We start from the raw sequence: 144,179 nt of genomic DNA, 5'->3' as shown, positions 1-144,179 counted from the left end.
CGGTATCCACCTGCAACACGACCCCAACTAGGTCTACTACTTGGAGGTTAGCTAAGTCTGACCAATAAAACTACTCGAGTAATTATGAGTTTAAAGGTTTTCTCTTAAGTGAAAATACCTTTTTTAACTCTTACTCAAGTGAGTTTACCCATACTCCAAGTTGGGTATTTATAGGGAAACTCATGAGTGAAATCTTCTCTCCCAACAATGTGGTAGAGTTGGTAAAATCAATATTCTCCTTTTATTTTTAAATAAAAAACAAAATAAATTAGCTAAGAACTAATTAATCAACAAGTAGCACACTTAGAGGAGGGGTTAGGTAAGGACCACAAAGGAAATGGGGGGACCAAACTTGATCCCCAAGGCTTGAGGAAAACCGACTACATGCTTGAATCTTGCACCAACCCTCGCACACCATGTGGCAGCCCAAGCTGTGGCACACAAGCTGCCTTGCTAGCGCTTGGTGTGTGCGGATGGGCCTGGTGCCTTAGCATAGTAGTGGCCATGCTTGCACGCCATGCCGCACCACATATGCTACCATGAGCGCCAGCTAGCGCATATGCTTCTAATAGTTGCCCCGCACTTCCCCGCAAGCACAACTAGCACCATGGCGCGCTATAGCTATTGCTGCTAAGTGCGTGCCTTGCTGGCACGCCATAGCACCTGCACCTATCAGCGTCCCATGCTAGCCTTGGTGCGCTAGCACGCACCAGCCAACCCAAGCTCGGCTTGGTGCGCTTGCTAGCCACCTTAGCTATTCCAAATGCCCCTAGGCTTTAGTTTGCTCGAGGCATTCCGATGCTAGGGGTATTTCGATAAATTGTTGATTAATTAGTGATTTTACCGTCTCGTCTTTAATTAATTTGACTCAACTTACGACGCTCAGTTTCGACGCTTGAAGCTCAAATTCCGACGTCTAAATATTAATTACTCGAGCTATTCATTAATTCCTTCCAAATTAATTTGGTTTAACGGATCGTTAGTTGCTTGGGTGTGACCCAAAGGGTTCAGTCAAGATTAAGCTATAATATTAATTATACATTAATATTACTTATCTGAAGCAGCCTCCACCTAGGCATTTTGATCACTTGACCTTACTGAATAATTAGCTTTCTAATAATTCAGAACCCTCTACCGGAACAATACACGTGTTCAAATGACACCACTCCTATCAATGACCACTTATGAAGTACGATGGCAGTGAAACAATGAGGTTAAGTGACAAGGGAATAAACGCGTCGTCAATTGTCTATCCCTAGATCAAATACAATTTATACAACCTAAACAAACCTAATAAGAGTATAAGGCAAGCATAGGGGTCGAACCACAGAGAACGGATAAACACCACCAAATGTTATCAACAATTAAGCTAGCCCGGAATAGGGGATAAATAGACTAAAGTCTAAAGATGCTAAAACAAGAAATAAAACATTAAGGAAAATGGTTTAGGTATAGCATTCACTTGAACATAAACAAAGGCTTAGAAATTGAATTAATTATGAACTAAACATGCTCGAATATCGAAATAAAGGATCCAATCTAGCCTCCTTCCGGGGTCAATTGGCTTCTCCTAACATAGCCTCTATGTTTCCACATTAGAACCATATACTAGGAGGTACTATTAAATAACAATCGATAGTAATGAACCTTAACTAAGTCAACTTCCGTTTCTTGTTAGCAAAGATTCACCTTTAATCAACCAACAATGTGCACTTGCAAGAAGATTAAAGAATATCAAGAATATAAAGACTTTAATCACAAATAAATCAATTCTAAACCCTAGAACATGCTCAAGGTCCAACTACACCACAACCATCCCCTTAATGGGGAAATTACTCACCAATCATGTTAATAACAAGATTAATTAACAAATAATCAAGGATAAACATGATTAACAAGCAATACCAACAAATAAAATAATAATCAAAATAAAACAAATAAAAATATAGGAGAGAGAGTAAGAGATTGCTCATTAATTGAAGATGAAGGTCTACAAAGGATTGAACAAGCTCCTTCTTCAAAATCCAAGTTCATTAATGAAGAAAACCTCACTTTCTCTCTCTACCAATGAAGACTAATCCTAACCTAACCTAAAACTAATTAGAGAGTAGTAAAATGATAGTTCTTGAAAATCCCCCTAAATTACCCCAAAAATGGGTATTTATACTAACTTAATAAAACTAGGAAAATAAGAAAAGGGAAAAGAAAAAGAAATAAAAATAAAAGAAAAACAAAACAAATCCCCCACCCACAAAACAATCAGCTACCTATTTCCCCTTCATCTTCGAAATTGGCTGCTTCAATATCAACACCACCGTTCATCAATAATCATCATTGAATCACCACCATCGACGACTCAAAATCATCACCGACATCTTCATCAACCAGCAATCAATCAAGGCCGTTCAATTTTCATTAAAACTCGCGTGAGAAGCTCGTGAAGTGGTTCGGTCTAACCACGGGTTGGTGCGGCCGAACTACGAGGTTGGTTCGGTCGAACCATGGGTATGTTCGACTACTCCTCTTCGAATAACAAAACCCCCAAAGTCTCTGACTCGACGTTCGGCCGAACCCTCATTGATTTGCTCGAACTTGATTAATTTGCAATTTACTCTGATTTTTGCTTAATTGAGGGGTCGATTGGTTGCTTAATTGGTGGTTTGAGTAGTTGCGGGTCAGGTGTGGTGGTTGAGGTGCGGCTACTGTTGCTGCTGGAGGTATGGTTGTTGCGGCAGCTATGCGGTGGTGTGAGGGTGGCTGGTGTTGTGTGTGGTGTTTGCGGGGTTGCAGGCTGGTGGTGTGTGGTGTTTGCGGGGTTGCAGGCTGGTGGTGTGTGGTGTTTGCGGGGTTGCAGGCTGGTGGTGTGTGGTGTTTGGTTGTGTGTGTTGTTGTTGGTGGTTGTGGGGTTAATTGTTGCGTGAGGGAGGCAGCAGGGGTTGTTGCTCTGAGTTGCGGTGGTCAGGTGGTTGTTGGCTGGTGCGTTAATTGGGTGGCGGCAGGGGAGTAGGGGAGTAAGGTGATGTTGTGGGGTGTTGGTGAGGGGCTGCTGTGGTGCAAGGACGCAGCAGGCTGATTTTGGGGTTAGTAGATGTGTGGTGGAGCAGGGGAGAAGCAGAGGAGGTTGGCTGATTTGTGTGAGGTTGATGTGGTGGAGGATAAGGGAGGTGGGGTGATGGATAAGCGTGGCAGCAACTAAAGGCAGCAGCTTGTTTGGAAGCTTTTGCCTCGAACCTTAGACCTCCAAACACGAATATGACTTAAAACCCGGAACACCTACAACCAAAAACAAGAGGGGATTATCAAAAGATAAAATAAAATAAAATAAGATAAGAAAAAAATAAAGTAAAATAGAAAAAAGAGAAATAAAACTAAAACTAACAAAAATAAAACAAAAACTATATAACAAAAGAAAGTAAAATAAAATAACAAAATAAACATAAAGCTAATTAAAACTATGGAAGTAACAAAGGAAAGGAACGAAATAAAATAAAACGAAAGCAAATAAAATACGAAAATAAACTAATTCTAATAAAAACTACGAAAAGAACTTAAAACACGACAAAATTACCAAAATAAACAAGAAATGTTATTAAGAGAAAACAAGAGAAAGAAAGGGAAAATAAGATAAAATAAACTCGAAAATGACTCTAAAAATACTTCCTAAGAGTGACATAAATGTCACTCATCATTAAGGTATAGCATAGGAGGAGGAAAGCAGAAGGAATAAATTTGATATCACACATAAAATTTAATCAGAAAATGTCCTTTATTGTTCACATTTATGAAAGCCTCTAAATTTTTTTGGAAAGTTTTATCAGGTTCTTTAGAGTTAGAAATAATAAATACATATTAAGTTAATACAAAGTAAAAGATTTTCCTAAGTTAAATCTCAAAAACTTGTCAAAGATTTACCAAAATGTCCCATTATAAGCTAACAGCTCATATTAGCAAAGCTATTACTCATATGAGCACAGCTACAACTCATATGACCAAAGCAACTGCTCATAAGGAAACAAGTTCATACGAGCATAAATTGTTGTTGTATTGAATACTTTGTAAAGCTTAAAGTATAAGGCACCGTAACATACATAAAAGCTATAAAATGAGAAAAATCTATCAATAGAAAGTAAAATGAGCAGAAGCTATAAAATGAGCAGTACCTATGTTGTAGGACGAATACAGAAAGTAAATTTCATATCATAAGTGCAAAACGTGTAAAAAGAAAGTGTTTAATGTAAACTGGTTCCAAAAGTATTCAAATTAGAATGGAGTATGACATTTATTCAGCACTCGATCAAAAACATCCATAAACCCTTCCTTTTGTCTTAAATCTCTTATATGTACTCTAGAATTTTCACCTATGTGCCATATGCATAATTTGCGTGTAACTCCAGGGAACACACTTTTATGGATGAATTCATGGTGAATGACTGACCTGCCATTAATCTTTTAGGGTATAGACCTTCCATTAACTTCAAAAAGGTGTTGAATAACCATTCAAAAGAGCAAGCTCTTTCATTCAAGATAAATCCACAACCACACATACAATTGTGTCCATGACTATTCAGTCCCACAAATGGATCACAAATAAGGTCATAATTATTTGTCCTATATACGGTGTCATGTACAACTAAGTCTCCAAAAACAATGTAATCCTCTTTCATTTTCTTATCCCTCCAAAAAAAACTAGTTAAAGATGAATCAAGGTCCACTTCAAAATCCGAATAAAAATCCTCTTTATTAGCTTGTCTTTACTTAAATATATTAATTAGCTTGTTTTCATCACAACCATCGAATTGTTTAAACATTTCTCTAGCAACAACATTATATGCATCCTCTAAACTAAAACCAAGTGTTGGGGAACTTGTAGCTTCTACCCTTAAACACCTTTAAGCTTCTGCAACACCTACACCTCTTCTCTTCATATTTACAAGGTACTGCACTTCTTCATTTGTTATCCCTCTTTGGGAACGCACATGATAAACCTCTTCTGGAGGAGAGAAAGTATGATTATGTTATGTCCTATGTCTAACTACTTCCCATACACCATTATTATTTATTAAAATATATCATAGCCTTGCAATTAGTTCTTCTATCTAGTTTGCTGTATTTCATATCCTTATTTTGTTTCTTCAGACCTTTTTTATGCAACAAATTCTTGCCCTTTGACTTCACCATTTTCTTCACTCCTCCTTGTCTAAGAATATCTAATCCCAAATCCTTTTTTGAAAGCATACACATTGTATATCTTGAGTTCTTCTTTTATTGTAATGACTTTTAAACCAAGTAGCTCTGATTCTTTCGCTTTTTTGTGTATGTTTTCCAATGATGTAATATCTACATCAACTTATACTTTCTTAGCTTGTTACAAAAATGAGCCAAATTATTTGATCATTAAAAAATGAGCAATATTTCTTCACTTAGCAATTTTTGCAGTAAAACTGATTTATGTCTTAGCAATTTTTGCAGTAACACTGAATTAAAGTCTGGTTTGTTGAGTCAGCTAATAATTTGATCATGTACTGATTTATTCAACCCTGATTCATAAGTCACATACAAGACTTGTTTATGAATTACTAGAGCCTCAAACAATCAAAAATATAAATTGCACCTAAATTTGTTCATTTAGGCTTGCTCATATGAGAATCAATACTAGTACCTCTAACACGAACAAATTGCAATATAATTAAAACCTTGCATGCATGCACTAGATTATTAACCTCTATTTGCTCAATTGAAGAATAATCAAATTATGCTCATTGGAATTTTAATGAACAATGTCGATCAATTAAGGCTCATTTAACATCATTGTTGCTAAAATACGCGGCAATAAACTTAAAAAAAATCGATGAATTTGCTCAAATTAACAACTAAAAATCATAAATTCGCCAAAAAAGTTTCTAAAAAGTGAAAAATTGCTCAATTGATACCTGATTGTTGTTGAGATTGATATTCGATTGTTTAGAATGGAGTTGGTATTGGGGTTGCAATCAATTCTGCCATTATTGCTGTGAAATTTGGAGTAAATGTATGCTTTTTTCACTTTTTAAAAATTTTATGCAAATTTCCGACACTCAAATTCATGAAATTGAGTTTGAAACACACGAAGAAAGGAAGAATAAATGAGCTTTAGGCATTACGCGTATGTGTAGACACCTAATTTTGGCCTCTTGTCCCGAAAGGAAGTGCGATGTTGTTACAAAAATTCGTTCTTCATGTTAAATCAAAGTTGAAATGTTTATGGAATATGAAAAGAATTATGAAGTAAGTTAAAACCCATATTTGAGACCAATTTATCTTAGAGCCTTGTCCGATTACTAATTAGGCCTAAAACATATTCATACATGTTTAAACTTGATTAATAATGGACCCAAATGCGTCAAATGCAATGATTGGATCCAATGGAACCTACATTGTTGAAAAACTGAGCCAAAAAGATATACCAACTATCAAATTCCCAAGAAAGGCCTATAAATATGGATAACCCTTTCAAAGAGCTTTCCAACGGTATATTATAAGCCCAATTCTGATCCAAAACGAAGAAGTTATTATCAAAACACTAAATCGGGCCCTAAAACCGATACCCTTGCACTCCAACGGCCATATCTTTTGATCCATAACATATATTAACATAATTCTAACGATATTGGAAAGTAGACATTCAGATATTTCCAATAATAATTCACACGCTTTAATCCAACTCCACAATCAAAAGTTATGGAAGTTTTAAAAACGCGCTTTCGTATAAGGCAAACCGCAAACCAGCGCAACTCAATCAGTTGCGCGCGCGACTCATTAAGATGTGCGCAGCACCCACCGCGACACAAAGAATTGCGTGCGTTACATGATGGCGCGGCTCTAAAACCCTAAACCTAGATCCTTACGCATATAAATTGGCGTCTTCGTTCAGCATTACGAGGACCGGAAAAATCAGAATTAAAACCCTACTATTCTCAAAACCCTAATCTCTCTACTTCTCTTACTATCATACTACTTTTTCCCTCTTTATTCCCAACTACTCTTCAACCCAATCCATCCATTGAAACTCTTGAAGTTATGAAGAATAAAGAAAGTCCATAAACACATTAAACGGAGATTTAACATAAAAGAAGAACGGTTAGTTTCCTGAGCACTTAGATAAATCACTTTTCCTTTATTGTTTGAATAACTTTAATTGAATAAATAGTGTTGTTTGATCACTTTACACAAACTTTTAATTTATTAATTCACATATTATTCTTGGTTAATCAAGAATAGAATTTGATAATTAATTATTGTTTTATCACTTAAGACAAGGCGAATGTTGTTTATTTTGTTCTTTTCACGAATATTGATTAAAAAAAGAATAAGGACTTTTGCAATGTAATTCCTACGTGATTAATGCTTGTAAATAAAATCAACTAACTTAGTCTTTAGGTATCAAGTTGCATATATATTGTTTGGTAATGAAATTGTGAAAAAGGAAAAGCTAGTAGAGGCCATACTAGGGCTTAGATAGTGATTCCCCTCTAAAGGCAACGCTAACTTAGTACCCTCGCTCCTGAACTCATTTCTGGTTTATGTAGACCAATTTGGGCATGGGTAAAATTACGATTCGTGCTAATTATCCCTTGAACTATACTTGGGAGAAAGGCATGAACAAGGTTTATGAGTTTTCCTAAAACTCATTGGCGAATCCTACTTGTTTCTTACAAAAAAGCGTGATGAGAGTATCATTTCTAATTCAAGGTCTCCTAAACAGTCAAGAATTCAAATCCTAATACACCCTAACAAGTATAAAGTCCTGGGCTTTTAAATGGCCATGGGAATCTAAGGAGAAGATCCCCTACGATGGGAATACCCTCCTTACAGTGGCGACTCCAATGGGGACTTAGAGGTTACAAGATTAGTTCGTAGTTATGGTTCAAGGTTTCCAACACTAGGTTGCCTATTGATTGTAATGAGAGCTAACTTTGATAATCTCTAGTTAGAAAGCGAGACTTGAACGTATAATATCTTCCTTTTTCACAAAAGTAAAAATTAAACAAGAAACATTGCATCATGCATAATTATAGCACAGTTTAACCATTGGGGATTGGCTCATTGATTAGGGGTTGCCAACACTAGGCTTCTATCCCAAAATCAATAACAATCATCCCACCCATATCGCCAACAAAATGTTGGGAGGGCTATGTCGTGGGTCAACACGTTGAGTGATTGATTTGTGCATCGTCCATTAAGATATGGTACCTTTGGACACCCAAGCCTTGACCTTAGAATGACATTGTATGCTTTGACGGTTCCTTTTATGTGCTTATGTGACTACATGAATATGTGCTTCGTGTCTAATCTAACTAATTCTAACTTGTTACCTAGATATACAATATAAAAAATTTCGCAAAAATTATGGTTCGACAAAAAAAAAAGAAAAAAAAATCGAACCTACCAAGTCGCACGTGCAACTGTCAAAGTTGCGTGCGCCTTCCTAGCGCAAGCCAGAAGTTGAGTGCGGCACCTCCGCGCAACACTGTGTCTTGCACGCGCCCACTGTTCAACGTTGACTTTGACTCGTTACGAGCAATATCATCGGAGAAAACGATACTACCTGTAGGGAATATTTCAAGCATTATCCCTAACCTGAACCCCACTGTATTCATACACTTAAGTACGGTGGCGTCCAAAGGGAAAGAAGCTAGAGCAAAAGAGTCGCCAACAAGTTTTAGGTACTTGTAAACCGTTCACGAGGTGAAGGTTACACCCCTTAACGATCCAGGATATCGTCAACTCCAATAGGTTTGGAACCATGACTAGTAGTTCGGGGATGAAGGTACAAATCCAACCTAAAAGATATTGAACGTGCCCTAAAAATAGGCCTCTACTTTATTCTGATCGTATTCATGTGCGCTTTCTGACTAACATGCAATCTATAGGTTTAACCCTAAACCTGTTTATCTATGTTGGTTGAATATTAATGCACAAATAAATCTATTATTGGATACCACTTGAATTATAATCAAATTAACCCTAAACAAGGTTACTAATTATCTTATTAAGCGTGATTACAAATACCAATTCCCTTTAAACATGCATAAAAGGTGTGATCAAGCAATAACAATAAATATCAAGCAACATGATAATAATCATAAAAATCATGATAAAAATAATCATAATAATTATAACAATTATAATCATAATAATAATTCAAATTAATAATGATAATTATCACCATAATCCAAATAATCATAATCATCAAAATAATAGTCATGTTAAAGCATAATTTTAATAGCAAGATCCTAGGCATGGTACTGTAGGGAATAATTTCAAGCCTTTAAAATCTCACTAGCTTGAACCCCAATGTGATCATACACTAAAGTACGGTGGCGTCCAAAAGGGAAGAAGATAGAGCAAAAGAGTCGCCAACAAGTTTTAGGAACTTGTAAACCGTTCATAGGATGAAGGTTACACCCCTTAACGATCCAAGAGATCGTCAACTCCATAAGGTCTAGAACCAAATAAGGGTTCGAGGATGAAGGTACAAATCCAACCTAAAAGAGATTGAACCTGCCCTAATAATAGGCCTCTACTTTATTCTGATCGTATTCATGTGCGCTTTTTAATTAACATGCAATCAATAGGATTACCCCTAAACCTGTTTATCTATGTTGGTTGAATATTAATGCACAAATAAACTATTATTGGCGATCACTTGAATTATAATCACAGTTAACCTAACAAGATTATTAATTATCTTATTAAGCGTGATTACAAGTACCAATTCCCTTTAAACACGCATAAAGGCGTGATCAAGCAATAAAAATAAATATAATCAAGCAACATAATAATTAATAATCAACATCACAACAATAAAATTATAATCATCATCAAGATAATAATAATCATAAAAATAATAATCATAATAATAATCATCATAAATAAAATCATCATCAAAATAATAATAATAATATTCATAATCATTATAACAATTATAATCATAATCATGTTCATGTTAACATTAAAGCATAATAATAATAGCAAGATCCTAGGCATGATAGTAACAAGATTAATAACAAACCCTAGCATGTCACTAAGCAATAAAAATCAAATCTTTAACCCTAACATGATACTAACAATCATAAATATTAGGAAGAGCATAGGAAGCATCGCAGGAATCATACTTAATATTAAAGTTACCCTAGACATGATACTAGGAATATCATAATAACAATAAAAACATGATATCTACATCATAATATCAATTAAAAGCATTAAAGAACTTACTTTGATGCCTCGTACCTCTTTCTAATAACAAAATACACACGTTAGTAACTTCAAGGAAAATAATAAACAAAACAATTAAATTAAATAATTGAAAGAGAGATTTGGGACCAAACCCTCATAAATTAAAACCTTTCACGTCTAGAGAGAAGGCAACTTCGAATATGGCTAGGTGTTTCTAAGTCTTGCGAATGCGGAATTTTGTATTTAAAAACAAGGTTTGAGAAGAGAGAGAGAGAGAATAATCAAGAAAATCTTAATGAGAGTTGGTGAATGATAGATGTAGATGATGAATTGTTGAATGAAAACGGAGTTTTTGATACGATATTTATAGAGAAAATCAGCCAAAAAAGATAATTTAACAAAACAGAGTCTGACGCTCAGGAAACAAGGTTGGCGCCAACCCTGGCTAGCTGGCGCCAGGCACCAGTGGCTAGCGCCTGGCGCCAAGCCTGGTTCCAGGCGCCAAGGCCTGGGGTTGGACGCCAGTCTTGATTCTAACACGTTTTTGAAAATCCGATAAGTTTACCGTACTGGAGGATAAAATAATATAATTTCTTCGAAAATGCTATTTGATTTTGATTAAAACTCTTAAAAGTCAACAAAGTCAACTTATCAATGCTAATTGAATTAGGAATGAAAAGAACCTTCTAGAAGAATCTAGAAGACTAAAACCATTCATAATTGCATTAGGAATGATAAATCATATTAGGCCCTCCCCTAGATCATTGGGCCGCACATAAAGCTCAAATCGGGCCCAGTTTAGTAAATTGGCCATAACTTCCTCAATATTCATCGGAATTGGGCTTATAATATATCGTTGGAAAGGTCTTTGCAAGCCCCATCCAACTACACTACTATTGGGCCCATATCATGGACCAACCAAACTGGATTGGCTGTTTTCTTAAAATAAGTTTTAAAAAATAGAGAGAAAAGAAAAGAAATTAAAACTATCCGCAACGCTAGACTTTCCACACTTTCACTTCATTCGATTATGATTCGACGCGAAAGGTACTCATCACTGGGTTTTGTTTTGGGGAGACACAAATGGGTGTCTACAGGTACTAACAAGATTAATAACAAACCCTAGCATGTCACTAAGCAATAAAGATCAAATATTAACCCTAAACATGATACTACCATGAATATTAGGAAAGAAAATAGGAAGCATCGCAAGAATCATACTAGGAATCATAATAACAACCTAGACATGATTTCTATATCATAACATCAATGCAAACAATTAAAGGACTTACTTGGATGCCTCGTATCTCTTTATAATAACAAAATACACACGTTAGTAACTTCAAGGAAATTAATAAACAAAAAATTAAATTAAAAAATTTAAAGAGAGATTTGGGACCAAACACTCAGAAATTAAAACCATTCACGTCTAGGGCGAAGGCAACTTCGAACAATGCTAGGTGTTTCTAGTGCTAATGTATAAGGAATTTTGTTTGTAAAAAGCTATTTTAGAAAGAAGGAGAGAATTAAGAAATTCTTGATGAGATTTGATGATTGAAAAAGGGGAGATATGACCTCTATTTATAGAGAAAAAAGAGGGCCGAAGAATAAGAAAAGAATCTGAATACAAATCGAAATAAAACTCGATGGACAACCATTTTTGCGGATTTTGTTTTTATCATATCTTTTGATCCAAAAGTCAAAATAAGGCATATAATATGTCGTTGGAAAGATCTTGATGTCTGCTTTCCAACCCAATTAGAATCAGATTAAAGTCTTTTGTAGATAAAAAGATATGGCCGAAATAGTGGGATGGTATCAATTTTGTATAGAGTTTTGTATCTCATTCATATCTTTTTTTATAGCTCGGAATTAATATTATAATATATCTTTGGAAAGATAATTTCAATATCTATCCAACCATATAAAATTTGGATAAAGATTATAAGGCACAAAAATTATATCTGACGGTCTTTGACAACTTTAAATTCGAATAGAATAAGGATTAAAAAAAGGAAAGTTTTTATTTTTCAAAAAGGATAATTAAGATATTTTAGAAACTTATAGAAGTTTCTAATTAATCATAATTACTTTAGGAATAGGATTAGATCTTTGGATCCTCCACATGATCATTGAGTCGTAGGTAAAAACCGGTTTGGGCCCAGTTTAGTATTTTGGCCATAACTTATTCATCGGAATTGGGCTTATAATATATCGTTGGAAAGGTCTTTTCAAGCCCCATCCAACTACACCATTATTGGACCCTTATTATGGACCAAACTAAACTGGAATGCACATTTTTCATAAATAAGGTAAGAAAAGAAATGTTTTCAAAAACAGAAAGAGAAGATATTTTAATAAAAACATCCTCATCACTAGACTTTTCACACTTTCGCTTTGTTCGATAATCAAATGACATGAAAAGTATTCATCACTGGGTTTGGTTTTGGGGAGACACATTTGGGTTTCTACACTACCGCTTCAAGGTTAATCGTTAAGTAGGTGCCAAAAATATCTCTTTGGCTAACAATGTTGTCTAACTTTTACTATGATCGTCTTTTTCATTTTTTTCGAAAAATCCAAAAACATGTTTTTTTAATCGTTCTTTTTGCATTTTCACAAAAAAAAATATTTTATCGTTCTTTTTGCGTTTTCACAAAAAAAAAATAAAAAAAATTAAAAAAAAAATTCAAAAAAAATGATTTTTTATCGTTCTTTTTGCGTTTTCGCAAAAAAAAAAAGAAAAAGATAATGAAAAAAACGCATGTGGTAGATGCTACTATTGATGATGCACTTTCCACCTTAGCGCAAGACAGAAAATTGCGCGTGATACTATTTTTTATTATAATGATTCGTTTACGTACCTTATAATCGAACTAATGACATTACTTCATCTGAGGTTCGTCATTAGAAGTTCACATTCCTTAATAGGACGTCATCAATATGTTTATTCTTAAATGTGTCTATTTCGTGTTCATCATGTTTTAGTTGTAATAGATCAACCTGGATTGAAAAGTATAATTTATTTACATCTTCTATGGCTTAAAAAGAAAATCCTGAGAACCTTTCTTGGAATGTTTGCCTCACACAAAAAAAAAGATAAATAAAACCAAAAAAAATTGTTCTTTAAAAAAAATAATGATAATAATTCTCAAATAAAAAGAGTGAAGATAATGAATGATAAAACCGAGAAAATGATTTAATTATTTCTTGGATTTTACATTCGGAGGCCATCATTTTTTTTTAACAAATAGTAAAATATTATCCTTTAAAGGTGAGCAATATGAGAATCATAATTGAAAAAAAAAATATAGATCTCTATTGCAATCTAAGTGATCAACAAATACCATAGTATATTTGGTCATTTTAAGGAGTATGTTCGGGTTGATTAATATTCCTAAAATTTGATGAGCATTTTCAATCCAACTTTCTTGTCTTTCTCTTCTACCTTTTTCGAAAACAATTCATTTAAAGTAAAATCCCTAGATGATTACCTTGTTGAAGTCAACACAAATCATGACATTCCATTAATGATTGTTCGTGAATTTTTTGACATTCTTCATCAACAAACTTACTTAAAGTGAATTCGTATTACAAGGATTAAAAAAAAGAAATAAAACAATCATTTTGACTTTGGTTTATTGTTTGAATGCTTGGCAGAAAAGGTTTAAGTGAACGCGCTCAATTTCTCGTGATACACATTACTAAATCATCTTCCACATTTGCATACTATTCCAATCATGGGTGACAAAGCAGCATTGGAGAAACTTAGAGAGGAACTCCAAAACCTAAGGGCCCTACAAGAAGAAGAAGCCCAAATGAAGGCTCACAAAAAAGCAGAAAAAGCTAAAATAAAAGAAGAAAAAGAAAACATTCTGCAAGAAAAAGAAAGAGCCGAAAGAGTAGAGGCCTTGGATAAACTTGTCCTTCGAGCTAACTCAGGGAATAAGTACTTCAATTACGAGCTTGCACCACAACCTAGTGGCAAGACTCTCCCAGAAAAAGTTCTTGACTACGAATTTGCCAACCTTTAAGGTTACATACAATCCTAGGACTCACTTAATGAGCTTTATTGAAATTATGGCATTAAAAGGGGTTGAGCCAAGCTTATATGCATGTACTTTTCCTCTTTCATTGGACCCAACTGCTAGATCATGGTTTTATAACCTCAATGCAAAACAAACTTCCACTTGGAGTTACGTTATAAAAGCGTTTTTAACCCAATGTGGAGATAACATCGAGCTCACAATGACCTTTCGCGATCTCGAATTGCTTAAGCAAGGGGAAGAAGAAATCTTCATTGACTTCTTTTCCAGGTGGCGACCAAAGGTTGCTCTTATTCCACAAAGACCTCCGGATCATGAACTTGTCCCAAAGTTCATAGACAATATGTCTCCAAGTGTCATTTACAATACCTTGGTTTAGACACATTTCAATAAGTCTATAATGTGGGAAGATTAATTGAAATGGACTTGATAAATGAAACCATGAATCATATAGATGGACTTGATTTTTTAGAGTGGATTTCACCTACGTCGGAAACGGACAAAGCTCGAACACGCAATCTCAAGAAGTTATCAACAATTCAAGATGTAGCATCCTAGGTCTTGTTTTGTTTCTTTCCTTTGTTTTTTTTTAATGATAGACTAAGAGATTCATGCTGTCAAATCAACTTATTTTGTACTCTCATTAATTAATGAGTTAAAAATATATTTTCAAGTATGTCTAATTTGTTCTCTTTTCAATCTCTTTATTATTATTGACTTGAATTAAATAAACCGTATAAATACAAATAGGCAATATCAAAAGACATACATACTCAACACTTTAAGAATCTTAATGAGCTTTGTCTTACAAGATGTATTGAATGAAAAGAGGCCCATCTTAGGCCCACAAAGAAAGGATATGATGATTTCACCAACACAGAAGGAAACTTGAAACTCCACAAATATAATCCCATGCTCTTAACCTTAGAGAAAATCCATCTTTTTGGCAGCCCTTTTGAGCCTCGTTAATTGAACTTTAGTTATTCCACCTACATTATTCCATACCTTGGGATGGGAATGGTGCAAAGATACAAATAGGAAATTTGGGGAACGAAACATAAGAGGGGGACACAAAGTTAGTCTAAACCCAAAGGAAAGATCAAATGCAAAAGAAAAAATAATCGTTCTAAACCCAAAACAAAACTTGTTAAAAAAAAGAGAGAGAGAAAAAAAAGAGATGGCAAGGAAAATGCACCTAATATAGGAAGTTGCCACACAAAGCAGAATGGTTTAAATTTAAGAAGCCCCAAAAGTAAAGGATTTTAGGAGTATACTTGAGCCTATCCATTCTTCATAACCCCAATCCTAGCAACGTTACAACCTTGGAAAGGCCCTCCTTGAGGTAGACCATAACCATATACCAAAATCATCATTCCATGAAAATATGGCCAATCTTAGCCCTTTTCACATATGGACCTACTATTGAGTAGTCATGCCCATATATAAAATGCATGAAGTGTTGAGTTATGATTACAAGATCATATAAAAAAAAATCAAATGATTTGGATGATTTGATAGCCATTGGCTTAATTACATCATGTTAGTAAAGCAATCAAATCAAACTAAATTCGATGTTTTCCATATCCTTTGTCAAAGAAAAATGAGATGACTATCACTTTAAAAAAAAAAACACAATCATTTTATTTTCTTTTAATAATAAGGCTATTTATTACGAAGGTAATTCAGGTTCTATATACATAGCCTAGAAAGAAAAAGAGTTAATACAATAAATTGATTTGATATATCGGCAGCCTCAACGTCAACTTTAGATGTCTTTTACAACTCTTGAGAATTGGTCTTTTCACTTGTCATGAGCAACTAAAAATGTCCGCCTACGTGGGATATCTCCATCTTCTCTAAGCGAGGAATATTGATTGAACATGATCGCTTCATGAAAAAAATGATCGTTATCGCTATCACACGTATACCTCACATCCGAGTCATCACGATGATTCAAATATTAAGTCAATAATCCTTGCTATTCGAAAACATGTCTAATTTTCTTTCTTTATTCTTATATGGGAAAGTTGGATTCCCCTTCCTTTTTATACAAATCCGTCTTTTTTGTTCATTTCTTTTTTTAGGGGGTAAGTCGGGATGATCCCTCCCATTTGGCAACTAAAATACTTGAAAAACAGTATAATTTTTTCGCTCTTTGCATCAAACTGGGGGCAAAAATGCCAGGACATCCCCACTTCTCTCTATTTACAGATTTGAACACGCCATTTATGCTGCGAAATCAAGTTATGCAAAGCTTATCACGAACTATCTTAATAACTTTAAATGACAAAAGGAAGAATACCACTTCCTATTATTTGACCAAGATAATTAATTATGTTACTTGATCAAACAATTCATGATAAACATATTCAATATTCTACAAATTAAAAATACAAACCTTGGGGCTTCAAATAAACATAAGAAATATCCCCTTGCATGTGTATACGTGAATTGCAAAAGCCACCTAAAGTTACACTTGGGAGCTACAAAATTATAGGTCTCACCTCAACTTTCATTTTGAAATGAGACCATATTTTGAAAAGTGATTCGAATGATTTTATAAATTTTTCTAACACTCCATCAAACCTAAGTTTGGTAAATATTCATTTTCAAACTACAGCGCTTTTTAATTGGAAGAACTTCACTTTCAATTATCAAAGTATGACAATGATGATAAACACTAAAAAGGGAGAGATGACAAAATTAGATATACAAAAGTTTTCTCACATTTTCATATCTTTGTTGAAATAAGTTGCAAATTACAACTTACCTTCATCAATCTTGGACAATAAAGTCACACTCAATTATGAGCTAGACTTTTCTTTCCATTTTGGGTCCAGTTTTGAAAATAATATGATTATTATTTTGTCTACTAGAAAAAGACCCTTTTCAAATTTTGAATTCTAGTTCGAAACAACATGTTTCTAATAAGAATAGTATATTCAAAATTTCCTTTCTGAATTTTTGTTTTCTCAAATAAATGTATTTTCAGATTCTCAATAACCGTTTGGATAATACATATATATACATAAATATTTCCAAAAGGAATGAATCAAGATTAGACTTCTTCTTGACTCGAACTTGTTCTCGCTTAGTTCTCCTGCGAATATTGGCTAAGGGATGGTAAACGAACCACCTACAAGACCAAAATCAAAGATTGATAAGAACAAAGAAAATATTTGATGTTCTAAATCAACTTTGAGAATAAAATCATCGCAATAATATTTACAAACGTTTAGACATTATGTAAGATTACTGAATCTTAAACACAATTGTTTTTGGTTTATAAACAAGAACCAACTTGCTTTCTCGAACAGGACTTTAACTAAAATGTGAAAGCCATGTCATTGTCCTAAATATCTCAAAACAAAAATAAGACATATACATAATTCCATCTCAATATCATGATTACATGAATGGCCTAAATAATAGCAAGTCATTAGAACTACCCCAAATTGGGGGCTCCAAGACTTGAGAAATAGCAAGAATGCACATAACCCGACACATGGGGGATCCAATATCAACAAAGAAACAAAATGAGATATTCATGCCAATTGAGCTACTTTCGAGAATCGCCTAAATAGTTGTAGATCTCAAGCCTTATAATTTTCAAATGCATCACAATGATCTAATAATCATTTTGTTCCTTCGAAAACTAAGTTTGCAATTGAACTTGGCCATGAAACAAGTTACATATTCGAGCCATTTTCAAGTTCAACTACAAGAACTAATCTTAGTGCATAATTGTTGTTTCAATTTACTCTAGAGATTAAAGATCATGACTAGTATAGAGCAACAAAATCATGATACTTGTTCATATGAAAGTTGTGTACTCAATCATTCATCATGAAAATTGTATCAAGACACATTATTAACATAAGACAAATAATTTCATGAGTTAGAATATAAACAAAAGACTCCGAAATTGGAAATTAAGGAGTCTTTATTCTAAATTATTCTCCATTATGCACATTGGAATTTTGCAAGGAGGATAACATCTATTTTCTCTAGCTTCAAAACAGTGACAAAATTTGAACTAAAAAGAAAGAATTCAAATGTAGCAAGAATAGACGAAAAATTTGAACAACATTTCATTTTTCCCCTTACTTGTTCTAATGAATGACCAATATTACTAGACTTAGCAAATTTCTTTGTTAAAACTATGAATGGTCAAAAAACGATTTAAACACACTAGTTTAATCGTTTCCAAGATCCTAGTTGTTATCATAATAAGACAAAACACGGGATTTATAGACCCATTTTAAGCAGCATGAAAGGGTCTAATTATTGAGAACAAGCAAATCATCGAAGTCACCCAACACTGGGGGCTACAACATTCGTAATAAAATGGGGGCTTACGAACCCGAAATATAACCAAGCTACACCAGTTCGATGATCTCTTCAAGATATTCCTAAACTAACTAGTTTTGTGCAAATCTTGAAATCACGGATTTATAAGTGAATAATAAATAACCATCGGTTATTTTTATCATTGGTAAAGCGAATTTTGCAACTTATGCATGAAAAAAATTTGAGTCGCAAGAACAAATTCATGTTATTATAAAAATTCAAATTTTCATTTATAGTTTTAATGGATAATTGTTGTTCTAAACGCTTCAATTTACATTAAAATTAACAAGTATAGTCTATGTGAGCAAAAAAAGAGAGAAATAAAGATCAAGCACAAAGTCAAAGTTAGAATGAACAAAAAAATACATATATGCTTGACATGCTCAAACAGGATCAATACTTTATCACTTCACATGAAATTTGTTGCAATATATTGCTTAAACATGTCATAACAACAAACAAACAAATTCATGACAACAAATTAAATCAAAACCCCAACTTTTGTTAGGATTCTTCATTCGATTTCTTCATTTTATTGACCAAGATCAAAATCTGGTCGAATAAAAAGAGAAATATTTACTTTCCTTAGCTTCAAACGCAACCAAAAATCGAAAAGATCAAAATTGGAGAAAGAGGAGAAGAAGAAAGTGAGTTGTAGATCGCGCTTCTCCAAATCTTTTACTAATTCAAATGTTGCGCGCAACTCATTAAGTTGCGCGTGGCATCCCATCTCAACCCAGTTTCTTGCGCGCGCTTGGCCAGCGCGAACCTACTGAGTTGCGTGCGGAAACTGGTCACTTAAAAGACTAGTACTCATTTTGCATGCACACCGTGCTTTGTGCCTTCCCTAAGCATACGTTTTGAACGTTTTTCGTAAGAGTGTCTTAAGACGTTCTGTAGAGGTGCTTTACGTAAAAGCACCCATAGATAGGTTTATCATTTTACTGTACTGACGTTATAAATGTCCGGCTTTTCTTCTTTTTTCACGTCCAAAGCAAAAAGGAAGGCTTTGTCATGCAGCGTAAAAATTCAAAAGGCGTATCGTACGGCGCAAAATTGTATGGCGTAGGTGTTGTGTAAAATTTCACTTCAGCCCAAGCTTTGCGAGATCTACCTCTCGGAACTAAAGGTAGAGGATTACTTTAGGCGTTAGCTCACGAGTCGATAGGCGCGCCGAACCATCGGGAACAGACACTTCTTGATCGGAAGTAAATACGGTATTTAGTGAGCTTACTAGCTTACCGGAAAGTTAGGGTGTCTGTCCACCCCCTGTATAAAGAAGCGACGAGATGATGTCGCGCCTATGTATAGTAGTCACGTGCCCCTAGTACTGAGACACGTGTACTCATCTTGTGGAAAAAACTGCTGAGAGAGTTGTTGACTTTCTTCCCTCTCGCTGGATATGGATATGTGCCTCCAGTCCTCAGACATGTATTTATATCTTGTGGACATCCGGCTCAAATACCATACCATTTTGGCTCGAATACCGAAAACACCTTTTTTCATCTTTTTACTTTGTTAAAGTCAGGCTAAAGTTTCAATGACATATCGAGGAACTTTAGACAAACAATTACACGCTTTAGAGGAAATCATCCCCTTTTATTCTTTTTTAAAACCGATCTCTTCTCATGACTTGACATCACCCAGAACACCTTTACTAGTAAAAGCATTCTATAATTTCAAAGGATCAATCTAAATTCTTTAGCGTGTTAAGACTAGGAAAAAACTTTTCCTAGCCTAAAAGCTACTTGTTTCAAACACTTAGAGAATCAAGGATCATTTCGACATCCTTATCATTTCTGAAAGATTCTCTATTCTTTGAGAACTTCGAAGAATGATTCTCATATTTATTTCCTTGACTACTTTAATCATTGTCTATTCTAGACTTGATCAAAGTGGGGGCTAACTATAGACACCTAAGTTTGGCCTCTTGTCCCGAAAGGAAGTGCGATGATGTTACAAAAATCAGTTCTTCATGTTAGATCAAAGTTGAAATGTTTATGGACTATGAAAAGAATTATGAAGTAAGTTAAAACCCATATCCGAGACCAATTTATCTTAGATCCTTGTCCGATTAATAATTAGGCCTAAAACATGTTCATACATGTTTAAACTTGATTAATAACGGACCCAAATGCGTCAAATGCAATGATTGGAACCAATGGAACCTACAATGTTGAAAAACCGAGCCAAACAGATGAAACAACTATCAAATTCCCATGCAAGGCCTATACAGATGGATATCCCTTTCAAAGAGCTTTCCAACGGTATATTATAAGCCCAATTCCAAGAAAACGAAAAAATTATGATCAAAACACTAAACCGGGCCCTAAAACCGACACCCTTGCACTCCAGCGGCAATAACTTTTGATCCATAACATATTTTAACCTAATTCCAACGGCATTGGAAAGTAGAAATTTTGCGATTTCCAATAATATCTCACACACCTTAATCCAACTCCGCAATTAAAAGTTATGGAAGTTTTAAAAACGCGCTTTCGTATAAGGTAAACCGCAAACCAGCGCAGCTCAATCAGTTGCGCGCGCCTAGCGCGCACGACTCCTTGAGATGCGCGCGGCACCCAGCGCGACTCAAAGAGTTGCGCGCGCCACCTGACGGCGCGGTTATAAAACCTTAAACCTAGATCCCTACACCTATAAATAGGGGTCTTTGTTCAGCATTACGAGGACCAGAAAAATGAGAATTAAAACCCTATTATTCTCAAAACCCTAATCTCTCTACATCTCTAACAATCATACTACTTTTTCCCTCTTTCTTCCCAACTACTCTTCAACCCTAATCCATCCATTGAAACTCTTGAAGGTACAAAGAAGAAAAAAAGTTTATAAATACATTAAACGGAGATTTAACACAAAAGAAGAACGGTTAGTTACCTGAGCACTTAGATAAATCACTTTTCCTTTATTGTTTGAATAACTTTAATTGAATAAATAGTGTTGTTTGATCACTTTAAACAAACTTTTAATTAATTAATTCACATAGTATTCTTCTGTTAATCAAGAATAGAATTTGATAATTAATTGTTGTTTTATCACTTAAGACAAGGCGAATGTTGTTTATTTTGTTCTTTTTCACGAATATTGATTCAACAAAGAATAACGACTTTTTCAATGTAATTCCTACGTGATTAATGCTTGTAAATAAAATCAACTAACTTAGTCTTTAGGTATCACGTTGCATATACATTGTTTGGTAATGAAATTGTGAAAAAGGAAGTGCTAGTAGCGGTCGTGCTACGGCTAAGATAGCGATTCCCCTCTAAAGGGAACGTTATCTTAGTATCCTCACTCCCGAACTCATTTCTGGTTTATGTAGACCAATTTGGGCATGGGTAAACTTACGATTCGTGCTAATTATCTCTTGAACTCTACTGGGGAGAAAGGCATGAACGAGGTTTATGAGTTTTCCTAAAACTCATTGGAGACTCCTACTTATTTCTTAAAAAAGATCGTGATGAGAGTATCATTTCTAATTCAAGGTCTCCCAACTAGTCAAGAATTTAAAATCCTAATAAACCCTTACAAGTGTAAAGTACTAGGATTTTAAATGGCCATGGGCATCTAAAGAGAAGATCCCCTACGATGGGAACACCCTCCTTATAGTATGAAATGCTTTTTTTTTTTTTACAGTGAAATTACCAAAATATCCCTAGGTGTACCAAGAAGAAGGTACACCCGGGTATACGTTACAGGAGTTGAATTATTTGCAATAATTTAGTAATAACTTTTGTATAACAACATGTAGTAATAATTATTTGATAATTATTATCAGCAAATTAGTATATACTTTTTTTTTTAGGTCCTAGACATTTAAAAATTAGAGATTAATTAATTAGGTCATGCTCTATTCACCTTATTTTCACTTATTTCAGAGTTAATAAATTCAGATAAGATAAGTTTAGGAAAAATAAGTTCAGATTAGTTGTGATAAGGGTTAATTAGAGTTACCCAATTTAATTTTTAATTAAAATAAGTTCTAATAAGGGCTAAATAAGTTCAAAAATTTTTTAAACAAATTCAGATAAGTAAAAGTCAGATGAATAGAACCCACCCTATACAAGACATTTCTTACTGTACATCGTTATCCTTTCCAAATCTCACCCTCTCTCCCTCCCTCCCTCCTTTCTCTTCTATTACGGAATACGATGTTTGGTTTGTTTTATCTGAAGTTTTCAATTATTAACCAGTCGAACCATTTCAATAATTGGGTGTCCAAGTCGGTTGGATAAGGGCAGGTGGAATTGCAAACTGCACAAAATTTATACACAACACGCACACTGATCGACGTGCATGTACCAGTAATTGGAAGCAGTTGCATTACATGCACAATTGCAAATAATAAAATAATTAGTCTTATAGATAGTGTTCACGGGAATAATGGATAAGACATAATGAAGTGATGAACAAGCAAAATTTCAATTCTAATCCCAACTCCTCTTAGCATGTTCATCACTTCATCCGAGTCATCTGGCAATTTATGGTAAATAAATAAATAAATAAATAATAAATCTTATCATTCTTTTAGCTTCCACATACCCAATTCGTTAAAACAAAAGGAAAAAAAAATAAAAAATTACATAACCAAATTTAAAGTCATTACTAACTTTAAATTTTTAATGTCCCAAAAATATCATGTCTTCTTCTAATATTTTTATGTTTGACTTTCATATGTAGTAATTTTTTTAAAAAAATGTTTTACAATTTTGGTACAATTTTGTATGTAGTACACCAACTTTTTTTTTTTCATATACTCCCCTCCAACCTTTTTGGCTTAATTTTGCGTTTATTAATAAACTTAAATAAAAACAAATAAATACATATTGGAAAAATAAATTTACACGGGGTTTGTAATAAAGTAGAGACATAAATAAAGTATTAAAAATACATGAAAAAACTAAATTTTATATAGGAAATCTAATTTTACACAAGTGTTGTTGTAATTTGGTGGGTATTTTAATGCAAACTTAATTTACAAATACTAGAATAGACCCGGTCTACAATGAGTTATTGTAGACCTAACCTTCTTGTATCCCATACAAATGTGATTATATCATACGAGATGTGATTATATTACTCCAAAAGTGATTATATCATTTTGAAACTGTTATATAAATGTATAACTAAATCATTATAAAAAGTATCAAATAGTAAATTACATCATTTCAAAACATGATTTTAAAATTTTATCATCCTAATGATAATTATATAATCTCATTAAATGGTTTAATATGAGATTATATAATTCAAAATATGACTCACAAAAAGATAATTATATCATCTAAAAAAGTGATTATATCATCCAGAATATGATTATATTATTTGAAAGTATCAAATTTTGAGTCTACAATAATTTATTGTAGAACGGGTCCATACAAGACCAATTGTCGTGCGATGCACAAATATAATAAAAAGAATTTATAATTCTATACATGCATTTTCAAGTCATATTATCACTCAAAATAAGTACTCCGTAAAACCTTTATACTCCCACCGTTCCTTTTTTACATTCCTGGTTTTCTTTTTGGGTATTCCAAAATTACATTACTCCTTTTCTTTTTGGAAAAATTGCTAAAAATAATACAACCTTTGTCCCATTCTTTTTTAATAATACAACCTTTTGATTATTTTGTAATAATACAACCTTAAGGGGGTGTTCATTTTAAACAAGATAAAATCGAATTTTCAGTGAGTTTTGAGGTAGAAGAAGGGGAGGGGATATTCCATCCTTCCTCATCCCCACCATGAAAAACTCACCCGTCCCCTTTCTTAACCTCAAAGTCCCCCGAAAATTTGATTTTATCTTGTTTAAAATGAACACCCCCTAAAGGTTGTATTATTACAAAATAATCCAAAGGTTGTATTATTAAAAAAGAATGGGCCAAAGGTTGTATTACTTTTAGCAATATTTCCTTTCTTTTTTAGTAAGTATTTTTTTTCCCAAATATCCCAAATTATTCTTCTTTTTCTGTTTTGTAATTAATGCTCACTCTTATTTTCTCACTCTTACTTTCCTATTCTCACTCTTATTTTCTCACTCCTCCTTTAGAATCTTTGTACCTAAATTTAGATGAATATGATTGGTTCTTAATATTCCAATAGGAGCATGTTATTTTTTACAAAGGATTGATGACATGGTATCATTAAATATTAATCTATCTTTGTTTTATTCAAAGACATCATTTAATGTTTTGAACTTTCAATTGTGTTTTGTTTTATTGTTTTTGTTTTATTCTTAGTTTCTTAATTCCCGTGTAATTTTACAAACAGGAATGTAAAAAAGGGACGGAGAGAGTATTAATCAACACCAAACTACAAAAATTAAAATAGTACTCTGTATAATGAAAAAAAATCATGTTTACAACAAAATTCAGTGGAATTTGTAGTTAGACGGAGTAATCACATATATCTAAAGGGTTAATATTTGTTTTCCTTATGATTAGTTATATGTAATCTAAGATAAAAGTATTTTACAGTCAATATTTAACTTTTCCAAAATAAATAAAAATAAAATAAAAAATAAAATAAAGAAAGAAAATTGGAAGAGAAAAAAAAGTTTATGCGGGAAATAATTTAAGGAGAAGCTGACACGTGAACAATTAAAAAAAAAAAAAAAGATGATGTCAGCAGTTGTAATTTTAGTATTAATTATAGATGGATTGATCATTTTAAAACTAAAATTAGGCCAAAAGGATCGAAGTTTTGGGGACGGAGGGAATAGAATACACCAATACTTCCCCGGCCCAAACTTTCATGTTAATATCTGTAGTTTTATTCAATGCCATCAATCCCATCATTCACTTTTTAACTTTCACACATATACATGAAGATGATCATTATAGTAAAGGGCTGTTTAGTTGGGGTTAATCATCAAAGGGAATGAGAATCAACTTCTCTCATTCCCTTTGTTGTTGTTTGTTAGACCATTTGTCCCATTCCCTTTACCCTCTACATTCCCCAAAATCTCTCTAACTTCATTCCCCACCCCCCCCCCCCCCACCTAGGTATTTCCATTCCCTACCCACTTTCACACCACCAAATCACCACCTTCACACCTACCAACACCATCGGAAAAACCAACCCACCTTCATATCTGACCACCGTCGCCCCTCCCCCGACCACCGCCGCCCTTCCCTTCCCCGCAAAAATATCCCACAGCCCAAACCGCCGCCCAGCCTTCCCGGTTTTACAGGGATAGGAAGGGGTTTCTAAGGTTTTGCGAGGGCTATGGGATTTTTTGCGGGGGAGGGGAGATGTGTGAGGGCGGGAGGAGCGGCGGTGAGGTGTAGGGGAGGTGCGGCGGTGGTCGGCGAGTGGTGAAGGAGGCGAGGCGGTGGTCAGCGAGCGTTGGAGGAGGTGCGGTGAGTGATGGAGTGGGTGGGTGGTGGCTAGAAATTGTGGAAAGTGAAGCAATTAATGTGGTGGTGGTGTGGTGGTTGGACTGGTGGCTATGTTTCCTTTGTTATTCAAAACAAACAACACCCCAAATTTGGGGGATTTTCATTCCATTTCGATTCTTTCCCTTTGTTCATTTTATTTCGATCACCCTTTGCGAACCAAACGGCCCCTAAATACTTTATCTTTGAAATTTTCCAAAAAAAAAAGAGAAGAAGAAGAAGAAGTAGAGTGTGATGGCTAACTTCAATTATTTGTACTGTAACTTGTTTTGCCGCCATGGTTTTTTTTCTTCTTCAATTAATAATAATTTTTTTTACAAGAAGTTCTAACAAAGAAAAAAAAAACAAACAAGAATCAAAGATTAAAAAGACCATATAAGCACACTATGACGACAAGCCTAAATCGCTAACTAGTGGGCTGCTGGGTAATCCACTGACGGGTGACCTTGTGAAGCGCACATGTAGAAAATTGCGAAAGCGAAGTCCTATTATCTTGAAGGACCACGGGCAAGAAATATCTCAATCACTTCTACCCGAAGAAGACTAAATAAAATTGAGCATTCAGCGTAGATCAGCAAATGCCTGAAACCACGACGATCTGCAGCGCGAAGGGCCCAAATACAAGCTTGTAACTCCGAACGGAGAGTTGATGAATAAATTAAAGCCCTTGAACCACCACCTATCACAAAGTCCGAACAAACATCTTAAAATATCCAACCTACCCCTGCACTATCGCCCTAAACATTCCAGGCCTCATAAAAAATTAAGCAAGCATCAAAAGTAGACACGGGAGGACCTCGTAGACAACAAGACACAAAGTTTACCAAGGCTCCGTGTGGAGGTCTCATAGAAGAATAAATAAGCGAACCAAATTACCAAGCCAAAGATTTCTTACAAATCCAGTCCAGTCCTGCATCATATGAAAGATCACAGCTAGAGACAACACAGCATGGCAAAAGATTTTATGATTACGTGCCAGCTAAACAGTTCAGCAAAAGAAGATAAAAGAGACAAAACCATCCGAATTTTTAGCACAACGAAAATCTGAGACCATGTCGACAAACCAATCAGTAAATGGCTTGTCATGCAAAAACTGAACCGAAGAGGTAGTCAGAGCAGAAGCCCAGAGCAGAGATAAGACGTAAATGAACAATCTCGGAATAGTTGATCTAACGTTTCTTTATCCCTGTGGAAAAACACACAAATTAAGTTCACCGGAATACCCCTTAGCCGCAAGATCCCAATAAGAGGTAAAACATTATTTATCAGCTTCCAACAAAAACACTGCAATTTCGGTAGAAGGGGCAATCCCCAAAAGTGCTTCCACCAAGAGGTTGGGATTATAGAAGCAACTTTAGAGCCAACAGACTAATTCAGCAACACAATATAAGTTGACTTAGTGGAAAAAGAGTCGTCCCTGGAAAACTTCCATTATACAAAATCAGCCATCGGTGGCTGACTAGGACGCTCTAAAGCTAGAATACGAAGCGTTGTAGGGTTATCAAACAGTCGATGAACCAAAGTCGAATCCCACGCATAATAAAACGAATTAATGATAGAAGAAACATGAGTCGGAAGAACCGTCTCGCCAGAAGATGGACAAAAAACCACAATTTCTCCTGGAACCCAATTATCCTCAAGAATCCAAACTTAAGAACCTAAACCAATCAACCTTCTAAGAAATCTCATCTGCTAAAGTTGACAATCCAGTCAACAGACTACAACAACCCCAAGAAGAACGCAGAATTGACGGTATCTAAAAAGAGTGAAGGGAAATATACTTGGCCGTAAGTAACTTAGAGACCAAAAGCCAAGGGTGATGGTGAATACACCAAGCACTGACGAGCTAAAAGAGCATAATTGTAGTTGTTCAATCTACGGATACCTAAACCCCCCAAATCTTTAATTTAGGCTTCAATTAATAATTTGCAAGGTGCAAAATTATTGTTTATATTCAATGATAAGCTTTATTATTGAATTGTGCTAACACTTATAATCCCTTCAACTCTTAATTCTTGGGAAAATGTTAACACGATAATTGTACTGTAGTTGGGGGGAGAGGTTTTGCCTTTTTATATGGTGTAGAGTCTTAGCACTACTTAGTTGAGTGACTTGGAGGTGGGTGTTGTACCACACATGCGCCCGCGCCTAGCAGGGCCTTAGACCTCAAGACTTGGGAATGCGATGCACGGACGTGGGTTCCTCTTATTTTTTGGAGAAATTTTATTTTCTTTTTATGCTCACCTTGTTTTGGAATATTGTAATCAGTTACAATATTTCTAGGAGATTTAGGGTTAATTGTTATAGTTGTTTCCCTTGGTATTTTCTAGCCGTTTTCCCTAATTTTTTATGGATGAAAAGCATGTTGCGAACCTAACAAAAATAAACCTAACTAGACCACTACTATGTAGACGGGCAAGCAAGGGTCGGATCCCAAGAGACTATGGTTCAACTAATTAAATATAGTCAAGCAATTACTAAGCAAGTAACCAATTCAAATAAGTAATAATCAATAACTAAATAACTAATCAAAACAATTAAAACAAAACAATCTAACAAATAAATGCTAAAAACATCCAAGATCAAGTATCACCACAAATACAATTAATGCAATAGTTGTTCTACCCCTAACACATAATTCAATTGATTAAAGAGGAAAAGTAATCCCTGAATAATACCGATGATCTCTCTTGAGTTATCAATGGATTCTTTAATCACAATCAAGCCTAATTCCGTGGAATTATGTAAATTAAAGACCTTAAGCACATTACTCTAACTTCCTAATCATCCATTCAACTACTCCCGTGATGAACTTCAAATCCTTAATTGATTTATTCAAATCCGTCAAAACCCAACTCCCGTTGCGATTAAAACAAAGGATTAATAACAATACCAATTATCCCTAATCTAGTATTGGCATAAGCATAATCAATTAAGCATATCAATTACAATTATTATTAGAGAATTTAAAAACAACGAAACTACCCATAAAAGCACAACATGATCACAACCAAACCAAATCTAGCTAAGATAAGCTATGAACAATTAATCTAAGCTCGAAAACTACCTAATTGGACTCTAAAAACACGCTTAATATATTACTTATCAAACTCCCCCAAGCCTGAACAATGCTTGTCCTCAAGCATTGAAACATGGAACACAAGAAGAGTAGGATAGCCTCTCAAGCAAGAATATATGTACGAACGAATCAAAACTAATTGAAAATCAAGAAATGCAATTTTTTTTATTTTAAAACCACCATAAACTTCAAGCACTCGGACTTGACAACAAATCTTTCCACACATCTCCCCTAACTAACTCAGTCATATAAGAATAGCATCTCACTTTAGTTGTGCAAATAAAACAAACAAGCCACTCATGTGTATATAAGGATTAGAATAAGTGTAGACACCCATTTGTGTCTCCTCAAAACCAAACTCAGTGATGAATACCTTTCATTTCATTTGATAATCGAATGAAGCAAAAGTGTGAAAAGCCTAGTGATGAGGATGTTTTTATTAAAATATCTCTTCTTTCTGTTTTTGAAAATATTTCTTTTCTTATCTTATTTATGAAAAATGTGCATTCCAGTTTAGTTTAGTCCATGATAAGGGTCCAATAATAGTGTAGTTGGATAGGGCTTGAAATGACCTTTTCAACGATATATTATAAGCCCAATTCCGATGAGTAATTGGAAGTTATGGCCAAAATATTAAACTAGGTCCGGTTTGGTTTTTATATGCGGCCCAATGATCTAGAGGAGGACCTATTATTAATTATCATTCTTAAAAATATTAGGATTTATTATATTCTTCTAGAATAATCTAGAACGATCTCTTAAATCCTAATGGAGTTAGGATGGATAATTATGTTTTAAAGAGTTTGAAATTGAATAAAACTACTCCTTTTAAGAATCCTTGTTTTGTACGAAGTGGAATAAATTAAGATTTTATTTTTGTGCCTCATAATCTTTACCCAAATCTTATACGGTTGGATAGATATTGAAATTATCTTTCCAATGATATATTATAATATTAAATCCAAGATATAACGAAAAAGATATGAATGAGATATGAAACTGTATCCAAAACTGACACCCTTCCACTATTTCGGCCATATATTTTTTCTACATAATATTTTAATCTGATTCTAATTGGGTTGGAAAGTAGACTTCAAGAGCTTTCCAACGACATATTATATGACTTATTTGGACTTCAGAATAAAAAAATATGATAAAAACAAAATCCGCAAAATTGTTTTGCAGCGCCGGACGCCAAGCCTAGCGTCAGGCGCCGGACTTAGCGTTTGGCACTGCACTCCGCGTTTGGCGCCACGTGCGTGTTTGACACTGCGATCGTGTTTTATTATTTTTGAAACTCTGATTCGTTTTTTATCACATCCTGCTAATTTTCTCTATAAATAACCTCATAAAACCTCCGTTTTCAATCATAAAATATAATCAATTCTTCTCACCTACTCTCATCAAGAATTTCTTTATTCTCTTTCCCTCTTTTCTAAGCCTAGCCCTTTTACAAACACAATTCCTCATACATTAGCACTAGATATACCTAGCCAAGTTCGAAGGTGCTTTCGCCCTAGACGTGAAAGTTTTTAATTTCTGAGGGTTTGGTCCCAAATCTCTATTTCAATTATTTGATTTAATTGTTTGTTTATGTTTAATTTCCTTGAAGTTACTAACTGTAGGCGTCGCTCAATGTGCGCCTACGTTAAAGCATGTGGTGAATATGCTTGGCAATCATAGGTAGTGGAAATTGACACATACGATTAGGGACAAGGAAAGTAGGGAGCTGCCAACAAGTTTTTAAGGAACTTGTAAACCGTTCACGGATCATAAAAGGCAACCACGATAAAGGGACAACGATAGGCAACAACGATTGACCCGTGAAGGTTACACCCCATTCATAATCCATGAGATTACTAACTCCATATGGTTCGGAACCACGAGAGGAGGATCGGGGATGATGGTACGAAGTGAGTCATGAAGTCATATTCGCCCGTATTGGCCTCTACTCGATTCTTATAGTGAAAAGTGATTCATGCGATCTCAAAGGCATACAAACAAAGATTCAATTTGCTCCAAACTATCATTAAGCTAAATTGGTTGAATATTAATGCAACACATAATTCTAAAATATTGTGATCACTTGATTAAACAACAAGATTAAAAAGAAACCTAAATCGGTTGTCCAAATTATCTTATTAGGTGTGATTTTCAATTACATATTCCCTTTAAACATGCAATATAGTGATCATTATAACAATAAAATAAACATTAGTATTGGAAGTAATTTAACAATAATAGCGTTAGTCAAATCAAATAATAATAATAACCTAATCATGATACTAGCAATATTAAAAATAAAATAAGAGTAATTAAATTAATTAATTACTCACATTCTGCGCGTTCATGAATAAGTTGTTAGTAACTTCAATAAAAAAAATATAAATCAAATAGAAATTAAATTAAATTAAATAACAAGTAGAGTTAATTTGGTCCAAACCCTCAGTTATTTGTACCTTTCACGCCTTGGTTAAAGGACGGAACCTCGTGTTAAGTATGGACTCCTTGGAGTACTTAGGGGAATTATTATGGAAGAATAAGGACGCTAGAAATTAGGTTAAAGAGGAAGAAGAGAATGATTTTTTGTGTAAGGTGAGAGAGAATGATTATTGGTGCCCCGAACTGCAGAAAGGGTGGTCCTATTTAAAGGGAAAATGAGCAGAGGGAACACGCGGAACACTAAAAAGATAAAAACCCTAAAAAATAATACCGTGTCACGGCAAAGAGCACCGCGACACGGTGACAGGCACCGTCAGACGGGGGAAGATTCTGTGACACGGGGAAAAACTGAGTGACGCGGGAAATAATTAGGTTACGGGAAGTGGAAACACGTTTAGGGATTACGCGGAAAAAACACAGAGCAATCCCGTGTCACGGGAAGAAATACCATGACACAGCATTGTCCAACGTGGCACAGTGCAGTATGTCGTGTCACGGTGTAAAAAGTACGCGGAAATTACACGGAATATTCCCGTGTCACGGAGTGGACACCGTGACACGGGAAATTGCACCGTGACACGGTGTAAAATCCCTTGACACGGTGCAAAATCTTGGACACGGGAGAAAATTTTGCAGAATTATAAAAATGGGCACCGTGTTACGGGAATAAGCCCCGTGACACGTCAGCATTTGCCGCGTCGCGGCATTTTAGCTGTTGCGTGGTAATTTCAGTTTTTTTCCCGTTTTTAAAATAATCATAACTTTTGATCCGTAACTCGGAATAAGGCACATAATATATCATTGGAAATATTATCAAGTTTAATTTCCAACCCAATTAGAATCAAGTCAAAATAATTTGTAGATTTTAATATATGGCCGTTTTAGTGGAAGGGTGTAGGTTTTAGGCCGAGTTTAGTGTTTTGCTAATATCTTTTCGTTATGGCTCGAAATTGGGCTTATGATATATGGTTGGAAAGCTTATTTAAAGGCCTATCCAAAAAAATAATAATTGGATCAAAATTATATAGCTATAAAATCAGTTTCTCTCGGTTTTGCGATGTGGACACGAAAAGTGAAAAATAGGTTATGGTTTAGGGAAATGAGCTAGCAATTGGATTGGTTCATGAAATATATTGGATAGAACATGGATTTAAGCTCTCCAAAGATTAAATACTCAACCCAACCAATAATGGCGGTGAAAGGTGTTCATCAACGGGTTTGGTTTTGGGGAGACATTTTTAGGTGTCTACACTAACGTATGTATTTTGTTATTAGAAAGAGATACGAGACATTCAAGTAAGTGATTTAATTGTTTGCATTGATATTATGATATAGAAATCATGTCTAGATTGTTATTATGGTTCCTAGTATCACGTTAGGATGTTTGATGTTTTGAATGACAATAATGATTCCTAGTATTATGTTTAGGGAAAAAGGTTATAATATCAAATATGCTTATTATGATTCCTACGATACTTCCTATATTCTTTCCTAATATTCATGTTAGTATTATGTTAGGGCTATATATTTGATCTTTGATGTTTAGTGACATGCTAGGGTTTGTTATTAATCTTGTTAGTATTATGCCTAGGATCTTGGTATTAATATTATGCTTTAACATGATTATAATAATTATGATTATTATTATGATGATGATTATTGTTGTGTCGAATTATATTGTTTCACGTAATTTGTTAATTTACGAATTATTCCATGTTATTTATTAATTGACGGATGACTTATATATAATTTGTTAATATCATGTTGCTTGATATATATTTATTGTTACTACTTGATCACACATTTTATGCATGTTTAAAGAGAATTTGTACTTGTAATCATGCTTAATAAGATAATTCATAATCTTGTTTATGGTTAATTTGATTATAATTCAAGTGATCGCCAATTATAATTTTATTTGTGCATTAATATTCAACCAACATAGATTAAACAGGTTTAGGGTAAACCTATTTACTGCATGTTAGTCAGAAAGTGCACATGAATACAATCAGAATAAAGTAAAGGCCAATTATTAGGACAGGTTCAATCTCTTTTAGGTTGGATTTGTACCTTCATCCCCGAACTACCAGTCATGGTTCCAGACCTATTGGAGTTCATGATCTCCTGGATCGTTAAGGGGTGTAACCTTCACCTCGCTCGTGAACAGTTTCCAAGTTCCTAAAACTTGTTGGCGACTCTTTTGCTCTAGCTTCCTTCCCTTTGGACGCCACCATGCTTTAATGTATGATCACAGTGGGGTTCAAGTTTGGGTTAATGCTTGAAATATTCCGTACAGTTTTTTGGCGACTTCGCTGGGGAGGATTTCTATTTTAATTCCTGAAATTTATTTCGGCAATGATTTAGAATGAGAGCATGAGACTCGAAAAGTTCTAAGTATTTCATGTACGTAATTTTGATTAATATTATTATCATATGCATAAAAAAGGATCTCATTGGAAAGACCATCCGTAATGAGTTAAAAACATAGGATTTTTACACGTAGGAAATTTGAGGAATATCATTCACAACTAGGATCGAAATAATGTTGCGTGAAACAGGAAAATTTTATCGAGCATAGAAAGCTGCTGAGGCATGTAGGAACTAGCGTCTGAAAACAGAGTCTAGCGTCGAGGATTTGACTCTGGCGCCAGGAGACATACCTGTCGCCAGGCTCCAGAGCCAAATCGCGGCGCCAACCTTTGTTCGCTGGCGCCAAGTTCTTCTAATACCGCGCCAGAAATATGCGTTCTAATTTCTACCAGCTTTTAGCACTCTTTGCTCGATCCTAGTTCCTGATTGACTTTTTCTCACTTTTCTGAAACCCATATGTGTTCTACATATGGACATAACCCTCTGGGAATTCATGCTCCATCTACCTGATTAAACGCTCTGTGTAACAAAGGGTACATCCGAGAATGTTGAATTCACCAAACCATGGAAGCGAGTTTTTAACTCGCAGTGTCCCATCCACTCGCGCGAACCCTTCAAAAGGTAAGGCTTCAGCGCGGTGCATCCAGAAAATTAACCATGGACCCTCTTTGACTAACCCATATCCCGAACTTTAGAGAAATAGAGCCATGGTTAGGTTGCGAACTCATTGCATCATATTGTGCCTACTTGACTAATTGTGCATTATTTGTTGTGCATACTCTATGTGTTTTTCTTAACCGTTTGTTTGACTTGTGTTAAGATTAAATAAAATGATTAATGACTAAAAGAACTTTGCCTAATTAATTAATTAATTAATTAATTTGAGTAATTAAAGTCTAATGATTTAATCAGATTTGACTTAGTACGACTTTAGGCATACCCTGTAGAGTAATAATACTGAAAGCAGTCCCAGATCAACGTTCCAGCAATGGCGCCGTGATTTGGACTGCAGCGCCACACTATGGAGTGCAGCGCCTGGCGAAAGCTCCGTCGTCTGGAGTTACGCTACATAGTGCGGCGCCAGTCCTGTTGTTTTGGCGACAGTTCGGTATGTAGCTCGAGTCATCACTTTGTGTCTAATTAAACAGTTTGTTAATTAATTCGATTTCTTTATTAATAACAATACCTCGTTAAGTCCTTAATTGAGTCTAGGCACTAAGTTCCATGGTCTTACACAAGAGTCAAAGCATGTCACTTGCATTCACCATATAAAGCACCCACCAATATGTATATACACCATGACCATGTCTTAGGTTCATGCATGAGTCGGTTTTTTCCGTCATTTGAGTTTGGGGTACATTCTAATCCTAAATTCTTTTATGTTTCCCCATCTACATAATTCTCCATATCACAATATTCATTCTTCCAACCTCCTTCCATCTTCCATGTCGAATAGAGATTAAGTCAAATAAATAGTAAAAAAGAGAAAACTTACTCCTAACTTCCTTTTCCTCAGTATTTGATCAAGGAGAGAAGAGCACTTAATCAAGACAACACTTTTGATAAAGCATCACTTTTCATAAAAGGGTTGTAGTAATGGCCAGTGAAAAAGAAATTTTCTTAAGTAATACTAGTGAAAGCTCATCAAGTCTAGAAGAGGATGTTCAGGAATTACGAATTACCGCTGTCATGCTTATGGGTGCAATAGAAAGATTAAGAGATTGGATAATGGTTATCGAACAGCGTTCTCATTATCAACCCCATAGAGGCCATGATCACACTACCGAAGGACACTTCATCCTCAAATATCGCGTTCAAGACCTCATTAATTCAAGTCCCCTCCATGTTCCTCCAAGCAACAAGAAGGCCAAGATTAGTAACGATAACAACAGTGGCTGGAAAGGAAAGAAGAACGACTATCCTTCTTCTTCTGAAAACACCTACTCTAGTAACAGTGTTGGTACTTTCGACCTTAATGAAATTTTAGCCATGGATAATCGAGGATTTAGAATGCAACTAAGAAAGGATTTTACCCCTATTCCAATTAGCTACGATGCTGCTTTCGATTAACTCCATGCAAAGGGACTCATTACTCCTATTGGACCCATTCAAGATCCCCCACCGGAGAAGATATTGCCTAGTTGGAACCCAAATGTACGCTGCAAGTACCATCAAGGTAGGGGTCATACTACTGAGAGCTGTTGGAAGCTAAAGGAAGCAATCCAATATTTGATCGACAATAACGGGCTTCCAATACCTCCAGTTGATAAGACGATAAGCCAAGGCACAAGAGGCAAGCTTCAACGACAAGATTTCATGATATTTTTTGTATTTATTTATTTACCCTTTCCCCAATAAGTCTGGCATGGATACCTTTTTACTCTCCTTAGATTTATTTTGTAGGATTTATTATTCTTTTCCTGTAATAAAATGAGCAATTATTTTCTTGCATATGATCATTTCATTACATTGCAAAAAAATAAATAAATAAATAAATATATATATATATATATATATTGTCGAATTGAATTAAGCACAAGGTATACCAATGATTTGAGGCACCCCTTGTAGCCACGTCATATGACCTTTAACCCTTCAAATATGCAATCCTTTTTTAATAAACCCCTTTGAGCCTCGTCTAACGATCGACCCATCATTTTTTAACCCATATATACCTAGCTTTGGGATAGGACAGTGTGCAACTTATGCAATTTCAAAAAGCTAGAGTGACTTAAAAAGATTAAAATAGCAAAAAATAAGCAAAATAAATAAATAAAAGTTAAACGAAGGGCAAGTGTTCCAATGTCTTTGATATGAAAATATCTTTGATAAGAACATGTCTTGGATTGCCTTTCTTATCGAGTGCTCGGTACCGTGCCTGAGAAACATAAATGCCAATTGAGTGATAGACCGCACGATCGGGATTGCCCACACTTATAAAAATAAAAAAAAATGCAAAAGCAAAAAAAAAAAAAAAAGGAAAGAGATCAAAGAGTGAGAAACCTCAAGCATGAAAATAAAAATATTCAAAAGCCAAGTTGCACACCTTGGGGGCTTATCTAGGGTCTTGAGCCTTTGATCCCCTTCTTCTTCAAACTTTATCCTAACCACGTTACAACCCTTAAAAAGACTTTTTTGAGGTATACACACACTTGTGGGACGTTCGCCTAGAGCTACGTTCGACCAGATTCCTAACGGATACGTAGGTAACCTCACATCGAGGTGCAACCGTAATAAACATGCATCCAAATTTACATTCATAATTGATCATATCAAGAGATATCCAATGCTCATCCCTATTCACTTAGAGCTAGACTTGGGGGCTTGATCCTTACATTATTAGCCTACCCAGCCTAAGAGTCACCATTATTTGACTCTTTTCAATATATCTTTCCACACACTTAGCCTTTGCGGCCTAACTTTAGTGTCACTTTCACACATTGCACAGATACATGACCAAATATACTTCCCTTAGGAACCCTTTATCATGAAATCTTATCACAACGCTGAAGCATACCTTGTCATATCAACATCAATCATCATTGCATCACAAAGTATGAAGTACTTAGCCTCCGCGCCTAAGTTACCTAAATACTTTCATTATCGAGTCAACTAGGATAGTCTAAGATGTTACAATCCTTGTACTGTGAGAGACAACGTAAACGGATTAAGCTCATTCAATATGCACCTTCAAAAACTTATTCCTTTTTGTGTCTTTCTTTTTTGGGAAAAGTCAGTACCCTCTACAAAATAATGACGGAAATTTTTTGCTTTTTTTGTGCACACATGAGTCATGTTGTGTCATATAATCTTGAGTTTAGTCTAACACATGTGTTAAACACTTTGAGTCGAATCCTAAGTCACACGTGTCAATTCACCTTGGGTTAACCTCAAGTCAGTTAGTCACATTGAGTCAACCTCAAGTCAATCGAATCACCTTAGGTCAACCCTAAGAAAAACATCAAGCCTTAGGTCAACCCTAAGAAAAACGCTAGCAAAGTCTTTTGGCAATCTTTTGATTTTTACAGGATACAACTATTCAGCAAAGCTCCTATTCGCAGCTAACCAAACGATCGCAACAAACATTCATATCATCAAATCTCTTTTGTTCAGAGACGCGTGGACATATCATCAAAGCTCTTTTATTCAAAGACGCGTGGACATATCATAAAAGCTCTTTTGTTTAGAGACGCGTGGACATATCATCAAAGCTCTTTTGCTCAGAGACGCGTGGGCATATCATCAAAGCTCTTTTGTTCAGAGACGTGTGGACATATCATTAAAGCTCTTTTGCTCAGAGACGCGTGGGCATATCATCAAAGCTCTTTGTTCAGAGACGCGTGCACATATTAAAAGGAAGCTCTTTGTTCAGAGGCGCGTGGACATATCAAAAAAGCTCCATTGTTCAGAGACGAGTGAACATCAAAACAGCAGGATGGCATTCCCTAGCTTGCAGAAGGTTGTCACAATAACAGCAATATAATGCAACAACAACAACAAATTAGTTACCCTAGAGACGTGTTCTCGACGGTGCAAGATACGCGTTTCTTAACTCTCATATCTGTTTTAACTAACACTAGTTTTGCAGGTATCGGCGTTACAAGAATGATTTAGGATCGCAGAACGTTTTGAATCATTCTCCGTCCCTATCGATACTTTGACTTTTGCTTTTGAAACTTGCGTTTCTCCAAACTCAGTCAAAGTGGGGGCTCCTGTAGACACCCATTTGTGTCTCCCCAAAACCAAACCTAGTAATGAATACCTTTCATGTAATTTTATTATCAAACGAAGCAAAAGTGTGAAAAGTCTAGTGATGAGGATGTTTTTATTAAAATATTTCTTCTTTCTTTTTTTGAAAATATTTCTTTTCTTACCTTATTTTTGAAAAACGTGCATTCCAGTTTAGTTTGGTCCATGATAAGGGTCCAAAAATAGTGTAGTTGGATAGGGCTTGAAAAGATCTTTCCAACGATAAATTATAGGTCCAATTCCAATGACTAATGAGGAAGTTATGGCCAAAATACTAAATTGGGTCCGGTTTGGTTTTTATATGCGGCCCAATGATCTAGAGGAGGACCTATTATTAATTATCATTACTTAAGCTATTAGGATTGATTATAGTCTTCTAGAATACTCTAAAAGGTTCTCTTAAATCTTAATTGAGTTAGGATTGATAAATATGTTTTAAAGAGTTTGAAATTGAATAAAACTGCTCCTTTTAAGAATCCTTGTTTTGTACGAAGTGGAATATATTCAGATTTTATTTTTGTGCCTCATAATATTTATCCAAATATTATATGGTTGGATAGATCTTGAAATTATCTTTCCAATGATATATTATAATATTACATCCGAGGTATAACGAAAAAGATATGAATGAGATATGAAACTCTATCCAAAACTGACATCCTTCCACTATTTCGGCCATATCTTTTTATCTACAAACTATTTTATTATGATTCTAATTGGGTTGGAAAGTAGACTTCAAGACATTTCTAATGACATATTATATAACTTATTTGGACTTATGGATCAAAAGATATGATAAAAACAAAATCCGCAAAAACTGTTTTGCAGCGACGGACGCCAAGCCTAGCGTCTGGCGCCACGCGCGTGTTTGACGCTACAATCGTGTTTTATTCTTTTCGAAACTCTATTTTTTTTTATCACATCCAGCTGATTCTCTGTAAAAAGCCTCCTAAAACCTCCGTTTTCAATCATAAAATATAATCAATTCTTCTCACCAACTCTCATCAAGAATTTCTTAATTCTCTCTCCCTCTTTTCTAAGCCTAGCCCTTTTACAAACACAATTCCTCATACATTAGCACTAGACATACCTAGCTTAGTTCGAAGTTGCCTTCGCCCTAGACGTGAAAGGTTTTAATTTCTGAGGGTTTTGTCACAAATTTCTATTTCAATTATTTGATTTAATTGTTTGTTTATATTTTCCTTGAAGTTATTAACGTGTGTACTTTGTTATTAGAAAGAGATACGAGGCATCCAAGTAAGTGCTTTAATTGTTTATTTGCATTGATATTATGATATAGAAATCATGTCTAGGTTGTTATTATGATTCCTAGTATCATGTTAGCATGGTTGATATTTTGAATGACAACAATGATTCCTAGTATTATGTTTAGGGAAAAGGTTATAATATCTGTAGACACCTAAAAATGTCTCCCCAAAACCAAACCCGATGATGAACAACCTTTCACCGCCATTATTGGTCGGATTGAGTATTTAATCTTGGAGTGCTTAAATCCATATTTCCATTTCATAAACCAACCCAACTTCTAGCCCAAATCACAAAACCATAACTTATTTTCCTCTTTTCGTGCCTTTAAACCCAAAATAATTCATTTCGTGTCCTTTAAAATCATTCATTTCGTGTCCTTTATATAAAAACGTTTATTCCAGTTTATTTTGGTCCATAATCTGGGTCCAATGATTAAATAATTGGATGGGGCTTGAAAATAGCTTTCCAACGATATATTATAAGCCCAAATCCGATTATAACGAATAAATTATGACCAAAATATTAAACTGAGCACAAACCGAACCTAAGCCCACCTTACCTACGACCCAATGATCACGTGGAGGGTCCAAATTATTTAATCCCATTCCTAAACCAATTAGGATTAATTAGAAGCTTCTATAAGTTTCTAAAAGATCCTAATTATCCTTTTTGAAAAGATAAGATTAAAGAGTTTGAAATTGAATAAAACTCCTTTTTTTTAAAGTCCTATTTCTATCCGAATTGAAAGACAATCAAAGATAGACAGATATTATTTTCGTGCCTCATAGTTTGTATCCAAATTTTATATGGTTGAATAGACCTTGAAATTATCTTTCCAATGATATATTATAATATCAACTCCGAGCTATAACGAAAAAGATATGAATAAAATGTCAAACTCTATCCAAAACTGACACCGTCTCACTATTTCGGCCATATCTTTTATTCTATAAAATACTTTAATCTGATTTTAATTGGGTTAGAAATTAGACTTCAAGAGCTTTCTAGCGATATCTTATTTATCTTATTCCGATTTCTGGATCAAAAGATATGATAAAAAAAAACCGCAAAAAAAACTATTGTCTATCGCAAGAGTTTTAATCCGATTCGAACTCGATCTTTTCTTGATTCTTCGACCCTCTTTTTCCCTGTAAATAGAGGTCATATCACCCCTTTTTCAATCATCAACAAGATTGATCATAAAATCATTCTCTTCTCCCTCTTTAGTCTAATTTAGCTTTCTTATTCTCTCAAAATACTTCCCCTAAGCACTACAAGGAGCATACAATACCCAAAGTTCTATACTTAAACCAAGGCGTGAAAGGTATAATTAACTGAGTGTTTGGACCAAATCAAATCTACCTTTACTTAATTTAATTTTCATTTGATTTATATTTTTTATTGAAGTTACTAACAGTTTATTCATGATGTAGCAATTAAAGGAAACGCGAAAAGTGAGTAATTAATCACTTAATTACTCTTATTTTTATTCTTATTGCTAGAATCATGATTAGGTTTATAATCTATATTTGATTTGACTAACACTATTATTGTTAAATTGCTTCCAATATTAATGTTTGTTTTATTATATTTATTGATCACCATATTGCATGTTTAAAGGGAATATGTAATTGAAAATCACGCCTAATAAGATAATTTGGACAACCGGTTTAGGTTCCTTTTTAATCTTGTTATTTAATCAAGTGATCACAATATTTTAGAATTATGTGGTGCATTAATATTCAACCAATTTAGCATAATAATAGTTTGGAGCAAATTGAATCTTTGTTTGCATGCCTTTGAGATCGCAAGAATCACTTTTCACTATAAGAATCGAGTAAAGGCCAATACGGGCGAATGTGACTCCATGACTCACTTCGTACCATCATCCCCGATCCTCCTTGTGTGGTTCCGAACCATATGGAGTTAGTAATCTAATGGATTATGAATGGGGTGTAACCTTCACGGATCAATCGTTGTTGCCTATCGTTGTCTCTTTATCGTGGTTGCCTTTTATGATCCGTGAACGGTTTACAAGTTCCTTAAAAACTTGTTGGCGGCTCCCCACTTTGCTTTGTCCCTAATCGTAATGTCAATTCCCACTTCCTATGAGTGCCAAGCATATTCACCACATGCTTTTAACGTAGGCGCACTTCGAGCGACGCCTACAATATCAAATATGCTTATTATGATTCCTGCGATGCTTCCTATATTCTTTCCTAATATTCATGTTAGTATCATGTTAGGGTTATATATTTGATCTTTGATGTTTAGTGACATGATAGGGTTTGTTATTAATCTTGTTAGTATCATGCCTAGGATCTTGCTATTAATATTATGCTATAACATGATTATGATAACTATATTTATTATTATGATGATGATTATTGTTGTGTCAAATTATATTGTTTCAGGTAATTTGTTAATTTACGAATTATTTCATGTTATTTGTTAATTGACGGACAACTTATATATAATTTGTTAATATTATGTTGCTTGATATATATTTATTGTTACTGCTTGATTACACCTTTTATGCATGTTTAAAGAGAATTTGTACTTGTAATCATGCTTAATAAGATAATTCATAATCTTGTTTAGGGTTAATTTTATTATTTTTTTAAGTGATCGCCAATAATAGTTTTATTTGTGCATTAATATTCAACCAACATAGATTAAACAGGTTTAGGGTAATCTTATTGATTGCATGTTAGTCAGAAAGCGCACATGAATACGAGAAGAATAAAGTAGAGGCCTATTATTAGGGCAGGTTCAATCTCATTTAGGTTGGATTTGTACCTTCATCCCCGAACTACCAGTCATGGTTCCAGACCTATTGGAGTTAACGATCTCCTGTATCGTTAAGGGGTGTAGCCTTCACCTCGTGAACGGTTTACAAATTCCTAAAACTTGTTGGCGACTCTTTTGCTCTAGCTTCCTTCCCTTTGGACGCCACCATTCTTTAGTGTATGATCACAGTGGGGTTCAAGTTTGGGGTAATGCTTGAAATATTCCATACAGTTTTTTGGCAACTTCGCTGGGGAGGATTTTTTTTTAATTCCTAAAATTTATTTCGGCAATGATTTAGAATGAGTGGATGAGGCTCCAAAAGTTCTAAGTATTTCATGTGCGTATTTAGATTAACATTATAGTCATATGCATAAAAAAGGATCTCATTGGAAAGACCATCCGCAATGAGTTAAAAACATAGGATTTTTACTCGTAGGAAATTTGAGGAATATCTTTCACAACTAGGATCGAAATAATGCTGCGCAAAACTGGAAAATTTTATCGAGCACAGAAAATTGCTGAGGCATGTAGGAACTAGCGTCAGAAAACAGAGTCTAGCGCCGAGGATTTGACTCTGGTGCCAGGCGACACTCCTGTTCGTACCTATCATAACTATCACAACTAATAATATTCTGTTCTGCTCAAGCCAAAATACACAACAGTCCGTACCTCTCTATCTTCTCTACAATAATAAACAATGTTCTTGATTTTCTGGGCAAGTATTCTGAAGTTCTGTCGGTTTTGTGAGTGCACGTAAACTATGGCGTCGTGCTTATCCTGGAGGGCTACCTCTTCTTGTCTATTGCACCGGGAGGTAGTGCGGAATTGTCTTTTAGGTCAATGGTTCGCCACGACACAGCTATTCTCAGTTTTGGTTCACGCATCAAGAGATGAGTAGTTTATGTTTTATTGCTTATAGTATAACACTAATAACTTACCCTAATTCCTAGTAGAAGATATCTTAATCTAAGCTAGTAACTTATATATTCCCAAACTTTACAGATAAGTATCATACAATAACTTCACCTACTCTTTAGCGACATTGATTATTTCTCAATAGAGTAAATTAGCGAAAAAGGCCCTATTTGAAAAAAATAATAATAATAAAAAAAGTGCGGAGATAATTGTTAGTTGTGATAGTAGTTGTTAGCTATGGTAGTCATGATAGGTTGTAGGAAATAGTCAATTGTGCAAGTAACTATTCGCCATGAAGATAGATGATTAGAGTATCAATGTGTGATAAAATAGTTGTGTGACTAGTATACATATAAGAATTGAATTTTCTTCCCTCCACTACTAAAAGCTACCCCAAGTTAGGCCACTACATCATCTCAAAAGCTCATTTTATTTTATTTTATTAAGAGTCAAACAAATAAAAGCTACCTATTAACTACTCCAAAAGTCAAAAGATAATGCCAAACACACTCATAATGAATCAAGACATTGTCTTTCTCCAAGAGATCATTTCTCGTAACAAAAAGTCTGTTGGTCGTTTATTCTTTCTAATTCTAGATCTGTGCACACATTTGTCTCTGGAAGCAGTTACACTACATGCAAAAAATAAAAAATTATAGAAATATAGTCTAATGGATAATAGATGATGAACAAGCAATAAAATGGAAAGAAAAAAAGAGGACAAAATATTGTTGTTAAAAGTCTTTTAACATTTCAATTCTCCTATATTTCTCCAACGGTTTTTTTGATTATAGATGGGGCTTGGGATTGTTCTACTTATAGGGATGGAGCAGGCTAGATAGTTCGTGATATTCAATCTTCTGAGGTACTAGGAGGTGGTTGTCGGGCTTTTATGGCAGGTTCAACGTCGCAGTATGAGCTTCAAGCCTGTGCCTGGGGTTTGGAGTTTGCTATTCGTAAAGGCTTCTAAAAATCTGGGTTTATACATATTGTGCTGCCCTCCTTACTTATCTTCCTTCGTCTGGTTCAATGGACATTTCTGCTTGGTGGCTCATTCAGGAGTTGCAAGCTTCAGTTCAATCTTTTTTTGTTTGCCAAGTTTTAAAGGTTCCTCGTTTGTGGGTGTCTCCTGCTCATTGGTTAGCTTGTTGTGCTAGGCGTCGTCAATTACTGTATTTTCTATTTTAGCGGTTTGTTGACAACTGTTATTTTGTTTTTGTTTTTATTTGCTTGCTCTTTTGTTAAAAAAGAATGTGTTAGGGTTATGATTTATTTAGTGTAGCTTAACTGAACTGATCGAAGCTTAACTGAACTGAACTAAATTGAAATGAATATTTTATGAGAGAAGGAAATTATGAGCTGAATTGAATTGAAATTAAGAAGAAGAGAACAGACCCTTTTGGTGAATCTTTAATCCATTACACAAAGCGCTTGTTCACATTTATTGAATTCGGCTAAAATGAACTGAACTGATTGGAGCTAAACCAAAATTAATATTTTATGAGAGAAGGAAATAGGAACTGAACTAAAATTAAGCTAAAGTGAACATGTCCTTACTCCCTTTATTTTACTGATCTGGAAAATCTTTGTAAAAGAAAAATGAGGACAAAAGACAATCACTTATCTGTAAAGAAAAATCATTGCACCCTCCCACTTGTAATATTGGATAAATTCTATACCTAAAATTATTACAATTCCAGTACATTATTTAAGGTTTTTTAAAATAGCACCTTGCTAACGAACGCTTTCGAGGCATTAGATAAACATTTAATATAGTCATATAACTAATCTATAAATATAACTAAAGAAATAACCGCTGACATCATCACTGTACAAGTGTCAACTTCTCATTGAAAAAATTCCCGCCAAAACTATTAGAGACATCATTATTTATTTTTTTTTTCAAGATAAACAGAGGTTTTTTTAGTACAGATAAATAAAAGTTTGAAAATGGTAAATTAATTATTCCTTTTTCTAAAAGATTTTTTTATATTAAATTGACTGATTGCACAATTTCTAATGGAGTAAAAAAAATGGTTAGACTTTTTAATTTACCTAAAAAATAATATCTTTCCTCCTACTCAATGTGCTTTATATAAATTGTATGAATTTGGGGTTTTCACTTATAATAATTAATCAATTAATTATATCTCGCTTAAATTATTTGTACTACGATAACATATTACAAACAAATAAGAGAAAAAATAATTATAAAAAATCGTGCATCGCACGAGCCTTACCTAGTATATAAAGCTAAACTTTTACCTAGGTCACGAGGCAGCAACACTTGGCATTCTAACTTTTCGCCAAGTGTCGCGCCATGCTGGATAGATTTAAATAGACCTCATAAGATAAAAAAAAATTAATTTAGAATTCTATTTGGATAGAATTTTAGGATAAAAGTAGTTTTATTTTCGATAAAATACCAATATTTCAAATGTATAAATTCAATTATAATTTTATTAATTAAACAAATTATTAGATTATAATTCTCAAAAACTATCAAATAAATTATTTTTTATATCATAATATTTTTTGGACAAAGAAAGTAGTTCAAAGCGTAAAACATACATTTATAATAAATATATTAATCGGTTAAAATAATATACTTCACAATCTAGCAAATCTTATAAAGATTAAAAATTTATTCTAAAATTCAATAAATAACTCGGGCATCGCACGGGGCACAAAACTAGTTAGGTATATGTGAAAAACTATGTTGATTATATATTGTAATTAACCACTTCGTTATCCTTATCCCCTGCCTCCCACCGCTTCACCTTTTCTCACCTCCAGAGCTCGCCGGCGATCGGCTCTCCCCTCCTTGCCATCGCCGGCGAGCCTAGTATTCTGGTTTTTTCGTTAGTTGTCTTTGTTTTTAGCTATTGCAGGGTAAAGAAGTCAAGGGAAGGAGAAGAGTTGTTTGTTCGCCTTCGGATCCATCGGTGGTCTTCTAGTTTGGTGGGTTGTTAAGTATTTCGGTATTCAATCATCCAACAAAAACAAGGAGCCAAGGCTACTCTTAACGCCGCCGTCGAAAGGAAAGTCGTTAATTGTTTCCCGACGGTAAAGATGAAGTTAAGATTAGGGTTTTCCCCTTAATTCAAGGTTTGATTAAGGGGGTCTTCTTACGTTGGTCTTGACAACTAGTTAGGGTGTTTAATTTTGCCGGTGAGGTCCTTTTTTTTTGTGTTCTTTGTTGTTCAAGGACTCACGTGTTCTTGTGAGTTTTGCAATTTTTCTTTGATCTGGTTGTTTTAGCTTTTGTTTTTTGGTTTGTCTAATTTTAATTATGTTATTCTTGCTTGTTTTGCTTGTGGTGTTGTTCTTTTTCCTAGCTTTTAATAATTCCCTTACTCTGTTTGTTTCTGAGTTGGAGTTTAAAGGGATAGTTCTTGGTTTGGAGGATTTTGAAGTGTTGTTGTTTGTGCAGTCTAGTTGGTCGGGTAGCCCCTTATTTTTAGGGGTAGTATGGTTCACTGGTACCTAGGATGTCAAGTTTTTTTTTAACAAAGAACCGAAACTTATATTACATTATGGGAAAAACCAAAAGATGTTCAAGAAGTAGCCCAAAAGAGTCTAGCATATTGCTAGTGGAGTAAAATTAGCAAATATACAGACCAACCGCTAGAAGAAAACTAAATCAACCAAACTAACAAAGCTTAGAGCAAAAAAAAGCAAATAAATGAAAGTACTGAAAGTAACTAAAGCTAAAATAAAAACTAAAAATAGTGCTAAAGGGGGGGCCTAGGAGAGACCCATGGAAAGCAGCAGCACCATCATCAGGTAGCAGCAGATTTGCCATGGATGATGGCAAGGGTGTTGGCTAACTCTTGAGTGTAAGCCTAAGTTAGACCAGGGGGGAGAAAAAGTGGAAGACAGGTTCACATCTGTCCTGCATTCGACCAATATTGGCAAGACCGTGAGCAATCTTATTAGCTTCTCTTTTGACATGGAACAAAGTGACACTCCATTCCTTGTTAAGCAGCTTTACCACATCATTAATAAGAACCGAGAGCTGGTGGTCCATGTAGTGATGAGGGTTTGCAATCATGTACCAAAGAGCATCCGCATCTGTTTCCAACTCAAGATGGAGAATTCCCTGAGCCCAAGCAGTAGCCAAACCTTCTCGGATAGCTAAAAGTTCAGCAGAGGCAGCCCCTATAGTGTTTACTTTCTTAGAGTAACCTATTTGCCACTTTCCTGTATGGAAACGAATAATGCCACCAACACCAGCATTTTCAGAAGAAATCCAAGAGCCATAAGAGTTAAGCTTGTAATAGCCTTGTTGTGGAGGAGCCCAAACCCTTTTCTTAGAGAGATTGCTAGAGCTAGGAGCAAGAGTATCCACCTGAGACAGTTTCAAAGAGAAAGCATAATCTACTTGAAAATTATTGAAACAAGTATAGATAGAATCCTAGCTCTGTTCAAAAACCATTTTATTTCTCATTAACCAAATATGCCAAAGGTCCACACAAAAAAGAACTCTTCAGGATTTATTATGATTAAGATTTAAAGTTAGCCAATTTTCAAAATCATTACCATACAAATGATCTAAATTTAAACCACTTTGAGGGTGAAGCTCTAAGATCTTAACCCAGAAGGCATAGCTATTAGGACAGTCACAAAATAGGTGAATAAAGTCTTCTTTTGGAGCCAAACATCTAGTACAAGGCGGAGCAAAATTAGGGATTTTTTGGCATAGGACAAACCCAACAGGAAGGATACCACGCACTATATTCCAAAGAAGCATGCGGTATTTAAAGGGAGCGTTTATCTTCCACAAAATTTTCCAAGAGAAGCTACTAAGAAAGGGATTTTAAGGAATAGAGATGGAGTAGGAAGAGAAGTAAGCAGATTTTATAGAAAAAGAACCTTTTTATCTAAAGTCCAACAAAGTCTGTCTTGAGGGGAGTGGAAAAGGGGAAGTGGGGTGGCTTGAATGAGGAGAATAATACTATGGGGAATGATATGAGAGATCGGGGTTAGATACCAAGTATTGTTCCTAATAATATTAGCTACCCTCCAATGGCCTTTATTATCAGGGATATAAATATTATCAATCAAGTAAAGAGATATGTCTCCTATCCAATGATGAAACCATAGAGAGGTATCCTCTCCATTGCCTATGTTGATGATTAAACCTTTTTTTAAAACTCCCCTACCTTGAAGAATGTCTTTCCAAATGGGGGAATTTGTAACCTTAACCTTAGCATCCATGAAATTGGTATATTTAAGATACCTATTAGAGAGGATTTTAACCCAAAGATTATTAGGTTGGGTGAGAATTTTCCACCCTAGTTTGGCCATGAAACACATATTCCAAATTCTGAGGTTTCTAATCCCCCAACCCCCTTGGGTAATAGGATCACAAACAATCTTCCAAGAAGTTCTAGGAATATATCTAGTTTTATCGACTCTATTCCAAAGGAATTTTTTGATGTTCCTTTCTAGCTCATTAATGAGGGAAATAGGCAAGATATTAGTTTGCATATCATACATTGGGAAAGAATTAAGAACCGATTTAATAAGAGTAGAGCGACCGACCATATTGAGGAGTTTACTTTGCCATCCCCGAATTCTAGAGTTTGTTTTATAAAGGAGATCATAATAATCACCCATTTTAAGTTTGGTTGGGCTTATAGTGATACCAAGGTATTTCCCAAAAGAGGTGGAGTTCCTAATATTACAAAATTCAAAAATAGACTTTCTTATATTTTAATCCATTTTCTTAGGAAAAATAATAGAGAATTTATTAATATTAATTGAAAGGCCAGACAAATAAAATCTTCAAGCACTTCCATCATAACTGAATATTATCTAAATTAGCTTTACCAAAGAGAAAGACGTCATCCGCATAAAAAAGGTGGGAAATATCTACATCTTTAGCAATCTTAAGAGGTTTCCAAAGTTTGCAATTAACTTTATCTTGGATCATACAAGAGAGGCGATCAAGACAGAGAACAAAAATGTAGGGGGAAAGCGGATCTCCTTGACGAATACCCCTAGAGGGTTTGAAAGCAGTAGTGGTCTGACCATTCCAGAGAACTGAAATGGAGGAAGTACAGACGCAACTAAGAATTAGATTAACGAAGTTATCCGGGAGATTGATAGATCTAAGGGTATCTTCAATAAAACTCCATTCTATACTATCAAAAGCCTTAGAAAGATCAATTTTGAGAGCCATGAGGTTAGCTTTTTTAGAGGATTTATGAAAAACATGGGCCACTTCCTTGATGATAATAATGGTTTCATCTATAGAACGATTAGGGATGAAGCTAGATTGGAAGGGGATAATCAAGGAGTCCATTAGAGGCTTTAGTCTACTAGCAATACATTTGGTAATCAATTTGTAGATGGTGTTACAAAGGCCAATAGGGCGAAATTCCGACATAAGAGTAGGTTTTTCTTTCTTAGGGATTAAGCAAATATAGGAATCATTTATTTGAGGGGGGATACTACCATTATTGAAGCAAGATTGAATGAAATCCGAAACACTGTTACCAATAGAGTCCCAGTGTTTTTGAAAAAAGATGGCTTGAATACCATCTGGACCAGGGGAATTAATGGAATTCATAGCCATTAAATTAGCTTTAATTTCCTGAATAGAAGGAGGCTTTCCTATATTTTCAGCTTCAAGGTCGGGGATAAATTTAGGAAAATTAATTAAACTTAGCTAGAGTAGCAAAGTCGGGGTCAGTATTAGTAGAAGAAAATATATTTTGAAAATAAATCCTGGCCATATCTTTTAAAACAGCCTGATCATCAATCCAGTTATCGTGGTCATCCTTTAAACATAAGATCTGACCCCTAGATTTTTTGATTTTAGCAGTAAGATGGAAGAACTTAGAATTACAGTCAGCATGCTTCCTCCAATCTAGCCCTGATTTTTGAGCCCAAGAGATTCTTTCAGCATTGTAAATTAATTAAGATCATGAATCAAATCTTTTTCAAGACAAAAAAGAAAGTGGGAATACTTTTTAGCAAGACTCTTTTGGATTCCATCTATACGTTTAATAAGTCTTTCCTTTTTTCGAGCAATGTTTCCAAAAATATTAAAGTGCCAATCTTTAATGGAATACAAGCAATCATAACGACCTTTTAAAAAATCATAATTATTGTGGGACCAATTTTGGACAAAAAATTCTTTAAACAATTCATGTTCAAGCAAGGCTGCTTTACATCGAAAAGGATAATTACCAAGCAAGCTATTATTATATAAAGAGATAAGGATAGGATTATGATCAGAGAAAGTTCTCGGAAGGTGAAATACCGGAGTGTTAGGAAAAGTATTGAGCTAACCCGGATTAGCCAGAGCACGATCGAGTCTTTCCTTTATATTGGCAGATCCCTCCCTTGCATTGTGCCACGTGAAAGGGTTCCCATTGAAACTAAGATCGACTAAGCAAGCAGCATCGACCAACATATTGAGATCCCTACACTGAGAAGGCCTAAAGTTACGACCCCCCATTTTGTCCGGAGGAGAGGTGACCTCATTTAAGTCGCCAAGCAGCATCCAAGGAGTATCATCCGGAGAAAGAGACTCACGTAACTCCTGCCAGAGTTTTTGTCGCTCCATTGGGGTAGAAGGAGCATGAACTCCAGTGAGAAGAACCTCAGTATTGTTGGGTTTAAATTTAAAGAGGGCATGAAAATAGTTGGACTTGTTGGAATAGTAATCAACTAGCTCAATAGTGGATTTGAACATTAGCCAATTTCCACCTCGAGTTCCATTAGGATTAATAAATTGGACCTTATCAAAACCAAGGAGACGACTAACTTGAAGGGCTTGACAACCATTACTTTTGCCTCAAGGATAATAAAAACAGAGGGTTTATGAGTACTAATAATATCCAAGGCATGAGGAATGAAATCATTGCGGGAAGCACCATGAACATTCCAGAGAATAACTTTCATATCTAATTGATAAAAGGGAGGAAGGGGCGGCATACCATCTTTAAGGTCAGACGGTGGAATTGGAGGAAGAACCTGATTCCAATCTTCCTAATTCTTGGCTTGCTGCATCAAAACAATGTCTATCATCTAAAGAGGGATGATCGTGGCATGGACTTCCCTGGTTTTTAGAGGTGTTTCCCAGAAATTGACCTCTACCCGAAGCCCCACCATTTCCTTTTTTTGTCTGAAAAATGTTCATAAGGTTTTCCAAAAGTTCTACGTTTTTCTCTATGGGATCTAATAATATGGGAAGGATGAGGGGGTTTATCGGAGGGAGGATTAGAGGGAGAGAGGGGTGGCAATAGGACTTGCTGCTTGAACCATGGAATCAGAGACGGTGGACGAGGAGAATTCAGATAATTCTGGTTGAGATGCAGAAGAGATGAGTGCATGAGAGCTATTTTCGAGGATGATGGAGGGGTGTCCAACGACGCCCATAGAAGAGGGGGACGTGGCCGGTACTGGTTTTGAGAGGAGGAGGATCGAATGAATGCTTGAATCTCCTCTAAGGTTTTGGGGGTTGTGATGGTGGTCGATGGCGGAAGATACTGGAGAGAGGGTGGCTGAATCGGCTGGGAGGACCGATTCGCCGCTGGGAAGGAGGAGATAGGGAGGCCCTGGAGCGGAGGGGATAGCGGCTGCACCGTCGGCGGCGGTGGAGACAAACTGAGGGAAAGAGGATGGTGATGGCGGCTGGGGGATTATGGAGGATGAGGGAGTGGCAAAGATTGATGCAGAGAGGGAGGAGGAAGTTGAAGCTCCTGGCGGTTCAAGCGGCGGAGACGCGGAGGGCGAGCTTGAATTTTCCTGGGTCGTTGAGGGACAAGAGGCTGACGGGGTTGATTTTTTTTCCATGGTGGTTGTGAACATTGTTTTATTTGGGGCAAGAAGGAGCTAAGTTATTGTGAGAATTTAAACTGGTAGAAGAAGGAATTTGGAAGTGGGTTTCCATGGCAACCATTGGCTGCTCTATCTCCATTGCCAAATGGCTTAAAGTATCTGAGGGAGTATTAATTGAGATTTTCACTCAAGGCCATTGGCTTTCCTTAGGAATAGAATTTTCATTGCAGGGTAAATCCACTGGTGAATTAATTTCTTGAGTCCTTATTATTCAGAACATCCCAAAAGTTTTCTTGGGACAAAGGAGTTTTTTTTTTTTTTTTTTTTTTTTTGAGATTTTCTGAGAAAAGTTGTCTTTTTGGATTATATTATTCTTAGTGGGATTTGTCTTTGGATGGTAGTGGTTTGGAGTTTTGAGGTTTGATTTTTTGGGAGCTACACGTTTGTTAGTAACAATTGTCCAAGGACCATAAATTTCAGAATTGGGTGGATACTGATTATCTACATAATTAGATAAAATAAGTGGGCCTGGTGTTTGACTTTGGACTTCTAAACCAGGGTTGGAAGGAAGAGGGCTGAGATGGGGAGATGGAGAGGGTTCCATGGAGGGAGGTTTCATAATTTGTTAAGCTTTGTCAAGTAATTGACATTTTTCTTTTTGGTGGCCAATAATACCACAATTGAAACATAAGGTATGAATATTTTCATATACTCTATTTGTTGCCAGCCATTGCTAACCCAAACCGAAGTAATTAATTAGTGGTTTTTTAAGATCAATATCAATGCACACTCTAGCATATCTTGCCCTTGTGAGATGATCCGTATCATAATCAACACAAATAGGAGTTCCTGCTAACTTAACAATTTCAAAAAGAGCGAGTTTGTCGTAGTATTCAACAGGGAGTTCAGGAAAACGGATCCAAACCGTCATTCGATCAAAGGGATTCATTGAAAGACGAAAGTTAGGTTTCCATTTTGTTAACATAAGGTAGTGGTCAAGAATAAACCATGGCCATCCCAAGAGTGCTCTCTTGTAGTCATCAACAATTGAGAAACGGAAAAGAAAAACATCTTTACCAAGATCACTGACTTCTAGCGTGCCCTTAGGCCTCCACATCGCTCAAACCCTATGAGTGATGAAGGAAGGTCTCACAGAAATATCTAGGCATTTACCCATGAGAGTTAGCTTCCATGGATAACGAAGCTTTTCTAAGGTGTCTTTAGGAAATGAAACCGTATTTGTTAAGTGAGGTGGGGTGATTACTTCATCTTCCCATTGAAGAGAAGCAACAGCAATTTCACGAGCTTCATCAAACCATTGAGAAGACCCTTTAACGATTTCCCTAAAGGATGGGGAAGGTGTAGGATCGGGGATGATCGGATGGTTAGCTGGATTATGATCAGAATGATGATCATCAGAAACAGGGGATTCCTCCATGGTCGTATCAGAAGGAGAAGAAGAATCCATTTGGAAAGACTAGAACTAAGACTAAAACCGAGATGAACTTCAATACCTGCAAAAAAGAGGAGAGTAACATAAAACAATTTGAAAGAAGAGCTAATTCCTCCAGTAGGAGACTCCCAAAGCCTCCTCGCCAAGGCGAGAAGGGAGATCTCTGATGATCCCACTAATGGAGAGAAGAAGCTAGAGAGAGAAGCTAGAGACGTTTTTTTAGAGCCCCTGGGATGTCAAGTTGGTGTTTCTTTTGGTTGCCTTTTCGGGATGGGACTATGTTTGGGGGAGTTTTCACTTTGGATATGTGGATCTCTCTATTGGTAGTTTAGGTAGCTTCCTCTGTGTGTTGTGTTCCAGAGGGTTGCTTCATTTGTGCAACCTTTTCTCTGCATTCAAAGTTTGTGGGGAGTACGTGTTTATGAGGGGAGTGGTTTGATTGCTTTTCCTGTTGCTTCTTGGTTGTGGGATGATTTGGGTATCCATTCAATTATAATTATCCCATTGTTAGTTTTAGTGTTAGTGATGACAAATTCGGTCACCGCCGTTAATTTCTATCTTAAAGGAGGCTCCCCATCTTTAATGTTTGGGGTAAGCAAAGTCTTTCATTTCCCTGTATTCTCAATCTGTAGAATTACAGGAAAGGAACCTGCATTTTGTTGGTGCAAGGTTTCTCATGGCAGAGTCGTTGAAACATTCGGCTCTCTTAGTTTGGCTCCCGGGCTCTTATGAGGCCATTATGTTTTTCGAACCCTACGAGTGGAGTAGTGTTACGGGTTCTATTTTCAGCAACAGGGTGCTTTCAGCTTTCGGGTATTGTGTGTCTACACAATTTCCTCCGCAATTTTGCTTAGGCGTCTATGCATGTTTTGGTTCCTTTCATTAGTATCATATTGCACTCTCTGTCCGTCCCGGTAGGTTTGGTTTAGTTGGCAACGTATGGTCCAAGATAAGGTTTTGGTAAGAATCCTTTTGGTGTCCAGGATACGTGGTCTTTGGTATATTGCAAGGCTTCTTCGCTTTAACTCTACACTTCAAGTTTCCTGTTCTGGTAACGGGCGTACCTCGCTTGTGGGTTTGTTTGGGTGTATCGGATCAGTCATGGTCTACAAGGTTTTTATTTTGATGTTTGTGTGTTTAGCTTGGTGTGGTTGGTTGTTTTTCATTTCTCTTTGTAGCTCTCTTAGGTTGTAATTTGTTATTTATTTATGAAGTGGAAAAAAAAAAATTTGTATCTTATAACGCATAAAATCTTCGGTTATAGAAATGTTTAATTTAGACATTTGAAGAGATAAGAAGGGAAGGTCAATGATGGGGGAATGCAGAGAGACCAAGACACGTCAAGTCAAGTGATTTAGAATTAAGATAGAATGCACACGTGACATAGTTTTTTTTTTTTTTTTTGAACGGGACACGTGACATAGTTTGATATGCGTAAATGTGTATATATGAAAAAAAAAAAAACTTCGTAAAATAAAAAGTTTGATAAGTGGAGGGTACTATGTAAGTGGAGGGACACGTTCTTTCTTTGTGGGCTACATGACTACATCCAGTGGCGGAGCTACATGTGTGCACACTGAGTCACGTGACTCAGCAGTGCCAAAAAAAAAAAAAAAAAAAAAAAAAAAAAAAAACAACAGCCAAAACGCGTGAAACGTTGCAAACAACTGAAGAAAGTTCAAACCTCACAACGACAACCCTAACTCCCTCTCTCACATCAACTGCCGACGACGCCGCCCACGCCGGAGTGCCGGAGCAGCCAACGTCATTCTTCCTTCAAGCCTTCAAGCAGCAACGAACAACTTGAAGGGGTGAGTTATTTTGCTGTCCTTCACTCCTTCAAGCCTGCCGCCGCCCTCGGAATCTCAGATCTACGCCACCAGGCCGCACCACCGACTCAGAGTACCACCGAGCAGTCGTCAGTCGAGCACGGAGCACAACTGCACTGATTGAAGGAGTCGAGCAGTTAGGAGAGCAACTGAACAAGCAGCAAGGTATTTTATACCATTTAATTTGTTTTTTTTTTTTAATTATAATTATGTATAACTTTAGTCATTTGATTGATTAAATTGAACTGAATTGTTGATTTGCTGTTCATTACTGTGTTAATTACTTAATTAATTATAATTTCAGTCATTTATAAAATATAATTTCATAGTCTTGAAATTGACAGGTTGTTGTTCATTGTGGATTTGTGGTGTTGAAATGTTGAATTGCAGAATTGTTGAATATAGAATTTCACTGTGTTTGGTAATATTGGTACTTTGTAGTCTTGATTAGTTGGTCATTTGATTCAGATTTGATTGATATTTGATTGTATTATGTGTATTCAAATGAACTAAAATTGTGTATAGATTGTATATATGAATTGCTGAATTTTTTGTAATTGCTTAAATGATTTTCAGAATGAACAGAACTTGTTGGATTTTTTTTGTTTGATTGAAATCAAGGTAGTTGTCATATATATATTTTTTTTGTAAATATTTTTGGATTCGATTTTTTTTTTTTTTAATTTTACTTTAACATATGATCAATAATTCAGGTAGGTGATCAATAATCAGGGTGACTCACAAGCTCGAAAATTCTGGATCCGCCACTGACTATTATTGAAATAATAGGTATGCACCCATTTCACCCACATATTGTCAGATTTGTACATTAGATTTTGACAATTATAACCATTTTCCCTGTTTATATATATATCTATATCTTTTAGAGACTTTCTACACTCGTATTAATATTGAGTAATTTTAAGCATGAATTGACGTGTGAAGTTAAAAGGTGAATACAAATATACAATTATCAACACAGGTAGATTATAATAACTCCTAATAACTTTGTTAGTTCATATTTAGAGAGTTGGAGTCTTGTAGGATATTAAACACGTGTTTAAACAACAAAAGTAGGTTTTATGACTATCACTGATTCACAGCCAGGTTGTTGATTAATTCTCTAACATCCAATTACGAGTAGTTGTTTTATATTTTACCATATCTATTTTTTTCTAGTTTTTTTTTTTTATTTTTTTTATTTTTTTGTTTTTTTTTTTTCTAAAATATGATTTTAAACAACGAAATTAAGACTTATTTGACATCATTTTTTATTTTTAGTTTTTTGGTTTTTTTTTTCTTTTTTTTTTTTTTTATAAAAAAAGGGGTTTTTTTTTTGTGAAAAACTACCTTATATGCATCAAATTTTGTGAAAAATTACTTTATAAAAAAATTATTGTAAGAAACTACCTTATAAAAACTAAATGTTGTAATGTGCTATTATGAACAATGAAACAGAAGGGAAAATAGGGGTTACATGGGGCCTATGGAGAAATTGTGGGAGAAAGAGAAAAAATGATTGAAAGCGGGTCATTAAACGTCCCTTATTCAATGAATTAATCCAGCAAAAGGTAGCTTCTTACAACATTAAGTGTTTTTATAAGGTATTTTCTTACAACATTTAGTGTTTATAAGGTACTTTCTTACAACATTTTTTTAATAAGGTAGTTTTTCACAAAAATTGGAATTTATAAGCTAAGGTAGTTTTTCACAAAATGTCCAAAAAAAAACCAAAAAAAATAAGTGTTTATACTATACTATTGTATTGTTATTTTTCAAAATTATTATGATTTTAATAAATTTGACTAATTATTAATTTAATATAAGACATACGAAGTACATCGTATGATTTTTAAAAACAAAAAAACCAAAATACAACTTTGATTCTTTCATTTTTAAAACGGCAGACTAATTATTAGTGCGCGCGTGTATGATATTGACTAGCTCCCGATCAAATGTAATTTGAATAGTCTCCTATATACTCAAATGTGAACTTCAACTTGGAGTACAAAATCAATAGCGTCAAGCTGAGCCCAGAAAAGTGAAAAATGTTTTCATGAACCAAGCGCAAAGAAGGGATCAAGCTCATATATGTACAGTACAGCTCGACTCACTTACGAGAGTTACGACGACCTTACTCCTTATACACTTCAGCTTAGGATTACATACATAGAACCATGGGCAGTCACACTCATACAATAATGCATTGAAGAACAACTAACAAGCACTTGAAATTTGGAAAGTAATCAAATCATATAGACATAGAGTACGTCATCAGTTCAATCACACGCAACTAAACTCATATTATACAATATGGATGATAAAAACTTGAATTTACCTTAATTGTATTAGGACATGATAACGCAAAGATCGAGATCATGGATTGAGCAAAATTCAGTTTTTACTATTGATTGATTAGAAAGCAAGACACTCACTCAATTTTCAATACCCACTCATGTTACATGCAAATGATAATGGACCAAAAAACAACCACATGGAGACAAGGAGCAAATTTAGAGGTTAGAGGCTTTTCTTAATTATTAACTAGTGTGTACCCGGGCGATGCCCCGGGTTGCTAGTTTGTGTATTTCTTGCTTTAATTTAACAATTTTGTTCATTAGCATAGTTAAGTGTGTGTACTGGTTCGTGCGTTGCCTCATATGTTATTATTTTTTTTTATTACATCATATGTAGTTATATTCTAATCTTGTGAAAAATAAATGAATTATATTACCTCTAATATACTTAATAAATGAAAGGAATGTATAATATTATGTGAAACTTGAAACATTAATAATAGTTAGTTGAGATGGTAAGTGTAATACATATATGTATTGGAGGTTATGGCTTTGAATCTTATTCAAAGCATATTTTATTTTGTTAAATGAAGTAGCTAGCTTACGTTGCGCATATACTTTGGATGATGACATGACATCGTGACATAGCATGCATACTTTGAAAAGTGCCACGTGGCACAGTTTCCTTAAAAGGAACGTCTTTTAATATATAGTATAGATAGTATAGATAATCGACTAATCATTGGTTATTATTTCATGTCTTTATTTTTTTAGCCAAAAGCTAATGAACGCTCTAAGGGCGTTGGATAAAATAAGTAAAAGTAGAATATACGTTAATTACACCAATTGACACATAATTTTTATATGCATTTACGTACTTTAAATGCTTATCAAATATCCTGGGGACGTTCATTAGCAACACTTTTTTTATTTTTTCTCATTTTGACTTTCAGCGCCTTTTAGACAATTCTTAAAACGTAAATTCCCATAATTAGTTTATGCAACATTATTAAAAATGTGAGACTTTCTCCAATTTTTCCATATTAAGTGCAACATTTAATTTGTACTTGGTGCACTAATGTATACTGAATGTTATCATGTATATGTTGTTGAATTAGTTATACTAATGTGTATAACCTATGTGATGCACAGTTATTTTTATAATTTGAAGATTTAAAAAACTATGTATAAATAAGAATTAAAATATGTTCTTTTCAGCTTAATTTCAGTTCAGCTCAGCTCAGCTCATTTCAGTTTATTTCCTAATTTTTATCAATTCTCTCATAAACAGTTCAATTCAGAGCTAAGTTCAGTTCATTTCAGTAAATCAGAATATGCCCTTATACTCCTTCTACAAAAATATTTGTAATTTTATAGTTTTAGATTTTCATCAATATTATGATATAATACCTGGCCTGTTTAAAGTCAAATAATACATATTTCAATGTATGTTCTATTTACAATTGTTTTATTTTTTAAGTTAAATTGATAGATTCATTAGATTGTAGTTTAATATAGAAACTAATATTCAAATTTCAAAATTGCTAAATATGCTAGCTAACCAAAAAAAAAAAGAAGACATTATCCTTGCATTTAGACGGGAAAAAATTATTATATAAGTAACAAGTGGATAGTGATGACATCAGCAATTTTTTGTTTTAGTAATAGTTAATAGATATTAATTTAATGGTTTTTCTTTCATTATTAAAAAAAAAAATTGATAAATTTTTTTTATAAGGAAAACCTTGATGAATTAATAAAAAATAGAAAACTCAAACTCAAACTCATACCAAATAAAATGTTTAGACAAAAAAAATCTATATAGGAGGAAAGAAGTAAAATGAAACAGACAAACCACCATTTATTTATTTTATTATTTTTTTTTTACGAAATTTTGTAGTTAGCAAATTCAGTCCTAAAAACTTTGAGGAATATATATAACTAATCCACCTATTTCAAATATTAACTTTATCTTGAAATGGAAATATAATGGAGAAAAAAAAGGATGATGTCATTTACAATTTTAGAGGGAATTATTTTAATTAGAAACTAGGTTAGCCCAGTGTTGACAGAAAACAACTACTTTCTCTATAGTACTTTCAAATTAAATATGAAAATACAATTTTCAAAATCCATTATTTTCATATTTAATTAGGAAGAATCAATTAAACTATATTATTCATTTTTTTTACAAATACTTATAAATAATAAAATAGTGTAATATGCGTAGAAAACCTAAAATTTAATTTTAAAAACATTGTTAAATAGGGTAACTCAAAAAAAATAAAAAAAAAATATGGCATAATCCTTGCATTTTGGGGGGATAAAATTAAATAAGAGAGTGACACGTAAGCAGTGATAGCGTCAGCGGTTATTACTTTAGTAATATCTATAGATAGATTGACACATGACAATGGTTATGTTTGCGTTAGTTGCTTTAGTAATAGTTATAGGTTATTATGTAATACAAAGTATTTTGTAATACAAAGTATATAATAATGGGAAGTTAAAATACAAATGGTTAAAGTTATGTAGTGATAATATGCTAGTCAACTTCTTCAAAACAAAGTGCAACATTATTCTAAACGTAAATAGTATATAGTAACGAATCAAAGAATATATCGCATTATTGAATTTGTTATATAAATCCGAGTGCATCATACACCCAACTAATTTAAGTTTTTTTTTTTTTTTTTTTTTTTAGATGGTAAAATGAGGAAAAACAATTATCAAAAGGGAAACAAATATTCATGGGTGTATAGTACACCGTATGTATATAACAACCTCTCACCGCATTACTATATTATACATTTATTTAGATTAGTGATAATTTATGGTCAAAATGACAATTATTTTAATTTGACTGATCACAATGGTGCAACAAGCTGTTTATGAGTTTGGGGCATATAAATACGGTCAAAGGAAAAACTATATAAATTAATCAATAATTTGCCGCAAATAATTTATACTTATATATTAACAAGCGTTCCTAAAACAGAATATGTTCCACGTGTCACTTTTTTCAAGTTCGACATGTCAGCAATATGCATCACATGTGATTAACATGACATGTCACTTTCATATGTATTGGGTTTGCATCTAACAATGCTTATAACAAGATGTGAACTAACAAGACTTAAACTCAAGACCAACAAGTATTAAGTTATGAGTCTTACCATTTTAGCCATTTATTAATTGTATTTTTTTATCCAACAAAATTATAGTTAAATTAGATAAGTTAATTTGTGTCTTATTATACTATTTGTTTCCATTATGTAATAATTGAATTCGACAACTAAAAAATGTTCATAGCAAGACTTAAAATCAAAACCAACAAGTCTTTTTTTTTTTTTGAAAGAAAAAACCAACAAGTCTTAATTACTATCTAAACAGTCGAATTTGATTTATTATACTAGTACAAACTAGCAACTTGGGACATCGCTCGGGCCATACACAAGTTATTTTATTAAACATGAAAGTAATGCGGAGTAGTATTGTTTAAGAGTTTAATGGTAAGGGAACAATTGAACAAGCCATAACATACTTGTTCAGTTGTTATCTCTAAGGAACTTGCCCAGCTCAGCATATATATTAATATATTATCCAACAGAATGCTTATTTCTAGGAAGTAATTTCCTTTATTATCCTAGGTGGCATAGAGTCAGTAATAGGCTAGTTTCTCTATAAATACAGACCTTGATGTATTCAACATTTTCATTCTGATCCCATTAAAAAAATATATATAAAAAAATGCTACTCCATTTGCTCATCCCAGCAATTCTGTATTTCATCTTTGTTGTTTTTAATCTACCCAAAAATCGTGGAAAAAATGATTCCATTCTTCTTCCTCCTGGACCAAAAGGGCTTCCCTTAATAGGAAACCTCCATCAGTTTGAATATTCAAACACACACATCTATCTTGCTAAGCTAGGCAAGCTTTACGGCTCAATTTTTGCACTTCGGTTAACAAGTAAAACCATGGTAGTGGTTCAATCAGCGAAATTAGCCCAAGAGATACTGCAAACACATGATAAAAATATTTGTAACAGGCCTATAACAGCCGGAAGAAAAAGGCTAAGTTATAATGGGGTAGACATAGGTTTCAGCCCACATAATGAGTACTTGAGAGAAATGAAAAAGATACTTGTTGTTCATCTTTTAAACTCCAAGAAAATCCAATCTTATATTCCAATATTAAAGGAAGAAGTATCAAGGCTAATTCAAAATGTTACTGTTCTCTCTTATACTTCTAAAATCATCAATGTGAGCGAATTGGTTCTTGCCTTTTCTAGTTTCAATGCAGGCAGAATCACCTTTGGAAAGAGGTACGAATGCAATCACTCATTGTTTGCATTTATCTTTGTAATTAGAGTCGTACCAAAAAAAGAACATAAGGAGTAATTATCTTACCTACATGTATCTTTGGTTCAAATATAATTAACAATAGTTTCGCTATTATTGATGCACAGGTATAACGATGAAGATATGCTGGGAAGTAAATATTATAGCCTTCTACATGAAACTGAAGGAATGTTACAAGCATTCTTCTATAGTGTTTATTTCCCCCTTAGTGGTTTGCTTGATAAGATTACCGGAAAATCCTCTAGGCTCGAGAAAGTCTTTGGGGATTTAGATACTTTTTTTCAAAAAATCGTTGATGATCATCTTAACGCTAATAGGCTTAAATCTCAGCCAGAAGACATAGTTGATGTCCTAATCCGTTTAATGAATGACCCTTCTTTTGCATTTAAGCTAACAGTGAACAACATTAAGGCTATTTTGATGGTAAACATTTTTATTTTACTAATTATTGTCTTCTTTGCATTTTGCCAATGTATAAATCTTTAAGCAACAACGAACGTTTGTTTTCTAAATTACATATAATAATAATTTTAAATTACCATAAAAAGTTTTAATGTTTGCGAATACATTATAACAAGTTTTACCAATATCCACACGTATGACGAGTATATTGTTCAAAATTTTACCCCAATCATGAGAGCAATCATGATAAGAGTTTTGGTTTTTATATCAAGAGATTTTAAACTTGATCAATTATTGATATTGGATACTCGTATAATATATGTATATTAAAACTTTTTAAAACAATATGTACATTGAAACTTATATTAGAAAATTTTGTCATAAATCACCTTTACAGTTTTTTTTTTTTTTTTTTTTTTTTTTTTCAAAAACCACCTTGTCGTATAATATATGTACATTGAAACTTGTAAACACCCTGGTGTTGACCCCTACAAGTGTACAACACTACCCCTCCACTGATACCGGCATTAGATTGGTAGCCCTAACCACCGTCTCCCAACCCGAAATGACCCCTCACCAATCCATGTAACCACCACATTGCCACGTGAACCCTGGCCTCTCCCTCCCCCTAACACCATGCAGCTTCTTTCCCCACCCTTACCACCCCTCCCCTTGCCCCAAATCAGCCAACTAACAAAATCCTAGAAAACTTGTCCCTCTTCTCTTAAAACCCTAAAATCAACCCCCCCTCTCCTTGAAATCCTCAACTGCCCCACCCCCACCCCACCCCACCCAACCCTACCCCCCCCCCCCCCCCCCCAAAAAAAAAAAAAAAAAAACCTCTACCACCCTTTCCCTCCGATCCTCCAAAAGAGATGCGAGAAGGAAAAAGAGGAGGGTTTCAAGAGTGAGGAGGAATGGTCTTCATGGAGTGAGGGGGGTGGTTTTCGAGTGGTTAGGGGTTTTAGGCCGGTAAGGGGTAGTGGTTTTGGGTTGAGTGCATGGGTGATTTTTAGGTGATTATAGATGGGTGGTTTCTTGGTAACGGTGATTCTCAATAATTATTCATGCCTGCAACATCTATTGTAATATATAAAAGAAAATACACCTTTTCATGAGGCATATCACAGCTAAATGCTAACATATGCATTTTTACCCTAACATTTACCGAGTTTTTTTTTTTTCCGATAACAAATCTCTTTAAAATTACTCAAAATCTATAACACCATATTTGCTTTTTATTTTTATTTTTATTATAATTAAATATTAAATATTTTCCCTATAATGACTACCCCGTATTCATGTTTAAAAAAATAAAATAAAACTTTTAAAATAGTTATTTATGCCACAGAAAAAAATTATCCACAACAAAAACTGATTTTTAACAAAAATATAATAAAGAACATATATATTACACAGAAAACTTCTTTTTTAAGTTTGCAAAAATAAAAGTAAACTACCTCTTTAATTGTACAAAATCGAAAAGGATCACGCTACGCTACGTGTATATATACAATATTAGAATTTCATATTGTACATGTGTACCTATACAATATAAGAATTTTATATTGTACATGCGTACCTCTTAGCTTGTATATATAATATATGAAAATTTAATGCATTTATATACATTGATGACATACAAAAAATGCAATCTAATTCCAAAATGCTTGTTTTAGAACATCTTTCTCGGTGGAGCAAATACGACTACAGCTGGAGTAATTTGGGCACTAATGGAGCTAGTAAAGAACCCCATTCCAATGAAAAAGGTGCAAGAAGAGCTAAGAAACGTGGGACGATCAAAGGGATGCATAGAAGAAGCTGATATTCCAAAGCTCGAATACTTCAACGCAATGGCAATTGAAACCTTTAGGATGCATCCTGCAGCCCCATTATTGATTCCGCGAGAAGCAGAAAAAGAATGTATCGTGTCAGGATACAAAATTTTACCCAAAAGTATTGTGATTCTAAACGCATTGGCTATTGGAAGAGACCCTGAATATTGGAAAGACCCGGAAATTTTTATGCCAGAAAGATTTCTGGGGAAATCGATAGACTTGAAAGGGCTTGGAGTGTCTACAAAGTCTGGAATGTATCCATTTGGGGGTGGAAGAAGAGCGTGTCCAGGATATGATTTTGGTGTTACGAACCTTGAGCTCGCCCTTGCTAATTTGTTGTACTCATTTGACTGGGAAATGCCTCCTGGTTTAAATGAGAAGGACATTGACAACAATGTGCTCCCCGGTCTCGTTACTCACAAGGAAAATAAACTTTGCCTTGTTGCAAAGAAATTTTCTTTTAGCAAACTTGCCTAAGCCTCCATTTTATTATCAATATAATTATGCATTGACAAAATAAAATTACTCATAGTGAGTATATTATCTTATACTGTAGAATAATTCAATGCATGAATTTCCGTGTGTGAGTGTTTTTTTTTTTTTTTTTCTATGTGAAAATGCAATCCTTATTTGCAAGTGTACGTGTATTTCTAATTAATGTATAATAAATAATTGTAAAGTAAGGGTTCTTATGGTTTTAATAATATTATGTTTCTGTTTCTTTTTAAAAGAATATTATTCCATATGTTTTTGTCAATTAGTTAGAAGTTTATTTTGGTTTGTTACTATACCAGATGAGGATAAAAATGGAAAAGGCAAACTTAGTGATGAATTTTTTTGACAAAGATATTGGTGAAGTGGATCATTCTAACCGTTCAATTCAGTGGCGGATCCAAGAAGTTAGGTATGGGCGGGGTACGGAGTTCAATTCAGTGGCGGATCCAAGAAGTTAGGTATGAGCGGAGTATGGAATTAGGTTTAGAAAATTTTATAAAACACAAAATGTGGCATATAATAAGAATTTCAATTTCTTATTAGTTTCATGTGTACTCTTATTAGTTTTTGTATGTATTCTATCCTCTTTAAATGTTATCCATATTTGAACAAAACAAATAAACCAATTATATAAATTAAAGATTATACTTCTATAAAGCTTTTAGACAAATTATAATTTGAAGTTAAAGAATATACATCTACACAAAAAGAAACGTGTAATATACTTTGATACATTGCCAACATAATCTAACACACAAGTATATGACTAAGGGTCTCTTCACATTTACTTAATTTCAGTTCGGTTCAGTTCAGTTGAGCTCCAATCAGTTCAGTTCAGTTCACCTCCAATCAGTTCAGTTTACTTCAGTTCACTTCAGCTCCTAATTTCCCTCTCTCATAAAATATTCATTTCGATCAGCTCTATTCAGTTCAGTTCAGCTTAGCTCCAATCAGTTCAGTTCAGTTCAGCTCCAATCAGTTCAGTTCAGTAAATGTGAATAAGCCTTAATTTCCTTCAAGGATATATCTAAACCCCTTTAATAAAATATGGGAACACTTCATACAGTTCCTTATGAACGGTAGCGGCCGGTGAAAATGAATAGTGTGTTGCCCATTTTGCCATCCCTTTTTTTTTTTTTTTTTTTTTTTTTGCTGTGTTGGGCTGTGTTTTGGGGCTTTTATTTGTGGGTTGTTACTTTGGTCCGTTTTGTTTTGGCTTGTTTTTGCTAAGAATAAATTTAATTGGTCTGATTAATTTTTTGTTTAACTAGTCGTTGGAGCACGCGCTATGCGCGTGCCCCCCCCCCCCCCCCCCCGACGGTAAGATATGTAAGCTTCGTGGATGTGATCGTGTTTCGTAGTTTGAGGTGTTATTAACATTCTGATTAGGGGAGCATAATTTAATGAATTGTAAAAAGAGCTTGTTGTATCATTAATGTTATTATTGTGTGTGATTATCTTGAATATCCGATATCCAATTTTTTCAGATCGAATATCCAAATTTTTTGGATCAGATCCGGATTGGATCAACAAACATTCGAATTTTCAAATAGTTTTGCTTAGCACAAATTTAAGGATTAATCGGTGCAATATATGTAATGTTAATTGTGTGTTTTTATCTCTAAGATTATATAAACGCACATAAGTTTGGTTTATGCTAATTAGTTACATTTGAACTATTATAGCGTTTTTAGCGATCGAGCATCTTCAGTAAATAATAATCCCTAATTCTTGATATATGTTTATTATGATTTAATTAATAAGTTTTTCACAATTATAAGTTTATTCGCTTAATTAATATTTATCTTTAAAGTTGTTTTCTAACTATCATAAATATGTTGTTCTGGTGTTGTTTAAGGAAAGAGCTCTTAGGGCTTTGAACAATAGAGTAAGTTGAATTCTAATATAGTTGGTTGATTAAATATGTATTTTTAAGAGTGTTATATATTGTGTATATGTAAACATGGAATGCACGATAATTCATTTTCTTACTACTTAATGACTTTTAATTTTACTAATTAATAATAATCTCTCTCTTTCTTTTTGATTTATCTCCTTCCTAACTTTGTCTAAATGTTCCCACTTTTTTTTAATGGCTTTGAAAAATTTTGGTTCACTTGCTCCCATTTCACTCGTTTCATTCTTCCTTTATTGGCCCAAACTCTTTCTCTCCCTCTCTTTCTTTCTTTCTTTCCTAATTCTTCTTGTCCTTATTCCATTCTAAAAATGAGCTTTTAAAACTATAGGTTGCACTTTCTCCCTCTCTTTCTCTCTCTCTCTCTCCCCTGAGCCATCTATCTGTCTATCTCTCCCAGCTTCTCTTGATCTTCCTTTTTCTTCTAGCCTCTTTCTTTCTCTCTTTATCACTCTATATCTCTTTCCTAGCCCCCTCTCTCTATTTAATTCACGAATTTTTTTCGATCTTTCGACCTCTTCAATTCTATTTCTCTTGCCCTCGTTCTCTCTCTATCTCACTATATTTTTCCTCTTTCTTTTTCTATTTCTCTCTTCTCGATCTTCCAGATCCTCTTTCCTATCTATTGGCTCCTTTCTCCCAACACTTCTTTAACAATCTCCGACATGTCCTTTACTCTTAGCTCATGGCTTGTCTTTTATTTTTCTGTTTTAGCTTGCCTTCTCTCTCTTTTAAAGCACCTTTCTCTCTCTTTCATATATAGCACCTTTCTCTCTCAGCCTCCCTTTAATTTTCTTTTCTAGCACCTTCATCTCTTAACCCTATTTATTTCTTTCTTTCTCTCTCTCTCCTAGCACCTTCGTCTCCTAACCCTCTCTTTCTCTCGGCATTGCCTTCTCTGTCTATTTGTTTGTCTCTTTTTCTCTCTTGACCCTTCTCTCTCTCCCTCTATTTCTCTCTCGACGTATCTTTTCTCGCGCCCCTCTCTTCCTATCCCTCCTCTTTTTTTCTCTCTCTCCCTCTCCTATTTCTTACTCCCTATCTTTTTTTCTCTCATCTCTCGTGTCTGTCCTACTCCTCTCCCCTTTCCTACCTCCTATCCTCTATCTTTCTAAAGCTATCTATAACTATGGTTGTACAAATATAAAAAAAACATTTACTCATGAATCTAACACGGTTATATCATAATGTTGATAAATTTATTCTAAAGGTGACTCTAATCAGTTTGATGCCTCAATTGTCACAAAAGCACATTGTTTAATTAATAACATTTATTGATTACTGAAAAAAGATTGTCTAAATCTAGTTGTCGAAATCTACTCCTCCTATATTGTTATCTCTTTTTCTCCTTCCCTTTAGCTTTCTCATCTTTAACTCGTCTTTTATTATTTCGACCATTTTAGAAAGTTTCTAAAAAGTATTGTCAACTCCTTACTCAATTACACTCTATAAAGTATTATATGTCTTTCGTTCCTTTAATTCTCAAAACTCTCTATCTTCCTATTCTTTTTGCTCCTTTGTACTGACTTCATAACTTATAGGTATCTCTTTCTCTCTCTCTCTCTCTCAATAGGTTTTCTTGAGTGTTTCTCCCTTTCACCCTCTTATCTACAGTCCTACATTCTCAATGGTTACTTCTTACCCAATTATACTCTAAAAAGTATTATTTGTCTTTCGTTCCTTTAATTCCCAAAACTCTCTATCTTCCTATTCTTTTTGCTCCTTTGTACAGACTTCATAACTTATAGGTGTATCTCTCTCTCTCTATCTCTCAATAGGTTTTCTTAAGTGTTTCTCACCTTCACCCTCTTATCTTCAGTCCTACGTTCTCAATGGTTACTTCTTACTCAATTACACTCTCAAAAGTATTATTTGTATTTCGTTCCTTTAATTCCCAAAATTCCGTATCTTCCTATACTTTTTGCTCCTTTGTAATGACTTCATAACTTATAGGTATCTCTCTCTCTCAATAGGTTTTCTTAAGTGTTTCTCACTTTCACCCTCTTATCTACATTCCTACATTCTCAATGGGTTTTTAGATGTCCTTGACTCTTACCCTAAATTTTGATTGAGAAAAAGAGAGTAACAATTTTACAACTACATATCTTCTTTAACTTTCTTTACTTTCACTATGGGGGTGTTTGGTAAGTGGGAATTGAGGGTGGGATTGGGAGTTTTAATCCCAATATAAAAAATAAGCCTTGTTTGATTGGTGGGAATCGGAATAAAAAGGGGTTTGTGAATGGGTTATTTATAGGTGAATTCCCACCCTTTTATTACCTAGTGAGGGTAGGCAATAAATGAATGGGAATGGGAATGGGAATAGGAAGAAAAATGAGATTTTTTTCCATTAATGAAAAGAATTAAATAACAATCTTAATGAGGGTATTTTGTAAAATTGTTATTTATGTCCTATATATTCCCATCCACTATCCAAACAAGGTATTAGCATATTTTTATGTGTTCCCATCAATTAATTCCCAAATCCTATTCCCACCTTTCAATCCCCAAACTCTCATTCCCACAATCCAAACGCCCCGTATATGTTTTCATCAAATCCCCAATCAGTATATGATTGCCCAAGGAAAAGTGAACAATTACCGAAATAACTTGTAAGAACTCTACATCAATAAGAAACTGAGAGCAGTACAATGACTTTTGATCATCTCATTTTTCAACATAATATTCTCGTATTATACACGTTGAGATTCATCCAACATTCCAACAAAACAACGAACGAATAAAGAAATTGAAGTTATATGGTCAGTAAACCTATACTGTACAAGTATACATGATTTCTATGAAAATTTCTTATAGAAACATGCATTTTGGTCAAACCATTTTGCCCTCATAAGAATGGTTTCTAATTTTCTATTAACATTTTTATACAGTTTGTCTACTTGTAGAAACATGCATTTTAGTCAAACCAAAAGTTGAAAGCACTCCTTGTAGACTTCAATATACAACTTCCAGTCTGAGATGAAGAATCACCATCCTTGACATTGTTATGGCCCTTCAAGGGTGAGTTCGTATGACTGTGAGATTCCATCCCTAATTGCAGACTACATCAAATGACTGCAGTTATAAAGGATATACTTACCAATATAATAAATAATAGACAAGCGCAATAATATAATCCATAAACCTCAACTCCTCAATTAAGACAATTTTTCTTGATTGTGTAGACTGGTAAATGAAAAAGATAACCCATGGTCGTTGGTGACAAGATATGATATAAATAAATAAATAAACCACACCACCACCGGTAATTGGAAAAGAAGGTTTTATGTTTATTGAAAATAAAAATATAGAGTATTTTCACAAAATCTACATCGTTCCTAGGTTCAAGGAATTCAAAAACATAAAACAGGATAATAGTGTCATAAATTAAACCATTATAGCTTTTTCTGCTGAAACAACTTGCTTGGAAATCCAAATATCTTGATTATCTCTCTTTCTTTGCTTTTCATTAAGGCAAACCAGTCACCAAAGCCATTTTCAAATGATGAAATACAAATGCATATGAAACTTATCCACCAAAGCTGTTGTAAAATAACGAAATAAAGATAGACATGAAATCAACAAGAGGATATTCAGAGCCGTCAACAGGTAGAGAAAACGATATAAAATAAGAGAAGAGAGCAATCAAAAGCTTAATAGAATATACTTCTCATAAAGTCATAAGCTAAGTAAGAGAAGTTTATTTCAAAGTAAATTCTTAACTACATTACAACAGTAGCTGCAGGTCACCAACCTTTTTTGAGTGGGTTTCATCTTGATTGAATTCAAAAGGAGAGGAGCAGATCAGATGTGTTGTATAAGATCTTAGTTCTAGCAGACACTAAGGATTAAGCAATAACATCAGGGTTAAGCAATAACTATATAAGATTGCAGCATTAATCAATTTTGGACAAACATTTCATTACTAAATTTTATAAATCAGCTCAATAAATCTTGGAAACAAGCACAGTTCAAACATATGAATAAGTAAAAAATTAAAGTGACTTTCATAACTTTTATTGAAAGCATGTTGAGCAGAAGAGTCTCACGACTCTCACCTATATTAGCAGCACAAATTGCAGAACCAGGGCCAGGTGATATGACGATATTATCAAAGGCTCTTTCCTCGTATAAGCTGTAGTACGCTACTTCTCATGTTACCGTTTATAAACAACAATGATTCATTTTCATTTCCATAAAGAATATAGATACAATCCGCAGAAACAAACCTTCGCATTTGCTCCAGCAGCCCTGACACTCTAACAGTGAGAAGAAGGCAGCAACAAACAATAAACCAAAACAGAAAAAAATCAGTCAAATAAGCCGATATATTCTTCAGTAATTGATTTCAACAAATAGACTCTCATCACAAAATTTGAACCAATCCAAAATTACAAGAGCAACCAATTAATAGTAATCTGAAATTGAACAATACAAAAACAAATTCCGCAAATTGATTATTATTGATTGTGATAAACAAACACACAAAATCCACCTCCAAAATCACTCATAATTTCATAACTCAACACCAAAAAACAAAACAACTCAAAAAAGTACGCTCCCTTCATCATCAAGAAGACTCTAGATTCACTAACAGATGCAGTAGGAGTGAGATGAAAGAGTACGAGGTTGGTGTTGATAAAAGAGATTTTCTTATGGTATTGATTGACATATTCACTAACCTGCGAATATCTTAAGCAACAACTTCAAGCTCAGGGTGTTGATGAAAGAGTACGAGGTTGGTGAGCAAGGGACATCACCGGAAATTCCGAGTAATTGGAATTGGTATGGTTGCTGTTCCACTGTCGTGTACACAGACTTCTAGAATTTTTTATTTTTTCCAATTGCTTGAAATTGGAGGGCGGTATAAAGTCGAGTAAAAAAATAAAAATACACCCTAATTTGTTCAAAATTCCAAAGAAACTTGATAATTATTTTCAAATCCAAGTACAATAACAACCTAATTCGATTAACAATGAAATGCTAGATCGAGAAATGATTTTTGATGATTAAAAAACAAACATCTAAATTACAGAATCTGAGCAAAAGCCCTAGAAAAAAATTACAGCCTAATTTTCCAGAAATGAGCAAGTTTTACATATTTCTATTCAACCACATCAAATTGAAGGAGAGAAAATACCTTACAAGTTTATGAGTTTCATCAAATTGATGGCTATTATTTCTGGCGCCGTTCATCGCAGTTTCTCTCCTCTTTTTCCCTTTCTTAGGTTTCATCACCACTCATTCATTTAAAAATAGTTTGAGTTATTAATCGAATTTGAGAAAATTAATTAAGAAGCTTAATGAAGAAACGTAGCAAAAAAAAGGATTACTGTTAAAAGATTGTCAAAATTGATATTAGATGATTATAAAAAGGATAGAGATCTTACCTCAAGAAGCTTCTTTAATGGAGGAAATTGAAACACAATCTCAGACTGAACGGGAACCTCGGAGACGGCGGGCCGAAACTGGAGGAATCGAATTCACAAGAGAGGAGTGGTAATTGATCAGCTAATTCAAAGAAAAAAACTAAACTCAAAAACTGCTCCAATGGTAAGTTTAGAGAGTGAGTGTGAGAGAGATTCGGAATACCACCTCCACCATGAATCCTGGTAACAAAGAAGAAGTCATTAGTTCATACCACATTAATTCAGCTTGTCATGCATCAATTTTCACATAATTCCATTAGCTTAATTTGCATAACTTAATTCCCATAGCTCAATTCCCAAATCACGACATCCTATTAAACCGAATTCCACCAGAAATGATTCTGGATATTTTTTTAAAAAAATTGAATTACAAATGGGGTTTTTGTTATTTTAGTTGGTAGTTTAATATTAAGAAAGGAGTAGAATTATACCTGAAAATCGGAGAAAACGACATCAAATATCATCTTCCACAAGCTCCCATAACCATCGTCGAAGGGATGATAGGTGGTTTTGAGCTCATTGCCATTGTTGTTGAAGCAGTGGCGGATCCAGGAATTGTACCTAGGGGATTCGAATTTTATCAAACACCCAATGTCCGAATGCACGGATATAAATCGGGTATTCAAGTATAAAATAAAGTGTTTAAATAAATACCAATACACAAGTACACAACACTACAATAATTAAAAAAATTGATGATTTTTTAGATTTATTCCAAAAATGCTCCAAACTTTTTATGTGGTCACAGACTACAATAATTAAAAAAAATAAAATTCAGGAGTACTAAACTGCCCAATTAAAGTTAACAATATAACAAAACAACAAACAAAAACTCACAAACAACATATTCAGTATTAAATTAACATTATACAATTGAAAAACAATATATAATTGACAATAATTCAATTCATTAATCAAACAACTACAACAATTAACAAATTTACACTTAAAAGAAAAAGATTAAAATTAAGAAATTCGAAGAGCTATGCTGCCATGGTAGATTTTTTATTAAAAAAAAAAAAAACAAAGAAAACAGGGAAGATGAAAATTGAGAAATTCGAAGAAAATTTCAGGCAATTAAGACATGGGTTTTGTAGACATGGGTCTTCTTTCAGAAATCAATGAAAACACAGATTATTTTAGGAGAGAGTAAAGAAAGAGAAACTGAGGAGTAGGATAAAAAAAAAGGAGAAAATTGAAAAGAAAAAAAAAAAACTTAGAATGCATCTAATGTCTATACTAAGTTTCGAACACAAGACCTTTTGTCCAAAGCTAATTAATCTATCCAACTGAGCTGCGCGGTTAACTTGTTGTATGATTGTTTTGAATATTATTTATATAGTTTTTCTGTTAGTTTTTTTAAAAAAACCCATTTTTTCCCGGATCTAACGGGGTTCAGTTGAACCCCCTGAACCCCCGCTAGATCTGCCACTGTGTTGAAGGAAGACATATTTTCTCTCTCTAGCTTTCTCTCTCCTTGTTTCCATAAATGCTCTAGCTTTTTTTTTGAGATGAGAAGAAAGAGAGCTAAGGGAGTAGGCAAGGGAAGTCGGTGAAAAAGCGCTCAAGCTGTCAAGCATGAAGCATCAACCAATTAGAATAAAGGGCAATTTCGGAATTCCATTAATTTCGGGGGTGTTTGTGTAATAACTCCAAAAGTTACTATTACTAACTTCCCATTTTTATTAAGGGTTATAGATGTTCTGTTCGGGGTAATAACTCAATTTGGGCTTAATAATTATTATTTAATGGGCTGATTAATTTTAGTGTTCGACGTTCTCTTCGGCTTGGTTGTGTTCTTCTATGGCTGATTGATTGTAGGCTTTACAGAATGCTATCATAAGTTAATGAGGAGTTAATTAATTGTTGTTACTGCGAAATATTATGATTGAAATTCTAATGTTCCTATCCTATCCTATTCTAATTAATCGTAATTTATAGTTGTTTTGTAAAAGCAGAAATTATTGTTTTTCTAATCGTAATTCTGATGATGAACCTTGGTTCTTTACGTTTCAATTCAATTAGTTCGTTTAGTTAGTATGTTTAGGGGTGATGTTAGAGTGGTAATCAGAACTATGCGTGTGGATATTTGTTATGTGGATCCTAGCTTCAGTTGCACGTTCTCTTATACTGTACAATTCGTACTGAACGCTTTGCCCCTGTAGACGTTGTACTACATTTACAACTCTGTTTGCCACTGTGGAATTGGTACTATATTAATATTAAAATTGCAGTTTTTCTTGGGGGTAAAGGCGGTGATGTTAGGGTTGAGAATTTGATGTTTTTTTATCTCCTTCTTGTGTATATATGTTCAGAGGGAGCTATAAATTGGGTTCAATGTGTTTAGGAATTCTGCTCAGCGAGAAGCTAAGGCTCCTAATTCAGAGTAAACAGTAGTGTAAGCTTTTAATTCTTCATCTTGAAATTGGTTAGTTTATTTGTGGAGCGTGTTCTATTGTAGATGATTAATAATTTCTTTCATGAATTTCCTTTTTTTGGGAACAGTTTAATGGAGTTGTTTACATAGTTGGTGGATGCTGTGACTTGTTCATAACTTTAAAATCATTATTTGCTTTACAATTATGGCTGTGCATGTGATTGTTAGGAGTGGGTATGTGTATAAATGCTTATAATTGGTATGGGATGGTATTAATATTTCCTTCCGAGGGAAGGGGTGATAACATTCTTGTTTGTTCTTATGTTGACTTATTATTATTTGTTTTGTTGAGAGATTAAGATATATAAGGGTTTGGGATTGTTAGGGGGTTATTAATCTGTGTGTTATTTGCAATTTTGCATGCTCAATCCTGTATGTTTACTTTACTTTTAAAAGACATTTGCCTCTGTAGGTTAGTTCCTTAGATTATTTTCTTTTAGGGTAAAATGAAATTCATTGTTTATATGTGTGCCTATTCAAAACTCATTTTGTTTAATTTAGGGTTTCATTTGTTGTTTTTGTCAGGTGCTTTTGAAGCCTTTTTGTGTTGTTATTATTGCAATCGGCTATTTTTTGGGTGTGCATCGTGGTTGGTCAGGTAAAGTGCTTCGCTATTGTTATGTGATTTAACATTTTGTTGTTGTTCATTGGTTTGGGTGATTTATCAGTTCATTAGGGTAGAGAAATTTGTGTATGCTTCGGTACGTTCTGCTACTGGAATTGTGTATGCTATGCGCTGTGATTTGGTGATGTTAAGTGTTGGGGTTTGGTGAGTCCGACTCACCGCGGAAACACCCCAACCCAAAGAACCACTCGCAATTAATAAAACCATAAAGCATAACAAATAAACATAAAAGGATAAAATCGGAATTTACCTTTGAAGCGTGTTTTGCCCTCAAAGTCGGGCTCTTACTTGAAAGCTTAAGCTCCGAAAATACGAGAGCCTCCTACGGAAATCCACCCACAAAAACTAATAGCGAATTTTAGGTCCGTTACCTCGAGGATAGCGAGGTCCAACCAAAACCCGAGTATTATATGAGTTTAAGAGTTTTTGCTAATGCAATGCTCTATTGAACTCCTACTCAAGCAAGGAATTCTCAAGCCATGCTTTGGCTATTTATAAGGAAGGATAGCTTGTGAATTCCATTCATCTTTTAATGTGGGACTTTTCACAAAAAGATCCCACATGGAAAGATTGATAAATTCAATCCTTAGTTAAATTAACCAAGGAACAAGTAACAAGTGTCACATGGTTAGGTGAGGACCACTTTCCCATTTGGTCCCCAAGGCATTTCACATGCAATGTGTCACCCAACCTTGAGCCCCAAGTTGGGTTCGGTTGGGCCATTTTATTTTCGCCCGTGTCCATGACCCATCGTCCCGGGTCCACGGCCCTTGCCACATGTGTTTCCACGTAGCACGCTGCCTACGTGGCACGCTGCCACTTGGTGGCTACCACTAGGTGGCTGCCAACGTGGCGGCTTCCACTTGGCGGCTGCCAACGTGGCTGCCACGTGTGCTGCCACATGGTGTTTTTCCATGTGTGTTGCCACGTGGCACACTCCTATTGGGCGCGCTTTCCTAGCCTTTTGAGTGGCAAGGATTTTACTTGTTACTTGAAGCATTTTCCCGTCTCGCCAAATCCTAAATTTTGGCTCTACATTTGAGATTCTCAGACGCTCGGTTTCGACGCTCCAAGCTCGAATTACCAACGTCTAAATATTTAATACTCGGGCGACGAATTAATTTCTTCCGAATTAATTTTTCGAGTCGGTTCGTTTACTGCTAAAGGTGTGACCCGAAGGGTTCAGTCAAGATTAAGCTGTAATATTAATTATGCATTAATATTACTGATCGGAAGCGGCCTCCACCTAAGCATTCCGATCACTTGACCTTACTGAATATATTAGCTTTCTAATAATTCTGAACCCACTAACGGAATAGTACACTTGTTCGTAGGACACCATTCATTTCAATCTCCGGACAAGTGCGCAGTTAGTGTACAACCTTTTTCCTATGTCGCTTAATGTCTCTTCATAAACTATAAGGTAAGATTATTTTGTCATCCTCATTACGTCCAGAAGTGTTTCTCGATTCTGAGTCTCACTGTCAATAAACAGATGATTTCTAAAATCCATCCGAGCACGGCCATGCATTTTCACAGTCTCGCTCTACGAGAGGCCTTGTATACAACAAAGACATCTTCCCTATTTTAGCTCGGACATTCCCAGTCTTGTACTGTAGCTCATCTTACTGAGAGGACGTAGCCGCCCGAGTGTTGCCGTTATAATCCCCTATTACGGCAGACGTTTGACAACATCAAAGCGGACTAGTACTCAAACAAGAGAACTTAATTACAATACTCATGGTCAAGGAAATAGGTTCTGATAGCCATAATGAGAAGTATACTTATGACGATTTTTAATCTCTTAAAGTATTTTCATAGGTCGATCCAATATGGTTCTAAACCAATACCCGTGCAAATTATTTATGACATTCACGCCCTCGTAGCACATGAAACGGTGCTATAAATCAGACTACACACTAATCTCAATTGGTCATTAATCGTCCATCGTTTAAATGACCTCGCCGATTAGGAATAATTTTCGATTATAATATTCAATGTTCACTTAATAGGTGTTTCCTTACCAAGACTGGCCTTGATACCCTATTTCGAATATTCCAAGAATCGAATGGACTCATTATTTAATTCTAAACCACAATTAAATAACAAACGGAGTGATAAAATTGCATGAAATTTTAAATTACTCCAAAACCTGAATGGTTCATCTTATGATAAATGGTTTTTTTGAATGTTTTAATGGTATCACTCTGTATAAAACATTATATAAATCACACCCAAATCTAATATGCTTGATTTCTTTCATGCAATTGTGAATGTTGTTGTTCACTCATTGCATAGGTTTAGTTATAATTACTTTGCTAATCTTAGCATCTTCATTACTGATCAGTTTCATAATAAGATGATAAAATTTGAGAGTGTCATGGATTATATGTGATTTAGGATTTCTTGTCCAAGTGATGGATCCCACTCATTTTCATGATTGAGACCTTCAACTTGACAACCTACAATCATTAACGTTCAACAACGAACTTTCCATAGAATATCTTCTTTATTATCGCCATTAAGGCAACAATATTCTCAACATATATTTTAGTAGACTTCCTGATGATGCTTTGCTTGGGTTTCACTCCAAACGACTCACAATGATTTGGGATACCCTAATACCTTGTGATCATGGAAATTTTCCTTAATTTCCTGCACATTACACATGGATCCACGTCCATGTTACCATTCTCAAGCCACGACTTATTGTTAGCTCGTGCTTATAAACGACTTCCTTGTTAAGGATCTAATCCTTGTTAAGGTTTGTGCTTGCAACATCAATTCTCAATTCGTATTTGTTTCCACAAGTCAAGAACTCATCCTGTTACTTATCCAAGTACTATGGATGTTCTTGGCCATAATCTAACGATCTATTACATAGATTCAGGTTGATTGGTACTACATACATACTTCAGATGCTCTAAGAAAGTAATTCGTGCGACGATTCCATATCACAACGTACATGATGGATTAAATTGCAGAGTAATTCTCAATCTTATTCCATCAATTTGTCATTTTAGCTCATTCAGTTTCACTGAGTCTTTACTAAACAGTTTGCTGTGTGATATGGTTGAAAGTCTCTATTAGAGTCTTTCATGTTTAACTTAGTATTTAGCCTAGCTTATACTTAGTTCGAACATTTACTTAGTTTTATACATACCGGTCGAAAGTCTTTCAAAGTTTTTAAATTCATGTTTAACACGGTAAACTCCTTTACACGTTCAAACATTTTATTAAGTCTATACAATAGAACTTAATACCCAATACGTACTAAGTATCGTCTTTTGCTTGGTCCATTGTCGAAAATACTTTCAAATCTAAGCATTTAGCATTTGATAGTTATTTCCCAATAGAATTCGTAAACTTCTCGTTGGACCTTTAATTTTGCTCCCACTAAAATTCCACTACTAAAATTCGGCTAAATTGCGACCGTTTTTTACGACCGTCTGAAAAACGGTCACAAAATATGAATATTGCGACCGTTTTTATGCGGTCGCAATATTACGACTGCTTTGACAACGGTCGCAAATTTGCGACAGTTTTGCGACCGTTTTTAGCCTTTTAGACGATCGCTAGGACATTTGAACAATTAAAAATAATTTTAAATTAAAATAAATCGTTTGCGACCGTCAAAGACGGTCGTAAATGTCATAATCTGCGACCGTCAAAGAGACGGTTGTAAATGTCATAATCTGCGACCGTCAAAGACGGTCGTAAAATTCATAATCTGCGACCGTCATAGAGACGGTTGTAAATATCATAATCTGCGACCGTCTTTGACGGTCGCAAATGTCATAATCTGCGACCGTCACAGTGACAGTCGTAAATGTCATAATCTGCGACCGTCAAAGACGGTCGTAAAATTCATAAACTGCGACCGTCGTAAATATCATAATCTGCGACCGTCAAAGACGGTCGCAAAAAGCTTATTTCTTTATTAAAAAAAATCGGGTATAAAATGACACCATCTCAACCAACCCTAATTTACTACTCCGTATCCGGCCTCACGCCGCTCCTCTTTCTCTTTCTCTTTCCTCTCCTCTCTCCCATTTTCTTTCCTCTCTCCTCTAAATCTCTGATTTCTTTCCTCTCTCCTCTAAATCTCTGATTTCTTTCCTCTCTTCTTTCTCTTTCCTCTACTTCCTTTCTCTTTCTTCATCCTCCATCTCTTTCCTAAGAATTGAAGAATCAGAAGTTGATAAATTTGCTTGGTGTTGATGCCGACGCTTGCTATCACCTCCGCGCTGCTCGTCACGACTGCACACTCGAGCCACCGTCACGACCTCCACCATCACAAGAACGAACCTAAAACAAGTCAAGGTTTTCTAGCTCTGATATTTAAATTAGTTAGATTGTAGATCTAGTTTTATTGTTTCTAATTATTTCTGATTATGTATAATTGTTATATTGTAATTTTTGTTTATAAATTTTGAAAATTTTTCGTTATTATTTCATTTCGAATTTATGGGTAATCTTTTGTATTTTGTATAATTGTTTAATTTCGAATTTATGGGTAATCTTTTGTATTTTGTATAATTGTTTAATTTCGAATTTATGGGTAATTTTCTGTATTTTGATTGTTTTATTTCTGATTTTGTGGTTTTTTTTTTTTCAATTTTTGATAATTTTGTTGCCGGAGGTGGTGGGTACTGGGTAAGGGTGGTTTTGGGTCAGATCAAGTGTTTGGTGGGTAAAGGTGGTTTCGGGTGAGAGGCAGTTGGTGGTTGTGGGTTGAGGGTATTTCGGGTGAGAGGCAATTAGTTGTGTGTTGAGGGTGTTTCGAGTTGAGGTAAAGTGGCGGTGGTAGCTGTTTGGGTGGGCGGCGATGGTAGGTCTGTATTTTTTAGGGTGGTGGTGGTGGTTTGGGTGGGAAGTGATGGACTGATATGATGGTGGTGGGTAGTAGCGTTGGGTACAGTTGATTTGGGTGGTGGGATAACTGGTTGCGGGGTACAGGATGTGGGTGGGTTTTTTTCTTTTTTTTAAAAAACTTTTTAGCGACCGCCTTTAGCCATCGTTAATTCTTAAAATTGCGACTACTTATAAAAACGGTCGTAAATTTTAATTTTTGCGACCGTTTTCCTTGCGGTCGTTGAAAATATTAAAAACGGTCGCAATAAATCTACGACCGTCAAACGGTCGTAATAATTTTTTTTTGCGACCAAGGAAATAACGACCACCGCTTTACGACCGTTGACGGTCGCAAAAATGAATTGCGACCATTTTTTCTATTTTTTGCGACCGTTAGAGGCGGTCGCAAAAACCTTAATTTTTAGTAGTGTTCTTATTCATGAGAATTTCTATGTTTCTCCATAAGTCAATCTTCTTATTAACTTTATGAGAAAACGATGAGTGTCATTTATGGCACTCATAGGGTAGTCTTTTAGGATGATTTCATCTTCCTTTTTATGCTTTCTTATCTTATTTTTGGTCCTTTTTCCTTTAATTCCTTTCTTTCTTTCTTTCCTTGTGTTTTTCGTGTTTTCTTCGTGTTTTCCTTTTATTTGGTTCTTTTTCCCTTTTATTCCTTTTCGTTATTTTTTCTTGTAGGTACCTAGGATTTGTCTTTGCAAGGGAATCAAGATGAGCTATATTAACTATGCAAGGAGGAAATAGTCGGCTTGGAGAGGGCTCAGAGAGGGCATGTAGAGGGCATCAAGCCCTGCTAGTCTACCGCGGGCGCGGGTACTGAAGGCCGCGGGCGCGGGCTCATATGCACCAAATTGGCAGATTTCGACCAGGAACTCTCCGCGGGCTTGGCGCGGGCTTTCCGCGGGCGCGGCTAGTTTGGAGAGCCCGCTCGTACCAGAGAGTCCGCGGCCCTCTGATCACCCTTTGGGAGCAGGGGATTCGCCGCGCTTTTGCCGCGGGCGCGGGTGTTGCCCAGAAAGCCCGCAGAGTTTTTAATGGGTTCCGTACCCATTTTTCTGCGGGCACGGGGTTTATTGGAGAGGGCGCGGGAATCCCGTTTTTCTTCTTTGCCTATAAATACACTTGTAATTCCTTTTTGAAGTTAACTTTTAGATAATTTTCATTAGCTTAATTTTAGAGAGAGAAGTTAGAGAGAAGTTCTTAGTATTGGATTTGTATTTCAACATTGGATCAATTGTGCTTGGATTTCTTCATTTTCAATCATTAATGTTAGTAAGATTTTCTTCTTCTAGTTCATCTCTTACTTGATTGATTTAGTTTCATCTTTGATTGTTTTTATTGCTTGGATTTGAATTGGATATTGTAGTTGATATTGCTTTCTCTTGATTTTGATTTAGAATGATGATCAATGCTAATTCTAGTGATTTGTTCTTGAGTTACACCATGATTAGTGAGTAGATTAGTTGCTAGGGAGAAGGGGAAGCATGCTTGATTGATAATTTGTGCTAGTTGATGATCTTTGATTGATTGAATTGTTGCAATTAAATTGTTTGACATAGTTTCGCATGTGATTAATTAGATTAAGAGTGATCAACCTATAAGATTAATCTAGATTGAATTGCATTTCTTAATGACATGACCCATCAATTTGAGAATTGCTTTAATTGATTGAGTTTGATTGTGAATTTCCTTGATTAGCCATTCATAGTGACCCCTAGTTTGGCCTCTAGGAGATAGCTCTTGAACTCTCTTGATTGCTACTATTGTTTGTCCTTTGCAATGCTTGAATCAAACGAAGAAATTGTCGATTAGCACGATTATTGAATTAGCATGTGGAACCAATATCCCTAGCATTTAGCTTATTGAATTACTTGATTAGTCTAATTTTGCTATCATAACACCAACCATTTTCTTACTTCAATCTCCGAAATAGCTTGATTTAGGCTAAAGATAACACCAACTAACTCCTTTGGGTTCGACCCTATACTTACCTATACTTGTTTTAGGTTGGTTTAGGATTTTATAAATAGTGTTTGATTTTGGGATAGGAAATTAACGACTAGTTTATTCCTCTATCAAAATGGCGCCGTTGCCGGGGAGTGAAATTGGTGCTTAGCTTTAGTTGTTGAGTCTATTTCATTTTAATTGAAAAAAAAATACAAAAAGATTTTGTTTCTTAAGGCTACATTTGTAGCCGTGCTACTAATATTTTCATTGAGTTTTTCATGCATAGAGCTCGTGATCGATCCATTGTGCCTTTTGACCCGGAAATCAAAAGGACTCTTTCAAGGAGAAGAATTGCTAGTCGATCCTTTGAATTTAGTTCTTCAAGCGAAGACGGATTTGAAGAGGAACTAGGCATGGGATATCAACCAAGAGTTGCTTTGAAAGAATTGGGAGTTCCCGGTGCGTACAAGTTTGAGAGTGGAATTGCTCCACCTACAACACCGGCGAATGACTTCGAAATTAGGCCGGCTATGATCGCTTTGATCGAAAGAAGACAATATAGCAGAGCTAATAATGAGAGTTTGTTGAACCATCTCAAGGAGTTCGAAAAGTATTGCAACACTATCAAAGTGAACGGAGTTTCTCAAGAATTCACCCGGCTAAAGTTGTTTCCATTTTCTCTCATAGGCCGAGCCTTGGAGTGGTTGGATAAGGAGGTAAAGCCAAATTCCCTTCGAACATGGGACGAAGTCACCAAGGAATTCTTGTCCCAATTCTACCCACAAAAGAAAACGGCGAAGGCTAGAGCTTTGATTCAAGGGTTCAAGCAAAGACCTAATGAAAGCCTCTACGAAGCATGGGAGAGGTATAAAGAGTACCAAAGGGAATGTCCCCACCACGGAATTCAAACCTATCAAGTCATTCAAATTTTCTATGGTGGCCTAAGTCCTCAAGGCAAATCATGCCTTGATGGGGGTGCCGGAGGTCCCATAATGAATCGGACGGAAGAGGAAGTGGTGGACATTATAGAGGACGCGGTTAAGTACTATAGAGATTGGCAAGATGGTGAGAGGGATTCAACTAGCAAGAGTGGCTATTCGGTGTACTCTCTATAGACCATCTAAATGCGATCAACAACTTATCCTCACAAATGACAAACTTGGGGAAAGAAATGACCGCGATCAAGGCCAAGTTGGAAGGCTCCTTTTCTTCTCAAGCTTCGAATTCTCCCTCCCAATTTAAGGGGAAAGGTACCTTTTCTAAATCTCAACCCCCTCCCTTTTCAAATAATATGCCTAGTGGTTGCTTATTTTTTGATGCATGTGGATATTATGATCATGACTCTTGTAATTGCCCTCATGCTTCTCCGGAATGTGGTGATGATTTTGATAATAGTGAGAGTGAGCATGTGAATTATGTGTCAAATAATAATGTGCAAAGGTTTGATAATCAAAGAGGTCAATGGAATATGAATTACCAAAACCAAGGTAATTTTGACAACTATAACCAAGGTGGTGGTTATCGGAACCAAGGGAACCAAAGTTCTCGTGGCAACTATAACAATCAAGGTTATAGTAGTCAAAATCAAAACCAAAATTATGGTAATCAAAACCAAAGTTATGGAAATCATAACCAAGGTAGTGGAAACCATAATCAAGGTTACGGTCAAAATCAAAATAGGGGTAATTGGAACAATCAAGGTAGGGGCAATTTTCAAAATAATTCTCAAAGAAGTCCCCCACCCGGATTTGTTCCAAAGACTCAAGGTGAAAATTCCTATTCACAATCTTCTTCTTTTAGGACCAATTTGGAGGAAATAATTGAAAATCAAACCAAGTTGTTGAACACATATATGGCCGTTAGTGACAAGAAGTTCAATGAAATAATGACCCATAACAAAATGCTCGAAAACCAAATTTATCAACTTGCTAGTGCTTTGAAAGACCAAGCAAGCCCATCTTCTTTACCTTCCCAAGGCCTAGATCCCAATAAACCCATGAATGCTATTGTTACAAGGAGTGGTAAGGTTCTTGAGGAGAGATTGCCTAGGAGGAGTGATAACAAGGAGGTCCCCAAGGAAGTTTTGGTTGAGAATGAGGGAAGTAGAGCATCTTTAGATGAGGTTGTGGTTGAGACACCAAGAGAGGTGAGAGTAGAGAAAGAGATTGTGAAACCCAAGCTCCCTTATCCCCAAAAATTCATGAGACACAAATTAGATGAGCAATTTGGGAGATTTATTGATATGCTCAAACAACTTTACCTTTCTCTACCTTTCACCGACGTGATCAACCAAATGCCTAATTATGCCAAATTCCTCAAAGACATTTTGAGCGGAAAGAGGACTTGTGATGTTGTGGAGACAATCAATTTGACTTAAAATTGTAGTGCGATCATCATGAACAAAATGTCACCCAAGTTGAAAGACCCCAGAAACTTTTCCAACCCTTGTGCTATTAACAAGATGCAATTTGATAATGCCTTATGTGACTTAGGAGCTAGTTTAAGCTTAATGCCATATTCGGTTTATCAAAGACTTGATTTAGGGGAACTCTTACCTTCTAACATTAAGTTGCAACTAGCCGATAGGTCAATCAAGTTTCCAAAAGGTAAAGTGGAAGATGTTCCATTGAGGGTTAGGAAGTTTGTGTTCCAGGTGGATTTTGTTGTTTTAGAAATGGATGAAGATGCTACCATTCCAATTATTCTAGGTAGACCCTTTCTTGCTACCTCGGGTGCTATGATAGATGTAAAGTGTGCAAATATTTCCCTTAAGGTAGGAGATGAGGTCATAGAATTCGATTTGAATGAAAGCATGAAATATCCAAGTTCTTCTCTTGAAAATTGCATGATGATTGACTCTCTTGATCATGTTGTGTCTTCCATGCATGAGCACTTGCTCACCTCTAACGATGCTCTTGAGAATGTTTTGTTGAAAAATGACAAGCTAGGTGTACCATGCAAGGAGGTAGCATTGTATGAGGAATTGCTTAATGGAAGCATGGAGGAAGTGGATGAACAATTGTGCTTGAAGATCTCAAGCCATGAAGCTTTGCAAGCGGCCGCAACAAAAGAAGGTAAAGGTGTGCCTATGGTAGAGCTCAAACCTCTACCATCACACCTTAGGTATGAATTCTTAGGCCCAAATTCCACTTACCCCGTAATTGTTAGTGCATCCTTGAGCGAGATCCAAGCTCAAGAGTTATGTTGTGTCTTGAGAAAGCACCAAGGTGCTTTGGGCTATACTATCGATGATCTTAAAGGTATAAGCCCTGCTTTGTGTATGAAACACATAACGCTTGAGGAAGGCACCCTTCCTTCTATTGAACGACAAAGAAAGCTACACCCTCAAATGGGAGAGGTGGTGAAAAAAGAGATCATCAAGCTCTTGGATGCGGGAATCATATTCCCCATCTCAAGCTCTAGGTGGGTTTCTCCTGTTCATGTCGTTCCTAAGAAGGGGGGTATGACCGTAGTCAAGAATGAGAGTGGTGAGCTCATTCCAACTAGGACGGTCACCGGTTGGAGGAAGTGTATAGACTATAGACGTCTAAATACATCCACCAAAAAGGATCACTTTCCCCTTCCATTAATTGATCAAATGTTAGAGAGACTAACAAGGCACAAGTTCTATTGCTTCCTTGATGGCTATTCGGGATTTTTCCAAATTCCAATCCACCCCGAAGATCAAGAGAAGACAACATTTACATGCCCCTATGGGACCTTTGCCCATAGGAGAATGCCCTTTGGCCTTTGTAATGCCCCCACAACTTTCCAAAGGTGCATGATGAGCATTTTTGGAGACATGTTGGAGGAAGAAATGGAGTTATTTATGGATGATTTCTCCGTAGGTGGGGTTTCATTTGAAGAGTGCCTAGTTAATCTTGAGAAATGTTTGGCTCGGTGTGTAAAGGTTAATCTTGTCTTGAATTGGGAGAAATGCCATTTCATGGTAGAGGAGGGGATAGAGCTTGGGCATAAGATCTCTCATAAAGGAATAGAGGTGGATAAGGCCAAAATTGAGGTTACTGAGAAGCTTCCACCTCCAGTGAATGTCAAGGTAGTGAGATCATTTTTGGGTCATGCGGATTTCTATAGAAGATTCATCAAGGTTTTCTCAGTCATTGCCAAGCCCCTTAATGATCTTCTTCAAACAGATGTTGAGTTCGTTTTTGATGATAAATGCTTGGAAGCATTTAATAGATTGAAGAAGGCCCTAATCTCTACCCCCATTGTTCAAGCCCCAAGATGGGATTTACCCTTTAAATTGATGTGTGATGCTAGTGATTGGGCAATTGGAGGTGTTTTGGGACAATGTGTGGAAAAGAAGCTTTATGTGATTTACTATATGTCCAAGACACTAAATGGGGCCCAAAAGAATTACACAACAACGGAAAAATAATTCTTGGCCATTGTTCACTCTTTTGAGAAATTCCGGTGTTATTTGTTGGGTTCCAAGACCATTGTCTTCACGGATCATGCGGCTCTTAAGTATCTCTTTGCCAAGAAAGAGTCCAAGCCAAGGTTGATTCGTTGGGTGCTTGAATTACAAACTTTTGAAATAGAGATTAGGGATAAGAAGGGTGCGGAAAATGTTGTGGCGGTCCATCTTTCTCGCCTTGAGGGTGATCAAATTCATGATGATGGTCTACCAATTGAAGATAGAATGCTTGATGATGTCTTGTATGCCATTAAGGTTAAGGATCTCCCATGGTATGCCGACTTGGTGAACTTTCTAGCATGTGGGGAGTTTCCATCCTCTTTTTCCAAGAACCAAAAGAAGAAGCTCAAGAGGGAGGTAAGACATTACTTGTGGGATGAACCAATCTTGTATAAACGTGGGGTGGATGGCTTGCTTCGGCGTTGTGTCCCGAATGAAGAGGTGCCAAGTGTTCTAAAGATGTGCCATTCAGATCCAAGTGGCGGTCATATGGGAGTTTCAAAAACCGCCACTAAGGTTCTTCAATGTGGTTTGTGGTGGCCGCATCTCTTCAAAGATTCATGGGGCTTTGTAAAGTCATGCGACCGATGTCAAAGGGTTGGGAATATCTCCAAGAGGAATGAGATTCCTCAACAGCCTATTCTTGAATTAGAGGTGTTCGATGTTTGGGGGATTGAGTTCATGGGACCATTCCCATCTTCATATGGTAATCAATTCATACTTGTGGCTGTGGACTATGTTTCTAAATGGGTTGAGGCCATTGCCTCCCCTACTAATGACCACAAAGTAGTGTTGAAGTTGTTCAACAAAATCATCTTCCCAAGGTTTGACGTGCCTAAGGCTGTGATAAGCGATAACGGATCTCATTTTGTTCACAACGCCTTCCAAAAGATGTTGAGGAAACATGGAGTACATCAACGGTTCGACCTCCCATATCATCCTCAATCGAGTGGCCAAGTCGAGGTCTCCAATTGTCAAATAAAGCTCACTCTTGAGAAGGCGGTTGCAAGGAATAGAAAGGATTGGTCGGACAAGTTAGATGATGCTCTTTGGGCTTATAGGATGGATTTCAAGACGCCTATTGGTACCACTCCATATCGCCTTGTCTATGGCAAGTCTTTCCATATCCCGGTGGAGCTTGAACACCGTGCTTTATGTGCAATCAAAAAGATAAACTTTGATTTAGAAAGTGCGGGGGAGAAAAGGTGGTTGGATCTTCATGAGCTAGAGGAGCTTAGACTTGATGCTTATGACTGTGCTAGCACCTACAAAGCTCGTTCCAAAGAAGCTCATGATAAGCTTATTGAGAAAAAGGAGTTTTGTGTGGGTGATAAAGTCCTCCTCTGCCACTCGAGTATGAAGTTATTTCCCGAAAAGCTCATGTCAAAATGGAGTGGTCCTTTCTTGGTGAAAGATGTTTTTGCTAATGGTTCCGTGGAGATTTCTCCTTTGGATTCCTCATCTTCTTTCAAGGTTAATGGTTATCGGCTTAAGAAATATTTTGATGGAGTGTTTGTTGGTCTTATTCATAAAATGATTCTTTTCAAACCACCTTGAGTGGGGTGGTAAACGTCGAGCTAACGACGTTAAGCAAAAGCGCTTACAGGAGGCAACCCGGATTCTCACCTTTACTCTCTTTTCTTTCCTTTATTTTGTTTTTGGTTTTTTGTTGATTTTTGCTCTTGCCCTTCCTTGTTTTTTTGGTTTGTTTTGTAGGGTGCCTTCATTCATCATATATGGACTAAATGTGTTTGTTGAGGGTGATAAGAGGTTTTAGAGTGCAGGGGAAAGGGCACCCCGCGGGCTTGGAGAGGCCTCAGGTGCCCTTGCTTTCAACAAGTGGTAATCGGATCAGTAGCTCTCCGCGGTCTCTCCGCGGGCGCGGGTGCCTTAGAGAGAGCGCGGGGGAAATTCAGAGAGGGCGCGGCTAATTTTCTAAAAATTGGATCAGGAACTCTCCGCGGTCTCTCCGCCATCTCTCCGCGGGCGCAACAATTTTGGAGCAGGCGCGGGCGAATTAGAGAGGGCGCGACCCATGGTCAGGTATGAAATTTCCGGATTTTTCCAGAAACTCTCCGCGGTTGCTCCGCGGTCTCTCCGCGGGCGCGGCTTTATCGAGAGAGGGCGCGGGGATATGGGTTTTTAGTAGCCCGGTTCCTCTCTCTTTCTCTCTCCTTTCTTATTTTCCCTTTCACTCTTAATTTTCCCCATTCTCTCTCTTCCTCCTCTCAAACCCTAACCCCCAAATCATCTCTTTCACTCAATTTTACTCAAATTCACCCTTATTTTCTCTTAAACTTCCATCCAAACTTCCTTCATACTCCATTTTCATCAAGTTTGCTCTTCTTTCTCGTGGTTTTCTTCGGGAATTTCGAGTCTACTCGGTTTGGTGCTTGATTTGAGTCTTCAATCTTGGTATACTTCTCACCATTGTTTTATTTTTGTCAATTTCAATTGATTTTTATGCATTGGTTATGAGTGGCCTTGATTAAGCTTGAGTATGATGTTTTTAGTTGTTTGTATGGTGGTTTTGGAATTATTTTGGATGTTTTTGTGCTTCTTTTTGTGATAGATTGTTAATATTGTTGGTTGTTGTTGGATTTTTGGTTGTTTGTTTCTTGTAACAGGTACTTTGTAGTTTGTGGTGGTTTTGGGTGGTCTTGTGAACGGAGGTTTGTTCACTTTGGTGGTAGTGTTGAATTTGGGTGTTTTTTGTGATTCATTGTGTTGGTTGAACTTGAAACTATGGATTTGTTGAGGAGAGTTAAGAGTAGCAAGAGAAGTTCAAAACAATCCCCCGGCCAATCCTCTCGTGGCCAACCTTCAAACACCGAACCCCCTCAAAACCAAACTTCTCAAGATAATGCCCCACCTCCTCCTTTACCCGCTCTCAAATTTCATAACCGGGCTAAACACACCCCTATCTATAATAAAATGAAATCCTAGAAATTTAGACCGTCCCGCAACTATTTTCCCGAGGATATGGAAAAATTGGGTGTTGATGCCGATCTTAACATTTTGCTCCGTAATCTTGGTTTGGTTGAGTTTGTAAAGTCATCCCCCCGAACTTATTTGGAACCATGCATTGAATTTTTCTCCACCTTTGAGTTTAATATGACGGGGGATACCGACTATATCATCTCTTTTCAACTTTTCAATTCCAAGCATACCATGAACCTTGCGGAATTCAACAAAGCCCTTGGTTTCAACCTAAATACCGACATCTTTGAGCCCTTGGTTGCCCTTCAGAAGACCGAATACAATGAGGTTGCTTGGTGGAGATCCATATCTAGGAAGAAGTCGTTTGACTCTAAGGAATCGTTTGCTAGTGAGATTATTCACCCGGCTCTTCGTAGTTCTCCATCGGATTCTTGGGTATACAGTGTTTAGCAAGCAAGATCTTGGGAAGCTTTCGAGGGAGGAGATCTTGGTGCTTTGAATGGCTACAAGGCCGGATTTGGGGCCAAGGTTGAATTTTGGGTATCTTTTCATGAATTGTTGTAAATTGATCACAAATGGGAAGAAGACGGGTGAGATTCATTGTGGTGGTATGATTACTAGATTGGTGCATTATTTCAAGCAAGAGCGTTTCTTGAGGTCTTGCACTCCGATTGGAAAGAGTGAAGACATGTATTTGGATATGAAGAAACTTAACACCTTGCGCTTCATTTCTAAGACTAAGGGAAACGGTGGGTACTCTTGGCTAGTGCGTAATGTGCACCATTGTTTGCTCCCAAACCCGGCTGCCACCTCAATCACTCGAGAGGCTAGGATTGTTTGGAGGATTTCCGAGGATGATGAGAGGGTTGAGAATGTTATGGAGGAGGATGCTGGTGATGAGGATGATGATGGGCATGATGGTGAAGGTGAAGAAGGAGAAGGTGGTGAAGAAGAGGAAGATGAAGAAGAGCAACAACAACACCAATGGAAATTTCAGCATGAACAACAACAACAACCGCAGCAAAGAGGAAGAAGAAGACAACAACATCACCAACAAGACAACCAAGGAGATGCATATCTCCGTGAGATGGAGGCTATGCGTGAGCATATGGAGCGCATGCAATTGAGCATGCAAGGTATGTATTCAAACCATCAAACTTTGTCTTTTCAAACTAGCGCCCTATATGACGCTACTGTGCGTAGGGGGGAGGTCACTCCTCCGGTGAACTACCCTTATATGCCGCCCCAACAAGGGCCGATGCCATCTTGGGGTGGTGACAACCTCCCCACATACCCATATTGGTCCGGGGTTGCGAACCCCGATGAGCCAAGGCGTGACTTCCCAGATGAGTCCGGTCATTATGACAACCGGGTCTCGGGGGGGAGTTATTATCGGGGTGACCCCGACTACTACTATGTTCACCCCACTCACCCCGAGCTCTGTATGCAACCAGAGCCTTTTGACCAATTATCCACATCTCAACTTCACCTTTTTAAGGGTCGCTATGTGTAGACACCCATTTGTGTCTCCCCAAAACCAAACCCAGTGATGAGTACCTTTCGCCTCGAATCATAATCGAATGAAGCAAAAGTGTGGAAAGTCTAGTGTTGCGGAAAGTTTTAATTTCTTTTCTCTTCTCTCTGTTTTTAAAAACTTATTTTAAGAAAACAGCCAATCCAGTTTGGTTGGTCCATGATATGGGTCCAATAGTAGTGTAGTTGGATGGGGCTTGCAAAGACCTTTCCAACGATATATTATAAGCCCAATTCCGATGAATATTGAGGAAGTTATGGCCAATTTACTAAACTGGGCCCGGTTTGAGCTTTATATGCGGCCTAATGATCTAGAGAAGGGCCTAATATGATTTATCATTCCTAATGCAATTAGGAATGGTTTTAGTCTTCTAGATTCTTCTAGAAGATTCTTTTCATTCCTAATTCAATTAGCATTGATAAATTGACTTTTGTTGACTTTTTAGAGTTTTAATTAAAATCAAAAAGCATTTTCGAGGAAAAGATACGATTTTATCCTCCAGTACGGCAAACTTATCTGATTTTCGAAAACGCGTCAAAAACAGGCCTGGCGCCTGACTCCAGGCATTGGCGCCTAGAACCAGGCCTGGCGCCAGCCATTGGCGCCTGGTGCTAGCCATTGGCGCCTGGCGCCAATAAGCTGGTGCTGGCGCCAGCTCTATTTTGCGTGCGCCATTCTCGTTTTACGTTCGCCAAGTGATCTATTTTGATATTTTATCTTTTTGGCTGATTTTCTCTATAAATAACGTATTAAAAACTCCGTTTTTATTCACCAATTATCACGAATTCACCGACAATCAGTTTTCATTCGCAATCATTAATTCTCTAATTCTCTCTTAATCATTAACCAATTCTCATCAAGTTTTCTTGATTATTTCTTTCTTTCTCTTTTCTTAACTTTGCTTTTCATATACAAAATTCCGCATTCACAAGACCTAGAAACACCTAGCCATATTCGAAGTTGCCTTCGCCCTAGACGTGAAAGGTTTTAATTTTTGAGGGTTTGGTCCCAAATCTCTCTTTCAATTATTTAATTTAATCGTTTTGTTTATTATTTTCCTTGAAGTTACTAACGTGTGTATTTTGTTATTAGAAAGAGGTACGAGGCATTAAAGTAAGTACTTTAATGGTTTAATTGATATTATGATGTAAAAATCATGTTTATATTGTTATTATGATATTCCTAGTATCATGTCTAGGGTAATTTTAATATTAAATATGATTGTTATGATGCTTCCTATGTTCTTCCTAATATTTATGATTGTTAGTATCATGTTAGGGTTAAAGATTTGATTTTTATTGCTTAGTGACATGCTAGGGTTTGTTATTAATCTTGTTAGTATCATGGCTAGGATCTTACTATTATTATGCTTTAATATTAACATGAACATGATTATGATTATAATTGTTATTATGAATATTATTATTATTATTATTGTGATGATGATTATTTTTATGACTATTATAATTATTGATTATTTATTATTTATTATATTGCTTGATATTTATTTATCGCTTGATCACGCCTTTTATGCATGCTTAAAGGGAATTTGTACTTGTAATCACGTTTAATAAGATAATTAATAATCTTGTTTGGGTTAATTTGATTATAATTCAAGTGATCGCCAATAATATTTTATTTGTGCATTAATATTCAACCAACATAGATAAACAGGTTTGTGTTAATCCTAATGATTGCATGTTAATTAAAAAGCGCACATGAATACGATCAGAATACAAGTGTACAAAAGGGCAAGTGTTCCAATGTCATTGACATAAACATGTCTTCGATAAGAACATGTCTCAGATTGCATCTCTTATCGAGTGCTCGGTACCGTGCCTGAGAAACATGAATGCTAAGTGAGTGATAGACCGCATGATCGGGATTGCCTACACTTGCAAAAATAAAATAAATGCTAAAGCAAAAAAAGAGAGCTAAAAAAGATTAGAAACTCAAGCATAAAAATACAAATATTCAAAAGCAAAGTTTCACACCTTGGGGGCTTATCTAGGGTCTTGAGCCTTTATCCCCTTCTTCTTTAAACCTTTAGCCTAACCACGTTACACCCCTTAAAAAGACCTTTTTGAGGTATACACACTTGTGCGAGGTTCGTCTAGAGCTACGTTCGGCCTGATTCCTAACGGATACGTAGGCAACCTCACAAAGGGGTGCAGCCGTAATAAAAATGCATTCATATTTACATTCACAATTGATCATATCAAGGGATCCCCTGTGCTCATCCCTATTCACTTAGAGCTAGACTTGGGGGCTTGATCCCTATATCATTAGCTTACCTAGCCTAAGAGTCACCACTATTTGACTCTTCTAATAATAATATTTTTCCACACACTTAGCCTTTGCGTCCTAACTTTAGTGTCACTTTCACACACATCACAGATACATGACCAAATATACTTCCCTTAGGAATCCTTTGTCATGAAATCTTAACACAACATTAAAGCATGCCTTGTCATATCAACATCACTCATCATTGCATCACAAAGTACGAAGTGCTTAGCCTCCGTGCCTAAGTTACCCAAATACTTTCATCGTGGAGTCAACAATTGAGAAAGCCTAGGATGAATTAATCCTTGCACAACATTTGAATAAGCTCATTCAACATGCACCTTCAAACACTTCGATTCTTTTTTCGCGTCTTTCTTTTTCGGGAGAAAGTCGGTACCCTCCACAAAAATGACGGAAAATTTTTGTTTTTTGCATTTTCGAGTCGCACAATCATAATACAATGCACACACGAGTCATGTACACATTGAGTCATGTCGTGTCATATCACTTTGATTTGAGTCTAACACATGTGTCAAACACTTTGAGTCGAGTCAACCTCGAGTCAATCACAGCGAGTCAAGATTATGCCTTGAGTCGTGTCAAGTCGATGAGTCAAGCAATGCTAAACCATAGGTCAACCCTAAGATAATTAAAAAGACTGGCAGAGTTCTATAGTCAAAATAAGTACAGGTGGAGCAGAACAGGAAAGACCCTACTCCAGCGCCTGGCGCTAAATCTTTTCAACAGCGACAGAGCTCAAAGCCTCTTAGAAAGGTGATTTCGACCTCATACAGCAATTTTGGGTTCCTTGGTATGCCAGTTAGACCCTACAAGTAAGGTGACATGATTAAGTAGTCGGTTTGATTACAGTCTAAGTGATCGACCTGACGAAAGATCGTCTCACCTAGCTTAAGCGCCTAAAACACTGGCTCATTACAATCGGTTCAAAAGGAAGCACTTAAACGACAATATTTCCAAATATGGATTGTCGTGCATTCTTATTAAACGACAAAGTTTTCCAAAAATTGGATTGTCATCCCCAACTGACAATATTTCCAAAAATGGATTTTCGTGCATCTTCTTCAACGACAATTTTTCCAAAATTGGATTGTCATCTCTGGCAAATTTTCCAAGCGTGGATTGTCGTGCTCCTTCTTTGTTTGGCAAGTTTTTCAAAGTTCGGATTTTCATACATTCATAGATCGCTGGCAAGTTTCCGAGATTGGATTGTCATACACCCAGTTCCCTATGGAAAAATTTCCCAAAGGATTGTCATAGGTTTCTATTCATCATAAATATCGGCAAAGGTTCCTCAACGTGGGTTGTCATTCATTTCAATAAGTGGCAAATTTTCTCGAAGTGGATTGTCGATCGACTCTTTTTTGCAAATGTTCCAAGACGCGGATTGTCAATCGTGGCAATATTTTCCTAAAAGGATTGTTGCATAGCATTGTCAAATTCCCAAGGTGGATTGCTTTCAAGAGTTATATTCCAAGATGTGGATTGTCGATCGTAGCAAATTTCTTATGAAAGATTGTTACGAAGCATTGGCAACTTTTCCAAAGATTGGATTTTGGAAAATTTTCCGAGGTACGGATTGTCACTTCATCGTGGCGACATTTCCAAGGATGGATTGTTACGTGGCATTGACAACTTTACCAAAATCGGATTGTCATACATTACACAAGAGTTGTGTTGGCAACTATTCCCAAATAAAAGAGGATTCTCGACATACGGGTTCACAAACAGCTGAGGATTGTTTCAAGAGAAGCAATCTCCGATGGTATTCCCTTGGATGTGGAATACTATCATAGCGGAGGAGGATAGTTTTAGGCGAAGCAATCTTCCAAATTGGAAACAGTTACGGGCGTAGCGGTTTTCAAGCGGGATGACATTCTCTAGCTTGCAGAAGGTCATCAAAAAAGTGAAGCGGCAGCAAATCGGTTACTTTCACGGTGCAAGATACGCGTTTCTTAAAACTTTTATCAGTTTAACTAACGCTAGTTTTGCAGGTATCGGCGTTACAAGAATGATATAGAATCGCAGAACGTTCTGAATCATTCTCCGTCCCTATCGATACTTTGACTTTTGTTTTCGAAACTTGCATTTCTCCAAACTGAGTCAAAGTGGGGGCTTCTGTAGACACCCATTTGTGTCTCCCCAAAACCAAACCCAGTGATGAGTACCTTTCGCTTCGAATCATAATCGAATGAAGCGAAAGTGTGGAAAGTCTAGTGTTGCGGAAAGTTTTAATTTCTTTTCTCTTCTCTCTATTTTTGAAAACTTATTTTAAGAAAACAGGCAATCCAGTCCAATAGTAGTGTAGTTGGATGGGGCTTACAAAGACCTTTCCAACGATATATTATAAGCCCAATTCCGATGAATATTGAGGAAGTTATGGCCAATTTACTAAACTGGGCTCGGTTTGAGCTTTATATGCGGCCCAATGATCTAGAGGAGGGCCTAATATGATTTATCATTCCTAATGCAATTAGGAATGGTTTTAGTCTTCTAGATTCTTCTAGAAGGTTCTTTTCATTCCTAATTCAATTAGCATTGATAAATTGACTTTTGTTGACTTTTCAGAGTTTTAATTAAAATAAAAAAGCATTTTCAAGGAAAAGATACGATTTTATCTTCCAGTACGGCAAACTTATCTGATTTTCGAAAACACGTCAAAAACAGGCCTGGCGCCTGACTCCAGGCATTGGCGCCTGGAACCAGGCCTAGCGCCAGCCATTGGCGCCTGGTGCCAGCCATTGACGCCTGGTGCTAGCCATTGGCGCCTGGTGCTAGCCATTGGCGCCTGGCGCCAACTCTGTTTTGCGTGCGCCATTCTCGTTTTACATGCGCCAAGTGCTCTGTTTTGATATTTTATCTTTTTGGCTGATTTTCTTTATAAATAACGTATTAAAAACTCGGTTTTCATTCACCAATTCTCACGAATTCACCTACAATTAGTTTTCATTCGCAATCATTAATTCTCTAATTCTCTCTTAATCATTCACCAATTCTCATCAAGTTTTCTTGATTATTTCTTTCTTTCTCTTTTCTAAACTTTGCTTTTCATATACAAAATTCCGCATTCACAAGACCTAGAAACACCTAGCCATATTCGAAGTTTCCTTCGCCCTAGACGTGAAAGGTTTTAATTTCTGAGGGTTTGGTCCCAAATCTCTCTTTCAATTATTTAATTTAATCGTTTTGTTTATTATTTTCCTTGAAGTTACTAACGTGTGTATTTTGTTATTAGAAAGAGGTACGAGGCATCAAAGTAAGTAATTTAATGGTTTAATTGATATTATGATGTAGAAATCATATTTATATTGTTATTATGATATTCCTAGTATCATGTCTAGGGTAATTTTAATATTAAATATGATTGTTGTGATGCTTCCTATGTTCTTCCTAATATTTATGATTCTTAGTATCATGTTAGGGTTAAAGATTTGATTTTTATTGCTTAGTGACATGCTAGGGGTTGTTATTAATCTTGTTAGTATCATGGCTAGGATCTTACTATTATTATGCTTTAATATTAACATGAACATGATTATGATTATAATTGTTATTATGAATATTATTATTATTATTATTATTATTATTATTATTATTATTATTATTGTGATGATGATTATTTTTATGACTATTATAATTATTGATTATTTATTATTTATTATATTGCTTGATATTTATTTATTGCTTGATCACGCCTTTTATGCATGCTTAAAGGGAATTTGTACTTGTAATCACGCTTAATAAGATAATTAATAATCTTGTTTAGGGTTAATTTGATTATAATTCAAGTGATCGCCAATAATATTTTATTTGTGTATTAATATTCAACCAACATAGATAAACAGGTTTGGGTTAATCCTAATGATTGCATGTTAATTAAAAAGCGCACATGAATGCGATCAGAATAAAGTAGAGGCCTATTATTAGGGCAGGTTCAATCTCTTTTAGGTTGGATTTGTACCTTCATCCCCGAACCCTTATTTGGTTCTAGACCTTATGGAGTTGACGATCTCTTGGATCGTTAAGGGGTGTAACCTTCACTCTGTGAACGGTTTACAAGTTCCTAAAACTTGTTGGCGACTCTTTTACTCTATCTTCTTCCCTTTTGGATGCCACCGTACTTTAGTGTATGATCACAGTGGGGTTCAAGCTAGGGGTTAACGTTTGAAAATATTCCCTACACTATGGATTCCCTCCCGGTTATACCGGAGGTTGGGATGTGGATGATGGTGGTGCCGGCCCTAGTGGCCAATAGTTTCCCCCTTGGTTGTTTGATTCCCTTTTTGTTTCCTCCCTTTTAGCTTTGCATGTTTTTAAGCATCGCGGTCGATGCCCTTATTTTGTAAGGGGGGGATCAATTAGGATGTTTTAGTGTAGGTTTTTAGGGAGGCACCTTGGACTCTTGGGGATGTGTTTGAAAGGGCTTTGATGTATTTCTCTTGCTTCGCTCTTGGTAGTCTCGTTGGTATGTTGTTTATCTTGTTGTCTTGGTTTTTGATGATGATGTTTTGTGGTCCCTTCTATTGATGATGATGATGATGATGGTTTCTCTTGTTCTTTGTACATAGTTTTCGCGTAAGTTTACTTTTGTTTGCTTTTTTTTGGAAGTTACTAACAATTTCATTTTGTATATAGTCCTTTTATTTTCTTTTTCTCACCTTGCTCATAGCCACTGCTTTGGTCTTCGAAGCTTCTTAGAGGAGGTCGTTCTTGCTCCTTTATTATTGTAGCATAGCTTGGACGCTTGGTGAGGCCTTTCTTGTTTTATCTCTTTACTTTTCTTCCTTTACTTTTCTTGGTTGCTTAGATTAGGATTATTTTTAGGAGAGTTGAACGGTTCGAGGATGTATGATTATAACACCTAGTGTGTTTGGGGTCTTTGGCGATGTGGCCATTTGACCGCTTGTTTGTCGATTGGGAAATACGTGTTATGATTGCATCTTTGTCCTTTTCTTTGTTCTCCTACTTTTCCTTTATCTTGGTTTTCCATATTTTATTTTTTTTTCTCTTCTTTTTGTTCTTGGTTTTGTACATAGCTTTTTGAGGCTTTATTTTTCACTCTTTCATTCTTTTTTGACTTGGATTTGTAAACAATGGATTCTTTCTTTTGGATAATAACCTTACTAGGTGGTCAAGGTTTGCACGGTTTGAGAATACGTTTGGTTGATTCTAGGATAAAGCCTGCTAGGGTAGTTGTTTAGAACTAGGGGGATCATGAAGTCGGATTCTACTTGTTTGTGGCATGTTGGTAGTTGCTCCCTATCTTTGATTTGATAACCTTAGTGAGTTTTTGCTACAACCATGTGAGATTCATCCTTTTTCAAGCTTTCATCATATTCTTGCATGAGTGGCATAGATCCTTGACTTTCGCAAACTTAATCTTGAATCTTAACGTATGATTCCTAAGACCGAGACCGAACCACCTAGGGAGGACAAAGGCATCTTTTCGGGGAGGTATTTTTCCTTTCTCTAGGATAGTTTCCTTATTTTTACTTTTGGGTTTAGGGAAACATTTGCCTTCTTGCTAGCCCTTTGGACTTTTTTTTCCTTCTTTTCAAGCCACATATTTAGAATTCTTGTGCCTTTTGTCTCATTTTCATATTTTTTTTCTTGGTTTTTGTGAAGCAATGGTCAATGTTGGAAGATTGTGGTGTATAAGTTTGGATTTTGGTTCAATTTGGTGAACAAGGTTGAGTTGTTTATATTCGGAAAATAATGGAAAATGACTACGTAAAAGCCATCCCAAATAAAATGGCAAGGACTAATGCTTTGATAAAGTAAGAGATTATTCAAAAAAAAAAAAAAAAACCATAAAAATTCAAGTGTCTTTCTCCCTTTTATGTATTGAGGACAATACTCCTTTTAGCTTGGGGGGAAAGCGTTTGCGCCTTTTGTTCTTATGATTGTAGATTGTTTCTTTGAATAAGCTTGGGGGTGTTAATATGTTTTTGTTTGGTGATTACTCGATTTTGGTGTTAAGATTTGGCTAATCTTTGCTTCACAATTTAGGCTAACCACCAAATTTTAAATTTAGCCTACCTTAACCCTTTTTGCCTTACGTTACAACCTTTGGGAAGACCTTTTGACCTAGGGGTTGAGTCATTCATCGGTGGAGGGAATCATGGGTTATAGCCTAAGGAAAGGGAATGCGAAGTCAAGATGTCGAGTAAGCCAAAAATTCGATCTTTTTCTGGTTCCTTCGTGGAATCTATGAGACGCTCACTAAGGGGAGATATGAGATTAGTAGGGGGAACGCGGTAAGATCGTTTGGGATGAAAGTGGAGTGTGACAACTAGTTCCTATGCTTAGCATATTTATGTTTCAATTAACCTTAGGTATTTTATAACATGCATACCACTACTTACTTTAGAAAGGTTGTTATTCATTTGAACTATAGTCACTTTGTAAAGTCCATTTCACAAAGATTTTTATTTTTATTTTGTTTTTCTTTATTTGCTCTTTATTCTTGTATTTTGCCTCATTTTTTCCTTCTTTTGTTTGTTTAATAAGAGTTATAGGTTATCTCTAGGAAACCTTTACGAGAGCATCACTCGTCCTCTAGAGCGATCTAGGGGTTTAAAGGGCTTGTCTTTTGTTGCTAAAATTGACCGTGATTCCTACGAAAGTGAGTTAGTGTATATTCTCACCTCTTTCTTTTTCTTTTCTTATTTTGAATAAGCCCTTCTTATTCCTTTTTAGCCTTTGTTTTGCTCGGGACGAGCAAAAGTCTAGCTTGGGGGAATTTGATGAGTGTCATTTATGGCACTCATAGGGTAGTCTTTTAGGATGATTTCATCTTCCTTTTTATGCTTTCTTATCTTATTTTTGGTCCTTTTTCCTTTAATTCCTTTCTTTCTTTCTTTCCTTGTGTTTTTCGTGTTTTCTTCGTGTTTTCCTTTTATTTGGTTCTTTTTCCCTTTTATTCCTTTTCGTTGTTTGTTCTTGTAGGTACCTAGGATTTGTCTTTGCAAGGGAATCAAGATGGGTTATATTAACTAAGCAAGGAGGAAATAGTCGGCTTGGAGAGGGCTTAGAGAGGGCATGTAGAGGGCATCAAGCCCTGCCAGTCTGCCGCGGGCGCAGGTACTTAAGGCCGCGGGCGCGGGTAGTTTGGAGAGCCCGCTCGTACCAGAGAGACCGCGAGCCTCTGATCACCCTTTGGGAGCAGGGGATTCGCCGCGCTTTTGCCGCGGGCGCGGGTGCTTTTGCCGTGGGCGCGGGCTAGAAGACCCGCGAGCGCGAGTGTTGCCCAGAAAGCTAGCGGAGTTTTTTATGGGTTCCGTACCCATTTTTCCACGGGCGCGGGGTTTTATAAGAGAGGGCGCGGGAATCCCGTTTTTCTTCTTTGCCTATAAATACACTTGTAATTCCTTTTTGAAGATAACTTTTACATAATTTTCATTAGCTTAATTTTAGAGAGAGAAGTTAGAGAGAAGTTCTTAGTATTGGATTTGTATTTCAACATTGGATCAATTGTGCTTGGATTTCTTCATTTTCAATTATTAATGTTAGTAAGATTTTCTTCTTCTAGTTCATCTCTTAATTGATTGATTTAGTTTCATCTTTGATTGTTTGTATTGCTTGGATTTGAATTGGATATTGTAATTGATATTGCTTTCTCTTGATTTTGATTTAGAATGATGATCAATGCTATTTCTAGTGATTTGTTCTTGAGTTACACCACGATTAGTGAGTAGATTAGTTGCCAGGGAGAAGGGGAAGCATGCTTGATTGATAATTTGTGCTAGTTGATGATCTTTGATTGATTGAATTGTTGCAATTAAATTGTTTGACATAGTTTTGCATGTGATTAATTAGATTAGGAATGATCAAACTATAAGATTGATCTAGATTGCATTGCATTTCTTAATGACATGACCCATCAATTTGAGAATTGCTTTAATTGATTGAGTTTAATTATGAATTTCCTTGATTAGCCATTCATAGTGACCCCTAGTTTGGCCTCTAGGAGATAGCTCTTGAACTCTCTTGATTGCTACTATTGTTTGTCCTTTGCAATTCTTGAATCAAACGAAGAAATTGTCGATTAGCACGATTATTGAATTAGCATGTGGAACCAATATCCCTAGAATTTAGCTTATTAAATTACTTGATTAGTCTAATTTTGCTATCATAACACCAACCATTTTCTCACTTATATCTCCGAAATAGCTTGATTTTGGCTAATGATAACACCAACTAACTCCTTTGGGTTCGACCCTATACTTACCTATACTTGTTTTAGGTTGGTTTAGGATTTTATAAATAGTGTTTGATTTTGGGATAGGCAATTAAGGACTAGTTTATTCCTCTATCAGAAAACACGTTCCAATTTCTATATGCAATGCTTCCTTTAATCCCATGACAGATTCCTTGAGCTTGCTTTCAAATCTAGCATTATTTAGATTTTCAAAACCCTTAGACTATTCCATAGTCACTTCCAAAATCCTATTTTGGGAAGGCGGTTTTGTTATCTATTTTGCCATATTTCATATGAGCAATTTTGCTAAAACAATCACGAAAAGACTTTAGCATTCCGATTGGTGAATAGGTTTTTATTAAAATCAACTCCGTGAATTTAATTGTATCCTTTTCATCCAATCTAGTTATGTATGCATATACATTTCCACATTTGTTCGTTTTCTCCTTGAAAACTTATTTGTAATCGATGGGTCTTTCACCCTTTATGGAAATTAATCAAGTTTCAAACATGATTATCAAACATGGAGTCTATCTCGGATTTTTATGGCCTCTAACCATTATTCGAAATTTGGATTTGTCATAGCTATCTTACAAGACATTATTCCTTTACTATCTAATAGTAAATAATATGCTTGTAAGTCTTAGGTTTATTTCTAACTTAATAGAAAATTTACAGGATTCAACCCAAGCCTTTGGTGAATTCTATACCTATACGGGGTTATTGCATCAATCACTGAGTTTCAAAGCGCTTCCAAAGCCCTTTGATATTCTTGATCTTACTCCAACTTTTCAAAAGTTTTGTGAGAAATGAATTCTCTTTTAAGGCACTTGTAAAGTCCTTTTGAGTATTCTTGATAAAGTATTCTCACCAAGCCCTTTTAAGGTCTTCTGAGATTCTCAGTTCTAGTTTGTTGCTAAGCTTGATGGTCATCGAGTTCATTTTCCTCCCACTTGTCGTTTTGGAAACGTGTTACTTTCCAGAAAAACACCACTTAGAGCAACAAACACTATGTTCTTAATTAGGTTGTGGAGGTAATGCCCATGGTCTCACTTGAATGCTTACAAAGAGACATGTATATTGTCTTTGGGTAAAAGTTCGTTGTGAAACAAACTGTTATCTCCCACTTGAGCTATCTTAGCCTTTAATGAGACATTAAGCTTCCACTCAACCACCTAGCTCTTGCTAAGCTGGTGAGCTCCCACTGAGTCATTTAGCTCCCACTGAGCCAATGAACTCCCACTGTGGCTAAGAGTTTTAGACATATACTTGAAAAGACATTTAGAAGATAATTCTATCCATAACTGAATATGGCGTCCTTTCTTAGCTTCGACATTTTGTTTAGTGTAACATTAGTCCTTCATGAAAATCTTAAGAACTTTATAGGAAGGGGTGTGATCCATCATTGTTTGAGTCATTTTTAAATGGCATCGAGGTCTCCGTGAAGACACTATGTTCTTTGTGGAGTTATTTCTTAAAATTTCAATTTCATAACTTTGTGATGGTCACGCTTGGCTCAAGAAAACATCGCTCGATCTAATCTAGACGTTTTGATATCTTGCCAAGTCGATTCTATACTTCACTGAACTCTTGAACTATTCAAGGTCAAGTTTGTTCACATTTGATATATAACCATATTCTTTCAAATTCTTTGTGAGACGTTGAAGTAAATGAATCCTTTTTAGCTTTCGGAGTCAATTTCCTATACCAAGAACAATAGCTCTTTACTTTGTCGGTTTCAACAAGTAAGACTTGATTGTTAGAACGATTCCGAATCGATCAACTATCAAGAGCCTATCTAATAGAGCCTTGAGTGAGTACGTTCTTGTCGATGTGACATTGCTAAAGATGTTCGAAACAAAAATCATGCCCATGAATTTGAGCTTTTACTAGTTTATCATGTTAAGATAATGTTTGTTTATAATCAAGCATTCTTGACTCATGGTTTAGACAACCATGCCATTCAAATAAATTTGCAACTATTGCTCATTATATTGCTTTTAATGTGAGTCTTTCCGTGTGTAAACGGATCAATTGCTGATTATGGAACACAATAACCATTTATTTGTTCTAGCCTTAGCTTAAAGGTCTTTAAACAAAGCATACGTCCTTACAACTGATGTAGCACCACTTGCTTCATTCTTAGCTTGTAAGTCGATAACTTAGCTTATCTTCAATAGTTTGAGGTCACTTTCAAAGTGGAACACTCAAGCAGTATCCGATACTTGTGAAGATAACGAATTGCTAAGTTAACTACAATAACATGAACTCATGGGTTGAAATGGAATCTTATTCCTTTTCTTCGTTCCTTGTTTCCCATATTTCTTATCATACTTTATCTCATAATCTTTTAAGAACCATTTCTTTAAGAGTCTTTGACTTTTATACTTTGTTAGGCATAATTAAGCATCTAATGCGCCGTAAAACAAAGTTCCATCTTTTCCTTTAATTCACGCTTGAATTACTCATCAATGAGTCCTACTCATCTATGTATTAAGCGGAAAGATATGTTTTAAGCGAAAAGATATGTTGGTTGTCAATATTGACAATTTGAGTTTGCAACTCAATACTTCAGGTTTTATCAAAATTACCTAGTATTTTGAATACATGATGTCCAACCGTCCTTTTGGACTTTGTTATAAAAGTCATTTATGAGAATTGTATTTTAGAAATGCTTTACTTTTCTTTGAGAACCATTCTCAAAGATTTCCTTTACCAATCATGGAAAGCAATATAGTTTGATTTGGAATTCTACAAATATAATTGCAAAGTATAACCATTTATCAAGTAAATAACATAATAAGTTTGAAAATTAAAAGGTATTCATGAAAATCTTCAATCTTATTAAATGTCTTATCCACGCATTAAAATTGTCCCCATTTGGCGAGAATAAGTCGATTTCAAGATCCAAAGAAACAAAGAGTGGTTAAGCATGCTTTGGCTTGTCTTAACACTCAATCTCCTAAGGTAAGCAACGCTTTGCTAATGGCTCCAAGCCACTCTTGGTTGAATAAATCGTTGCATCTAATGCTCTCTCAACAATTTATTCACTTTGCCACGACATGTTAGGACTCCATCACTCATATCGTTGAGTACAACAAAAACCAACTTGCATACCCGGTATGCCTTACGTTCCTTGGAGAGGTAGTGATGCCTCGCTTTGGCGTAGCCCACCACTACCCTCGTTCGGTTGGTAAGTGTTGTTTTGAAATGGCAAGTTTTACTCAATATTTAGGGACCTAGGGTTTCTATGTTGGTTGATTTAAGTGAACTTAATTAATCATCACAACATTCGAAATTCTAAACATGCATCTAACATATATAATTCATATACATAAACATATATATATCGAAAAACATAAATAGAGATGCATTTGGCAACTAGCATGACCCCTTGAGATCTTAAAATCTTCAAAAGGTCTTCATTTGCAACTTCATGGCTTCGTCTTCTAAGACTTGACAAAAATAAATGCAACTATTAGTATCTACGATTAGGACTAATCTAAATATTAAGGTACAAAAATATTCTACGATTCGCAGACCGTATTTAGATTTACAAAAATACATCACGGATCACACTCCGTATTTTCTATCCTAATCGGGCCCCACTAGTTGCCATTTCATAAAACCTTTGAGAGAATATACATTCCATTCATCCATTCACTATCTGTGAATGGACCATGCATTTTACAACGATAAACAAGTAACAATACATAAACACGCGAGAACTAGTAACTAATCTAGGTGGTTAATCCAATTAACACGCCTAATTAAAACTAGTCAAAGTTGTTTTAACCGGTTATGAAAATAAGCGCAATTAATATTTAAAGCTCCCACTAAATTCCGCATCCAACTCAATTAATCCATTAATTAAGCCGGTAAAACACAAAATTTTTCAAAATAATTTTTGCCAATGCCGCTCAAAAAACCGAGGCCTAGCCTTCAAAATTTATTAAAATAATTAAAACCAAATTAGATTAATAAAATAATGAAAATGGCAAAATAAGCAAACACGAAGCCAACCGTACTCAAGTGGTTCACGCACTACATATGTGCCACATGAAAGTCAAGGTTGTCTAACAACCCCGCACTATACGGCTTGGCGCACGTGCCTTCGCCACCCCACGTAGCACTAGCTAGGTACACCCTAGTAGCGTTTGCTACGGGTTACAAGGTTCTAGACACAAGGCCACGACTGCTTGCCCCTTTACACCAAAATACCAACCACATTCATGCACTAAACGCTCGCACACCTCACGCACATAGCCGCACGCATCGAGCATGCCCTTGGCAGCCACATGCGGGCTGCTATGCAGCCCAGCTAGCCAAGGGAGGCTTTGCCTCAATTTGCGTGCCATAGCCTCGGGATTTTAATCCCAAATTTCGTGTGACAATTTATTAATTCTAAATTAATTTTAGAACTAATTTTCGTGAGCAAAATTAAAAATTTAAACAAGTCTAACTTAAATAAAAAATCATCCAAGTGCATGTAACCAAAATTATTTCCAAGAACCATTCTTTAAAAAAATTGGTTTAACTTGGTGCAACAAAAATAAGAGGGCAATTACTCACTATCAATTTAATTAATTTAAATTAATCTTGAGTTTTTGACAAAAAAAAGGGAGTTGGATAAATGAACATAAGTTCAATGAAGGTTCCAAATTTAATAATTGTTGAATCCTTGAAAAAATTATATCTTCCAATATGAAGATAAAAAAATTTCTATCACAAGTTTCAAACTTTATGATTCCAATCAACTAAAAAATGATTAAATCAACAAAGTTCAACAAAAATTCATGGAATTTAGTAACTCAAAGTTTCAATCACTTAACATAATTTAAGATTGAATCTTTAGTAATTGGAAGCCTCAAAGAACAACAATTTCACACTTAATGCAATAAGTTTGCAATTATGTGAAAAAAAAACCAAGCTTTAAAACACAAATTACCACCAAGTAATTATGCCTAAAGAGGTTTAAAATTGCATATAAAATATGTGTTGAACCAATTACATAACCACCATAAACATGCAATTAATTTTCAAGGTTATAAAGACTTAAAATTTTTTGTAAAAACGAAAAATCCCTCGAAAAGTGCATTTATGGTCGTTTTTTTTGGCTAAAAACTGAGTTTTGAAAGGGTAAAACCATTTCTAGAACGCCTTTTCCACCCAAAATTCACTATTTTTTCGTCAAAATCTGGGTTCAGGAGCTGAAGTCATCTCTAATACGAGGTTAAAATAGATAATACGAGCTACTAATCTAATTAGAAACTTAAACCAGAAAAATTAAGCCATAAAACACCTTGAAAAATATTATGATTTTAAAAATAAACGAGCGAGGCTCCGATACCGCTGTTGGGGTTTGGTGAGTCTAATTCACCGCAAAAACACCCTAACCCAAAAAACCACTCGCAATTAATAAAACCATAAAGCATAACAAATAAACATAAAAGGATAAAATCGGAATTTACCTTTGAAGCGTGCTTCACCCTCAAAGTCGGGCTCTTACTTGAAAGCTTAAGCTCCAAAAATACGCGAGCCTCCTATGGAAATCCACCCGCAAAAACTACTAGCAACTTTTAGGTCCGTTACCTCGAGGTTAGTGAGGTCCGATCAAAACCCGAGTATTATATGAGTTTAAGAGTTTTTGGTAATGCAATGCTCTATTGAACTCCTACTCAAGCAAGGAATTCTCAAGCCATGATTTGGCTATTTATAAGGAAGGATAGCTTGTGAATTCCACTCATCTTTCAATGTGGGACTTTTCACAAAAAAAAACCACATGGAAAGGTTGATGAATTCAATCCTTAGTTAAAAAAAACCAAGAATCAAGTAACAAGTGTCACATGGTTAGGTGAGGACCACTTTCCCACTTGGTCCCTAAGGCATTTCACATGCAATGTGAACTAACCATGTGTCACACAACCTTGAGCCCCAAGTGGGGTTCGGTTGGGCCATTTTATTTTGGCCTGTGTCCATGACCCATCGCCCCGGGTGCACGACCCTTGCCACATGTGTTGCCACGTGGCGCGCTGCCACCATGGCGTGCTGCCTACGTGGCACGCTGCCACTTGGCGGCTGCCAACGTGGCTGCCACGTGTGCTGCCACATGGCGTTTTGCCATGTGTGCTGCCACGTGGCACGCTCCTATTGGGCGCACTTTCCTATCCTTTCGAGTGGCTACGATTTTACTTGTTACTTGAAGCATTTTCCCGTCTCGCCAAATCCTAAATTTTGGCTCGACATTTGAGATTCTTCGACACTCGATTTCGACGCTCCAAGCTAGAATTACCGACGTCTAAATATTTAATACTTGGGCGACGAATTAATTTCTTCCGAATTAATTTGTCGAGTCGGTTCGTTTACTGCTAAGGGTGTGACCCGAAGGGTTCAATCATGATTAAGCTGTAATATTAATTATGCATTAATATTACTGATCGGAAGCGGCCTCCACCTAGACATTCCAATCACTTGACCTTACTGAATATATTAGCTTTCTTATAATTTTGAACCCACTAACGAAATAGTACACTTGTTCAAAGGACACCAATCCTTTCATTAAGTGTTTCGGGCTGTTCTTTTACATGTTTCAGGTGTTTGAATGTATAGTATCATTTTGGTTCAGAGTGGATTCTACTGTGTTTATAGTCATATGCACTTTAGTGGATTGGGTGAATAGATAGTGAGTGAATAGACAGTGAGCTTTTTAGTGTATATTCCTTTTACCAGAACAAAGTGTTGTGCAATAATGGGCGGATGCCATTGGTTTGTTAAGGACATAGAATTGTTTTGTTTCTTTTAAATTTTTACCCTTTACTTGGTCTGTTTACTTTTGTCCCTTTTTAAAATCTTGGCTATTTGTGTTGTTTTATGGGGATCGAAACGGGGTCATGCCAATTAGATAGCATACACATTGTCTTCTGAATATGGGTATTCACGTTACAGGCTATGGCTATAGTATCGAACAAGGTTGTAATTCCTTTCCAACCTCTTTTGGAAAAGATAACAAATTGGTTGGAATTCACAAAGCTAGTTTACAGCCTTTTACGTAGTGATAAGAATAATGTTTGTGTCCGGGTGAACCATGCAGACAGTTGTTTTGGATTCTTATTCTATGGTGGAAAAGCAGATTTTACTGAGGAGTCTCGTGAAAGAGTCTCACAAAAGGCTATGCAGAATCTGATTTCAAAGTTTAATATTCGGGTGGCTGATTTCACTTATGATAGAGTGAAGATGTATCAACTGTGTGAGTAGTTGTTTAAACATAAGTGTGCGTAGTTAGTGCAGGAGAGACCTATGAGATATGCCAATATTGGAAATGGTGCTGCTGAATCAAGTCCAGCCCAAGAATATGCAGATGTTTCAATTAATTGTGTTCAGTTTTTATGTATAATTGCAAGGAAAACTGGTGCTTGTGCAACTGCGATAACAACTACTCGAGTGGGGCATATGTATATTTCTTGGATGATGGTCACTTTTCCACACACTAATAATGGAATGGAGTGCATTTTTAGTGAACCATGTCCAGAGGCACCTACTGCATAGCAGCAGGTAGCAAGGAAAACAGTTTTTGACATAGCTCACCAATACAATATTGAGATTATTGATGCTAATTATGGTGCTGCAGTAACATGGAGCAAAAAGTGCTTTTCAATGCGGGAGAAATATATACTTCTTAAGGAACATATCAAGAGTTTGGCTCCTCATTCTGGATTTACTAATGCTCCTAGTTCTGGCGTTGGTGGTCAGTGTGTTATTGCAGCAAAGTAGGGGAAAAGGGCCTTAGTTCATTTCCCAACTCCTACTTATCCTGTAAGGGTTGAGATGTTTTGCCTTCATTATCTTCAGTAAATCTGAAAATAGGAAGCTCGAAGCGTGTCATGACTGATCTTCCAGAATTGGAGTCCGTTTTGAAGTTTCCAAAATCGACTTAGTTGTGTTTAGGATAGTAGGTCCGCAGTGTCCTATTTGGGGTTAGACTGTTGTTTTGCTTTTGTGGTAACTTTCTAATATAAGGGATTAAGTGTATTCTTAGCATGTAGGCTTATACGCTTTTTTTATGTAATGCCCTTTTGTACTTAGATTAGGTCTGTATTGAATGGTTTAACTTATATGTAAGGCAAACAATGATTATCTTGGTTGTTGCCATTGTTCTTTTGACTGTATTATACTATATGCAGAAAAATTTAACACTCCAGTGGGTGTATCAAATTTGTGTTCCTATGGTGCTTCATGTGATTGTTATATATATATATATATATATATATATATATATATATATATATATATATATATATATGTTATTTTAGATACTGCAACTTAAAGTTGATTAATTGGTATGAAGTAATAGGTGACTTATGTGTGTTTCTTGATAGTAAGGCCATGTTCTTTTGAAAATAGATAATAATAATGTGCATTAGTAGTTTACCCATTTATGGTGTGTTAAAAGTTATTCTGAAATATTGTTACGAAACATTTCAGGTTATGGCTACTCCTTCTGGAGACAAAATCTGTATTCCTTTTTGCCCATTGCTGGTGCAGATCACTGATTGTCTTGATTTTCCTAAGCCTACGTATTCTGTAGATGATGCGTTTAGTGTTGTTCATGTGTTTATATAAGAACGAAAGATCAGCGTGGCATATTTTGGTTTAATAGTGGAGAGTCTACAACCATTGACAAGCCTAAGGAATTGGCAGCTCAGAGGGCATTCACTTCTTAATTAAAAAGTATGGTGTCTGTGTAGGAGGTTTTACTATGGATAGGATGCGTATGTATGAAACTTATGGGAAACTGTATAGGTTAAAACGAAATAGTCTGGAATATGGTGATAATAATAAGAAGTGCTCTGGTGTGAAAACATCTGGTGACATTGTACATGTTCATCTTGATTACGTGGGATTTATTCCTAAGGTGATTAGAAATACTTCAGTTTTTGTGACAAGTATAGAAACAATGCATTCTGCTACTCAGGGATTCATATCCTGGCTGAAAGTGACGTGTCCTCATACAAAAAGTGTGGGATGGAGTGTTTCTTCAGTGGGATTTGTTCAGATAGTAATAAATCCAGACAAGTTGTTGCAAAAAAAGCCATCTATTATATTATGCACCAGTATAATTTAGACATAGTGGATGCAAACTATGGTGCTACAAATTTAAAGGGTGTTATGTGTTCTTTAGAAAGGGAAAGTTGTTTATCATTAGAAGAGAGAACTAAAGGGCACAAGGAGAATGCTAGGCTTATGCCTTTCCTATTTAAAGAAGTTCCGGTAACTCTACCTAAGGATGTTAAACACAATTATGTGATTGTTGCTGCTCCAACTACACCTTCCAAACTAGCGTCTAAGCGACCAATGGGGACACCATGTACTCCTGATGTTGGTCCGAGTACTCTATGTGTGATTGCAAAACGTGTTAGATTTGCATAATTATTAGCTGTTGTGATGTAAACATTTTGATGGCTATTTTGTATGCAAATACTGGAATTTAAAAAATTTACTGATGCCACTATGGGCTATATTTGTGTAATATGTTGTTTTGCTGATTTGTGTGTAAGAACTTTTGCGTCCATCTTTTGTTCAGAATGTATTATATCAGGCCTAAGATTTTGTTATAAAATGTGTACTGGCCCTTGGTTATTTATAATTTTTTCCTCCTTTTTTTTCCCCTCTTTGGAATACATAATATTGTTGTAAGCATTTTTGGATGACTTATGGTATACTAAATGTATGATGTTGAATATGTGTGGATGGAATATATTTATATACCATGGTTTATATTTATATGAATCTGAGGGTTTAGTATATGGTGAATAGGATTAAATTCAACATGATTCCTCGATCTTTACCGAGTATGAGCAGGCGCAGACGTGCATTCGAATCCATGTCCCAGTCTAGATTAGTGAGGTATTGATAACAAAAATGCTAGGTATCCATAGTTTGTTGTAGTCATAGTTTTTTAGATACTATATTCATATATATTGCTGTTGGTGTTCATAACAATAGAGGAGGCAGCATAACTGGCAGAATCCGTAGGCAGATGCATGTTGAACATTTGGCTACTAACACTGGTAGTATTAGATACTATTAATTTACATACTGATATTGATCATGTATTTGCATGGTCTGAGAGTATAATTATACTGACCATATCTGTATTCTATGGAAGCAGCATCACCTGCTGGATTGGAATCATCTGTTAGAAGAGAAACAATCTCAAGGTTTGTTTTAATTTGTTATGTTTTAGGCTTAGTTATATTTGGGACGTTATATGCTGATTATATATTTTAGTTCTAATGTGGATTGTAACAGAAAATCTACGACGCGTAGGCAAAAACAACATCTGTGTTTGGACAATAGTGGTAATGGGTGTTTTGTATTGTTTAGTTGTTGAAAACATATCATTAGTATTGATTGTGCTGTTTTTTTTTATGTATATTTACTTTTACTGTTTTAGAAGGATCGGACCGATGTATTGACGCGCAGCTGGGAGTTGAGTCACCCGTGAATTTACGAAGTGGAGAACGCATGAGCAGACGCAGGAGAACAATTGAGGCGATGTCTCAGTGACAACCTATGAGGTAATCTTAATATGCAATATATTCTGTGCAAGAATGTACATAGATCTTTCCGAGTTTTAGCCTCCTATAGTGATATTGACTTGCATATCTATACGTCGTCCAATGTGAAAGCAGAGCAAAAGAACCTAGACAAAAAGAGAAGCGCCAATTTGGTAATAATTGTTACACATTTACCTGGGTTGTAGAATGTAAACCTTATGTATGCCTAGAAATTAGTGTCAACATACTTAGGTTAACATATTTTCATGCAGGTGAACCAAAAGCAACAACCGAGCTGAAATTGCCTGATAGTCCTGAGTAATTACCTGATCCACACTATTGTGTAAAATGTAATGCTAAAAAATTTGCATTTGAGGGTTTATATTTTTGTTGTGGAAATGGTGAAATCAAAATAGCTATGAATGAATATCTTGCTGAATTGCAAAGGCTTTTTACAAGTGTGGATGAAGATGCTATGCATTTCAAGAAATATGCTCGTTTATACAACAATCTATTTGCGTTTAGTTCGTTGGGAGGGAGCTATGAGGCCAGCAAGTATAAAGGGATATTCGTATTTAAAGCGCATGGGCAGATATATCATTCTATCCCAGATTTGATCCCAGGAGATAGTAAAGCTAGATATTTGCAACTATATTTCTACGACGGAATGGCTGAGGCAACCAAGCGTATAGATAGATCTCCAGAAATACGCGATGACATCATTGCAATTTTGATGGATGTCAGTAAAGATAATCCATATGCAAGGTTCTTTAGAACTTTACGAGAGGTTTCTGTTAATGAAGATACAACTATTGTTCAAAATACAAATATTGTTCCTGATCAACGAGTATACAATGCTCCATCAGTGGATGAAGTTGCTGGGATCTTGCCAGATAATGCAGCTTCTAGCCAAAGCAGTAGTCCTCATGTTGTTGTTCGAGGGAGAACAACTAAGACTCATCGTATCCAGCATTATTTTGGCTATTATGATCCATTGCAATATCCTCTCTTATTTCCAAAAGGTGAGTGTTGACCGACTCAAGGACTTTAGAAGATAATATGGGGTGGGGATCAACAAGTGGCTATGCAGGTTGATCCAATTATGTCATGTGTTGTTCATACAACGGAAGAGCTACTTACAGAGGAAGCAACACGTAAGTTTGGATATATGTACATATTTGTGGAATTCAGACATGCTGCACAAGTACCTGAATTGTAATATATTTATCTTTATTTATGTTGTAGGCTCTGCACGAAGGAATACAAAGGCAGATACGTTTGTGTCGGCAAGAGAGTGTTATGCGTACAAGTTACAAATTAGGCCAAATAATTTGCTGCTTCGGGCTGGAAGGTGTTTTCAGCAGTACATAATTGATATGTATATCAAAATAGAGAATACAAGACTTGATTTTTTCTGCAATAATCAAGAGACCATAAGAGCTGATTTATATCAAGGCGTGCTTGATTCTCTAGATTGTGGTGAAACAATAGCAGCAAATATAGGGCGCAGGGTCATATTACCTTGTTCATATGTTGGTGGTCCGCGGGATATGAAACGGCGATATTTTAATGCAATGGCTTTGGTCCAAAAATTTGGTAAGCTAGATCTCTTCATCACCATGACATGCAATCCTAATTGGCCAGAGATTAAGAATGAATTGAGTGGTCGAGAACAAGCGCAAGATCGCCCTGATTTAGTTGCAAGAATATTTCATGCTAAACTAATGGCTTTGAAAGATCAAATCAAGAAACAAAAATGCTTTGGTGAGGTGGTTGCTATGATATACGTAGTTGAGTTTCAGAAATGTGGTCTTCCACATGCTAATTTCTTAATAATTCTAAAGCCAGAGTTCAAGCTGAAACGTGTTGAAGATTATGATAAATTCATATGTGCAGAAATCCCTTCAGTAAATTCTCCTACCCTACGAAAGATAGTGCTTAAACATATGATGCATGGTCCATGTGGAACTTTAAATTCTAAATGCTCATGCATGCGTAAATGTGGGATGCAGTTATCTTGTAAGTATGGTTTTCATCGGCAATTTTCAGATGCCACCACTATTAATAAAGACGGGTATCCTTTATATAAAAGGATGAATATAGGAGAGACTATCAAAATACGGGGTTCTGAACTTGATAATTGATGGGTGATACCATACAACCCATATCTATCAACATTGTTCGATTGCCATATCAATGTTGAGGTCTGTTCCACTATTAAAGCTGTAAAATACCTATACAAATATGTATACAAGGGTCATGATCGGATTCAGTATAATATCATTCCTTAGAAGGACAAATCAGTAGATGAAATTGAAGAATATCAATCTGGGCGATATATATCCACATGTGAGGCTGCATGGAGGATTTTCAGTTTTGATTTGTTTCAAATGCATCCACCAGTGCAGCTACTACCAGTACATTTGCCAAATATGCAGAATATACATCTTATGTCACATGAACGATTAAAATTTGTTGTTTCAGATGACAAAAGAAGTAGAACTCCATTGACTTAATTTTTTTGCAGCAAACGCTGCTGTTCCAGGTACTATGTACATTATCATTTTTTAAATTGAAGTTGTTGATATATTTTAAAAACGATACCTACTGCTACCTTTTCATAAACTGTTTTCACACATATTAGTGTTGTTTGTATCTATTACATATATAGGGATACTAAAACAATTGTTGTTTGTAATATCTAAAGCTTCAATGTCTTAGGGTTTGCTAAGCATACAGTATTCTTTAGGCCGTTAAATTGATCAATTTATTGTTGTTACAATAGGTATCTAATACACATGTTTTGCACGAAGTTTTAGATAGACACCTTTATAATTTGCTACAACTTGAGACATTATACCTGTATGTTAATGACTTAATTTGAATAGGTATTAACTATATCAGAAGTTTATATAGCAAAATTCTACTCACTGTTTTTTATTTATAGATCCAGTCCCAGATTCATCTACTCCATAAGTCTCCTTTACTCTTGGTTTAACATATCCTAATTAATGAAATACTTGCCCTTTCTCCCGTTGATAGTATGTTATATGCTTAACTTTTTGAGTTTACATCAAAAGAACTATAGGTCAGTTTCTAAGCTGTATAAAGAATGTATACCAATTCTACTGAAAACTTCCATTTATTCAGTATATTGGTCAGTTGTGAGAGAAAATGTGATTCTTTTTGCTTATCTATGAATGTGGCAATTGTTTTGTACTATGACAACAGTCTTATTAAAATATTCTTATCCTTATTTGGTCTTTAATTGATGTTGTAGTTTAGAAGTTTCAGCACATCTTACTCATGGAATAAACTGCTTTTTAATCAATCTGTGTGAATGAAAATATCATTCATAGCCAATACCTTTCCAATTTTCCCTTTTTCACACCAGTCAATAAACTGCTGGTTCTCCTCAAGTTTCATGCCATTCTTGTGAATCGGAATTATTGCAAGGGTTTGATAGATCTGAAAATCTAAACTCTTGATCACACTTCTTCCAAAAAGAGTCAGTAGTTTCAACTTATATCGACTTTTTCACACCAACATTGCTGGCAACCTTGTACCATTGCTGACATTATTAGTGTGAAAAGGTTTATATGGGAACAAAAACTATTGCCGTCTGATTGAAGAAGAATGAATGAGAGTTTGAAGGCTGATCTTGGAGTAATTCTAATTGATGTTTAGAAAGAATTTGCTGAATGGGATGGTAAGAGTCACAAGAAAAAAGGTTCACATGACATGGATTATGGAGTAAGATACAACAATATTGGGAAATCCTATAATGTTATAATCCTGTGTAAACTTTTAAAATTTAATTTCCTTATTCAGAAACTCTGATAGGACATTTTTGGCTGCCAATTGTTGGAAATACCATAAAGTGTTTGGGATTATTACTTTCATGTGGTTTTCCATTTTCTGTCTTTTTCTATTCCGTTCTTTAGGTCACTTGAATTCTTTTTCTTTTTACCCTTGCCACCCCATACATTTGATTTTCCCTAAATATCAATTCTTTTCCAGCCATCACTATCGGTATTTCTTGCTCGTTCTCCTCAAGTTTTATGCCATTCTTTTGAATTAGAATTACTCCAAGTGCCTGATAGATCTAAATGTCTAAACTCTTGATCACACTTCTTCCAAAAAGAGTCAGTTGTTTCAGTCTAAATCGACTTTGTCACACTAGTGTTGCTAGCAGCCTTGGAGCATTGCTACCACTGTTGGTATAAAAAGGTTGATATGGGGATAAACTATTGCCATCTATTGAAAGAGGAATGAATGAGAGTTTGAAGGGAAATCCTTGGAGTAATTCTAATTCAAAAGAATTGTGTAAAGGTTGAGGTTAAGGAGCAAAATGACTTGCAAAAGATGGCTTGAAAACAAGTGATGTTTAGATAGAATTTAGTGAATGAGACGGTAAGAGCCAAAAGAAAATGGGTTCACATGACATGGATTGCGGAGTAGAAATTGAACAATATTGGGAAATCCTATAATATCATAATCCTATGTGAACTTTTTGAAATTGATTTCTTTAATTAGAATCTTTAATAGGAATTTCAGAGATTGTTTTCCCACGATAATTGCAAAAGTGCTAATTGTAGTGCTTAGGTTCTGATATCTAAGCTTTAGTGTAGCTGGTTTGAAGCATGGATATATATATATATAGATATACTGAAATTAGCAGGGTGTTTATCATGTTATTTGTATGTATGTTTATGTTTTCTAGCATTCCAGATTTAACTAACACTTTGATCTACATTTCTTACCAAGAATATATTAACAATATTACATATATTGTATTAAGAGGATAACTATTATGTATTGATCATCTAAGAATCAGTAGTGGCAGGGATTGTGTAAGGCAAATGTTAGATGAGTGTCCTTGCTAATCTATTAGGAACAAATATCATTATAATTTGGAATGAAAATTCCAATGAATACCCCTTTTAGATATATTTTAATTTGTCCTGGCTTATTTAAGTATTGTTTAAAGTATATACAACAGTTTTGCCATACATTTTGTTTTGTATATATTAGATTATATCCTAACAACTTTAGTTTTATTGTTTGCTATAATTACTTGTATAGCCAACTTCATATGCCTAGAACTAAACATTACTCTCTTTCTTTTTGAAATCTTAGCTTATACAAGCTTCCTATTTTATTTATTATAAAAATTCTAATCCCCATTGGTTATATTCCTTCCAATAGTCATATACTTAATGGTTTCATCTAATTTTCGTACATTAACATATATCATGCATGGTAATGCACATGTATATCAATTCATAACTATAGTACTAATTGTTAGGCACTTATGTTTAATGTTTTGTTATTCAGATGATATTACTTTTTGATATAGGTCGAACAGGTTATTTGTACGGAAAATTTTGTGAGCATTTTCGATGGGATCCTTGTGACAAAGAATGGTGTGAAAGGAAGACAAAAAAAGGTTGTTAGTAGATTAGCATTTGTTTACCCAACTAAAGGAGATCGTTTTTTCCTTAGGCTCCTTTTGAATAATGTTCGAAGTCCAACATCTTTTGAAGGGCTACGAACTGTGCATGGCCATGTTTACGGAACATTTCAGGATGCTGCTTTGATGTTGGGGTTGCTTGAAGATGATGATGTGGGTGATCTCTGTATGTCAGAAGCAAAGGAAAATCAACTATGTTGCATTGCGCCGTCTATTTGCTACTATTTTGATTTTCTGCCAGCTAAAAGATCCACTTGCTTTATAGTCGAAATATTATGCTCATATGGCTGAAGACTTTGAGCATCAATACCCACAACATGATGATAAGGTTAAAAGGCTCACTATTCGATGAATTGAACAATATCTAGAGGCAATGGGAAAATCAATGATAAGTGTAGGATTGAGTGCAGTCTGTTCTGGTCAAGAAAATGAATTCCAACGAACTAAAGACATTATATATGCTTTGGATGCACCTATTCCCTAGGCATGTATTGATTGTATAGATATGCTCAATGATGAACAATTGACTGCTTTTTCATGTATAATGGAACATGTAGAAGTAGGAAAATCTACTGCTTTTTTCATTGACGGGCCTGGAGGCACGGGAAAAACTTTCCTATACAATGCATTGTATGCAAAAATCATGATGATGAATAAAATTGTATTGCCCACAGCTACTTCGGGCATCGCTGCAGCTAACATCCCTTCTGGAAGAACTGCCCATTCAAGGTTTAAAATACCAATTGATGTTGAAAATTCATTGGTATGTGATGTTCCCAAACAAGGGAGTTTGGCAGCACTTTTGAAAGAGACGACATTAATCATTTGGGATGAAGCTTTAATGGCGAATAAAAGCAATCTTGAGTCTCTAGATTTGCTGCTACAAGATATACGTGAGAATGAAAACCTCTTCGGGGGAAAGTTAGTTGTTCTTGGGGGTGATTTCCATCAAGTGTTACCAGTTGTTCCGCTCAAAAACCAAAGGAAGTTGTGCAAGCTAGCATAGTAACATCATATATTTGGCCTCAGCTTAGAAAATTCAGATTAATAGAGAATCAAAGGGCTAAGCAAGATCAAGAGTTTTCTGCTTTTTTGCTTGCACATGGAAATGGTGAGCTACAACAATCAGAGAATGCATATGTACAATTACCTGGGAATATGTCACAGCCTCTTAGAGCTGATGACAACTCCGTGGCAGAGATAACAAAGGATGTTTTCCCATAATATTTTACAGAAGAATATGACAGCAATTTATTTAAAGAACGAGCTATTGTAACTCCTTTGAATGATAATGTTGACAGCATAAACACTTTACTGATTGTAGACACCTAAAAATGTCTCCCCAAAACCAAAACCGATGATGAACAACCTTTCACCGCCACTATTGGTCGGGTTCAGTATTTAATCCCGAGAGTGCTTAAAAAATCGTATTTAATTAAATTCAATTTTTTGAATAATCCATGGATCGGTCTTGATGTTTAGTGAAAGCATAGTTTTTTAATTTCAGCCCAAACCTTTTTTTTTTTTTAATTTTATTTACTTATTTTCTTTTTTTAGCCCAAATAATAATAAATCAGAAATGGCCCGAAATTATCAATCGGCACTTAAAATGCTGAACGAAATTAGGGTTAAAAATGAATTTAGACGGAAAAACGGACTAAAGACTCCCGCGTCATGGCGCTAGTCCACCGTGTCACGGGAAACTGTTCCGTCTGACGGTGGGATTCCCCGTGACACGGGGCACCTGCTGTGACACAGGGGTATCTGTGTCCTTTCCGCGTAAAAACTTGAGGCGTTTTGTTTCCCGTTCACTAAATATTTCCCACGTCACACAGTAGTCCACCGTGTCACGGGACTGTTCCCCGTCTGACGGTGGGGTTTCCCGTGTCACGATGCACTTTTTTAGGGTTTTTATCTTTTTAGGGTTCCGTGTGTTCCCTCAGCACATTTTTTCTATAAATACCCCCTCATTTCTGATGTACGGGGCATCAATTAATTCTCTATTTTTCTCTCCTCTATGCTCTAGCCTAAACACTAGCTTACCCTTCTTTCAAAATTCCTTCTTCAAGCACTCCAAGGAGTCCATACTTTACTCATGGTTCTGTCCTTAAGCCAAGGCGTGAAAGGTAGAATTGTTTGAGGGTTTGGCCCCAAATCAACTCTACTTTATTTAATTAAATTTGATTGTTGTTTTATTATTATTTCCTTGAAGTTACTAACTCGTTTATTATTTTATAGTTGCAAGCAAACAGAATCAAAGTAAGAATTATGTTCCTTTTATTTCTATTATTTTTCTAACGATTTTATATTGTTGGAATTATTGTTAAATTGCTTCCAATATTAATGTTTATTTTATTATATTTATTGATCACAACATTGCATGTTAAAGGGAATATGTAATTGAAAATCACGCCTAATAAGATAATTTGGACAACCGGTTTAGGTTCCTTTTTAATCTTGTTGTTTAATCAAGTGATCACAATATTTTAGAATAATGTGTTCCATTAATATTAAACCAATTTAGCATAATAATAGATTGGAGCGAATTGAATATTTGTTTGCATGCCTTTGAGATCGCAGGAATCATTTTTCACTATAACAATCGAGTAGAGGCCAATACGGGCGAATGTGACTCCAGGACTCACTTTGTACAATCATCCCCGATCCTCTTTTCGTGGTTCCGAACCATATGGAGTGAGTAATCTCATGGATTATGAATGGGGTGTAACCTTCACGAGTCAATCGTTGTTGCCTTCATTGTCCCTTATTCGTGGTTGCCTTAAATGATCCGTGAACGGTTTACAAGTTCCTTAAAAACTTGTTGGGGGCTCCATACTTTCCTTATCTCTAATCGTATATGTCAATTCCCACTTCCTATGAGTGCCAAGCATATTCACACATGCTTTAACGTAGGCGCACTTCGAACAACGCCTACAATTTGGCGACTCCACTTGGGAGGATTCTTGGTTAACTATCGGTTTGAGTGATCGATATTTAATTAAGATGAGTGAATGAGACTTAAAAGATTCTTGAAAAGTATTCCTGTGATTAATTTGGTATTTTGGCTTAAGCATAGACGTTTTAACGTCGCATTTAGGTCTGTCCCATAGGAAAAATTGAATAACTTGATTGCGTACGAAGGAAAACAGGGCAACAGTCAGATCTTCTGACTGCCGTGCCACGGCAGTATCTGGCGTATCACGGTGCAGTTCACCGTCTGACGGTGGGTTGCATCGTGGCACGGTGCTATTTGCCGTGTCACGGCAGTCCTTAAATCAGTCTGGTGGTTTATTTTCCCTTCTCATAGTCAAATTCCTTCGATTTTTCTGAAATAACGTGTGTGTTCTACATGCGTCTTAGCCCTGGGGTATTTAATCTCTATCAACCAAAAAAACGCTCATGGAAATAAGGGTTCATACGAGTTATTAAATCCACCAAACCATGGAGTCGAGTTCGATTTCATCACGAACTCGCAGAGCCGCCCGTTGGCATACACCTACAAGGGAGGCTGCCTTGCTAACGCGTCCAAACTCTTAACCATGGTACCCTTTTGACACCCAAAGCTTGACCAATAGTTGAACATAGATCTTGACCTTAGGTTGCGAACTTTTTTTACATCATCGTGACTAAATGCTACATGGTTTGTTTTATGCTAACCCTCATGTGTTTGCTCTTTTTGTTTAACCCATGACCGAGGGTTTTTATTTCCATATAGTAATTAGTACGGACTAAAACTGATTAAAATTTAGAAAATAAGAAAATTTAGGCCTGGAATTGCGCACCAAGTCACGGCAGGTCTGCCGCACAACGGTGTACAATGTCGTGTCACGGTACATTGCCCCGTCTAACGGTGCGTTGTACCGTGTCACGAAAGTCAGCACCGTGACACGGTGCCCAGGAGGTTTGTCCAGTCAGCTTTTTTTTTTGGTCTTCGTGCATGCTTATGTGGTTCGTATGTCTGGTTTGGTGTCCCGTCTAGCTGTACGGTCATAAAACGTGTCCATAACCTTCACTTAATCACTCACATGTCGTGTTCACACACTTTTTCTATTAGTCGTGCACCATTTCATGACCGTTTTTTAGGGTAGTCTTGTGTCGTTTTTTTTGTGTGTCATTTTTTTTCGGAAAAATAAAGAGAATTTCAAATTTAAAAATAAATAATATATTTTTTTTCGGATGGGTTAAGGTTAAGTTTGGTCATTAAAGGTGTGTTTGTTTCAGTGTCACAGCACTTGTTCAAGAAGCAGGGGTAGATTGTTACGGTTCGAGTTAATACCTCAAAGAGGCGTACAAGGAAACCACCACAATCATCTCCACAAGATCCATCTCCAGTCTACTTTCAACCAATGGCTACTAAGGAAGATATCGAGAACATCAACAAGACAATTTATATGTTGTCTAACATGATGCAAACACTAACCACTAGAGTCAACACGATAGACCAAGACAATCAGAACAATGTCACTGCCGCTGCAATGGACAAGATTAAGGAACAGATGAGTAAGATCTCTGAAGAGTCCACTTATGTGGAGCAACCTGTCACCTCTTTGTCCATAAGGGACAAGCTTCCTGAGAAGTTTTCCACTGCTGACATTCCCAAGTTCAAGCCTACTGATAATCCGCTTTTCCATTTGAAGGGCTTTTCTGCGACCATGGCTCTTAAGGGAGTAGATGTGACACTCTTCCCTACTGTGTTCCCTCTTTCCTTAAAGCATGCCTGTCAACAATGGTTCTACTCTCTGGAATCCAAACATGTTGCGACCAAGGAGGATGTTGCTGAAAGCTTCATGAATCGTTACAAGTGTAACATCCAGGCCAAGACTTCTGAACGTGAACTCTCCATTCTTAAACAGAAAGAGAATGAAGGCTTCACCACTTACTTAAGCAGGTGGAGGGAAACAGCTCCGCTCTTGGTGGATCCCCCCTAGGAAAAGAGATGGTTCGCTTGTTTATTTCCAATTTGACTCATAAGTACAAGCAACACTTGAAGTTTATGCCTTTGAGTACCTTCAAAGCTGTATACGATATTGGAATCAATATCAAAGATGAACTGATGAAGACTGCTGGTAGCAACAATAATAACAACAGCACTTGGAAAAATAAGAAGAACGACACTCCTTCTTCTTCGTCTTCCAAGCCCAATAATGCTACCAACAATATCAATATCAATGATGTGCTGGCCCTTAGTGCTCCTCCTCAAAGATTCCAAAGGCAAAGGAGGGTTTACACGCCTTTGGGAATGACTTATGATGTTGCTTTTGATCGCTTGCATAGTCAAGGACTGATTATGCCAATTGGACAGTTTCCAGAACCTGAGAACAGAACCGCTACCTATGACCCCAATGCTCATTGCAAGTTTCATCAAGGCAAGGGTCATAATACTGAGAAGTGTTGGAGGTTGAAGGATGCGATCAAAGACCTGATTGATGCTAATCAACTTCCTGTCCCTCCAGGGGGCAAGAAGCCTAACATTCAAACAGGTCCTCTTTCTGATGCTTTGGATATCAAGGGAGATGAAGTCTCCTTTGATCCGTCAATACTCATTCAACCTGTGAATGAACCTTTGCCAGAAGTTGTATTTGTCTCGAGCTATGAAGAAGTGAATGGAATTTGGGATAGTGACGATGAAGAAGTCTATCTCAAAGATATAGCCTGTTCGTCTCTTGGTACAAGTCAAGATGTTTGCGGAGACCTTGAGATCAAGGTTCTCACTAGAAGTGGACAGTTGCAACAGCCTAGTCCACCTCCACCGCAATCACAACCAATAGTTGATCCCATCGACCCTGTGAACAACGATGTGGTCAAACTATTACAAAAGACTAAGGTGGAAATTAATGTATGGAAGCTTTTGGCCACCTCTCACGAGCATCAAAAGGTTATGATGAATGCTCTGGTGAAAATAGGAGTTGATGATGATATGACTCCTCAAGGATTGGTCAACTTTCTCACTACTGAATTGCCAAGTACTAGCAATTTGATTTCCTTTTCTGACAAGGATCTTCCCTCGGAAGGGGACCAACATAACAAGGCCTTACACCTCACTGTGGTGTGTAGGCAGATGAATGTTCCTATGAGCCTGGTTGATGATGGCTCTGCAATCAATGTATGCCCACTTCGCACTGCAAAGAAGTTGGGCATAAAAAATGAAGAATTTACTCCCTCTACTCAAGGGATTTGTGCTTATGATAATACTCGCCGTCAAACCGTGGGTACTATCATGCTAAACATAACTACTGGAGCCATTGAACGTCGCACCAAGGTTCAGGTGGTGGACATTAAGGCTTATTTCAATCTGTTGTTAGGACGTCCTTGGCTTCATGAGAAATGGAAGAACACGAAAATAAAACATCAGTTATTGAAGATACAGAAACAGTTAATATTTCCAATGATACGACTATCAAAGAAATAAAAATTGAATTAACACTAAGTCAAGATGAACTCAAAGAGCTAATTAACTTGCTTAGTGAATTTGTTGATGTATTTTCTTGGTCATACCAAGATATGCCAGGAATTGACAGGGATATAGCTCAGCATACGATACCACTCATTCCAGGAATGAAGCCTGTCAAACAAAAGCCACGCCGAATGAAACCGGATGTCGCTCTCAAAATCAAAGAAGAAATCAGAAAGCAATTGGCTGCAGGTTTCATTAAAGTATCCAAGTATCTAGAGTGGATAGCAAATGTGGTTCCAGTTCCGAAGAAGGATGGAAGGGTCAGAATGTGTGTTGATTACAGGGACCTCAATAAGGTAAACCCGAAAGATAGGTGATCGCGGGTAAGAGTAGGTCGTTGGTCTACTAACCCTAACCAAATTAGAAATTTATAATGCCTAAACTTACACTAAACTAGTTTGTGGCAAGTAAAGGGTCGAACCATGAAGACTAAGTGTATCAATTTGTGCAAATTAGACTAGTAGGAAAGGTTGTGAGATAGAGAGAGATTAAACCAAATACTACTAAGAGTAAATAACTAAAACTGGGGAAAGTGGAATCCAATTACATCAATGCATTCAACAACATCATACAATTAGATGAAAATGACCTCGATTAGGAACATCAACACATTTAACTCACTCTCGCACAATTCATCATGTTAATTATCCTACTAAACTATTAACTCTCGTGCAACTAACCTAGCAAAGGTATGGAAGAATTTAGGGCTCTCAACCAACTCACTCTCGCACAATTGATTGAAAGCACAATTAAGAGCATAGAATCGATTAGCTAGAAGGATTCTAATCCATAAAAGCATCATCCATACAAAATATCAAGAAACAATTTCATACTAATCACAATCAATCATTCAATTCATTAATATAACCTTCATCCTATTCCCTAGAACAAGGCCTAAGCTAACATAATGAAGATAGACATGGAAAACAAGGTAAAATAAGAATAAAAACGAGATCAAACAAACAAACTAATTAATCTACTCAAATCAACAAACAAAAAGCAAAAACTAAGAATTAAGCAAAGCAATAAAGATAAGATAAAGTTAGAAAATGCTCATTGAATAGATGAGAAGAAGTTCCACAAAGTTGCTTCTTCAACCTCTCAAAAACTCCATGGAAATCCAAGCTTTCTCTCTCTAAAACTACTCCTAAACTACAAAGAGAAAATCCTAATCTATCCCTAAGAGATAGAAGCTCTCCTAAAACTAGTGAAAAAGATCTAAAGGAAAACGAAGTTCCCCCGTACAAAAACAAGGCTCGCAAATATAAAGGGAGTCGCGAAAAAGCTGAACAGGGGCTCGTTGTGCGCCCTCGCACAAACCTGTGCGCCCGTACAGCAGCCTGTGTGCCCGCGCAGCAGCATGCGCGCCTGCGCAATGTAGCTGCGCGCTCGCGCATTTATGGGTTGTGCGGCTTGTGCTTGGGTGTGTGCGCCCGTGCTGCTGGATGCGCGCTCTCACACTGTAGCTTTGCGCCCGCCAAAATGCCGCGCACAAGCCGCGCAAAACTTTTTGCCTCGATTCTACAATTTTGCCTCTTTTGCGCGGGTTCTGACAGGGTTGCGCGCCCGCACACTCCAGCCGCGCGCCCGTGCACATTGTGCGCGCCCTTGCACCTTACTTTCTTCGATTCTTCTCTCATGCTTCCATGGCTTCTTCTATGCAATCCAAGACTTCAAATACCTAAGCACAAACACCAAGGGAAGCAATAAGGTATAGGAAACGGTGCAAACACGCAATGAAGGCAAGCATTCAAGAATATACGCGATTTCATTAAAAACACATCGAGACATGTATGCACGCATTATTTGAACAAAACAACTACAAAACACCCTAAAACAAGCTAAAACAAGGCATAAACACTATCCTAGGCCTCAATCCCAAATGTGTCTCCCCAAAACCAAACCCAGTGATGAATACCTTTCACGTCATTTGATTATCGAACAAAGCGAAAGTGTGAAAAGTCTACTGATGAGGATGTTTTTATTAAATTATTTCTTATTTCTGTTTTTGAAAATATTTTTTTTTCTTACCTTATATATGAAAAATGTGCAATCCAGTTTAGTTTGGTCCATTATATGGGTCCAATAATGTTGTAGTTGGATGGGGCTTGAAAAGACCTTTCCAATTAACGATATATTATAAGCCCAATTCCGATGAATAATGAGGAAGTTATGGCCAAAATACTAAACTGGGCCCAAACCAGATTTTACGTGGAGGGTCCAAAGGTCTAATCCTATTCCTAAACTAATTAGGATTAATTAGAAGCTTCCATAAGTTTCTAAAAGATCTTAATTATCACTTTTGAAAAGATAAGATTAAAGAATTTGAGTTAAATAAAAACTTTCCTTTTCTTAAACTCTAATTCTATTCGAATTTACAGATGTTCAAAGACAGTCAAATATTATTTTTGTGCCTCATAATCTTTATCCAAATTTTATATGTTTGGATAGATCCTGAAATTATCTTTCCAATGATATATTATAATATTAAATCCGAGCTATAACAAAAAAGATATGAATGAGATATGAAACTCTATCCAAAACTGACATCGACATACTATTTCGGCCATATCTTTTTATTTACAAAATATTTTAATCTGATTTTAATTGGGTTGGACAATAGACTTCAAGAGCTTTTCAAAGACATATTATATATCTTATTTGGACTAATGCATCAAAATATATGATAAAAACAAAATTCGTAAAAACTGTTATCCATCGAGTTTTATTTCGATTCGAATTCGGATTCTTTTCTTATTCTCCGGCCCTCTTTTTTCTCTATAAATAGAGGCCATATCTCCCCTTTTTCAATCACCAACTCTCATCAAGAAATTTTTTATTCTCTCCCTCTTTCTAGCCTAACTTTTTACAAACACAATTCCTCTACATTAGCACTAGACATACCTAGGATTGTTCGAAGTTGCCTTTGCCCTAGACGTGAAAGGTTTTAATTTATGAGGGTTTGGTCCCAAATCTAGTCTAAACTTTCTTAATCTCTCTTTCAATTATTTAATTTAATTGTTTTGTTTATTATTTTCCTTGAAGTTACTAACGTGTGTATTTTGTTATTAGAAAGATATACGAGGCATCCATGTAGGTAATTTAATTGATTTTTTGATATTATAATATAGAAATCATGCTTAGGTTGTTATTATGATTCCTAGCGTCATGTTAGGGCGTTTTGATCTTCTTAGTATGATGTTTAGGGTAAAGAATAAGTTCCTTAAATCAATTATGATTATTATGATGTTTCCTATTTTCTTTCCTAACAACATGTTAGTATCATGTTAGGGATAAATCTTTGATTTTTATTGTTTAGTGACATGCTAGGGTTTTTATTAATCTTGTTAGTATCATGCCTAGGATCTTGCTATTATTATGCTTTAACATGATTATGTTAATAATGATTAATTTTATTATTTTAATTATGATTATAATTATTATTTTGATTATTATTATTATGTTGCTTGATTATATTTATTGTTATTGCTTGATCACACCTTTTATGCATGTTTAAAGGGAATTGGTACTTGTAATCACGTTTAATAAGATAATTAATAATCTTGTTTAGGGTTAATGTGATTATAATTCAAGTTATCGCCAATAATAGATTTATTTGTGCATTAATATTCAACCAACATAGATTAAACAGGTTTAGGGTTAAACCTAATGATTGCATGTTAGTTAGAAAGTGCACATGAATACGATCAGAATAAAGTAGAGGCATATTATTAGGGCAGGTTCAATCTCTTTTAGGTTGGATTTTTACCTTCATCCCCGAACTACCAGTCATTGTTCAAGACCTATTGGAGTTAACGATCTCCTGGATCGTTAAGGGGTGTAACTTTCACCCTGTGAACGGTTTACAAGTTCCTAAAACTTGTTGGCGACTCTTTTGCTCTATCTTCTTTCCCTTTGGATGCCACCGTACTTTAGTGTATGATCACAGTGGGGTTCAAGTTTGGGGTATGCTTGAAATATTCCCTATAGAGAGCAAAAAAACAAAAAACAAAAAAACTTTTAATACTTAATCAGAATTGAAACCATAGGCGTCATCATCGCTTTGAGACATCTCAGAAGAATGATAATGGTATGGATAACCATTACCCTCTTCCGAGGAATTGTCCTGCTCCTCACCCTCTCCTTCTTCATCTTGTTGCTCCTCCTTAGAGTCCCTTTCATCTTCGACCCCAACAACAGGCTGCTCTTGTTCTGGTTCAGCATAGGCAGCCACCGTTAAATCAATTACATGCTTCACTATGCCCTCATCATCGCTGATATCCATATTAGCCTCTCCTCCTTCAATTCCAACACCAACAACTACCTTCCCGCCACTACATTGACCCCTACCTTTAGATGACTCACCTTGAAAACCTACATATCTCCTCATTATCACTTACTCTTCATCAGAATCACTATCAACTTTAATTGGAGTATCAAAGTTGCTTCCGGGTTTGGGTTCTTTACCCTTGCTTCTGGGTTTGAGTTCTTTACCCTTGTTGTTCCTCTGAGCAACTTCAGCACACTTAGCCAATTGTGCATTACAATCTTTCATTTGCTCCATCAATGCATCTTAAATGCTTCCAATCGAACTTTTGTGGTTGCCTCAAACTGACCACGAAGATTGTCTTTGTGCTTTTCCAGAAACTTGCGGTACCACTCTGTAAATATAGTATCATCATCACCATCATCCATGGTTATCTTATATTTTTTAGATCAAAGAAGATGAAACTCTTTTTTAGGATCAAAGAAGAGGAAAACTCTTTAGCTTTCTAAGAGAAAACAGAGCACTTTTGGGGGAATGTGTATTGAACATCAGTTCTTGGGTTTAATTGATATAAAGGCTTTGCTTTTTTACATTATACCTTTTCATATGTCTATCATAGGATGCAAAGAAGGAGAAGAGTTGTATTGTTTCGTACAATGCACGTTGTACGAAGAAACACTTTGTTTTTAGTTACTCATGAAGCTTCTATAAGAACAATCCCAAATTTGAAACATTAATTTTTTCGGCGCGTACGAAACAACCTATACTAAAGTCACATAATACTTATTCCGTGACTTATGGTCATGTAGTACTTTTCCTAACAAATTATACCAATTTTAATTTTACACTTTACAACAAAACATGATGCGTAAACCAAATGTGTCAGCTTTCTCTATTTTGTAAATTAATTTGCCGCAAATAACAACCTTAATTATATAAATCTATCGGACCATCATATTATGTACAGGTGCAAGGCTATGTTATCCCTAAAATCCACTATCAATATTGACTTTACATTTTAAATAACATTTTATAAGGAATAGTGTATCTCCCGAATTGGGGCTCAAAATTTCCTTTTTCCTCTAACCTAAATCTTAACGCATGATCAGATTTCATCTTACTTAACTTATATTATACTCCCTTTTCTTAAGTCAAGAAATTATATTACAAATTCCAATCATACAATATAAAACACTTAATCACCTACAACGTAGCATTTAACATGCCTTTAAAAATAATTAGGATTGTCATGTAGATTTAATTCCCATATTAATCCCTATAATATTTTACATAAGCCATAGCACGCACCTTTTTCTATCTTACTTTTTTTTAACCAAAAAAAAAAAAAAAAAAAAGAGAAAGCAGTACTACGATCTCCCAACATTGTGTACTCAATAAGTAAATCTAAATGATGGGACACATACATGTTTTCCCATTCATTGTAAGCAAAATATTTTATTATCTCTGTTTTAGATTATTTACAATGATTAGACATTTTCTATTGATATAAAGAAGTCGAAGTTAAATTGAGTTATATTTCCCGTGAAATAGAACTAAATTGTTGTGATTATGAATTTGCTATGGTAATTCCAAGCATATATTATTTCCACTTGTAATAATTGGTAGAGTATATAATTTAGCAAGTTTTCATTTATAGGGTTTAGTGTGAATAAATTAGCAAGGAGAAATAAGGTACTTAGGAAAGCCAATTAAGTGACAAAAGTGAGAAAACTGACCCTTAGCCATTATCGATTTTTTACACTTAAAATGTTAATAGATAATGTTACTGAATTTTTAAAAAAACTTTTAGGTATTTCTTAACAAATTTTTTTAAAAAAATGGGATACTATTCACATTTGCGCTACCTTCATAAAATTTACAGTTGTACCACACGAAATTTAAATCATTTTGAGGATGAGAATGATGTTAGCTGCCTTGTGGGCTCCTGGATTGAACTTGACAAGAAGATTTAGTTTTGTGAACCGAGTAGCATTAAGTTCAATTTGAAAATGTTCATCAACTATCTTATACTTAGTTACTCCAAAACAAGTATTGTGTTGTATGTTATATGATTTGATTTTAAGTTAATAGTCTAAACTTAATATTTACGAGAATCTAATTTGAATCCAATTTTAATCAAGCTGATCGGTTTGCATTAGATGTTCCATGCATTATTATACATAAACTAATGTAACCTAAGACATTACGAGTGTCAAAGTATACAGATATTAACATGCGTAACTATTAACATATGTACCATTAAGTATAATGCTTATAAGTGTTCAATGTAATCTTAAAACATAAATTGCATTATTGGTAAATTGTTACTTTAACAAACAAGTTTGATTCAACAAACATTCCTTCTCTCCCTATGTTAATATTCCATTTAGGTTTCCACGATTCTTAAGACACATCTTAAACCACTTATTTCAAGATTTCATACATTAAAATTTATTTAAAAGGAAATATAATAGTGTTTATTTGGGGGAGAAAAAAAATGTTGAAATAACCATACAATATTCAATTAACAGAAATTTACAAAATAATTGGGGATTGTATTATCTCTTGAAAATGAATAATATTTTATAACCATAATTAACAAATTGTAACCCAAAGAATAACAATGGGGCAAACTAAAGACATAAAGAAAAGGAAATATATAATTATGAAAACTCTAAAATTAATAGCATACTTCCCTTATGCCTTGAAACCTAAGGTAAAACATGTGGTGTCACATAAGTCACATCTAGCCTACTGTTCTTTTCACATGTATTGTTCTTGTCTTCTCTTATTTCATAAAATCTAAAAATACTATAAGTTACTCTTTTTTTTTCCTTTACTGACAAAAGAGCAGCTATTATCAAGATCCAATCTTCTCTCCCATCCGTGAGGTATTTTCTTGCTCCTTAGTTATATATAGGTGATAATTTTATTCAATTATTTTAGATATGTGCATATGTTCCATATATGTGATCTGTATGCATGCTGTTTAAAAGATGATTAATAATGATCACTTATAAAAAAAAATCGATACCTACATAGGTAGAATTTATTTACTTCAACTCTTATTCTCAACAAATACACTGATATTTAGCTTTCAATTGAAATTCCAAGTCTTGGTATATATACAAAGTAAGATAATACTTGTATGGAGATTACAATTCAAGCTTTAGTTATATTTACTCAATCATCACTCATATATATTTTGAGTCAATACAATTTTCTATTTGATTCTGTATACAATCCGATTACTAATTTAATGAGTTCCCAACTTCAATTTTATTCCTTGATCGAAATTATAATCCTAATACACATCTTCTGTTTTTATAGCTTGTATCAAATTTAAGGTTGCTTCAAGTGATTATTATTGTTCATTTTAACTTATATATCATATACCATAGACATAAATTCGGTGATGTTAATTTGCTAATTATTTTAAGTGGTTATTCCCAAATTATTTTGATCCATGAGTTTTCAGCATACTCAATTTTTATAGTTTTCTTTCTAATATCTTATTGTAAATACCAGTATTCCTTATGGTAGTATTAATGATGATCTCAGCTATTTAAAATTGCATTTTAATGAAATAGTTTATTAATAACAGAGTTGTATTGCCTTTAGTGTATAACCATAAATTATTCTGACCTACAAATTCTAATTATTGCTACAACCATAGATAAAATGTATGCATACCTTGATGAACTCAACAGCAATAGCACATCATACAGTGTGAAGGTTAAAGTATTAGAAAAAGCACGACCAAGACCTTCTTCTAAGAAAGGAATTCTGTATCAAAGCCTACTACTGATTGATGATAAGGTATATTGTTTAAGCAAATTTAGCATACATGTAAAGCAATAGCTACTTTATTTGCAGAGTTTGTAAGTAATATGATACAACACTTCTGTAAGAATCATTTATGTTATTGGTAAAATTAATCTGTTTCAACATTAAATTCGACTAATTATTATGTCCTGTTCATAAACAAGATTATCTATTTAGTGTAAGTCTAATAATTTCTATTGTTTGAGAACAGATTATCACTCAATTGCATATAGATTTATGCTTTGTAGTGCTTTACCTTTTTATACTACCCATTCATGGTTTGAAACCAAGTATTTAAACCACTTATTCATTTCTTTTACGATAATAAAATTAGAGGATCATTATTTGGGGAACAAGTAGAAGCTTTTAAGGAAGTAATAATGTACAATGGGGAATATGTAATATCGAATGCTCCTATAAAACTTATAGCAGAATAGTGGAGGAGTAGTTCTGGAGAACTTCCTTATCAAATGTCTTTTGGAGGAAGAACTGTTGTTCAGCCAATAGACTCTGAGACAGCAACTGCTTGTCCAATATTCCAATCTATACACACAATACCACGCATTATGATTGCAGACACTAAATATGTAAGCAGAACTTTATAGCTTATTTGTAGTGTAGTATGTATAATGACTTCATGTTCCTTTTGCATGCAAAATATATATGATCAAACTATTTTCTTTGTCCTAGAGATGTTGTTGGTATTGTTCTATATGTGGAAGAAAAGTTGGGCATTATCAATCCTAGCCAGGGCCGAGAATTCCAAGCTCACTAGTACATAATTGAGTTTATGTAACACATGTTTGGTAACACTTTTTGAAAAGCAAAATTATAGATTTATAAGTATCACTTTGCTAACACTTTTGTAGAAGGTAACACTTAGAGTAACACGATTAATGTAGGTAACATTACAAAGTAACACTTTTAAAATAAGCAACATTTTATGGTAACACTAATTTTTTAATTTTTTTATATTTTATCTCAATTTCTCCACGTTTTTTTTTTCTTTTTTGAAGGGTCGATAAAAACTGGGTTAATTATTCCCAAAAAAAAAAACAAAAACAAAAAAACAAAAAAAAAAACAAAAAGACTTCAGTCTCATTTTTCATTCACTCTTCTTCTTTCTCCTCTGTCAAGCCGATGGTTTGAAGGCAGATAAATGAGATAATCAAGGAAATCTACAACTTATTATAATCGCGGCCTTTGCGTTTAAAACAACTTGTGAGGTAAGATATTCTTTCTTTCTAATTCATCGTTGAACATCAATTTAACAATCTAGGGTTTTATCGAAATTTACTTCTCAGTATAATCAATTTGGGGTTCTTCTTAGGTAGTGTATTAAACTATTGGTTATAATCTCTGAACTCATGAAATATTATAATGAGCATTTTTTTAGTTTTTGGCTGAAATACTATCTCAAAATTGATTGATTATTTGACCCACCCTTTAATTTTTTTACTATACTTCCAATTTTCTTATCAAAATACCCTGATTTAATGTTATGACACCCGTTGATTCTATTTAGATTTTGTTATTCGGGTGTATCATCAATGCCCCACTAATTAATTGATGACCCAATTGCTTCATCAAATCCAATTTGGTTTATTTGAGGTGATTCATTAAGTGGAGTTTGTTTGGTTGTTGACGTACCCAATTTTATTTTTTGGGTTAAACTTTAATTTAACATTGTTCAGATTTTTTTGGGTATGAGAAATTTGGATCTGGGTGAGAAACTAATCTATTGACTGAGTAAGGAGAAAGGAGCTGATTGTATGTGTAAAGCTTAGCAATATCTCAATTGAATCGTTGGTACGACAACTACACGTTGTTTACGAACTTCAAGTTTAAACTCCCTGTGAAAGTTAGCTCAGTGTAATGAGACATTTCGACTGCCATCTAATTTTAATGAATTTCTTCTCATATGTTTTTCTAAGCGATTCAAGGAAGGTTTCCGCCATGAAAGCTGACTAATTTAAAGCTCTAAATTTTAATCAATGGATGGAGTGGGAGTTCCATAATGTCCAATCAGGTGAACCTTACATATACATATACTCTGCAACTACTTGATTTTATAGAATTCAATCAATTCATTGTTTTATTTGTCAAATGTGCTTCAATATTAGTATAACTATACTTTTGTAATTTAAGAATTTATAGTTTTAAACCTTTTATGTGATCATATAGCCATAGAATAACTTTTGATTTTAATATCCTGTTAGAAGTGCCCAAAGAAGATCCAAATTTTGGATATTTGAGGGTTAAGAAAGATATTAGACTCTTAAATCACTTATATAGTTAGAGTTTGAGTTTGCAATTTAGATCATTGGACTAAGCATAAAATTAAAACATAATTAGTCTCTCAAAATAAACTTGTTATGGTGGTTTACAAGTTTTAGTTTAAATTAGGGCATTGGACTAAAGTAAAAACATAATTAGCCTCTCAAAATAAAATATTCTTTAGAAGCTAATCTAAAATTGATTAAGTTGAGGAGTAAGGAGTTAATTGTGTGTGTAAAGTTTAGCAATTTCTCAAATGAATCAATGGTTTGGCACTACACGTTGTTTATAAATTTTAAGTTAAACTCTTTGAGAAATTTTGACTGCCATCTAATGTTGAAATAATTGCTTTCATGGATTTTGCTTCAACTATATGTGTAATGCAAGTATATTTCTTGTTGGTTCTTTCAATACCTTGGGTTTTAATCTAATTGAATTAATTGTTAATAGTAATATGGTGATATACGGAGTATATAATTTAATTTCACTTTATTTATTCTGCAGTCCAATTTAATTTCTTAAGGTTGATTATACAAAATTTTATCATGCTTATTATTATCAATTTCATGGTTTTGTGCCTGAAATTTACTTCCTCTCTTCCTGCACATCTTTTATGTACATCTGTTTTTTTTTTTTTAAAAATTTTCTGTTTTATTAGTGCTTATATGAAGCAATATTGTTACATTGTTGTTTCATTTTCATCATGATTACATTATAATGCTCTTGATCAACATAAGGCTAATGGTTGCTCGTGATCAAGAAGATTCACATACTTAACCCTTAATAAATTCATCAAAATTGATATTTATTGAGATCAAAGTGATCTTGTTGCAGATAGAGTTACTAATTGGTTCTTGATCTGGTATGCTACAACTTTTAGCTTCTACGCAATGAATAAAAATTTACATAGTTTCATGAGCTATTATAATCTAGATCATTATCATCCAAATATACTAAAAGTCAAATAAGCAAAGCAATACTCATGGAAGTTTAGAATAAAAATGGTGATTAACAAATTGTGAACCACAAGGCCCATGACTTGCGAATTTCAAAAGTGAAATAATTAGTGCACTTAATTTTAATTACTTACATTTGCAAGATAGATATCAAGTTAGTGGTTATAGGTCTGGTAGCTTTTTTTAGCATTTATCTGCTATATTTCTTTAGGGAATGCAAGCATTGACATTATCAGGTCAGAGATATGTGCCTATGGAGCTGTATATGTCTGGAAGAGTGTCTAATGGAGATACATGAGTCTATTTGTAAAGACTATGCTGTTTTGATGGAGTAAAGAATATGGGCCTATGGGGTCTTAGTGTTGGGTCTACTTTGTAATTTTTTTGGGCCAACAGTTTTATTCCAGGTAACCTTCAATTAAAAGAGTATTCTTATATAATGGATTTCTTTTTAGTGTAGCTAGAAATGAGGTGTAATTGCGTACTTCTAATTTAAAGCAAAAGAAAGTTTCTATACTCTCAACTATCAAGTGCCTTGTGAGAGTTTGTTATGACCTGTGAAGATTGAAGGAGCCTGCTGGGAAATTTTGTTGCATCACTTTGCCCGATGCTCTTTTCTTTTTAATAACATTTGATATATATATTCTCTTTTGTATTCTTAGATTTTGTGAGTGCCCCGTTCTTTTTAGTTGTTTAGCAGTACTAAACATATTATGGAACTTACCTATCCACCATATTGTATAATTGCAAAGGTGAGTTTTTTTTTTTTTTTTTTTTTTTTTTTTTTTTTTTTTTTTGCTTTTATAAATTTAGATTTTGTTTTAGTAACTCCATAAAATAATACTCAAATCAATCCTCTTGGTCTTACTCTACAGGATTTGATTGTCTGAATATTGAACTATAGTGTTCGACCATGTCCAAAAGAATTCAAATAGTTGCTGATGCGTTGGATTCTGACTCTGTACTGTCTTCTCTCTTAGTGGGTAAATGACTTGGTCAAGGTGTTATGTTTGATACTATTTATTCTTTAATTGAGATTCTAACTTAATTTCCTTTTTTTTTGGCAAGATATAAGTAATTCTTTTTCCAACCTACTAATGTAACTTGTGAAGCTAGGTGAAGTTTTTTCTTTCTTATTTGCAGTTGTCATTCTGAACTTTGAGTGAACTTATGAACTCTTATACTATGGATGATTGTAGGTTTTCAAAACTAAGATTGTAGTAAATAATTAATCGACTTTCTATTTCAGTGTGCCCTTAGCATCTCCATATTATTTGATGAACCTTGTCTGATGCACTTATGTCTGTATTCCAGAGGATGTCACTCCCATCCCAACAGCTAGCTAGTACTAAACGAAAGGGAGGCGGCAGAGGAAAGAGGCTATGAATGATCATGTTTTAGTACTGTTGCTACTTATGTTGTGCTTTACTACTGGCTAGCCTTAAGCATTGTAATTGTTTTTTTTTTTAATGAAATTGTAATATTACAAGCATTTATTAATAAAAATATCTTAGTTTATATAATGGTTTGTTTAGCAATTTTACTTTTTTTTTTTTTGGCATAAAGGGCACCAGTAGTTTAAGGAAAAACTGGAGTTTTTAATTGATGTTAAGGGCACTGGTTTGGTCCTCTAACCGGTTCCCATAAGCTCACCCGTAAGCCGATTCTTACACCTTTTCTATTAGTAAATGTTACCAATGAATTATATAGGTATTACATTAGTTTGAAAAAGTGATACATAATGTCGAATATAGTGATACTATATGTCAAAAGACAATTGAAAAATGTTACCTAATAATCAACAAGGTGTTACATTAGTTTGCAAAAGTGATACACAATGTCAGACAAAATGTTACTATATAATTGAAAAATGTTACTAAAGATAAGTAAGTGTTACATAAGAAATAAAAAGTAACACTTCAAAAATGATACTAATAATATTAAAAGTATTACATAATAGCGTTTATAGTAAAAGTGTTACCATACATTACCGAAAGTGCTACATATGACTTTAGGTAACATGGGCAGATGTATCACTCACTAAAGTGTTACCTATTGTCTATAATAACACTTTTACCACTTTATGTAACAATTTTTGGATGTTACTTAAAGTTAATTATGTACTAGTGGCTAGAGAAATAGTTATAACAGATCATACGTAAGTTAATATACGTGCCTTAACAAATTATGCTCTTTACACTATACTCTTATAATAGAGTTTCCTGCTGAAATTATGTTTTCTTTGACAACAATACACAACCTCTTACCATAACCGCTTGGAAAGATTTAGGTGGGATAGCTTGTGATGCTCTAAGTGCATCTATTGCAAACTCATAACCGCTTGGAATGATTTAGCTGGGATAGCTTGTGATGCTCTAAGTGCATCTATTGCAAACTTTACTATGGTTGGATTCACTGCATTGAGGCCTTCTACACATAAAGGTATAATACAATGTTCAGATTAAATTAGTGTATCATCAATAGCATATTCCACTTTCACATAATAACTGAGATTTCTTATCTATACATAAGGGTTTTCTCTGTCTACTGGTATGTCCACTCAAATCATTCATGATCCCGAAGGAGAGAAAGCAAACATTTTTCGTGAATGGTATGATATAAAAACTCAAACATAGATTTTGACAAGTTTCAATGCTAATCATGCTTGTGTCATTATATATAGTGCCAAATGTCATACTCAACACCTTTTAGACAAGATGGACAAAATCTTGCATGTGCGACATCAAACAACAAAAGACTTAGCTACCAACATTCATAATCTAAGAGAGAAAAAGGTTAAAATTTGTGAAATAGACTATTACAACACCAATATTATTGCAGTTTAGCTTATTTAAAAAATCAACATTTATCCTTGTTCATGTAACAGGCATGTAATGTAGTACAAGAAGAAAGACATTGGTTGAATGTAGCAATAAGTCAGCCTAATCTGGATAATGTTATTGCTTACATTGGCTGTTTGAACTGTGGAAGACGCTCAAATGTTCCTGTTGGGGTATCATTCAATTGTGCTAGCTGCAAGAAGGATAACATTTCGTCATACCTGTACATTTTATAAGTTATAAGAATCTGAAATAGTTTTCAGACTAGATCTTAATACTATACTGATTACCCTTATTTGATGCAGATTTACTTTTAAGTTTGAAGCTGTCGATGATTCAGGAACAATGGAATTCTCAACATTTACATCTGATACTGAAATGTTATTTGGAAAAACAGCCGGAGAAATTCACGCAATGAGAGATTTTGTAAGTACTATGAATTATGTGGAAATCACCATAAACTTGGAAACATAGATCTCTTAAAAAAGAAACACACTCACACAAATTTTTCCCTAATGTATGTTTTTCCATACTTCCTTTTGTATTATTAAGACTGTTACATAATTACTTTCCAACCTAACAATAGTAATATTTATGTACATATACATATATATATATATATATATATATATATATATATATATATATATATATATATATATATATATATATATATATATATGTATATATTTACACCCAAGTTCCCAAGAATCATCATTTGATAAGGTTATTGATCAAATTTTATTATTCTAAGGTTTAAGTGCTAATAAGTGTTGTTATTAATGTTGTTTTATTCAGTATGTTAGGGTAATAGATTTGTTGTTCTTAAAATCCTCACCAAAGTATCAAGTTTAAAACTCTGACTGTAATGAAAGTTTGATTGAATAGCTTGCATATATTCTAGATGCTTACTCATAAAGCATTATATTCACTCATTGGGAGATGTAGAAAACTTCATACCATTTCAGAACAGATTACGTACAAGTAGGGCCAACAACAGCTTTTTCAAGGAACAATGTTCTTGAATGGTGTCTCAAAGGAATAGACATCAATACAAAAGAAGATGAATACCTGTAGACACCTAAAAATAATGTCTCCCCAAAAGAAAACCCGATGATGAACAACCTTTCACCGCCATTATTGGTCGGGTTGAGTATTTAATCTTGGAGTGCTTAAATCCGTATTTCCATTTCATAAAACCGAACCTAAGCCCACCTTACCTACGACCCAATGATCATGTGGAGGGTCCAAAAGCTTTAATCCCATCCCTAAACCAATTAGGATTAATTAGAAGCTTCTATAAGTTTCTAAAAGATCTTAATTATCCTTTTTGAAAAGATAAGATTAAAGAATTTGAAATTGAATAAAACTTTTCTTTTTGAAAATCCTATTTCTATCCGAATTGAAAGACGTTCAAAGATAGAAATATATTATTTTTGTGCCTCATAGTTTTTATCCAAATTTTATATGGTTGGATAGACCTTGAAATTATATTTCCAATGATGTATTATAATATCAATTCCGAGCTATAACGGAAAAGATATGAATAAAATGTCAAACTCTATCCAAAACTGACACCGTCTCACTATTTCGGCCATATCTTTTATTCTAAAAAAAATATTCTAATCTGATTCTAATTGGGTTAGAAATTATACTTTAAGATCTTTCCAACTATATCTTATTTATCTTATTCCGATTTCTGTATCAAATGATATAATAAAAACAAAAACCGTAAAAATTGTTGTCAATCGAGTTTTATTCCGAATTAATTCAGATCTTATCTTGTTTTTTCGACCCTTCTTTTTTCTCTACAAAAGAGGTCATATCTCCCCTTTTTTAATCATCAACAAGCTTGATCATAAATTTATTCTCTTCTCCATCTTTAGCCTAAACACTAGCCTTCCCATTCTTTCACTATTCCTTCCTTTAAGCACTCCGAGGAGTCCATACAATACCTGAAGATCTATACTTTAACCAAGGCATGAAAGGTATAATTAACTGAGGGTTTGGACCAAATCAACTCTACATTTATTTAATTTAATTTTCATTTGATTTATATTTTTATTGAATTTACTAACAATTTATTCATGATGTAGCGATTTAAAGGAACGCGCGGAATGTGACTAATTAATTAATTTAATTACTCTTATTTTATTTTTATATTGCTAGCATCATCATTAGATTATTATTATTATTTGATTTGAATAACGATATTATTTTTGAATTGCTTCCAATATTAATGTTTATTCTATTATTATTTATGATCACCATATTGCATGTTTAAAGGGAATATGTAATTGAAAATCACGCCTAATAAGATAATTTGGACAACCGGTTTAGGTTCCTTTTTAATCTTGTTATTTAATCAAGTGATCACAAATATTTTAGAATTATGTGTTGCATTAATATTAAACCAATTTAGCTTAATAATAGTTTAGAGCAAATTGAATCTTTTTTTTGTATGCCTTTGAGATCGCATGATTCACTTTTCACTATAAGAATTGAGTAGAGGCCAATACGGGCGAATGTGACTCCATGACTCACTTCGTACCATCATCCCCGATCCTCCTTTCGTGGTTCCGAACCATATGGAGTTAGTAATCTCATGGATTATGAATGGGGTGTAACGTAAGCGCACTTCGAATGACGCCTACAATACAACAAAGCAGCTTGTACACTATCACTTAAGTCTCCTACCAATGTCCTGATACCTATAGTGAATGAAGACCCTAAATATGATACCATGAAGAATTATGAAGTTTTCAAATCAACCAGTAACACTTTTCCAATAGTTGCAACTAAGAAATCAGGTTCTGCAGCTGATGATCTTTCTGTGCAAGACAACCCCAAACTCAATGAAAATGTGAATAATGTTGACTATATAGTGAGTGTTGTACAAGGTGATACTGATAAAGGGAAAAGAAATCCATTTTTGCTCCTACAGTTGAATCTCAACTGTACAGGAATTCATCAGTACTTCCATGGAAGAAGACTTGCATTGAAGAGCACAAAATAAAAGCCTATTATGATGAACAACATTGCAATGCTATTACTTTTGCTATTGTTTTTAAACCACAATGCTCACACATTATTCATCCAACCATTGATGCAACAACAATATTTAGTAAACCATCTTTTGAGCATCTAAGACCATTCCTCAAGTCCAACAAACTGTTGGAAGTCTGAAACCACAAGGAGATTTTGTTAGTGGTACAAGAAGTGCGCGTAAGAAACGTTCACTAAATGCTCTGATTACAGGTTCAGAAATATTAGGCTCAGAAAAACAACAGAATGCTGAAGTTAAAAATCAAGAAGTGGTAAACAAAGGTGTTGATGCCTCAGCACTTAAGGAGAACATCAATGACAAAGAAACTTATACAAAGAAAGTAAAATGAACACATAAGTTCATTCAAGTTCTGATGCTGGCATTATTTTACTATGAACTACAATATTCTGCCTACTTTTTTTTTTGTACATTTCTATCTAATATTTTGATATGCATGGCAAGAATTTTCTTTTGAAATCACTATCCATTCATGCAGCTATAGTATTCATGACTGCTTTGTTATAATAGTAGCAGTGACATATATAGAACTACTAAGTTTAAGGTGCCTCGCTGTCTGTAACTCCATTGATAGCAACAGTTAATGAAGTCCTTAATGTATGGATCTATATTTTGGTACTCCAAGCCCAAAAATAAATGAAAAAAATATATAGCTTATTATTATTTTAATGATTCTTCACACATCAATCTATGTATAATCTATACCACACCTATCATGCTTTAAATCTGTTTCATGGTTCAAATAACCATACTCAATACATAAATGAATAGTCTACATCACACTTATTATTTATCAGAACTAACTCGTGATTTAAATACAACAATATTAAACCACATAGTTTGATCATATAATTACCTAAAGATTATGCACCTACAATTCCTTTTGTTTTTTAAAAACAAAGGCACCGGAAAGGAAACAGGCGAAGGTGATACACTATAGTATAACACTCGATTCACTTGCAAATTGATTGCAAAAAATAAACTCCTATATTTATGATCAAATTAACAAACTACAAGCATGTATTATCATTTCCTATGACTAAACTTCTTGATATTAGAGCAAATGTACTGCTTCCTATACAAACTTCGGATTTTTCCATACTATAAATCTCCTATGCAAAATTTACACATAGCGATGATCGACATTAAAAGACCTCATGAAGTGTGCATATATGTACGCGTATAATTATTCTCGCTTACTATAAAAATAAATCACTTACGATTATTAAATACATAATTTACAATTATATTGCAATAGAGAAACCAAATACACATATCAAGCCTATTAGATCTTCAACTGGTTAAGTACATTTCAAGCCTAACACTCACTCTTGAAAATCCACAACAAAAAAACCTACACGCAAGTAAAGCTAAGCTTTTGCTTGTTTAACAAAATTCCACAAAATTAGAAAATCAATAGTACAAAGTATGGGAGATAGTACTTTCTTGGTACTTTGCAATCAAAACTTTAATGACATAGCTTAACCATTCTCCTCTAATCAAATCTGAAAGATATAGTTTCTTCATTTGTTAAAGCAAAAGGTACAATGAACTAAGGTCCACCACAACTTTTCTCAAATTAAAGTTGTTTTTTTCTTACAATAAAGACCTTACACTTGATACATTTAAATCAAAATCCATAAATATAGCTTCATTCTATATTTTCCTTCCAGCTATTATATAACCTTTTCAATTTATAAAATTAGTTCTCATCCAACTCTATACAACACTTTGGCAAAAATCAATTTGTACAACAAATAAGTGTGCAACCTAGGTAATCAATTCTGCTTCACTTCTGCCTTATATACTATAATAATAATGTATTTTTCTACTAAATTGATTATATCATTACTACATTTTTCATCTTTTTAATTACATAATCAATAATACATTTTATTTCTTTTCAAAAAAATTGATTTACATATTTGATAAACACTATAGATTGTACAATAAAACCTACTGAATATTAAGTAAAAGAAAAGTTGTTAGCCAAACAATTACATTAACAACATGGATTAAGTATATAATATACAACTTAGTTTAATTACACATGTAATTGCTATGAAAATTAAGATTTCCATTAATCTGTTTACATTTTCCTTTATAAGATACACTTAGAGAAATTCGGTAAGCAAGAAAGGGGGAAAACGACAAGTTCACACAATTAGAAATTGTACCTATTTAGATAATTCAATTGATGTATACATATATACGTTTTATTTGTTCCTTTTCTCTAAATAGTTTAATATGCTCAAACTTAATTAATCTGTTCATGTAATAATAATGTAAATAATTTTGCAAACTAATTGTAGGTGAAAAAATGAAACCAGAATTGCTATATGTTGATGAGCTGAAGCCGGATATTAAATATTTCAGAATCAAAGTCAAAACAATTAACAAAACAAATAAATTACTATCTTTAGATGATTGCACTTTGTATGAAACAATATTGTTCTCTGATTAAAAGGTACATTCTATGCCTATGTTCCTTACCAAATGTATATGTTTAAATTTTTGTTCTTCATAATTGAGATGATTTATACTATCATTCTGTTTTTATTGTTACATATGCTTATAATTTCTGTCAATATCAATATAAAACCATGCTACTGATTATGAAGAAGACCTTAAAAATACTCATAATTCTAATAATTTTATTGTTCTCTGTATCAACTTATACTTTTTAGAAAACCCAAAATGTAAACTTA

General features: G+C 35.1%; 3 protein-coding genes and 1 non-coding gene across 27 annotated transcripts; 2 read left to right on the top strand and 2 right to left on the bottom strand.

Annotated features, from left to right (window-relative positions):
* Positions 1 to 55,357: 55,357 nt before the first annotated feature.
* LOC145598911 (cytochrome P450 71B9-like) lies at positions 55,358 to 65,299 on the top strand. 3 transcript variants are annotated; one of them, XM_081655317.1, is made up of 4 exons: positions 55,358 to 55,886; positions 56,435 to 56,510; positions 58,074 to 58,240; positions 64,462 to 65,299. In XM_081655317.1, the coding sequence occupies exons 3-4, from the start codon at positions 58,184 to 58,186 to the stop codon at positions 65,095 to 65,097; spliced, it is 693 nt and encodes a 230-aa protein (XP_081511443.1). In that variant the 5' UTR covers positions 55,358 to 55,886; positions 56,435 to 56,510; positions 58,074 to 58,183; the 3' UTR covers positions 65,098 to 65,299. The 3 variants fall into 3 exon arrangements, 1 of the variants encoding a protein (XP_081511443.1); XR_014103656.1 differs by lacking the exon at positions 58,074 to 58,240 and having other exon boundaries at positions 55,360 to 55,886; XR_014103657.1 differs by lacking the exons at positions 58,074 to 58,240; positions 64,462 to 65,299 and adding an exon at positions 62,488 to 62,839 and having other exon boundaries at positions 55,360 to 55,886.
* A 4,470-nt stretch (positions 65,300 to 69,769) lies between these two features.
* On the bottom strand, positions 69,770 to 73,867 carry LOC145598829 (uncharacterized). 22 transcript variants are annotated; one of them, XM_081655233.1, is made up of 7 exons: positions 72,891 to 73,862; positions 72,626 to 72,639; positions 72,421 to 72,498; positions 72,171 to 72,270; positions 71,260 to 71,289; positions 71,089 to 71,165; positions 69,770 to 70,081 (listed from the first exon to the last, which is right to left on the bottom strand). In XM_081655233.1, the coding sequence occupies exons 4-7, from the start codon at positions 72,263 to 72,265 to the stop codon at positions 69,948 to 69,950; spliced, it is 336 nt and encodes a 111-aa protein (XP_081511359.1). In that variant the 5' UTR covers positions 72,266 to 72,270; positions 72,421 to 72,498; positions 72,626 to 72,639; positions 72,891 to 73,862; the 3' UTR covers positions 69,770 to 69,947. The 22 variants fall into 22 exon arrangements, 4 of the variants coding, with proteins under 4 accessions (XP_081511359.1, XP_081511352.1, XP_081511370.1 ...); XM_081655226.1 differs by having other exon boundaries at positions 72,421 to 72,639; XM_081655244.1 differs by having other exon boundaries at positions 72,176 to 72,270; positions 72,421 to 72,639; positions 72,891 to 73,859.
* Positions 73,868 to 83,141: 9,274 nt separating this feature from the next.
* On the bottom strand, positions 83,142 to 83,247 carry LOC145608050 (small nucleolar RNA R71). The gene has a single exon (XR_014105708.1). It is a non-coding gene; the product is annotated as a small nucleolar RNA R71 (small nucleolar RNA).
* Positions 83,248 to 112,733: 29,486 nt separating this feature from the next.
* Positions 112,734 to 114,459, top strand: LOC145573275 (uncharacterized). The gene is made up of 2 exons (XM_081631784.1): positions 112,734 to 113,337; positions 113,561 to 114,459. Exons 1-2 carry the CDS (start codon positions 112,734 to 112,736, stop codon positions 114,457 to 114,459), a joined length of 1,503 nt encoding a protein of 500 aa, XP_081487910.1.
* The last annotated feature ends 29,720 nt before the right edge of the window (positions 114,460 to 144,179 follow it).

Source organism: Chenopodium album, chromosome 2, assembly GCF_948465745.1.
Source record: "Chenopodium album chromosome 2, dcCheAlbu1.1, whole genome shotgun sequence".
Lineage (NCBI taxonomy): Eukaryota > Viridiplantae > Streptophyta > Magnoliopsida > Caryophyllales > Amaranthaceae > Chenopodium > Chenopodium album.
The sequence above is the reverse complement of the archived record's forward strand: the minus strand, read 5'-3'. Positions and strand labels throughout refer to the sequence as shown.

Bases quoted from the DNA above. Each gene is read 5' to 3' on its own strand.
- LOC145598911 (XM_081655317.1), top strand. From the start codon at position 58,184: ATGCAAATGATAATGGACCAAAAAACAACCACATGGAGACAAGGAGCA. The intron at 58,241-64,461 runs GTTAGAGGCTTT...TGCTTGTTTTAG, and splicing joins GACAAGGAGCAAATTTAGAG to AACATCTTTCTCGGTGGAGC.
- LOC145598829 (XM_081655226.1), bottom strand. From the start codon at position 72,265: ATGAAACCTAAGAAAGGGAAAAAGAGGAGAGAAACTGCGATGAACGGC. The intron at 71,166-71,259 runs GTTTGTTTCTGC...AGCGTACTACAG, and splicing joins CTGCTGGAGCAAATGCGAAG to CTTATACGAGGAAAGAGCCT. The intron at 70,082-71,088 runs GTGAGAGTCGTG...GTCTGCAATTAG, and splicing joins AATTTGTGCTGCTAATATAG to GGATGGAATCTCACAGTCAT.
- LOC145573275 (XM_081631784.1), top strand. From the start codon at position 112,734: ATGAATGAATATCTTGCTGAATTGCAAAGGCTTTTTACAAGTGTGGAT. The intron at 113,338-113,560 runs GTGAGTGTTGAC...TTTATGTTGTAG, and splicing joins TCCTCTCTTATTTCCAAAAG to GCTCTGCACGAAGGAATACA.